Source organism: Rhinoraja longicauda, chromosome 6 (assembly GCF_053455715.1).
Source record: "Rhinoraja longicauda isolate Sanriku21f chromosome 6, sRhiLon1.1, whole genome shotgun sequence".
Taxonomy (NCBI): Eukaryota; Metazoa; Chordata; class Chondrichthyes; order Rajiformes; family Arhynchobatidae; genus Rhinoraja; species Rhinoraja longicauda.
In genome coordinates this window covers 77,309,939-77,454,117 of record NC_135958.1, presented here as the reverse complement: position 1 = coordinate 77,454,117, position 144,179 = coordinate 77,309,939, and the positions used below count along the sequence as shown (strand labels likewise).

Here is a 144,179-nt window from a genome sequence, read left to right as displayed (position 1 = left end):
GCAGGTCAGGCAGCATCTCGGGAGAGAAGGAATGGGTGACGTTTCGGGTCGAGACCCTTCTTCAGACTGAGGGGGGCTGGACAAAGATAGGATGTAGTAGGAGACAGGAAGACTAGTGGGAGAACTGGGAAGGGGGAGGTGGGGAGGGGGGTGGAGAGGGGGAAAGCAGGGACTATCTGAAGGAACTGCAGATGCTGGTTTACACCGAAGATAGACACGAAAAGCTGGCGTAACTCAGCGGGACAGGCAGCATCTCTGGAGAGAAGGAATGGGTGACGTTTCAGGCCGAGACCCTTCTTCAAGTGTATTGGGCCAGGCATCCTGAGAACCTTAACTGGGTGCAGTTGTCTTCTCCTGATGGAGCCCACCTCTGCCCCACTGCTGCAGCCGGATGGGGCACCAGGAGGTGTTTCCAGATCGTTGTCCTGTTAAGGTCTGAACCGTCTACACTTATTTTTAAGTCTACACCTATCCATAGTCTGCAATTCACTCCCAAGCATATATTTATCCTGATCCTTCTTAAGTGCGTTAGTCATTTTGACCTCAGTTTGTTTGGCTGCGAGACTGTGCTGAACAAGGTTAATTTCTGTCAGCCAACGTAGGGCGTAAATCCAACATTCTTACGCAATCTTGACACCGCAATTGTCTGTGCAACACAAAACCCACATCTGAGGCTTTTGGCCAGTAAATCGTTCCACATATTTCTCCAAGGGCTGTTGTAATCAAGGACTCCACAGACGATGGGCTCTGTGTCTATTGTGACCATGCTGGCAAAACTTCCTCCAGCGTCTCACCATCCCCTGGTCTTTTCCCCTGAGCCCGACAAGAACCTACTCAGAGAAGAATTAAGTAGGAGAACTGTACAGCACAGAAACAGGCCCTTCGGCCCGACTCACCCATGCTGAACAAGACCAGCAAGTTCCTCTTGCCTCTACTTGGCTCATATCCCCCCCCCACACCCGAAACCTTTCCTCTCCATCTACCTGTTCAGATGTCTCTTTAATCTCATGATTGTACTCGTCTCAACCACATTCCTCTGGCAGCTCGCTCCACATACCTTTAAAATATTGCTCCCCCTTTAAATCTTTCCCCCTCCCAAATTAAATAGACGAGGCCTTAGAGATACAGCTCTGGAAACAGGCCCTTCGGCCCACCGAGTTCGTGCCCACCAGCGATCACTTCGTGTCCCAGCGCTGTCCCACACACTGGGGGCAATTTACAATTTTAAGAAGCCAATGAATCTAATAATAATAATAATAATACATTTTATTTATATAGCGCTTTTCATATACTCAAAGACGCTTTACAGAGATTTTGAGAACATAGGGAAATTAATAAATAGATAAATAAGTAAATAAATAAATGAACAGAGAAAGGAGACAGTAGGTGAGGTGACCTTCAGTGGTTGAAGGCAGTACTGAACAGGTGAGACTTCAGCGATGTTTTGAATGTGGTGAGTGTGGGGGAGTCTCTAACGGTTTGGGGTAGTGAGTTCCATAGGGTGGGAGCAGCGATGGAGAAAGCCCTGTCCCCCCAGGATCTGAGTTTAGTCCGGATGTGGGGGGATAGGAGATTGGCAGCGGCAGAGCGGAGGGTGCAGGTGGGAGTGTGCCTGTGGAGGAGGTCGGTCAGGTAGGATGGGGCCAGGTTATGGAGGGCTTTGTAGGTTATGAGGAGGATTTTGTACTGGATTCTCTGGGGGATGGGGAGCCAGTGGAGTTTATAAAGGACGGGGGTGATATGGTCACGGATCGAGGTGTGTGTGAGTAGACGGGCAGCGGAGTTTTGAATGTATTGAAGTTTATTGATGATTTTTGAGGGTGCGCCATAGAGGAGGCTGTTGCAGTAGTCCAGACGGGAGGTGATGAAGGCGTGGATGAGGGTTTCTGCAGCTGTGGAGGAGAGGGATGGACGGAGACGGGCAATGTTTTTGAGGTGGAAGAAGGCTGTCTTTGTGATGTGTTTGATGTGTTTGTCGAAGGAGAGGGTTTGATCAAGGATGATTCCAAGATTCCGGATGTGAGGTGAGGTGGATACAAACCTTCACGCCTTTGGAGTGTGGAAGGAAACTAGGGCGCCCGGAGAAAACCCACGCAGGTCAAGGGGAGAATGTGCAAACTCCAGACAGACAGCACTCAGGATAGGACCCGGGTCAGTAGTGCTGTCAGGCAGCAACTCTACCCACTGCGGCACCGTGCTGCCTAGAAACCCGATGGGCCGAATGGCATAATTCTGCTCCTATAACTAATTAACATGAGCCTCCCCTGGCGAATGTATTCCAGACACTTAATATGTTCTGCATTTTAAAAAAAACTTGCCTCAAAAATCTCCTTTAAATTTTCCCCCTGTCACAATATGCCCCAGGGTATTAGAAACATAGGAACATATAAACATAGAAAATGGGTGTAGGAGTAGGCCATTCGGCCCCTACGAGCCAGCACCGCCATTCAATATGATCATACATTTGACATTTTGGTATTTGACATTTCCACCCTGGGACTCTGACTGTCTTTATAAACCTCTAACAGGTCTCCCCTCAGCCTCCGAAGCTCCAATGAAAGCAACCCAAGGTTGTCCAACCTATTCTTCTAGCTAAAACCCTCTAAACCAGGCACAATCCTGGTGACCTCTTCTGCTCCCTCTCCAAAGCCTTCCGGTATCATCCTTCCTTTAAGGGCGGCACGATGGCGCAGCGGTAGAGTTGCTGCCTAACAGCGCTCACAGTGCCGGAGATCCGGGTTCGATCCCGACTACGGGTGCTGTCCGGACCGAGTTTGTACGTTCTCCCCGTGACCTGCGTGGGTTTTCTCCGAGATCTTCGGTTTCCTCCCACACTCCAAAGACGTGCAGGTTTGTAGGTTATGTGGCTTGGTATAAATGTGTTTAAAAAACCCATCCCTAGCTTGTGTGGGATAGTGTTAATGTGCGGGGATCGCTAGTTGGTGCGGGCTCGGTGGGCCAAAGGGCCTGTTTTATAAATTAAATTAAACTAAACTAAAACTAATGCTGAGACCAAAACTGAACACAATACTCTAAGTTCGGCCTAGCTACAGTTTTATACAGCTGCAAAATGACTTCCTAACATTTATACTCAATGCCTCGACCGATGAAGGCAAGCATGTCATACGCCTTATTTACCATCCACTTTCAAGAAGCAATGCCCTTGTACTCCAAGATCCCTCTGTATATCAGACTTGGGAGCTAAAACCGCTGCGTGCTTCACATGAATCGTGCTAGATATATAATTACAACGTAATTAATGCAAGCTATATTTTTCATTTCAGGGCTGTATTTGCACCTGCATGTTTGTCTCATGAAGTTATCACAAAAAGGTAAGTCAGGAAAAGTGGTGGGATTAGGGGAGGAAGAATGACCATTGTCTAACATGCAGGAAGGAACAATAGACAGTAGACAGTAGACAATAGACAGTAGGCAGTAGACAGTAGACAGTAGACAATAGACAGTAGGCAGTAGACAATAGACAGTAGGCAGTAGACAGTAGAGAGTAGGCAGTAGACAGTAGACAGTAGACAGTAGACAATAGACAGTAGGCAGTAGACAGCAGACAATAAACAGTATACAGTAGGCAATGGACAGTAGACAATGGACAGTAGACAATAAACAGTATACAGTGGGCAATGGACAGTAGACAATAGACAATAGACAGTAGACAATAGACAATAAACTGTATACAGTAGGCAATGGACAGTAGATAATAGACAATAGACAGTAGACAATAGACAGTAGACAATAGACAGTGGACCGTAGACAGTAGACAGTAGACAGTAGACAATAGATGCAGGAGTAGGCTATTCGGCCCTTCGAGCCAGCACCGCCATTCAATGTGATCATGGCTGATCATCCACAATCAGTATCCTGTTCCTGCCTTCTCCCCATACCCCCTGACTCCGCTATCATTAAGAGCTCTAACTCTCTCTAGAAAGCATCCGGAGAATTGGCCTCCACTGCCTTCTGAGGCAGAGAATTCCACGGATTCACAACTCTCTGAATGAAAAGGTTTTTCCTCATCTCCGTTCTGAATGGCCTACCCCTTATTCTTAAACTGTGGTCCCCAGGTTCTGGACTCCAGATGCTGGTTTACACTGGAGATAGACACAAAATGCTGGAGTAACTCAGCGGGACAGGCAGCGTCTCTGGAGAGAAGGAACCGGTGACATTTCAGGTCTGACCTGAAGAAAGGCCTCAAACCGAAAAGCCACCCGTTGCGTTCCGTCTCTCCAGTGGCTCTGCCTGTTCTGCTGAGTTACTCCAGCATTTTGTGTCTATCTTCAACCTTTATCTAATGCACTGTTTCCTTGACAGTCGAATTTACCAATTCCTGTTTTATCAATTCCGTGTTCAGATCCTGTTCAAAAGTGGCCCAGCAGCAATTCACCACCTTTCCGTTCAATCCTAGTTGCAATCTCCAGTTATTAAACTGCACTGTTTTGACTCGGAAGTAGGATTACTGAGAGCTGTACATAGAACCGAGAACAGCACAGCACAGGAACAGGCCCTTCGGCCCACAATGTCTGGTCTGTGCCAAACATGACGCCTGTACATGATCCAAATCCCCCTACATGTGGGGCTGCATGGTGGCGCAGCGGTAGAGTTGCGGCCTCAGCGCCAGAGGCCCTGGTTCGATCCCGACCACGGGCGCTGTCTGTACGGAGTTTGTAGAAACATAGAAAATGGGTGCAGGAGTAGGCCATTCAGCCCTTCGAGCCAGCACTGCCATTCAATATGATCATGGCTGATCATCCAGAATCAGTACCCCTCTGTGTGACCACGTGGGTTTTCTCCAGGTCCTCCGGGTTCCTCCCACACTCCAAAGACGTATGGGTTTGTAAGTTAATTAGCTTTGGTAAAAATACCCTGTAAATTGTCCCGAGTGCGGAATAGCTTTCGTGTGTGAGGGGATCGCTGCTTGGCATGGACTCGGTGGGCCGAAGGGCCTGTTTCCGTGCTGTGCCTCTAAAGTCTATTCCCTGCACTTCTATGTGCTTGTCTAAAAGCTTTTTTGAAACACCATGATCATACCTGCCTCCACCACCACCCATGGCAGTGCGTTCCAGGCACCCACCACCCTCTTGCCCGCCCGTCTCCATTAAACTTGCCCCCTCTCACCTTACAGTTTAGTTCAGTTTAGGGATACGGAGTGGAAACAGGCCCTTCGGCCCACCGAGTCCATGCCAACCAGCGATCCCTGCACACTAACTCCATCCTACACACACTAGGGACAACTTACATTCATACCAAGCCAATTAACCTACAAACCTGTACGTCTCTGGAGTGTGGGAGGAAACCGGAGCACCCGGAGGAAACCCACGCGGTCACAGGGAGAACGTACAAACTCCGTACAGACAGCATCCGTGGTCGGGATTGAACCCGGGTCTCCGGCGTTGAGGCAGTAACTCTACCGCTGCGCCACCGTGCAGCTCAACATATAGAACGACGGAGGGTTTGGATCATGTACAGGCAGATCAGATCAGTTTAGCTAGGTATCATAGTTGGCACAGACATTGCGGGCCAAAGGGCCTGTTCCTGTGCTGCACTGTTCTACGTTCCATGTACACTACACACCCGTGGTCAGGATGGAACCCGGGTCTCTGGCGCTGTGAGGCGGAAACTCTACTTCTGCGCCACTGTAGTTGCAGTTCTGCCCTCTGCTTAGGGTTGCCAACTATCTCACTCCCAAATACGGGACAAGGTGACGTCACCGCCCCGCTCCCCACGTGACCTCACCCAGCCGGCGGCCACCTGCTCCCACTCCACCAATGGTGGCCGCCCGGGCCGGGAGGCGGGTTGCTACGCAACCTCCGTTAGGCGGCGCCCGGGCCTCCAGACCTACACTGTCTGGACCTACACTGTCCGGGCCTACACTGTCTGGACCTACACTGTCCTGGCCTACACTGTCTGGACCTACACTGTCCGGGACTACAGTCTCCGGACCTACACTGTCTGGACCTACACTGTCCGAACCTACACTGTCCGGACCTACACTGTCTGGGCCTACACTGTCCGATCCTACAGTGTCCGGACCTACACTGTCTGGACCTACACTGTCCGGGCCTACACTGTCTGGGCCTACACTGTCCGATCCTACAGTGTCCGGACCTACACTGTCCGGGCCTACAGTGTCCGAACCTACACTGTCCGGGACTACAGTCTCCGGACCTACACTGTCTGGACCTACACTGTCCGAACCTACACTGTCTGGACCTACACTGTCCTGGCCTACACTGTCTGGACCTACACTGTCCGGGCCTACAGTGTCCGGACCTACACTGTCTGGACCTACACTGTCCGGGCCTATACTGTCTGGGCCTACACTGTCCGATCCTACAGTGTCCGGACCTACACTGTCCGGGCCTACAGTGTCCGGGCCTACAGTGTCCGGACCCACACTGTCCGGACCCACACTGTCCGGGCCTACAGTGTCCGGACCCACACTGTCCGGACCCACACTGTCCGGGCCCACACTGTCCTGGCCTACACTGTCCGGACCTACACTGTCTGGACCTACACTGTCCGGGCCTACAGTGTCCGGACCCACACTGTCCGGACCCACACTGTCCGGGCCTACAGTGTCCGGACCTACACTGTCCTGGCCTACACTGTCCGGGCCTACACTGTCTGGGCCTACACTGTCCGATCCTACAGTGTCCGGACCTACACTGTCCGGGCCTACAGTGTCCGGGCCTACACTGTCCGGGTCTACAGTGTCCGGACCCACACTGTCCGGACCCACACTGTCTGGGCCCACACTGTCCTGGCCTACACTGTCCGGGCCTACACTGTCCGGGCCTACAGTGTCCGGACGTACACTGTCCGGGCCTAAAGCGCCCCCTGGGCCTAATACGGGACAAGGGCGGTCCCATACGGGACAAACCAATTTACGGGATGGAGGATGTAGGACTGGCTGAGTTGGGCCGAAGGGCCTGTTTGTTTCCCTGCCGTGTAACTCCGTTTTTCCCGCCTTTGTTTTTCAGCTACTGGTTGAACCTCCAGGTGAAAGGCGTCTCTCTGCCGCGGGCACTGCACTGCTGGGACCGGAGCCTGCAAGACGGCGCCAGGAACGGCAGGGGCTCGCCGAAGGGCTGCCCGGTCCACCTCGCCGACAGCTGCCATTGGCCGCACTGTAACCCCACCTGCCCCACCATCAGAGACCAGTACACAGGCCAGGAGATGACTGTAATACAGTTCCTCATGCACATGGGATTCGATATACAAAAGATGGCTCAGCAGCAGGGCCTGGAGGTTAGCAAACTGTTGGGGATGTTGAGCAGCGGGGGCTAAGGCAGCCCCGGCATCTCTGGGACTGACGAGACTCGTAGCCGAGGGAAAGTCCAAGCCCACACTCGAAGGAGAATCCGACGGGCCTCCCTTCACCTTCTGGAACCTCACAAAACCTCTCACGACAAGACAAAATTATTTTTTAATAAAAGCAACACACCCCTGCAAGGCCACGGAGTGACAAAGCGGCGTGGCGGGAAAGCACTGGATTGTTTCACGCAAGGCGAAAGAAAGGAAGGAGCAGAATTGTCCGAAATAAATGTACTGGTTGTCACGGATCGGATCACAGAACACAACGCAGGAAGGAATTGCAGATGCTGGTTTCAACCGAAGATAGACTCAAAATGCTGGAGTATCTCGCTAGGGCAGCTTACAGCCCAGTGGTATGAGTGTTGATTTCTCTAACTTCAAGTAACCCCGGCATACCCTCTCTCTCGCTCTCCGTCCCTCCCCCACCCAAGTCCAGTCGCACCAGCTTCTCGTTCTCACCCAACAAACCGGCTAACAATGGCCAGTTTCCTTTATCATCGTCACTTCTTTTTCCATACGTTTCATTCATTTGTTCTTAATCTCTCCGCATCACCGTCTATCTCTTTTCGTTTCCCTTATCCCTAACCGGTCTGAAGAAAGGTCCCGAGGCAAGAGGCGTTGGGTTTTGGCACCATTTTGAAACTCAGTCCGTGCTCTAAGACTAGACCTAGTCTGGGTTAGGGTCATAAGTAGTCAGGGTAGGACGTTACTCGTGCTGTTGGGCTGTCTACAGTGCAGAGACAGGTCATGTTGGTGTCAATACTGGTGGTGTCAGCACCTTGGCCTCCTGATTAAACTTTGCTTTGCACGCCCGCGTTGCCACCTTCCCCGAGCTAACAATCACCTATTCTACATTTTTCCTCGAGCTGCGTCCACTTTGATCTCTCGTTTTCACGCCTCACCCGTCCCTATCTCTCGTTTCCCTCTCCCCTGACCCTCGGTCTGTGGAAGGGGCCTCGACCCGAGACGGTCGCCCAATTACCCCTCTCCAGAGACGCCGCCTGTCCCGCTGAGTTACTCCAGTGCTTTGTGTGTTTCTGCAGATACACGTATCCCCCCTTCACCCATCAGTTAACAGTGTAAAGCCATGACAGTGCACTACACACAGGGACATTGAGGCCTCTGGTGTCTCAAGCTAGAAAGCTGTGTATTTTTTAACAAACTAAAACCTGTGCTGAGTTGGTAATTTTACATATTTATTTTATTATGTAAATCATATTTATAAGTGTTATGCAGGCAAAGAGCTAAATATGTTTCTTTATAAATTGTAAATACTGTCTCCTAATTGCATGTTTTTTTTTTGTAATGGAATTAAAATCATCTTATGACAACCACACTGAGGTGTTTTATGCTGCTCTGATCCTATTAAGCATTATTCAATGGTGCTTTGTGCTCACATGTGGCAAGTGCAAACACACTGTGAAATTATTTTCTTACAAACAGTCCATTAGAGTATCACCGTACTACCCCCACCAGTTGTCCGGCACGGTGGCGCAGGGGTAGAGTTGCTGCCTCACAGCGCTGGAGACCCGGGTTCGATCCCGACTACGGGTGCTGTCTGTACGGAGTTTGTACGTTCTCCCCGTGACCCGCGTGGGTTTTCTCCGAGATCTTCGGTTTCCTCCCACACTCCAAAGACGTGCAGGTGTGTAGGTTAATTGGATTGGTTAATGTAAAAAAAAAATGTTCCTCTTGCGTGTGTATAGGATAGTGTTAATGTGCAGGGTTCGCTGGTCAGCACGGACCCGGTGGGCCGAAGGGCCTGTTTCCGCGCTGTATCTCTAAACTAAAACTAAAACTAAAGCAGCAGAGTGTAGGTTATGACAAAGTTCATGACTAAGTTTTAGTACGGGTGTCAGGGGTTATGAGGAGAAGGCAGGAGAATGGGGTTAGGAGGGAGAGATAGATCAGCCAGGATTGAATGGCTGAGTAGACTTGATGGGCCGAATGGCTTCATTCCGCTCCCATTACTCATGGCCTTACGACCTTTAGATTAGTTTACTTTACTTTAGTTTAGAGATACAGCGCGGAAACAGGCCCATCGGCCCACCGAGTCAGTGCCGACCAGCGATCACCTCGTACACTAGCACTATCCTACACACGAGGGACAACTTACTATTTTCACCGAAGACAATTAATCTGCAAACCTGAACAAATTTGGAGTGTGGGAGGAAACCAGAGCACCCGGAGAAAACCCACGCGGTCACGGGGAGAACGCACGTGACAAACTCCGTACAGACAAGCACCCGCAGTCAGGATCGAACCCGGGTCTCTGGCGCTGTTCTGCCGTGCCACCCCTTGGTCTATTGAGAAACAGGGGTGACACATTGGTGCAGCGGGTAGAGCCGCTGCCCTCACAGCGCCAGAGACCTGGCTTTTCGATGCAGTTTGCACGTTCTCCCTGTGACCACGTGGTTTTCCTCTGGGTGCTCTGGTTTCCTCCCACATCCCAAAGACAGCCCTGAGTGTGTCGGAGGTGGTTGTTAAAGCGGGGCAACATAGAACGAGTGTGAACGGGTGATCGATGGCTGGCACGGGCTCGGCGGGCCGAACGGCCCGTTTCCATGCTGTATCTCTAAACTAAACTAACCTACATGGAAGTTGGAAGGTGATTTACCAATGGGTGGTAGCCAGTGCCACCTTCTTGGCTTGCCGGGGCAGCAGGGCGAAGGCCGCGGAGGCCAACAGGATCAACAAACTCATCGGGAAGGCCGTCTCCGTCCTGGGGGCGGAGTTGGATTCACGGGAGGTGGTCTTGGAGGGGAGGATGCTCCTCAAACTGTGGAGCGTCCCGGACAATACAGCTCACCCCGTCCGTGACACACCGGTCAACCTGAGGAGCACCTTCAGCAACAGACTGGTCCCACCAAGATGCAGCACAGAACGCCACAGGACATCCTTCTATCCCCATGGCTATCCAACTGTACAACTCCTCCCCCTTCTGTCGTGGGGTAGACTGACCCCCCTCCCCCACACCATCTTTGCACATCCATAATCCTTTCCACTCATCACTTTAATTTCATGTTTCATGTACCTTGTGATTTATGGCTGTTGGCAGATCAATTTCCCCCCTGGGATAAATAAAGTTCTGTTGTATTGTATTGCATGAGTGGAGGCACAAGATACTGGGATCTAATGAGGTGATGTACTTGGATCCAGCCAAGTAGGGTGTGATCGGCAGATGGAAACTTCTTGTAGCATATTAATAATAATAATAATAATCCATTTATTTTATATAGCGCCTTATCACATGCTCAAAGCGCTTTACAAAAACAATTAACATAGAAACAAACAGACAAACTATCCTGACGGAAAAGCGGCGAATACTCAACGCCAGCGTCCTCTCACGTCAGGGTCCGGCAGTAGACATTAAAAAGCACAAGACACACAGATACAATTTTTTACACAAAACAGCCATCACAGTGATTGCTCTAGGCATACCCTCACTGTGATGGAAGGCAAAGTCTTATCTCCTCCTCATTCTTCTCCCATGGTGCCACGAGGTGATCGAGGCTCCCAACTTTTTGAAGCCCCCACCGGGCGATGGAAAGTCCCAGGGTCGAGCCGAGCCGAGCAGGCCGATGAAAGTCCTGAGCCCCCACTGGGCGATGGAAAGTCCCAGGGCCGGGCCGAGCCGAGCAGGCCGATGAAAGTCCTGAGCCCCCACTGGGCGATGGAAAGTCCCAGGGCCGAGCCGAGCAGGCCGATGAAAGTCCTGAGCCCCCACCGGGCGATGTAAAGTGCTGCGGCCGGGCCACGCAGGGTGATGAAGGGCCTGCGAGCGGGTTGATCGTACCTCGCGCTTCGGGGCGGTCGAAGCTGCTACGGCTGGAGCTCCCAAAAGCTGGTCGCCAGCCAGGGACCTGCGAGCTCCCGATGTTGCGGTCTGCAGGGCCCACGGCCGAAGCCTCCGAGATGGTAAGTCCAGGCCCTGCGACCGGAGTCTTTGAGGTCGATCCCAGCTGGAGGCCGCCGACTCCACGATGTTAGGCCGTAGCACGAACGGAGATACGACACGGTAAGGGTCGCATCTCCGTTGAGGAGGAGATTTGAAAAAAAGGTTTCCCCCAACCCCCCCACCACCCCCCTACATACACAGAATTAAAAATAAAACAAAACGTACATTTAACAACGACAATGACAAAAAAAACCGGAGAGACTGCCGGTGAGCCGCAGCTGCAGAACACAGCCACGCCCCCTATATTGCAATTGTGTGTACAACACAAGAGTACAATTAAAATATCACTACTAATTAGGGGTGCCAACTATCTCACTCCCAAATAAGGGACTAGGTGACGCCACCGCCCCACACCTCACGTGACCTCACACAGCCAGCGGCCACGTGCTCCCGCTCCACCATTGGCGGCTGCCCGGGCCAGGAGGCGGGTTGCTATGCAATCTCCGTTAGGCGGCGCCCGGGCCTCCTGGCCTACAGTGTCCGGACCAACACTGTCCGGGCCTACAGTGTCCGGGCTTACACTGTCTGGGCCTACACTCTCCAGGCCTGCAGCGTCTGGGCCTACACTGTCCGGGCCTACACTGTCTGGGCCTACAGCGCCCCCCCCGGGACAAGCCAATTTAGCCCAATATCGGGGATGTCCCGGCTAATACGGGGCAGTTGGCAACCCTTCTACTAATTGATTTCACGCAAAAGCAAAAGATGGGATACTAAAAAAAATCCACTCTTAACAATAATGTAAGTGGTTCCAAGGACAATTATACTGGCATGACCAGCAAAACCCAGTAATTCAGACTGATTGAGGCTTTCTGGGATTATGTGCTGCACAAAAAGTCGCACATTCTATGCAATCCACATCATACAAATAACAATGCAGTGGGATAAAACCCTGAAGGATTCCAGGGTTGGGGATGGGAAGTGGAAGATAAGGAAAGGGAAGGGGGAAGGGGGGGGGGGAAGGGTTGATGAGAGAGCCTGGATGAATGGTTGTACAAGTGCGATGAATCAGGACCGTCCCAGACTATAAATGCATCCTCCAGAGACTTCCTACAACATGGGTATTAAAACCAGCATAGAAACATAGGTGCAGGAGTAGGCCACTCGGCCCTTCGAGCCAGCACTGGCATTCAATATGATCATGGCTGATCGTCTAAAATCAGTTCCTCGCACCTGTTTTTTCCCCATATCCCCTGATTCCTTTAACCCTAAGAGCTAAATCTAACTCTCTCTTGAAAACATCCAGAGAATTGACCTCCACTACCTTCCACAGATTCACAACTCTCTGGGTGAAGAAGTTTTTTCTCATCTCAGTCCTGAATGGCCTACCCCTTATTTTTAAATTGTGACCCCTCGTTCTGGATTCCCCCAACATTGGGAACATTTTTCCTGCATCTAGCCCGTCCAATCCTTTGAGAATTTTATATGTTTCTATAAGATCCACTCTCATCCTTCTAAATTCCAGTGAATACAAGCCCAGTCGACCTGTTCTTTCATCATATGTCAGTCCCGCCATTCCAGGAATTAACCTGGTGAACCTAGGCTGCACTCCCTCAATAGCAATAATGTCCTTCCTCAAATTAGGAGACCAAAATTGCACACAATACTCCAGGTGCGGTCTCACCAGGGCCCAGTTCAACTGCAGTCGGACCTCCTTGCTCCTAAACTCAAATTCTCTCGCAATGGAGGCCAACATGCCATTAGCTTTCTTCACTGCCTGCTGTACCTGCGTGCTTACTTTCTGTGACTGATGTACAAGCACACCCAGGTCTCGTTGCACCTCCCCTTTTCCTAAACTGACACCATTCAGATAATAATCTGCCTTCCTGTTCTTGCCACCAAAGTGGATAACCTCACATTTATCCACATTTTACTGCATCTGCCATGCATCTGCCCACTCACCCAACCTATCCAAGTCACCCTGCAACCTCATAGCATCCTCCTCGCAGCACACCCTGCCACCCAGCTTTGTGTCATCCGCAAACATGGAGATGTCACATTTAATTCCCTCGTCTAAATCGTTAATATATAGTGCAAAGTCTGACGAAGGGTCTCGACCCAAAACGTTACCCGTTCCTTCTCTCCAGAGATGCCGCCTGTCCCGCTGAGTTACTCCAACTTTTTGTGTCTGTCTCCAGCAAAAAAAAGAGTTGCTTTTGTTACTTGTACCAACTAAATAGGCAAGTAAATTAAATTATTAAGCATTTCCCCTCTCATCTTAAACCTATGCCATCTGGCTCTTGGTTCCCCTACCCTGGGTAAAAGACTCACCCAGATGGAGGAGGTGAATGGGGAAGATGGGAAACAGCTATGGCGCAGCACGGTGGCGCAGCGGTAGAGTTGCTGCCTTGCAGCGTCACAGACGAGGGTTCGATCCTGACCACGGGTCCTGTCTTCGCGGTGAAGGGAGTTTGCACGCTCTACCTGTGACCTACCTGCGTGGGTTTTCTCCGGGTGCTCCGGTTTCTTCCCACGCTCCAAAGACGTGCAGGTTTGTAGGTTAATTGGCTTCTGTAAATTGTAAACTATCCCTAGTGTGCTAGGATGGTGCTAAGGTACATGGTGATTGCTGGTCAGTGTGGACTCGGTGGGCCGAAGGGCCTGTTCCCACACTGTATCTCTAAAGTCTAAAGCTTTAGTTCAAGTTTCAGCTCAGGTTTATAGATTGATGCAGCATGGGAAGGAGGCCAGTCTGCGCCGGCCGGCTCCTTTGAAGAACAATTTGTTGCATGTGTAGCATGAAAGTTCTTGTTTGTGTGAAGGTGGACACTGGACCTCAATCTGATGTCCTGTTCTGCCACCCAGTGGCATGCGGTGGGACTGCAGTCACTGAAAGTCCTCTGGAGGACTTCTCGGATAGAGGATGACTCTAGGTGCGTTAAGGTGAATGGGGGGCAAGTGTGGAGCTACAGAGCCCATCAGTGATGGACTGGAGATGCTGTCCTGCTATTAAACACAACATCCTCAAAGATGTGTAAGAAAATAACTGCAGATGCTGGTACAAATCGTAGGTATTTATTCACAAAATGCTGGAGTAACTCATCAGGTCAGGCAGCATCTTAGGAGAGAAGGGAATGGGTGACGTTTCAGGTCGAGACCTTCAGACTGATGTCAGGGGGGCGGGACAAAGGAAGGATATAGGTGGAGACAGGAAGACAGTGGGAGAACTGGGAATGGGGAGGGGAAGAGAGGGACAGAGGAACTATCTAAAGTTGGAGAAGTCAATGTTCATACCGCTGGGCTGCAAGCTGCCCAGGCGAAATATGAGGTGCTGTTCCTCCAATTTCTGGTGGACCTCACTATGGCACTGGAGGAGGCCCATGACAGAAAGGTCAGACTGGGAATGGGAGGGGGAGTTGAAGTGCTCAGCCACCGGGAGATCAGATTGGTTAATGCGGACTGAGTGCAGGTGCAGGGAATTGAGGGATGTAGATCACGTGCAGGCAGATAAGAGTTGGTCTTGGCATCATGTTCAGCACAGACATTGTGGGCCGAAGGGCCTGTTCTTGCGCTGCACTGAACTATGTTTGTACAGGTGCCACCTGTCCTGCTGGGTTCCTCCAGCTGTTTGTATTTTGCTCATTGTGAGATGTTTGGTTATGTTGGGCACTCTTACACAGGTGATCATAGAATTATAGAACTTCAGGGCAAATCAAGAGAACTTCACATTGATAGCGCCTGAGGTCAGGATCGAACCCGGGTCTCTGGCGCTGTGAGGCAGCAGTTCTACCAACTATGCCACACTGTTCAGTCTGAAGAAGGGTCTCGACCCGAAACATCACCCATTCCTTCTCTCCTGAGATGCTGCCTGACCTGCTGAGTTACTCCAGCAGTTTGTGAAATAAATGCCACACTGTTTCATCTACACAGGGCTGCTGTGGTAACTAGGGAAATCGCTTTAACTCCAATACTTTCTCAACCTGTGACCATCGCTGGACTAATCCCATTCTTGGGTTAAAAGGGGAAAAGGAAAATGTGCATCTGAACTTTACAGATGAAATTCTCTGGGCTGGTTGTCCCATTGCTGCCCTCATGTGTTGGTGCAGAGTTACTGCACGTTCGTGGTGTTTCACTGCTGGCACCAACCCAGATCCAGACCAAAAGGACGCAGTTAGTAGAGACCACAAAAAGAAAATGTTATGACAAAGAAGAAGGCTATTTGGCCCATTTGGCCAGCTCCCAGATAGTGTCATCTAAAGACCGTGAACACCAGATTTAGAGTTTAGAGATACAGCATGGAAACAGGCCCTTCAGCCCACTGAGTCCATGCTGACCTTCACACTAGTTCCATGTTACTCCACTTTCCCATCTACTCCCTACACTAGGGGGGAAATTTTAGACTGAAGAAGGGTCCCAACCTGAAATATCACCTATCCATGTTCTCCTGAAATGCTGCCTGACCCGCTGAATTGGTCGAGCACTTTGTATCTTTAAATATTGACAGTTTCCGCCCCAAACAACTAGTAGCCTGCTGTGGGGACCAAAAGCGAGGTTAGATACTGAACTTGTATCAGAGCGGCACGGTGGCACAGCGGTAGAGTTGCTGCCTTACAGCGCTTGTAGCGCCAGAGGCCCGGGTTCGATCCCGACTACGGGTGCTGTCCGTACGTGGGTTTTCTCCGAAATCTTCGGTTTCCTCCCACACTCCAAAGATGTAAAGGTTTGTAGGTTAATTGGCTTGGTGTATGTGTAAATTGTCCCTAGTGTGTGTAGGATAGTGTTAATGTGCGTGGGTCGCTGGTCGGCGCTGACTATCATCCTGTGAAGTCCGTAGCAATGGCATTTATGTGTTTTTTTTAAGGGAGCACATTTGCTAATTTCCTAGTTTAGTTTAGAGATACAGCGTGGAAACAGGCCATTCAGTCCACCGAGTCTGTGCCGACCAGCTCATGAAGAGGGGCGAGAGCATCTGATCAAGGGTCTCGACCCGAAACGTCACCTGTTCCTTTTCTCCAGAGATGCTGCCTGACCCGCTGAGTTACTCCAGCACTTTGTGTCTATCTTCTACACTTAATACTCTTGACTGATGAAGGCCAATGTGCCAAAAGCCTTTTTGACCACCCCATCCACCTGTGGCGCCACTTTCAAGGTAAAGAGGCCTTCCAGAGACGATGTCAGAGGATGTTTACATTCACCTGCAAGGTAGACAAAGCTTGTCTCAACATCCGACATTCCTGGTAAACCACAGAGGCAAGATTTTTGCCCTTTTGCAAAGACTAATTATATTTTAATCGTGTTTAATTTATAGAAGTACTACAAATTGCTATGGGCTGGCTGGTGTCATGTGTTACACTGTGGTTACTTTTATGTCCATAATCCACTGGGATAGAAAAGAGCTTTGCATGTCACAGTGAACCATTCTCATGAGTATTACCACGTTCTTTCAGTACAGTATTTGCAGTTCAGTTTTATTGTCACGTGTACCAAAGCTTTTGTTGTATGCTATCCAGCCAGCGGCAAGACAATGCAATCGATTACAATCGAGCCACTCGCAGTGTACAAGATACATGACAATGGAATAAGAAATGTTGCTGTAGGAATAGAGATGTAAGAGTGTGGAGCGAGTGTAATATGTGACTGTTAATCTGCTTCTGTGGCTGGCACCCAAACAGTCGCCTGGGTTGGGCGCCATCTTGGAAGAAGCAATTTGGTATTGGGCCCGATTTCTACACTGGTGGGAGAGTCTAGGACCAGAGGGCACAGCCTCAGAATTAAAGAACGTTCCTTCAGAAAGGAGATGAGGAGGAATTTCTTTAGTCAGAGGGTGGTGAATCTGTGGAATTTATTGCCACAGAAGGATGTGGTGGCCAAATAAAATGGATATTTTTTGGGGCAGAGAGAGATAGATTCTTGATTAGTGCGGGTGTCAGGGGTTATGGGGAGAAGGCAGGAGAATGGGGTTGAGAGGGAGAGATGGATCAGCCATGATTGAATGGCGGAGTAGACTTGATGGGCCGAATGGCCTAATTCTGCTCCTATCACTTATGAACTTATGAATAGCTGGAAATTAGGTTCATGAGGAACCTAAGACAACAGGAGGAGTTATTTTTGCATTTATGAATCACTTTCCTATGACCAGCTTGTTCTTGAACCGACCTGCACAACCCTAATGTCATAAAAGGGAACTGCAGATGCTGGTTTATACCAAAGATAGACACAAAATGCTGGAGTAAGTCAGTTTCGGGTTGGAACCTGAAGAAGGGTCCTGAAATGAAACGCCACCCATCATTTTACTCCAGAGAAGCTGCCTGCCCCGCTAAGCTACTCCAGCACTTTTGTGTCTATCTTTGGTAAAATCATAGTCCCACTATTAGAAAGGTATGTCTGAACAAATGGCCATAGAAAGATTGGAATGCGAAGTGAAATGCAAAGCAATTGTCAAGGCAAGGATCCTAACCTTCATTCTTTACATATTTGGTTTAGTTTAGTGATACAGTGCGGAAACAGACCCTTCGGCCCACACCACCCAGCGATCCCCGCACCTTCACACTATCCGACAACCACTATGGACAACTTGCCAATTACACCAAGCCAATTAACCTACAAACCCGCACATCTTTGGAGTGTGGGAGGAAACCAGTATTTTAGATCCCAGTATCTTATATCTCCACTCATCGCCTTCCAGCCTCTGTTTAGTTTAGTTTAGTTTGGAGATACAGCATGGAAACAGGCCCTTCGGCCCACCGAGTCCGTGCCGACCATCCATCGCCCGTTCACACTAGTTCTGTTATCCCGATTTCTCATTGATTTCCAACACATTTGGGGGCAATTTCACTGAGGGCCGGTTAACCTACAAATCCGCACACCTTTGGAATGTGGGAGGAAACCGGAGCACCTGGAGGAAACCCACGCGGTCACGGGGAGAACGTGCAAACGCCACACATGTAGCTTGTGGGTTAATTGGCTTCTTGAAATTGTCCCTGGTGTGTAGGATAGAACGAGTACACTGGTCGGCACAGACACAGTGGGCAGAAGGGCCTGTTTCCGCGCTGTATCTCTAAACTAAACTAAACTCCATTTGCCTTTCAACTTAATTTTCTCAGCTGGAGAATAATCTCCCAGCAAATTCTATTTTTGATTGAGAATTTCAGTATTCACGGTCTTTCTTTACTTCATGTAGATTCCATAAATTCTTAGCAGGACGACTGAACAGCTGAGATAGTAATAATGATTCCAGGATTCCAGATTCTCTCTCTCCCCACAGATCCACTAAGCTGTGATTGGAATGTGGCGTTGCCTCCTGTGTATAAAACAACATACTTGGAATGGAATGGAAGGTATTATTGTCACATGTGACAAGGCACAGTGAGATTCTTTGCTTGTATACCCAATGTATACAAATAGCGGCCACCAACGGCGCTGACAAAGTTACAACGTATGCTGGCTCTCTCTCTCCATCCTTTCCCAGTTCTCCGACCAGTCTTACTGTCTCCGACTGCATTTTATCTCTGTTTGCTTTGTTCTTGCCTTCTCCCAGCTAACAACGATCTACTCTACATCATCCTTGATCTCCATTCGCTTTGTCCTATTTTCACACCTTACACTTCCTTATCTATGTATCTCCCTCTCCCCTGACATCAGCCTGAAGAAGGGTCTCGACACGAGACCTCACCCATTCCTTCTCTCCAGAGATGCTGCCTGTCCCGCTGAGTTACTCCAGCATTTTGTGTCTATCTTCGGTTTAAACCAGCATCTGCTGTTCCTTCCTACACACGAGTCCATAGAGCTCAGAGGACCATCGGAACACAGCTACCAGCCTTGGAGGGCATCTACAACACACGATGCCTCAGAAAAGCCACCAGCATCCACAAAGACTCCTCACACCCCTGCAACAGTCTGTTCAAACTTCTACCATCGGGCAGACGATACAAGGCCTTCTACGCCCGCACCTCCAGACTCAGGAACAGCTTCATCCCCAGGGCCATAGCTGCTATGAACCGGTCCTGCTGATCCGGATGGTCACATCGCACAGTGAACCGGCACAGATCTACTTGCACTTTATTCTGTTTTAAAACTGTTACAATTTGTTTCATTGGGTTGCTTAAATTAATACCGACTAGCTAATTAATTTATTGCATCGTATGGGAAGCGCATTCCCAATCTCGTTGTACCCCTGTACAATGACAATAAAGATATATTGTATTTTATTGTATTGTATTGTATTACAATCGAGCCGTCCACAATGGACAGGTACAGGATAAAGGGAATAACGCTTAGTGCAAGATCAAGTCCAGCAAAGTCCGATTAAAGATAGTCGGATAGATTGATCAGTTGCCTGATCTAACAGTTGGGAAGAAACTGCCCCTGAATCTGGAGGTGTGCGTTTTCACACAATTCTTTGAAAGAAATTATTTTCGCACCAGGACTCTCCACAAATTCAACCACTCACCTGTGCACGGGGGGGCAATTTGCAGCGGTCAGTTCACCTCACAACCCGCACGTATTTGTGATGTGGGAGGAAACCGGAGCATCCGGAGGAAACCCGTGCGGTGTCGGAGAGAGCGTGCAAACTCCACACAGACAGCACCCGAGAGGTCAGGGTTGAACCCGGGTCTGTGGCGCTGTGAGGTAGTGGCTCTACAAGTTGCTCATGCAAGGTTATTGAAAGTTGTGACAACTCTTCACTAGAGCATGTCATTTAAATGCAGTTCTATTTTACAGATTTTTAAGCAAAACACTAGGTGCTGGAGGGAACTACCTCAGGTGGGGGTGTGGGGGGGGGGGGGGTGGGTGGGTGGTGGGGGGGGGGGGGGGTGGTGGAGTCAGGCAGCATCTGCGGAGTGAAATTGTCCACTCTCTCCACAGATGCTGCCTGACCCGCTGAGTTCCTCCAGCACTTTGTCTTTTGCTCCAGATATCCAGCTTCTGCAGTTCTTCATGTGGTCAATCCAGGATTTTCATTGACATCGGTACGTGCGTGAGCAGGCTACAGAGAGACAGACAGGGAAGGGGGGGGGGGGGGAGAGAGGGGGAGACAAGAGGACAGGGAGGCAGGTGATTTTAAAATGTAAAGTTAACCCCACTTGGACTTTTTAGCAGCACTTGGTGTTTATTTAGTCTCAGCTCAGTGGGCACTGCTTCTGGAGAAGGAGACTCAAGGTGAATGTATAGAGTGGGGAAGGTGAGACGGAACGGGAGGGTGGGCAAGAGGTGGGGGAGGGAGGGTGAGGGGGAGGGAAAGGTGAAGGGAGGAGGGAGGGAGGGGAAGGGGGAGGTAGGGGATGAAAGGGGAAGGGGGTGGAGAGGGGATGGGAAGGAATGGGAGAGGGGATGGGAAGGGGTGGGGAGGGAGAGGGAGGGAAGGGATGTGAGGGGGGTGGTGGGTTGGAGAGGAAGGGGAAGGGGAGGGAAGAGAGGGGGAAGGGGAAGGGGGAAGGGGGAAGATGGGGGAGGGAAGGAAAGGGGGTGGGGGAGGCGGGGTGAGGGGTGAGGGAGTCACTTTGGGGAGCCCCCTTCTCACTGCCCAAAGCCTCTCCCAGAGCCGGCACCGAGGGCTTTGAGGGGGGTGAGGGGAGTGAGAAGATGAGTCCTTTCTTTAAAGCGGAGCCGCACGGAATTCGCTGATGCGCAAACCTGTCTATTTATAGTCAACCTCTGTGGGCTCCGGACTGTCGGGACGGGACGGGCAGGGGGGGACAGGGGAGGGGAGGGGGACAGGGGAGGGGAGAGGAGGGGACAGGGGAGGGGACAGGGACAGGGACAGGGAGGGGACAGGGACAGGGACAGGACCGGGACAGGGACAGGGACAGGACCGGGACAGGACCGGGCAGCTGCCGCAGTGTGAGTGGGCGCTTCCTTACCCTCGCTCCCCGGGGCCCGAGCAAGGGAGAGGACGGAAGAGAAGGGGAGGAAGGGAGAGGAGGGAAGAGGAGAGAAGTGGGAAGAGGGGAGAAGAGGAAAGGAGGAGGGGGGGGTAGAGGAGAGGAGAGGGAGAGAGAAGGGGAGGGGTGGAGAGGAGGGAAGAAGAGAGGAAAAGAGAGAAGGAGAGGAGAAAAGAGGGGAGAGAAGAGGAGAGGAGGGAAGAGGAGATCAGGGGAGGGGAGAGAGGAGAGGAGGGAAAGGGAGAGGTTAGTAGGGACAAGGGAGGGGTGGGGAGATCAGGGGAGGGGAGAGAGGAGAGGAGGGAAGGGGAGAGGTTAGTAGGGACAAGGGAGGGGTGGGGAGATCAGGGGAGAGGAGATCAGGGGAGGGGAGAGGAGATCAGGGGAGGGGAGAGGTTAGTAGGGACAAGGGAGGGGTGGGGAGATCAGGGGAGAGGAGATCAGGGGAGGGGAGAGGAGAGGAGAGGCTAGTAGGCAGAGTAGGGGAGGTGAAGGGAGTGGCGGGGAGAGGAGAGGAGAGGTTAGTGGGGACAGGGCAGGGGAGGTGAAGGGAGGCAGTGTCGGGGTGAGGATGGAGACCCGGGTTCCCTTGCTGAACCCTGCGGCCGTTCTGTCGCCTCTGGGGCTAGCCCGCCTGTTACAGTGCGTGTGTTGCTGTGTTGCCCTGAGCCTGGTGGCCCATGACGGCGGGTGGGACGGGGCCCCGGGCTACTTCTGCATGTCGGCCTGGTGCTTCTGCCTGGCCCTCAGCTCCCTGGTGGTCTGCTTGGAGTTGACCCGCCTGCACGGCTGCCTGCGCCTGTCCTGGGCCAACTTGACCATCACCTTGGCCCTGCTGGCCGCCCAGATGGCCCTGACCGCCACCGTGGTCTTCCCCCTGTACATGGTGGACCCTCACTGGCGATGCGGACAGAGCTGCCGCTCCAGGGGCTTCAGGGTGTCGGCCACCGTGTGCTCGGCCCTCGCCTCCATCGCCTACGGGGCCGAGGTGCACCTGACCCGGGCCAGGCCTGGGGGGCCTGTGGGGGGCTACATGGCCACCGCCCCGGGCTTGCTGAAGGTTGTCCAAGCCTACACCGCCTGCATCATCTTCGGCGCCCTGCTCCACCACAGCGAGTACAGCCGCTACCCGGCCACACAGTGGTGTGTGGGGGTCTACTCCGTCTGCTTCATCCTCACCGTCACTGTGATCGGCCTCAACGTGGCGGGCAGGCCCCCCCCCGTGGCGGCCATGGACAGGCTGGTCGTCCTCTACACCTTCCTCGCCACCTTGCTCTACCTCAGCGCCTCCGTCGTCTGGCCCATCTTCTGCTTCGACGACAAGTACGGCTCGATGGAGCGGCCGGCCTCCTGCAGCCGGGGCCAGTGCCCGTGGGACAGCCAGCTCGTCGTCGCCATCTTCACCTATGTCAACCTCATCCTCTACGTGGCCGACCTCATCTACTCGCAGAAGGTCCTCTACATCGCCCGGCCCTGAGGTGGTGGTCTGAAGAATGGGGTCTCCTCCACCCGCCCCTCCTCTCTCCAGAGATGCTGCCTGACCTGCTGAGTGACTCCAGCGTTTTGTGTGTGTCTCTCCTAAGATGCCCCTCGTGGATAGTTCCCGTTGGTGATTACATTATAGCTCTGCACTTTAAACAACTGCAAATCTCTCCCCTCCCCTCCCTCCTCCCCCCTCTCCCCCTCTCCCCTCTCTCTCCCCTCTCTCTCCCCTCTCTCTTCCTCCCCTCTCCCTTCCTCTCTCCTCTCCTCTCCCCTCTCCCCTCCTCTCTCCTCTCCTCTCCCCTCTCCCCTCCTCTCTCTTGTCCCCTCTCTCCTCTCCACTCCCCATCCCTCTCCCCTCTCTCTCCCCTCTCTCTTCCTCCCCTCTCTCCCCTCTCTCTTCCTCCCCTCTCCACTCCTCTCTCTTGTCCTCTCTCTCCTCCCCCTCTCTCCTCCCCTCTCCCTTCCTCTCTGCACTCCCTTCCCATCCCTTCTCTCTTCCCCTCCCTCTCCTCCCCTCTCTCTCCTCCCCTCTCCCTTCCTCCCTTCCCTCTCCCTTCCTCCCTCCCCTCTCCCTTCCTCTCTCCCCTCCCCCTCCCCTCCTCTCTCCCCTCCCCTCTCACTTGCCAAAGATGTGCAGGTTTGTGGGTTCATTGGCTTGTGTGGGATTGCCCCCTAGTGTGTGAAGGATGGGACTGGTATGTGCAGGTGATAACTGTTTTCCTCTAATATGGGGCACAGCTGGTAGAGCCGCTACCTCACAGCGACAGTCCCAGCTTCGATCCGGACTCAAGTGGGACGAAGGGCCTGTTTCCCGCACTGTGTCATAAGGAATAGGAGTAGAATTAGGCCATTCGGCCCATCAAGTCTACTCCGCCATTCAATCATGGCTGATCTCTCTCTCCATCCTAACCCCATTCTCCTGCCTTCTCCCCATAACCTCTGACACCCATACTAATCAAGAATCTATCTATCTCTGCCTTAAATATATCCACTGACTTGGCCTCCACAGCCTTCTGTGGCAAAGAATTCCACAGATTCACCACCCTCTGACCAAAGAAATTTCTCCTCATCTCCTTCCTAAAAGAACGTCCCTTCATTCTGAAGCTGTGACCTCGAGTGTTAGACTCTCCCACTAGCGTGTCTCTAAAACGAAGCAGTATTATGGAATAGTAGGTTTGCACAATGATTTAAACCACTCTTGGGATAATCAGCCCTTCATTGCTATCTCCACCCGCGTTAGCCTCATTTATGGCACCATTATGGCTACACTGTTTTGCAGGTTAAAACATTGCGGGCATTAAATAGTTAGGATCTTAACGTGTGATATTACCAAGTATGTCCTGGGTAGAATAGATTGATTGACATTCATGGTCAGTGCCTATGCTGCTGAACCACAAGCCTCCCCCCACCCTCTTTATTTCTCCCCATCAGCATGTCCTTCTCTTCCCCCCCCCCCCATGCCTAGCTCTGTATCTCCTGAAATGACCCGTTCACCTTTGCCTGAACCGCTCCCTGAACTCTGCCTAAAGCACTTTCTCCCGAGAAGGAGACACGGTGGCACAGCTGGTAGAACCCCCGCCTCAATCCCGACCTACGATACTGTCCGTGTGGAGTTTGCACGCTCTCTCTGTCACCTTGTGGATTTCTTAGGTTGCTCTGGTTTCCTCCCACATCCCAAAAGACGTACAGGTTTGTTGGGCTGTTGGCCTCTTTAAAATGATCCCCCGTGTGTAGGGAGTGGATGAGAAAGTGAGCTAACGTAGAACTAGTGTGTGCGGTGATCGAAAGTCGGCGTGGACTCGGTGGGCCGAAGAACCTTTATCCATGCTGTATCTCTGAACTAAACTAACTCAGTGCCTGACTCATTTTTAGGAGTCCTGTTTCTGGTTTCTCCCCAACGTGGAGTTAACTCTCTGTCTGCCTTAATGTATGCATCGAACAATTGTGAAGAGCTCTATCAGTCTATTGTTAAGCAAAAACAACCCTGCCTGTTCATCTTTCCTCACAGATATGAACATAGAGTCTGCTATCAGTTTTTGTTGCCTTCTTCTTCGATTGATCTATAATGTTTTACTAACATAGAGACCAAAACTGTACACAATATTCATGGTGTAGTTTAACATAACTCCTCCAGAAAACCATGGTGGCGCAGCGGTAGAGTTGCTGCCTTACAGCGCTTGCAGCGCCGGAGACCCGAGTTTGATTCCGACTACGGGTGCTGTCTGTGCGGAGTTTGCACCCCGTGATCGTGTGGGTTTTCTCAGAGATCTTCAGTTTCCTCCCACACTCCAAAGACGTACAGGATTGTAGGTTGATTGACTTGGTGTATGTGTAAATTGTCCCCAGTGTGTGTAGGATAGTGTTAATGTGCGGGGATCACTGGTCGGCGTGGACCCAGTGGGCCGAAGGGCCTGTTTACGCGCTGTATCTCTAAACTAAACTAGACTAAAAAGACCTCAGTTCTTTGTAATAGCCCGATTCACCTCTTCCATTACTTATTATCTTGTTAGCACATTGATTGTCAGAAGCAAATCCAGCCGTGATGTTACTACATACAATTGTAATACTTTGCAGCAGTTAAGGAGATTGTTTGGCCCATTTGACTATGCCTCTCCATGTTAGTCCGATTTCCAATTCATGTGAAGTGTGCAGGAATTTAAATTTACCGCCAAATTCCTTAAATGTTATGGAGTGAATGTCTTTGCATGTTTTTGTTAACTTATATTATATTAAATTATTATTGTCTGTTTCGCTGCCCATAACAAATACATATAGTATTCCAGTAAAAAAAATCCAAATGTTGATTTGAAATGTTGGCTTCTTGCATTTTGAATGTAAAATATTGGAAAGGACTTTTGTGGATTAACTGTGTTCTTACAGGGCTAATGCTATGTGCTTAATATCAAATAAGGCATAAGATTTGTACAAGCAGAAATGTATTTTGCCACACAACAGCAACTCTGTAATTACGTGTAAAAGTGGCTTGAAATTTCCCAAAGGTATTGATCTCATGAGATAAATGCTTTGCAATGCCGATTTTAATGTCTGTCTCAGGTTTTAAGTGCAATATCATACTGATGTGTATTTTATTTGGGTAAGGAAGGTTATGTACCAAAGATAGACACAAAATGCTGAAGTAACTCAGCAGGTCAGGCAACAACTCTGCAGCAAAATGATGGGCGATGTTTTGGGTCAGGACCCTTCAGTCTGATACAGTCTGAGTCAGTCAGATTAGTCTGAAGAAGGGTCCCAACCAGCAAAGTCACCTGTATATGTTTTTTATTTAGTTTAGTTTAGAGATACAGCACAGAAACAGCCTCTTCGGCATACTAAGTCCGTGCCGACCAGTGACCACTGGCACTATCCTCCTACCCACTAGGGACAATTTACAATTTTTACCGAAGCCAATTAACCCACGAACCTGCACGTCTTTGGGGTGTGGGAGGAAACCGGAGCACCCGGAGAAAACCCACGCAGGTCACGGGGAGAATGTAAAAACTCCGCAGTCAGGATGGAACCTGGGTCTCTGGTGCAGTAAGGCAGCAACTCTACTGTTGTGCCACTGTTCTCCATTGATGCTGCCTGGCCCACTGAGTTACTCCAGCACTTTGTGTCTATCTTTGGTATAAAGCAGCATCTGCAGCTCTTTGTTTCTACACTGAGGTAAAGTCTGTGCTGCACTTGCTTACTGCTGTGTTCATTTAGCTTGGATTTTAGCCAGAGTCTGTGATAAAAGGATCCCCTTTGTTGTGTTTTAGCAGAGCCAGCACATTTTGAGAGGCTGAAGCCAAAATATATGCTCAACCAGGCCTGTTAACAGAATTTGCCGATTGGATCATGTACTGTGTGACTGTAAATGAAAACACTTTCAAATTCTTGACATCTATTGTTATTCTTTCTTTTTGGGCAAAATAAGGATTCTGCATTTGAATGCATGGATGCAATTTAAATGTATAGCTACTCAGATTTAGTGCCTTGATTTGTGAATGAGGATCAATATTAAATAGCATGGCATTGCACACAATACTACAACAGCGCAGTTAACTATAATATCAATATCGACTGTAGATTATTTAATGCTATTTTAAAAAGAAATCAATGCAATAAAGATTGCAATTAAAATCTTATTCGATCCCGGAATACCAGTATCATTCATAATCAATCTGTTTGCCGAGTAATGAAAATAAAAACTATTTATTTATTTTGTGACTTTAACTTATGTCAGATTATGCAGGCCGCAGTGGGATGTTATTTTAAGAGGCCGAAAATGTTGGAAATACTCAACTGGTCAAGCAACATCAATGGAAAGAGTTTCATTTCAAGATAGTTATAGTCATAGAGTGATACAGTGTGGAAATAGGCCCTCTCGGCCCAACTTGCCCTCACCGGACAACATGTCCCAGCTACATTAGTCCCACCTGCTTGCATTTGGTCCATATCCCTCCAAACCTGTCCTATCCATGCACCTGTCTAACTGTTTCTTAAATGTTGGGATAGTCCCTGCCTCAACTACCTCCTCTGGCAGCTTGTTCCACACATCCCTTTGTGTGAAAAAGTTACCCTTCAGATTCCTATTAAATATTTTCCCCTTCACCTTAAACCTATGTCCTCTTGTCCTCGATTCACCTACTCTGGGCAAGAGATTGTGTGCATCTACCCGATCTATTCCTCTCATGATTTCATACACTTCAATGATCACTCCTCATCCTCCTGCGCTCCAAGGAATAGAGTCGCAGACTATCCAACCTCTACAGATGGCACAGAAATCTTCTCTGTACCCTTTCCAGCTTGACAACATCTTTCCTATAACAAGGTGCCCACAACTAAACACAATATTCTAATTGCAGCCTCACCAACGTCTTATACAACTGCAACATGACCTAACAACTTCTATACTTTAGAGATATAGCAAGAAAACAGGCCCTTCAGCCCACCTAGCCCACACTGACCATCGATCACCAGTTCACACTGGTTCTACTGAATGTTATCCCACTTTCTCATCCGCTTCCTGCATACGCGGCAATTTACGGAGGGCCAATTAACCTACAATTAACCACATGTCTTTGGGATACCATAACCACGAGAAATAGGACCAGAATTAGGTCATTCAGCCCATTGGTGGATTTGTAGGTTAATTGGCCTCTGTAAACTGCCCCTAGTTTGATGGGATTTATTCACAAAATGCTGGAGTAACTCAGCAGGTCAGGCAGCATCTCAGGAGAGAACGAATGGGTGACGTTTCAGGTCGAGTCCCTTCTTCAGACTGATGGGAGTGGATGCGAAAGTGGGATAACATAGAACAAATGTGAATGGGTGATCGATGGTCGTTGTGGACTCAGTGGGCCGAATGCCCTGTTTCTGTGCTGTATCTTTCAATCAATTAATCAACCAAGTAATAATCCTTCATAAAAAGACATCTAATTAATTTGCTTTCGGTAATGAACGTATATATATTTAAATACATTCAGAACTTAAAAGAATCACAATTATCTCAACTTATCTTGTGGTCTACAATTAGAACTGTGCGACACGGTGGCGCAGCAGTAGAGTTGCTGCTTTACAGCGCAGGGAGACCCGGGTTCGATCTTGACTATGGAGACTGTAAGGAGTTTGTATGTTCTCCTCGCATGGGAACCGTGTGGGTTTTGTCCAGGTGCTCCGGTTTCCTCCCACACTCCAAAAACGTACAGGTTCGTAGGCTAATTGGGTTCGGTAAAGATTGTAAATTGTCCCTAGTGTGTGTAGGATAGCATTAGTGTACGGGGACCACTGATTGGAGCGGGGTCGATGGGCCGACGGGCCTGTTTACGCGCTGTATCTCGAAACTAAACTAAACAGTGCAATATCAGTGTGTAAACTCTTCTAAACTGGCGAGCTAAGAGAAAAGCTGCTATCTTCAGCATTCTTCATATCTGCAAGACTATCACCACTATCACCACCACAACCTCGTTAATCCAAACAATTGAACAATCCAAATCCTGCACATTGTTATCTTTGCTATAAAGCAATTTGTGAGCCAAAAAATATGCAGAAGAAAAAAAGAAAATCTTGCAAATTTGTCTGCTTCGTGGAACAGCTGCAAGTTTATTTTCTCACTAACCGTTTGGATTTATTTTTGGTCCTGACGTGACTTGGTCAGGTTGTTGGACACTAAGCCGTCTTGGACTTGAGGAAAACAGAATTAGTTTCTGATATGCGACCCAGTTGACCTTTTACCTAAATTTATCCTCGATCTTCAGTTTTATTTTTTTGCCACGTGTACCGAGGTACAGTGAAAAGCTTTTGTTACCTGATAACAAGTCAGTGGAAAGACAATCCCTGATTACAATCGAGCCGTCCACTGTGTACAAGATACATGACAAAGGGAATAATGTGAATAACTTTTAGTGCAAGATAAAACCAGCAAGGTCCGATCAAAGATAGTCCGAGGGTCACCAATGAGGTCAATAGTACTCTCGAGATGCAATAGAATACTTCAGTTGCCTGATAACAGCTGGGAAGAATCTGTCCCTGAATCTGGAGGTGTGCATTTTCACACTTCTATACCTTTTGCCCGATGGGAGAGGGGAAAAGAGGGACTGGCCCCGGTGCGACTCAATGTGCAAACTCCGCAGACAGCGCCCGAAGTCAGGATTGAACCTGGATCTCTGGCGTTGTGAGGCAGCTGCTCTACCAGCTGTGCCACTGTGCTGACCACAGTCAACAAAACAGCATTCTACAAACAAAGCACAGCACACACCCCCTGCTGTGTTGCATATTTAGCTTCATTTCCTCTCGCCTAGACTACTGCAACTCCCTATGCACTGGGATCAGCCAATCATCCTGAAATTGGTCCAAAACGCTCCAGCGAGACTCCTGACGGGTACCCGTAAAAGGGACCACATCACCTCGATTCTGGCTCCCAGTACAGTACAGAATCAACTTCAAGCTCCTCCTATTCACATATAAAGCCCTAAACTTGCTCCCCCCCCCCAGCAGCACCACCACCATTCAATGTGACCATGGCTGATCATTCTCAATCAGTACCCCGTTCCTGCCTTCTCCCCATACCCCCTGACTCCACTATCCTTAAGAGCTCTATCTAGCTCTCTCTTTAATGCATTCAGAGAATTGGCCTCCACTGCCTTCTGAGGCAGAGAATTCCACAGATTCACAACTCTCTGACTGAAAAAGTGTTTCCTCATCTCCGTTCTAAATGGCCTACCCCTTATTCTTAAACTGTGGCCCCTGACTTGTGTGTGTGTGTGTGTGTGTGTCTGTCTGTCTGTGTGACTTGGACAACATTTATTGGAGCGCGCTTGACACATGTTGCAAAGTCCTGGTCACCTGACTGTTTACATTCCGCCGAAAGACTTCCGCGTTGATGCCTCTTCCAAATGATGGCAACTGACCAGACACTGATAATAAATACAGAAAATGGTGGAAATATTCAGGTAAGACCCGCTCAAAGGGGAAGACAAGATCGCAGAGGAGTATCTAGTCCAAGTGGAGGCTCACTGTCGAGGAAGGGAATTAATATTTGCACGGCCTGTCAAATAATTAATAATTCCACAGGCAGCAGCGCGATGTTTTTTAATTTCCATTTTAGGTTGCTGTGGTGTATTAAGTGGAGATATTCTGGTGTTTTAGACTCGGTGTTTTTTTTTGGGGTGGTGGGGGATTACTCGTCTAGAAATACAATTGCTTCCAACCGCGTTCACAGATCAGATCAGTGGTGAAGTAGGGTCTCGATCCGAAATGTCACCCATTCCTTCTCTCCAGAGATGCTGCCTGTACCCGCCGAGTTACTCCGGCTTTTCGTCTCGATCAGATCAGAGGGGCAGACAGACGACACACAAGGGACCTTGAGCTAAACACGGAGTGGTGGAGTGAGTTACTCAGCGGGGTCAGGTAGCGCCTGTGGAGGGGAGTAGAAGGGAACGTTTCCCCTTCCACAGTTCCTGCCTGACATGTACATCCGCGTTCAGTTCAGATTTCATTTTGCGTGTGGATGGGGTGGGGTTATTTTGCGTTTAGGACGCCGGAGAGAAAAACAATGCAACGTCTGGATTTCAGCCGGTATCAGATGAGAAGTGTAGCTGGATCACTGGACTAGTACAGTGGAATACCCCAGAGTTAGTCTGCAACTCTCCCCCCTCCCTTCCTCCCACCCCTCCTTCAATCGCTTACTCCCCCCTCCCTCCATTCCCCTCTCCTCTCCGATCACTTCATTTCCCCTCTCTCCCCCCTCCCTTTCTCTCCCACCCTCCCACTCACCCTCTCTTCCACCTCTCTCCTCCCCTCACCTCTCACTCTCTCTCCCTCCCAACTCTCTCTCCCCCTCCCAGCTCTCTCCCTCCCTCCCTCCCTCCCTCCCTCCCTCCCTCCCTCCCTTTCTTTTCCTCTCTCCCTCCTCTTTCCTTCCCCTCTACCTATATCCTCTCTTTCCCTTTCCTCCACCTCTCTCCCTTTTTTATTTCCCTTTTATCTCTCTCCCTCCCTCCCTTTCACTCTCTCTCCCTCCCACCTCCCCTCACCTCTCATTCTCCCTCCCTCCCCTCGCTTTCTTTTTCTCTCTCTCTCTCTCTCTCTCTCTCTCTCTCTCCCTCCCTCCTCTTTCCTTCCCTATCTCATCTCTTTCCTTCCCTATCTCATCTCTTTCCCTTTCCTCGCTCCCTTTTTTATTTCCCTTTTATCTCTCTCTCTCCCTCTCCCTCTCCCTCCCCCCGGCTGGCGGGCTGATGCAATGCCCCGTGTCGGTTGCAAGGCTGCTCTGTCTATGTCTCGAGAACATCCTCCTATTGGGGCAGACCGGGCGAGGGGGGGGTGGGACGGGACTGAGCAGCGGCTCACCATTGCATTGGCGGGCGAGGCTGTCGGTCGGGGGAAGGGGAGGTGGTGTCCGGGCCACGTTGATGGGACCGGTTAGAGCGGGGTTGAGTTGTGTTGTGAGCCCACCTTGGTGCCCGGAGCTGTCCCTGTGCTCCAAGCCAGATACTGCCAACCGCCTCTCGCATTATCCCTTCCAGGCCACTACACAGAATGAGTGTCGGATTCATCGGAGCGGGCCAGTTGGCCTTTGCGCTTGCCCGAGGCTTTACCGCAGCTGGTGAGTTGAATTTCCGCAACAAAAACAAAAGACTGGGACCTCTCCGCCAGTCAAGAGAGAGCTGGATAGAGCTCTTAAGGATAGCGGAGTCAGGGGGTATGGGGAGAAGGCAGGAACGGGGTACTGATTGAGAATGATCAGCCAAGATCACATTGAATGGTGGTGCTGGCTCGAAGGGCCAAATGGCCTCCTCCTGCACCTATTGTCTATTGTCTATAGTTCTGGGATGGTGATCGTCCACAAACGGTCCTCACCCCGAAGCTCAACCAGTGAACCCCACTCTAACATGAAGGTGAAGCCAATTTCAACGAACTAGCTCTACACTTCCTTGTTCTGCAACGTTTTCCAATTCAACCCAGGGGGACGTGTCATTGTCTGAAGAAGGCTCCTGACTTGATTTCTCTGCCCTTAAGTCAAGAGTAGCAGAATCAGGCCGTTCGGCCCTGCCTGCATCCATCCACCCCCCCTCCCTCCAATTTCATGGCCACTCTCTCTTCCCACTTCAGCCTCCCCTTTGTTGACCTGCGTCTCTCTATCTCTGATGTGTAGGAAGGAACTGCAGATGCTGGTTTAAGCCGAAGATAAGACATACAAAGCTGGAGTAACTGTCTCTGCGGGTCAGGCAGCATCACTGGGCAAAAGGAATAGGTGATAGGTTTCGGGTTGAGACGGTGTCTGAAGAAGGGTCTCGACCCTGAAACGTTCCCATTTTCTTTTCTCCAGAGATGCTGCTTGACCCGCCGAGTGACTCCAGCTTTTTGTGTCTATCTTCTCTCCATCTTCCACCCCTGCCAGCCTTCTATCTCCACCCTGGTTACTGACCATCTCTATCCACCGCCACTCTGTCCACCCCATCTACTTGCCTGGTCATTAATCAACCCCCACTTCCATCTCACCCCACCCTTGTCCCAGACTGCCATTTTCTGCATCCACCCTCTCCACTCTGTATGCACCCTTTTCCCGTCTTCTGCCCCCCTTCTTAACCTCCCCTTGGTCTTGCTGTCCGTAGCCGCTGCTCCACTTTCCCCCTGATACCCTGGGGCCCAAGTACCACCAACCATCTCAAAGGCCACCCTGGTTTTGGATCTCCACCTCTCCCCCTGCTCCCCTCCCTCTCATTTCTGATCACCATCTGCCCAGGCCAACCATTTCCCATTTCCTACCAACCATGTATTTCCTGTCCCGTCCACTCCACCATCACTTGTACAATAGACGGTGGTGGTAGCAGAATTAGCTCAGGACCACCTCCAGTTTCCAGCCCCCTGACATGCACGCCTCTGCTGTGGGGCCCTCCTAAAACCATCTTGTCCCCACCCTTCTGCCATCTCATTTCCTTCCCACACTTCCTTCTGAAACTGCACTCTCTTCCACTGAAGTCTCCCTGTTCTGTAACAAGTGTCTCTCTTGGCACTTTTCCATTCCCAACTGGCGCTGGCCTTGAAAACCATGTCCACCTGTCTTCCCATCTACCTCCTTCCCTGCCTGTTCCATTCCCTTTCCCCTATTTCTCTGCCCACCACCGTCATTTCCTTTGCTGCATTCACCATCTCCTGGGCGGCACATTGGCGCCAGGGTAGAATTGCTGTCTTACGGTGCCAGAGTCCCGGGTTCCATCCTGACTATGGATGCGTAGGAAAGAACTTCGGATGTTGGTTCAAATTGAAGGCAGACACAAAAAATGCTGGAGTAACTCAGCGGGACAGGCAGCATCTCTGGAGCGAAGGAATGGGTGACGTTTCGGGTTGAGACTCTTCCGTCTGAAGAAAGGTCTCGACCCGAAATGTCACCCATTCCTCTCCAGAGATGTTGCCTGTCCCGCTGAGTTACTCCAGCATTTTGTGTCCACCTATGGATGCTGTCTGTATGGAGTTTGTACCTTTTCCCTGGGACTGTCTGGGTTTTCTCCATGTGCTCTGGTTTCCTCCCACACTCCAAAAGCTCCAGGTTTGTAGGTTACACGGCTTTTGTAAATCGTCCCTAGTGTGTAGGATAGTGATAGTTATAGACTGATAGCTGGTTGGTGCGGACTCAGTGGGCCGAAGGGTCTGTGTCCACACTGTGTGTCTAAAGTCCTCCATCACAATCATTGCAACCTCTATTGTCTCCCCACCATTGCCTTGTGGGAAGATTATCTATGATCTTGTTCAGCCCTGTGTCGACTTTTAAACTTTTGACCCTGTGTTTACATTTCTGCATTCTAACATTATCTCTGTCTGTGCCAAGGACTCCAGGTAGCACATAATGTCCATGGGACTGGATTCTGTGAGTCCACTATCATCTCCATGAGCAACTACTCCAATGTGCTTCTTCTTATTTCGTGTCCATCATCCATGTTTCAAATGTTGCATCACTGTCTTCGTCCGTCCTAAAAAGGACGCAAGCTTCCGGCGACAATCAGTGGGAGCCATCACTTGTACCATAGATGGTGGTGGTAGCAGAATTAGCTCGGGACACTTCCAGTTTCCAGCCCCACGATGTAGACGCTTCTGCTGTGCTCATTGCTTTTAACCAAACGAAACGTCACCTATTCCATTTCTCCTGAGGTGCTGCCTGGCCTGCTGAGTGACTCTAGCACTTTGTGTCTATCTTCGGTGTAAAGCAGCACCTGCAGTTCCTTCCTGCTCATAATCTAAGTTGAATGAAATCACTATGCCTCCCTCGCCCCACCACACACATCCTTGGCCCTCGTCAGTCCACTTTGGTTTTGGATTTCCCTCTGTATCGGATTTAAGATGCTTGACTACAAATACCTCTTTGCCGTCCCCTTTTGATGGAATCTTGCACAGCTGTCTGACCCCTTTAAGGCCGTTCCTGTGATCCTCATGTTCTGCATTTTTCAGGTCTCTGCAGACGTCCCCACAACATGACCACTGACAGCAGAGTGTCCCGTTGCTCAGTTTCCATCGTCCTTGCTAAACTGCCACCCCTTTTTAGTAAATCTATTGAAACCACTTAGAATCACAGTGGCGCAGCGGTAGAGTTGCTGCCTTACAGCGCCAGAGACCCGGGTTCGATCCTGCCTACGGGTGCTGTCTGTACGGAGATTGTACATTCTCCCTACAAACCTGTAGGACCCTCTTTGTTTTATATTTCTCAGGCGATCCCTGGGGAACAAGAATAATGTTCAATGATTCAATGGCTCTTTATTATCCCATACACCAATGTACTGTACAATGTACTGTCTGACCCGCTGAGTTACTTCAGCTATTTGTGTCTTTATATTTAGATTTTTTTGTTGTTTATTACAGGTATTACAGTACCATGTTTACATATCTGTTATGCCGCTGCAAGTAAACTTTTCATTGTTCTCTTTTGGAACATATGACAGTAAAACAATCTTGACTCTTGACAGTCCCATGTGCCTACATTTGACCTTGCTGCCAATGGATTCTAATTAAAAACCCATGTGCTTTATCAAAGGATGGAGGTCTGCCCTTCTCTGCTCTGACCTATGTGTGCTCCACATTGGCTCTGTAAAGACCAGATCAGTACAGCACTTGAACGGACTATAAACGAGAGACTTGCCAGAGACATCTATATTCTACATTCCCTGGATAAATGGAACTAAACAAAACTATAGAAACATAGAAAATAGGTGCAGGAGTAGGTCATTCGGCCCATCGAGCCAGCATCAACATTCAATATGATCATGGCTGATCATCCAAAATCAGTTCCCCGTTCCTGCTTTCTCCCCATATCCCTTGATTCCGTTAGCCCTAAGAGCTAAACCTAACTCTCCATCTCAGGGCACTCTGAAACATGATGAAACAGAATATCATTAAAGCAAGATTGCTTAATTGCAGTTGAGAACTCGACTTACCAAGACTTAATTTTCAGAAACTATATTTTTCTTCCTCAGGTGTTCTGGCTGGACACAAGATTATAGCAAGTTCACCAGATCATGACTTGCCAACCGTTGGAGGTTTGAGGGTAGGACTCTCTTTGTTTTATATTTCTCAGGCGATCCCTGGGGAACAAGAATAACGTTCAATGATTCAATGGCTCTTTATTATCGCATGTACCGATGTTCTGTACAATGTACTGTCTGAAGAAGGGTCTCGACCCGAAACATCACCCATTCCTTTTCTCCAGAGATGCTGCTTGTCCCGCTGAGTTACTTCAGCTTTTTGTGTCTATCTACAGTGAAATTGTATTTACTTCCAGTTCCGTAAGGTTATTGCCGTACATATGTACAATCTCTGATTAAGTACAGAATGCTTTGACACAGCCAGCTGAGTCCATGCGCAAGTTCGGGGACAGACGGAAAGTGCAACAACACAGGCCGTGCCCAGCAGCCGAGCTTGGTTTGCTGTGTGCTTTTTCTTTAAGTTGTGTGCGGGTGTCTGTGTTTCTGCGTCTCCCATCTTCTCCCTTCTTGTTCCGTGGATAAATCAACATGCCGCTTGGGGTGGCACGGTGGCATAGCGGTAGAGTTGCTGCCTTACAGCGACAAAGACCCGGGTTCTATCGTGACTACGGGTGCTGTCCGCACATTCTCCCCGTGATTGCGTGGGTTTTTTTTCTGGGTGCTCCGGCTTCCTCTCACACTCCTAAGAGATACAGGTTTGTCAGTTGATTGGCTTCGGTAAAAATTGTAAATTGTCCCCAGTGTGTAGTGTGTGCTTGTGTAAACGGGGATCGCTGGTCGGTGCGGACTCGATGGACCGAAGGGCCTGCTTCCGCGCTATTGGGGGAGTCCAGAACCAGGGGACACAGTCTAAGAATAAAGGGGAGGCCATTTAAAACTGAGGTGAGATGAATTTAAAAGAGAGTTAGATGGAGCTCTAGAGGCTAGCGGAATCAAGGGATATGGGGAGAAGGCAGGCACAGGTTACTGATTGTAGATGATCAGCCATGATCACAATGAATGGCGGTGCTGGCTCGAAGGGACCAAATGGCCTCCTGCTGCACTTATTTTCTATGTTTCTATCTCTAAACTAAATAAACTATACTAACGTCGAGCGGGGACAGCAAGCCGCATTAATATAATTATGAATTATTATTACGTGACCTCTGTTGGTCTGGCAAAACGGATAATCCAGCAGGGCTCTGGAACCAAGGGTGCCGGAAAATCGGTGGTGTGCCTGTACTACAAAGCTATGTGGTTAAAGCCTATGAAGCCAATCAGCGTTTGTGTGAAAGGAACTGCAGGTGTTGGTTTATACTGAAGATAGACACAAAGTGCTGGAGTGACTCAGCGGGTCAGGCAGCATCTCTGGAGAAAATGGATGGGTGACGTTTCGGGTCGGGACCCAACCCGAAACTCCACCCATCCTTTTTCTCCAGGGATGCTGCCTGACCCGTCAAGTTACTCCAGCACTTTGTGTCCGTCTTCAGTGTTTGTGTGATATTATCATATTGTAGCGATTTAGGGAGGTGATTTTTTTTGTTGCATAATTGTTATTGCAAAGCATGTAGTCCATAGAGCTCAGAGGACTATCGGAACACAGCTACCAGCCTTGGAGGGCATCTACAACACACGATGCCTCAGAAAAGCCACCTGCATCCACAAAGACTCTTCACACCCCTGCAACAGTCTGTTCGAACTTCTACCATCGGGAAGACGCTACAAGGCCTTCTACGCCCGCACCTCCAGACTCGGGAACAGCTTCATCCCCAGGGCCATAGCTGCTATGAACCGGTCCTGCTGAGCCGGATGGTCACATCGCACAGTGAACCGGCACAGATCTACTTGCACTTTATTCTGTTTTAAAACTGTTCTAATTTGTTTCATTTGGTTGTTTAAATTAATACTGACGAGCTAATTGATTTATTGCATCGTATGGGAGGCGCATTCCCAATCTCGTTGTACCCCTGTACAATGACAATAAAGATATATTGTATTGTATTCCATTGTAACAGGAGAGCTAACGACCTGCGTTACTATGTGAAATGGTCCCTCCATGTTAGTATCTGGATTTTAATCCCATTTTGTTTCGTAGAAACTGGGTGTCAATTTTACCTCCAGCAACAAGGAGGCAGTTCAGAAGAGCGATGTACTGTTCCTGGCCGTGAAACCACCTATCATCCCTTTCGTGCTGGATGAGATAGCTCCTGACATTGAAGATCGCCACCTGGTTGTGTCTTGTGCCGCTGGAGTCACCATCAGCTCCATAGAGAAGGTCAGCTTCTTTCATCGTGTTCGCCCGCTTATTAAAATGGCAATGGCGTTGTGGATTATGAGAGTGTGTGTTTTAGCTTTAGTTGTATTTGTTTCTATGGTTGCATGTACCGAGGTACAGTAGAAAACTTTGCATTACTTGCTGCCCAAACAGATCTGATATACCATGTACATTATGTGGGGGGGGGGGCAAAGAAAGAAAGAGGGACCGCAGGGACAATATTGAATACTTTTGTAACTTTGACGGCACCCTATACAAGGCAAGTCTTTGCAGACTCGAGGATTGTATGCAAACCATTAAATGGCACAAAGATTGAAGGAATATTGATGTGGAGAGGATGTTTCCAATAGTGGAAGACTCGGCATAAAAGGTTGTATTTAGAACTGAGACGAGAAAAACCTTTTTCACACAGAGTTGTGAATTTGTGGAATTCTCTGCCTCAGAAGGCAGTGGAGGCCGATTCACAGGATGCATTCGTACGAGAATTAGATAGAGCTCTTAGGGCTAGCGGAATCGAGGGATATGGGGAGAAGGCAGGAATGGGGTGCTGATTGTGGATGACCAGCCATGATCATAATGAATGGCGGTGCTGGCTCAAAGGGCCGAATGGCCTTCTCCTGCACCTATTTTCTATTGTCTATTGTATCTAATCCACTTTTGTTTTTATCAAAAATTGTGCTTTACTTCCTGCCTTTCACAACTTGTCCACAATTCTCTGCAATTCCTTTTGGTCTTGGATGGAGTTGTTCCCAAACCGTGCCGTGACGCATCCCAATAAAATGCTTTCTATGGCACATCTGTAGAAGTTGTTGGTGACATGCCGAACTTCCTAAGCCTTCTAAGTAGACGCTTTGTGCCTTTTTTTAGCCGATTGGTGTGTTGGTTTGTTGCCAGTCCCACGCAGTTGTTGGTAGAATTTGGCCAAGGTGACCCAGAGAGCTGAGGGAGGCACGGTGGCGCAGCGGTAGAGCTACTGTCTTACAGCGCCAGAGGACCCAGTTCGATCCTGACTGCGGGTGCTTGTCTGTACGGAGTTTGTACGTTCTCCCCGTGACCTGCGTGGGTTTTATCTGGGATCTTCGGTTTCCTCCCACTCCAAAGATGTACAGGTTTGTAGGTTAATTGGCTTGGTGTAGATGTAAACTGTCCCTAGTGTGTGTGTAGGATAGTGTTAGTGTGCGGGGATCGCTGGTGGTCTGCGGACTCGGTGGGCTGAAGGGCCTGTCTATGCGCTGTATCTCTAAACTAAACGAAAGCTGTTTGTCTTTGCAGAAACTGTCCGCCGTGCGCCAGTTTCCCAAAGTGATTCGGCTGATGACCAACACGCCAGTGATCGTGCGCGAGGGCGCCACGGTGTACGCCATGGGCACGCACGCGGACGTGGAGCACGGCAACCTGCTGGAGCAGCTGATGTCCAGCGTGGGCTACTGCGTGGAGGTGGAGGAGGACCTCATCGATGCCGTCACCGGCCTCAGCGGCAGCGGCCCTGCCTATGTACGTACAAAGACGACGCACCTTGTCAAAGAACCGCCATTCATGGTTGTCGTGGGTTAATCATTGTGGTTTATTTCCAGGCCTTCACAGCTATTGATGCCTTGGCGGACGGTGGTGTAAAGATGGGCCTTACTCGAAGATTAGCTGTTCGACTCGGAGCTCAAGCATTGATGGTCAGTAAATCACATTCCACCTTAGACCATTAGAAAAAGCAGCAGAATTCGGCCCATAGAGATATACAAAATCGGGAGAGGAATAAATTGGGTAGAAGCACAGAGTCTCTTGCCCAGAGTAAGAGCATCAAGAACCCGAGGAAATAGGTTTAAGGTGAAGGAGGAAAGATTCAATAGGACTCTGAGGAGTAATTTTCACACAGAGTGTGGTGGGCGTATGGAACGAGCTGCTGGAGGAGGTAGTTGTGGCGGGTACTATTGCAACGTTTAAGAAACATTTGGACAGGTACATGGATAGGACAGGTTTAGAAGGATACTAGGCCAAGTGGACCCGTTGGGCCCAAACCTCTCCTGCATTGGTGCGCCACCCTGTCCTCCCCCCCCTCCCCTGTCTCCTCAACCCCCCCTCCCATCTCCCCCATTCCCTCCTCCCCTCCCCCTCCTCTCCTTTTAAACTTTAAAATGTGAATAACTTAAAAAATATAACACCGATTTCAATGAAACTACTTGCATTATCACTAAAATGACAATGGTGAGTAAGGTGGGCCTAAAATTGTCGCGCTATCGTGTACCGTTTTGGCTGAAGTTCAGTCACAAACAAGATAACAAACGAGAGTTTTAGTATATAGATAGGCCAAATGCAGGCAGGTGGGATTAGTGCACATTAGTCAGCGTGAGAAGGTTTGGCCGAGGGGCCTGTTTCCATACTGTATGACTGAGCCATTCAATCATGGGTGATCTATTTTTTCCCTCTCAACCCCATTCCCATGCCTTCTCCCTGTAACCTTTGACGCCCTTACTAATCAAGAATCTGTCAGTCACCGGTTTAAAAATACTTGGCCTCTACGACCGCCTGTGTCGAAGAATTCCACAGATTCACTATCCTCTGGCTAAAGAAATTCCTCCTTGCCTTCATTCCAAAGGTACGTCCTTTTATTCTGAGGCTGCGCTCTCTGGTCTTAGAGTTCCTTCAGTCAACTTCTGAACCTGTGCTTAAAACAATCAACAAATGAAACTCCCCTACTCATTTCTTTTCCTTGCCTCCCCCCCCCCCCCCCGCCCCCATTTCAGTGCATTCCCATTTCTCCCACCATCTCCCAATCTCCCCGGACTCCTTCTTCATACTACCTGAAAGAATTATGTGAAATGATGAGGCATAGATAGGGGAGACAGTCGGTTCCTTTTTCTCAGGATGGAAAAATCAAACACTAACCAGCATTGCTTGAAGGTGAAGGGGGCAAAGTTAAAAGGACATGCGTGGGGCAAGCTATTTACACAGAGGGTGGTGAGTGCCTGTTACACACTGCCAGGCTAGTGATGGAGGCAGATACGTTAGTGGCATTGAAGTGACTTTTGGATAGGCAAATGGATATGTAGAGGAGGCAGATATCATGGGCTGAAGGGCTTGTTATTGTGCTGTACTGTTCTATGTAAGAAACGAACTGCAGATGCTGGTTTAAACCGAGGATAGACACAAAAAGCTGGAGTAACCCAGCGGGACAGGCAGCATCTCTGGATAGAAGGAACAGGTGATGTTTCGGATCAAAACCCTTCTTCAGTGGAGTTTTGAAGGGTCTGTACTGTTCTATCTTCTTTCTCCTAACCCCAAGTCCCCCATTTCCCTTTTTTCTCTTTCCCCGTGCTCTTCCACCCTCGTCTCTCCCTCTGGCTTTACATTTCACTCCTTTTCTCTTCTCTTTATCTGACCCCTTTTCGTCACCTTTTCACCTCTAGCCTTTGTCACCTATTCCACCCATCTGCCAATCACTCCCCCCTCCATCCCCCCAGCCTGTATCCACATATCATTATCACTTGCCAGGCTTTGTCCTGCCCCCACCTCTCTTTCCAGTTTCCTCCCCCTCTACTCCAATCAGTCTGAAGAAGGGTCCCGACCCGAAACGCCGCCTTATTTGCTCTCTGGCCCATTGAGTTCCTCCAGCACTTTGGATTTGTTCCAGATGCTCAAGCATCTGCGGTTTCTTGTGTCTCCTATGGTTTTATTGATCCTAAAGAGCTGTTCCATTTAAATCACATCGTTATATTGCTAGATCGAAAGACCTTCTTTCTCGATAAATAGAATTACTTAGAATGAAATGTTGAAGTGTGTGCATCGTGGATTGTAAGAAATTACTGACTGTTTAACCGAAACCCAGGAACCAATATTTTCTGTATTTTAGGCTTAAGTTTATTATTGTCACGTTCCTGCAAGGTACAATGAAGAGATTTGTTTTCCATGCTATCCAATCAGATCAGATAATACAATATATATAATCCAATCAAGTGAAACTCAAGTATGATGGAAGATGCAGAGTGCAAAATATAGTTCTCAGCATTGTAGCATCAGCATCAGTTCCAGACAAAGTCCAATGTCCGCAATGAGGTAGAGGTGAATCAGACAGTACCCAAGCTCATGGAAGGACCATTCAGAAGGCCGATAACAGAGGGGAAGAAGCTGTCCCCGAGTCTGGTGGTGTGCTTTTTCAAGCTTCTGTATCTTCTGCCCGACGGGAATGGGGAGAAGGAATGACCAGGGTGGGAAAGGTCTTTGATTATGTTGGACACTTTTGCTTTACTCTACCTATTCTACTGGAGTTTGGATTGATTGTATCTCTAAATAGCATTATCTGACTTGATAGAATAGCATTCAAATCAAATAGCATGCAAAACAAAGCTTTTCAAACCCCCCCCCGCCCTGTATCCACCTATCACACGCCAGATGCCCTCTCCTCTCTTCCAGCTTTCTCACCCACCACCAAAATCAGTCTGAAGAAGGGTGCTGGAGCAAAATGTCACCTATCTATGTTCTCCCGAGATGCTGCCTGACCCGTTGAGTTACTTTTGTAGCCCTTTGTGTCTATACCTCAATATACATGACAGTAATGAACCTAAACCGAAAGGCTGCGCAGCTTGAGATTTCTGGTACGGTGTGTGTTTTCTTGCGAAGCATTCACTTTGTTGTCTTCTGTTGACAGGGAGCAGCTAAGATGTTGCTGGATTCTGAGCAGCATCCAGGACAACTGAAAGACAATGTGTGCTCACCTGGGGGGGCCACAATCCACGCCATTCACTTGCTGGAGTGCGGTGGGTTCCGCAGTCTCCTCATCAATGCTGTCGAGGCCTCCTGTATAAGGACAAGGTGCGTGTGTCACTACAGTAAACCCTCGTTATAACAGACCATATGAGGGAGATTGGTGTCCGCTATTGCCCATTATAACCGAGTAAGGGGTTCACTCCAACCACCGTGCAGATGTGAAATGACGAGTTGTTTTCAAATGCAAAGTTCTTTTTAACAGTGAAAAATGTATTTTGGTTACCATTAAAAATACTAAAGGCTGTTTGTTACCTTTTTTTAATATAGTTAAATGTGTATGGAAGCAATTGCTTGTCCATTTCTATGCCTTGTCAATTTCTATGCCTTGTCAATTTCAATGCCTTGTCAATTTCAATGCCCCGTCAATTTCAATGCCCCATCAATTTCAATGCGTTGTCAATTTCAGTAACCTGTTGCACGTACTATCTTATCCAACTTTCTTATCCTCTCCTGACACACTAGGGACAATTTACTGAGGCCAATTAATCTCCAAACCCGCACGTCTTTGGGATTTGCGAGTAAACCCAAGCACCCAGAGGGAACCCACGCAGCCATAGGGAGAATGTGCAAACTCCACACACAGACAGCATCCTAGGTTAGGATCGAACCCTGCTGTGCTATATCCTGAGATGAAAGCATTGATAAAGAAATTGCAAGATTGTAGTGCAGTCTGTACAAGTTGAACCATGTGGTACACAATATGCCCTTGTAGATAAAATCTATGCTCCTTTCTCTTGCTTAGGGAGCTCCAGTTTCTAGCGGACCAGGAGACGGTTCCCCCGGCAGCCATTAAAAAGACCACGCTGAACAAAGTGAAACAGAGCGCCTCCAAAGCTGGCATCAGCCTTTTCAACAATAAGTACCCTGGAAGCAAGAGTCAATAAATACTGGAAGATTGGCATTTGCGGTTACACTGAGAGGGACGACAGCAGGGTTACCAAACTACAGGTTGAAATGAAGAACAATGTCTTTGTCACCACATTGTATTGGTTCTTAATCTGCAATTTGTTAAAATAGGAATGTCGAGGTATGAGTAATACTTAAAAAAGCTCTGTTAAATTAGGGGTTGATGTGGGTGCTGTGTATGAAGTAAAACTGCCTGTATCTAGAGGAGTTTCATTTTCTTTGCCCTTCCTTGGGTAGAGAAATTCGGCTGTAAACTGATTTGAGATGTGTTGAAGCCATTGAAAAGACCCATGAGGGTCACTTTTTTTTCTTTCTTTCTTCCTGAAGTAGTTCCCTTGTTTACAAAACGAGTTGGGTCCTTTTGTAATTTTTTTTCCCTGGAAAAATAACTGTTAGTTTCATTGCTTTTGACTTTTCTGCCCTTTAGTTGGTTTCATAGAACAGAGGACAAAATAGTTTGTGTTTAGATTTGGGACTGAAGTTGAATATCTCCCCCATTCATTCAATAACTCTTTAGGAAACTGTTAATTTGGGGGATTACAGAATGTTCTATCAAATTATTCACAGAAAATTGAGTTGCTTTGGGAAGCGTTATTTAATGTGAAGCAAGAGCCAAGAATCTTTTTTATATAATGGAATAATTGAGACAATCCTAAGTGTTAATGGCTGTAGAGTGTTGTGACTGTTCCTATTTCCACATGCAACTCAGCTGTAAGCAGGTGGCTCAATTAGCCACGATTGCAGTTTTGTTTTAACCATTCCTGAAACTCCTGTAAATATTGTGGATATATTTATTCTCCATTGTTTTGCAGTCTGACCAAAAGTGAATTCTGTGAGCTGCTAGAAGTGACCTATACTTGTGCTTTTCTGAAGAATGGGCTAATGTGATTAAATTCTATACACTTGTGTCTTAGTGGTCAGTGGGAAATATGACCAGATTTTCTCCAGGTTTGCTTCAAAAAAACCTCCTCAGACTTGCAAAACTTATCAGGAAAGTGCCTCTAAGATTGTCGTTACAGTTCATTATTACTTAAGCATTGCATCTTTATAGATGTATAAGACTGATCCAGCAAAGTGAAGCCACTCTATTATAAGTGAAGAGTCACTGGTTAATTTATCAAGCCAATCTTTGTGACATAAGAAATAAGCATCGATCATTGATACTAAATTATGTTGATTTATTACAATAGATTTTTTTGGCTGCAAGAAAAGACAATATTTATAATATACCAACAGATAAATAATCTGGTGATGGTGAACTTCCTTTGAGTCACACAAGGAGTATTGAGGAATCCACGACAGCAGGAAATTTATAATTTAGATACCAAAAGTGTTTTGGAGGGTATCAATTGGATAAATCTGTGTGGGTAAAGGAAGTCTCCAGTTTCTTATGCAATTTGAAAATTGCTACCAAGTTTATCTGCCTCAGAGTTTGGACCAACTAAACTTGGACATTTTTTGCCTCTTGTATTGTCTTTGGGACAATTGCTTGTGCTGGATGGTACCTGTGGGGGCTGCATTTGAGAATGAGAGTAAACTTGTCCACAATGTGTTATGTACACTTGTGTGCATATATATCTTGCACACAAATACACAATACTGTTATGAATCTGTGAAAGAAAAGCCAGCATAAAGCTACAAGTTTTAAGTGCTTTACAGCTTGACGTACAGGTATATAATTCATCTATAGAATTTGTATCCATGTGGCTTCAACATATATTTAATAAACAGAAATATTTTCTAAAATACTTTAGATTCTGTCTGTAACACACACAAGCACATCTGCATATTAAGCATCAGCCTTCATTGGGGCATAGGAAGGTCAAGTCAATGGATATTTTTAAGACGGAGATTGAAAGATTCTTGATCGGTACGGGTGTCGGGGGTTATGGGAGAAGGCAGGAGAATGGGGTTGAGAGGGAAGGACAGATCAGCCATAATTGAATGGTGGAGTAGAGTTGATGGGCCCAATGGCCTAATTCTGCTCCTATAACTTATTAAATTATAAACTTATGAACTCAGCTCGCCTGTATCCACCAATCACTCGCCTGGCTTTGTTCTGCGCCCACCTGTCTTCCAGCTTTCTCTCCTCTACTACAATCAGTCTGAAGAAGGGTCCTGACCCAAAAACCTTTGCCGATCCATGTTCTCCAGAGATGCTGCCTGACCTGTTGAGTTACTCCAGCACTTTGTGTTTTCTGAGCAAAGAGAAAGATAGTTTATCTTCAACAGATCCCTTTGATGGAGGGTTCTGGACCTGTAACATTAACTGTTTCTCTTTCCACAGATGCTGCCTGACCTGCATAGTGTTTGCATTACTTTCTATTTATTTGAAGCTTTCCTGCTTCTGCAATTGTTTTGAGTTTCACGGTCAGAATGATCTGGCTTCTCCTTCAGAGTACAAAGAGAGTCTGTGTAGTAAAACCAATGTAGGCTTCACCCTTCCTGAGGTCATCTGTGCTGGCCCTGATTTGTTCTGGCCTTTCCTCACCTCCAGTTTACTTTCTCTCTCCAACCTCTACTTTCAGTCTGAAGAAGGGTTCCGACCTAAAATGTCACCTATTCTTTTTCTCCAGAGATGCTGCCTATCTATCCCGCTGAGTTACTCCAGCATTTTGTTTCTATCTTCGGTATAAACCAGCATCTGCAGCTATTTGCTTCTACAGACTGTGATAAGCTGTTCAACTTTGGAATGAGTTTGTTCTTATCAACTGCTGGTTTGGAAATCTTGTGACAAACATCAGCTTCTGAGCATGTGAAATACAATCAGAATGTTACAGAAGATAGACACAAAAATGCTGGAGTAACTCAGCGGGACAGGCAGCATCTCCGGAGAGAAGGAATGGGTGACGTTTCGGGTCGAGACCCTTCTTCAGACTAATGTCGGGAGTGGGCGGTACAGAGATAAAATGTAGTTGGAGACAGTAAGACTGGTCGGAGAACTGGGAAGGGGAGGGAATGAGAGAGAGGGAAAGCAAGGGCTACTTAAAGTTAGAGAAGTCAATGTTCATACCGCTGGGGTGTAAGCTGCTCAAGCAAAATATGAGGTGCTGTTCCTCCAGTTTGCGCTGGGCCTCACTCTGACAATGGAGGAGGCCCAGGACAGAAAGGTCAGAGTGGGAGGGGGAGTTAAAGTGTTGGGCAACTGGGAGATCAGGTAGGTTTAGGCGGACTGAGTGGACTGAAGGGTCTCAACCCGAAATGTCACTCATTCTCTCCAGAGATGCTGCCTGTCCCGCCGAATTACTCCAGCATTTTCTGTCTATCTTCGGTTTCAAGGTCAAAGTTTCAAGGTCAGTTTATTGTACATGTACCAATTAAGATACAGTGAAATTTTAAACTAGCATCTGCAGTTTTTTCCTACAGAATTCTACAGAACTGGGGGAAGAAAAGGACTTAGAAATGATAAACAAGCACAGAATGTTTTTTAAATTATTTGCTATGTCCCTGAAATCAAGTACTAATCTCGGAACAACTGCATGATTGGTTGTCACTGACGCAAGAGCGGATCATTCTTATTGTTTGCAAAATGATTGCTGATCACATTCCAAAATCCTTTCTTCCAAAATCCTGATGTGAACTTTGAAATGCTGCCTTAGCAATTTGAATAAACTGGAACAAAGCTTGGCTTTGCATTTTTCCACACATTGCTTCACATTGTTTTGATCTCTGCAAGGTTTCTTCCATCCCCAAGGTCAAGAGGGGGCATTTTCAATAGAGATGATTTTAATCGCAGGGGCTGAAAATGCAGCTGACTTTCCTGCAGTGCATTTTCAAGTGCACATTTTCCCTCAGATTATATTGATTGTTTTGAGAGCAATCTTTAAGTGAACTTTCTTGGCTGTGTAAAAAGACACAAAGTGCTGGAATTAACTCGGTGGAGAAATAATTCAGCATCTCTAGAGAAACATAGATAGAAACATAGAAAATAGGTGCAGGAGGAGGCCATTCGAGCCAGCACCGCCATTCATTGTGATCATGGCTAATCGTCCCCAATCAATAACCCGTGCCTGCCTTCTCCCCATATCCTTTGATTCCACTAGTCCCTAGAGCTCTATCTAACTCTCTCTTAAATCCATCCAGTGATTTGGCTTCCACTGCCCTCTGTGGCAGAGAATTCCACAAATTCACAACTCTCTGGGTGAAAAAGTTTTTTCTCACCTCAGTTTTAAATGGCCTCCCCTTTATTCTAAGACTGTGGCCCCTGGTTCTGGACTGCCCCAACATTGGGAACATTTTTCCTGCATCTAGCTTGTTCAGTCCTTTTATAATTTTATGTTTCTATAAGATCCCCTCTCATCCTTCTAAACTCCAGTGAATACAAGCCTAGTCTTTCAATCTTTCCTCATATGTCAATCCCGCCATCCCAGGGATCAATCTCGTGAACCTACGCTGCACTGCCTCAATTACAAGGATGTCCTTCCTCAAATTAGGAGACCAAAACTGTACACAATACTCCAGATGTGGTCTTACCAGGGCCCTATATAACTGCAGAAGAACCTCTTTACTCCTATACTGAAATCCTCTTGTTATGAAGGCCAATGTTCCATTAGCTTTCTTCACTGCCTGCTGTACCTGCACGCCAACTTTCAGTGACTGATGTACAAGGACACCCAGGTCTCGCTGCACCTCCCCCTTACCTAACCTAACTCCATTGAGATAATAATCTGCCTCCTTGTTTCTGCCGCCAAAGTGGATAATCTATATTATACTGCATCTGCCACGCATCTGCCCACTCACTCAACCTGTCCAGGTCACCCTGAAGAACATGGATAGGTTCTTAGGGCGTCACAGTGGCGCAGCAGTAGAGTTGCTGCCTTACACAGCTAATGATCCGGGTTCGACCCTGACTGCAGGTGCTGTTTGTACGGAGTTTGTATGTTCTCCCTGTGACCGTACGGGTTTTCTCTGGGTGTTCCGGATTCCTCCCACAACTCCAAAGATGTACAGGTTTGTTGGTTAATTGGCTTGTAAATTGTCCCTTGTGTGCAAGATAGAACTAGTGTACAGGTGAGTGCTGGTCAGTGCGGATGGTGGACCAAAAGCCTGTTGCCACACTATATCTCTAAAACTAAAACCAGTTATGAGGAAAAAATGAATCACTTCACATTCCCTTGGTTCTTTTGCCCAAAATGTAAAATCTAATCACTGGCCTTCGAGCCAGAATCAGCTTAGAAGTGGCTAACAGGTAATTTAAACATACAGATAAGGACCAGATATGGGTGAGTTAGTCTCTCGAGCCTACTCTGCTATTTAACAAGATGATAGCTGGTCTGCTGTTACCAGGCAACCTTTTACTCCTTTGCTTACAAAAAAACTATCCACCTTTTCCTTAAAAATATTTAAAGACATTGCTTCCATTGTTCTTTGAGGAAGAGAATTGCAAAGACTCGCTCCCGGCTGAGGAAAAAAAAATTCACCTCAGTACTGTCAAAAATGGCCACCCCTGAATTTTAAAGAGTCAAGATTCTCCCACTATAGAAAATCTCTCCACATCCACCCTGCAAAGACTCCTCTATGTTTTATACACTTAATCAAACCAGCTCTCTCTTGACAAAGTACCCTCTCCATAACACTACTCTGTGAACTGGACAGTCCTAGCCTCACCCTATTGTATTCCCTATGACCTCTCAATCCCTCTCCTATACTCTGCAACATGAAACAAATGTTCTCTCTTTCAAAGTTCTGATGAAGGTTCTTCCACTTGAAATGTTAACTCTTTTTCTATAGATGCTGCCTTACCCACTGAGTTATCCAGGACTCTGTTTAATTCTCCAGCAGACACAAAACCAGCCTGCCCACCTTCCTTCATGAGGTAATCCACCCACTATCAGTCTTTTAGAGAGATACAGTGTGGAAACAGATCCTTCGGCCCACTGAGTTCGTGCTGACCATCGATCACCAGCACTAAACTACACACGAGGGACAATTTACAAATAACAGAAGCCAATTAACCTACAAACCTTCCACATCCCAAAGATGTGCAGGTTTCTAAGTTAGTTGGCCTCTGTAAATTGTCCCCATTGTGTAGAGAGTGGGTGAGAAGGTGGGATAACATCGAAGTAGCGTGAATGGGTGATCGATGGTCGGCACGGACTCGGTGGGCTGAAAGGACGGTTTCCATGCTGTATCACTAAATTAAACTGTCAGTCTGAAAAAGGGTCTCGACCTGAAACGTCACTTATTCCTTTTTTCCAGAGATACTGCCTGAGCTGCTGAGTTACACCAACATTTTATGTAGGAGCAAAGAGGTCCTTCTGCAGTTGTACAGGGCCCTAGTGAGACCGCACCTGGAGTACTGTGTGCAGTTTTGGTCTCCAAATTTGAGGAAGGATATTGGGTTTGTATACTAGGCTTGTATACACTGGAATTTAGAAGGATGAGAGGGGATCTTATCGAAACATATAAGATTATTAAGGGGTTGGACACGTTAGAGGCAGGAAACATGTTCCCAATGTTTGGGGAGTCCAGAACCAGAGGCCACAGTTTAAGAATAAGGGGTAGGCCATTTAGAACGGAGATGAGGAAAAACTTTTTCAGTCAGAGAGTTGTAAATCTGTGGAATTCTCTGCCTCAGAAGGCAGTGGAGGCCAATTCTCTGAATGCATCCAAGAGAGAGCTAGATAGAGCTCTTAAGGATAGCGGGGTATGGGGAGAAGGCAGGAACGGGGTACTGATTGAGAATGATCAGCCATGATCACATTGAATGGTGGTGCTGGCTCGAAGGGCCGAATGGCCTACTCCTGCACCTATTGTCTAAACTGTCAGTCTGAAAAAGGTTCTCGACCTGAAACGTCACTTATTCCTTTTTTCCAGAGATACTGCCTGAGCCGCTGAGTTACACCAACATTTTATGTCCATCTCTAAACTCTACTATGGGGGTAAGGGGGAAGGAGGGGGGGAGGAGGAGGAGGGGGGGAGGGGGGGAGGAGGAGGAGGGTGGGGAGGGGGAGGAGAGGGGGAGGAGGAGAGGGGGGAGGAGGAGGAGGGGGGAGGAGGGGGGAAGGAGGAGGGGGGGAAGGAGGAGGGGGGGAAGGAGGAGGGGGGGAAGGAGGGGGGGAGGGGGAAGGAGGGGGGGAAGGAGGGGGAAGGGGGAAGGAGGGGGGGGAGGGGGAAGGAGGGGGGGAGGGGGAAGGAGGGGGAAGGAGGGGGAAGGAGGGGGAAGGGGGAAGGAGGGGGAAGGAGGGGGGGGGAGGGGGAAGGAGGGGGGGATAATGCAAGGGTTTCTAGGTCAGTTTTATTGTCACATGTACCAATTAAGGTACAGTGAAATACAGTGAAGGGTTACTTGAAGTTAGAGAAATCAAAAGTCATACCACTGGGTTGTGTTGTGATGTGCCCAAGCGAAATATGAGGCGCTGCTCCTCCAATTTGCCTTTGGCCTGACTCTGACAGGCCAACCTAACTTGATACCGGAAACGATGCGGGGTTGGGGCAATGACCGACGGCCGCCTCCTCCAATCAGCGGCGGGGGAGGGGCGGGCCCGTCTAGCGAGGGCCAATCGGCGGCGGGAGAAGCGGCAGAAGGCAGGTTCGGTTGCGCGGTGACTCGGTTGCTAGGCTGCTCGGGCCTGCGGTGACCCAGGAGGCCTCGAAATCCGCTTCAGCGTCTGCAACCGGCGCGGGGAAGAGAATTATTATTATTTTTTGTCGCATTGCATCGTTCCTTTTTTTTTGTTCGCGCACATTATCACGAATGTTGTCTCGACTTCGGCTTTGAAGCCTTTTTTTTGTGAGGCGTTTGGATGCGATCGGGCTGCTTTACTTCTTGGAGCTGAAGATTCACCGCGACAACAACTCTCTCTCTACAAGACTGGGGTAAGTAAGTTGGAGCAGAAACACAACGCTTTGCAAACCAAAATAAAACAAAAAAAACAGGCACCATCTGTTGCATTTTAACGACTGAAAACCCTTGCCTTCAGGCGGCATCTCTGCCGTGCGCTGGAATCCCAAATATATATGTTTTTTGCAGCATGATTAAATCTTATTATGTAGTGAGAGGGATAAAATAGTGGAGCATGCTTGTAAGCTGTTGCCAGCGTTGCCTATGGTAACCCTTGACATATAGTCAAGAAGGGTGCAGCTTTAATTCATTTACGACATTTATAGTTATTTAAATTTATAGTTATTTTCGACATTTATAGTTATTTACAAGGTAGTGGCATGAGATACGATAGTGGCATGAGATACGATAGTGGCATTCAACAGGCACATGGATTTACAGGGAATGGAGGGGTATGCATCATTGCACGCAAACGAGAGTTGGTCTTGACATCATGTTTGGCACATATATTGTGGGCTGAAGGGCCTATTCCTGTGCTATACTGTTCTACGTTCTAAGATGATTTGTCAAGATTTATGTAGATAATCTGCAATGAAACTTTGGATGCAATGTATTAGTTTTTTTTGTAAAATGAATCTGGGGCTTTTCTGTCTGAAGAATGGAACCAACCCAAAATGCCACCCATCCTTGTTCTCCAGAGATGCTGCCTGCCTTACTTGATGAGTTACTTCAATACGATGTGTCTCTCTGGTATAAAACAGCATTTACAGTTCCTTGTTTCTACATTCTGGCTTTTCGATTCATTGTTGGATACATTACAAATTACATAAAACGGTGTTTGCAAGCCGAAACCTTTGACAGACATTAAATGTGAAATCATGTCACATCCCCATTTTATAGATTGCATCCAGTATTAAACACAAAATGCTCGAGTAACTTCAGGGTGCCCCACATCTCAAAAATGTGTCAAAATCTGAGACAGGTGAAATAACGCATGAACTGTTGATGAATGTTAGGGGGTGAACTTTTGTGTGTTTCTCTACCAGTTGAAGGAAGTTTTTAAACATCTATCACATATGTTACTGTATTGGAAAGCAAAACCAAAGTACCTGCAAATGCAGGAGTTTGGGTTAAAAACAGAATGAGGAAAAGAAAATTAGTGGTTCAAGTAGCATTGTGTGTTTCAAGTTTGGGTGGCATGGTGGCGCAGCGGTAGAGTTGCTGCCTTACAGTGCTCGCAGTGCTGGAGACCCGGGTTCGATACCGACCACGGGTGCTGTCTGTACGGAGTTTGTACCTTCTCCCCGTGTCCTGCGTGGGTTTTCTCCGAGATCTTCGGTTTCCTCCCACACTCCAAAGACGTACAGGTTTGTAGGTTAATCGGCTTGGTGTAAATATTAAAATTGTCCCTAGTGTGCATAGGATAGTGTTAGTGCACGGGGATCACTGGCCGATGCGGACTTGGTGGGCCGAAGGGCCTGTTTCCGTGCTGTATCTCTAAACTAAACTAAACTACACTAGCATCTGTGAGAAAAGAAATAGGATGAAATGTCCTGGATCTAATGGATTTTTTAACAGCTCTCCACAGATGCTGCTTGACATGTTGATTATTTCCAGCATTTTCTGATTTATTTGACAGCAATTCTCTTGGAGATCATCGTCCTTAAACAACTTCTAGAGTAAGCTGAATTTGAGTTGCATGAAAGATAATACCACCTGAATTTTGCTTTAAATGATGGAAACTCAGTGCAGGAGATAGTCGTCTGTTCGAAAGCAGCAGCCAATTGGCATGCATTACATTGGTGACTACAATTTTAAAAAACCTGCCTTGTCAAACACTTTAATTCCCCTTCCCATTCCCACACTAATCTTTCTGTCGTAGGACTCCTCCATTGTCAGAGTGAGGCTAATCGTAAATTGGAGGAACAGCATCTTATATTCCGCTTGGGCAGCTTACAGCCCAGTGGTATGTATCTTGATTTCTCTAACTTCAAGTAACCCCTACTCTCCCTCTCTCTCCATCCTTCCCCCACCCAAGTCGCACCAGGTTCCTGTTCTCACTTAGCAAACAATTAACAACGGCCTGTTTCCTTAATCGTCGTTACTTTTTTGCATATCTTCCATTCAGTTGTTCTCTGTCGCTACATCACTGTCTGTATCTCTCGTTTCCCTTTCCTCTGACTAGTCTGAAGAAGGGTCTCGTTCCGAAACGCCACCCATTCCTTCTCTCCATAGATGCTGCCTGTCCCGCTGAGTTACTCCAGCATTTTGTGTCTATCTTTTGCTCAGCAGAACATTGGTATGTGCTGAATGGGGTAAAAGACTTTATAAATATCAGTTATTTCATTCTTTATGTTTTTTTTAATTAAAAAAATGACTTCTGCTTACCATGACAATATTATTTCTGGCAAAATTATCCCAGCTTTGGAAAGATATAAAGTTATAGATATGGCACTAAATTGTTTCAAAAGAATGCATAGGCAGGAGTCTATTGGGATGAATAATTGACGTATTGCTGTTTATGGGATATTAATTAAATAATAACTATGCAATATAGTCTCCATTGTAATAGAAAATTGTGTTCAATTATCTCAAGCAGACTATGCAAAGATCCTTCACATTATAGGTGATAATAGCAAAGTTTTAGAAAGATACAGCGTGGAAACAGGCCCTTTGGCCCACCGTCCATGCAGACCATCGATCATCCGTTCACACTAGTTCTATGTTATCCTGCTTTTGTGCCCACTCCAGACACAGAAGGGGCAATTTACCGAAGCAAATTCACCTGCAAACCTAAAATGTTTAAAGTTGCAATCCTGTGACTCGGCATCTTTTTATCTTCGAGGCTCTTGATTGACATCTATAAACCGGCAAGCTGTGCACGACACACAGAGGCCCAGAAGTAGCCACATTTTAGAAATTGATAACTTTAGACAAAAGTATTTTGGAATTATAGTATTGAAATGGAGTCTGGCGTTTTCTTGATAGTAAATTGCTTTAAAAAAATATAACAAGATTGCTTTTTTAGATTTTGCGTATTGCTGACGAAAGAGCCTTAATTGAGTCCTTCCTATCAATAATGATGTCCTTTGACAATGTTCTTACAAGGTACCTTGGGGTGTTTTACTATGTAAAGCCAACCTTGTCAGTACATGCTCTTATCAAAATTAAGAGAAAAGGTTGCAGCCAATTTGTATACAACACCATCCCACATAGAGCAGTTAGATAAATGATTTTGTTATCTGCTTTAGTTGTACAGACTGTCCCCAGACAAGGAAAGGGTTCAATTTTTACAGACATCTGAAAGTCATTGTTCTTGCGTTGGATAACACACAAAAATCATTCGCTATGGCAACCATATCTCCCGTATTGAGATGAATGGCATCAAACGCATGTAATATTGATAGAATGAACAATAACTGGAAGTGAAATGAGAGGGAAATCAAGTCCTGCTGTTCATTACAGGTTTGAATTTTGGTCGTACGGAGGCGTGTCCTTCAGTTGGGCATTTGTAACTCGGAGATGGCTTCTATTGATAAATATTAAAAGAGAATTTGATCCTCGATAACGTACGATTTTGATAGAGTGATGCAGTTGCAGCAGGGTCGGTGACCCAAGGGCATGAACAATGATTTGCAGAAGGCTCAGGCTTGCCCCGTGGCAAGGTCTTTTTTAATACAACTGTTTGTCATGGTCTGAAATGCATTTTCTGAAAGGATAATGGAAGAGGTTTCCATAAATAGGTGGAAGCAAAGACCTGCAGATGCTGGTTAATGCACAGAAGGACACAAAGTGCTGGAGTAACTCAGCAGATCAGGTAGCATCTCTGGGGAACATGGATAGGTTATGTTTTGGGTCGAGACCCTTCTTCAGGCTGATTGTAGGGAGGACTTTGTCCTGCCTCCTTTCGTTACCTTTCCATGTTCCATGGAAACGTCACCTTTCCATGTTCTCCAGAGATGCTGCCTGGGGGGAGGGGGGGGAAGAAATCTCCCTGGAATCCAGTTAATACCGTCTCAATGTTTGACGTCAGATACGAGGTAGCAACTTGATTCTCAATGACAATGTAGAGTGAATCTTTAATGCATGTTGTGTTTTCTAAATTAAAGGTTTAAAAAAAAATATGGATGCTTTTAATTTCCCAGTTTATCATTTTAGAATAGTTAAACCTTTCGTATAAGTAGGCATTTAATAGAGAAATCATTAACTTACGCTGGGCACATGGCAGTTTTCTATGTGTTTACTGATGTAACCCGTTGTTGGGGATGATTTTGTGAGTTTGTCTGTTGGCTCCAGTGACAGTAAAGAAGACAAATTAATTTTATTCATTGCCGAGGTTGAATTGGTTAGGATGGAATCATAAGTACTAATACAAATGATTGTTAATTTAGTAAAATTGGTGACTTTTTAGTGGAACATTAATTCAACACCTGCTTTTTCTTCCCACTTTGTTTGTGTTTCGTAGAACTCTGTTAATCCAGCACCTGCAGGACTTTGGTGCTTATTAAGTGTTATTTGTATCAATACCTCAATTCACTTTTGTTTTGGATAATACACAGTAGAATAATAGCTTTCCCAGGAACCTAATAAATTTTAAGGGAGCGCAGGGAACAAGATGCCAGTAAATTTCTAGGAAGCAACAGAAACAGTGTCAGATAAGTTTTGAGGGAATTTGGGAACTGGGTTCCTCGTGATCCAAATGCCAAACTATTGGAATTTCCAATTAGTTGGACAGTGGATTGTTGGGCTTTTGGATGTGAGAGCTATTATTTTTTGATTTCTCGCTGTAGTCACTTGATGGAGGTCATCAAATATTGCCTAACAATAATTTTTCTTGCTTTCGAATTTGTGTGTGTGTGTGTGTGTGTGTGTGTGTGTGCGCGCGTGTGCGCGTGTGCGCGTGCGCGCGCGCGCGCGCTCTCTGTGTTATGTGCATTTGCAGAACACCCCAAAATAGAAGAAAGTTCACTCAGTGAAGAGCTGGAAATGTAATCTTTAATGTAGAATGTTTTGTTCCACAGATTCTTTAAATATCAGTACAGGAATTTCAAGATGACTTCAAAGTTCTTGTTATGATTTATTAGAGTTCTATGCTGTTGCAAAAATCATTGATTAGAGAGTGTTATACAAAAGAAAATTAGTAAAACTTTTTTTTGGGAGTAGAAAACACAACGAATGACATCTGCTTTGACTTTTGCCATAAATTTACACATTCAGGCAAAACTATTTAAACAATTGATGCTCTTCCTATTTAATGCTATCCGCTAGACTTGGTTTACCTTGAGACTGAAATTGGTGATTCTTGTATTAATAAACTTGGCAAATCTTCATTTGCTTCCAGAGTAAAACACAAAGTGCCGGAGTAACTCAGCGGGTCAGGCAACATCTGTGGTTTGAGTGCTTTGAGGTACTTGCAATTGGTCGTCCATGTCTTAAAAATCCTTAGAAAGCTTAAAGAGAACTGGGATCATAGCTGCCCACTAGATTTAGATTTATGTTGCTTCTCAGATCTCAGTCTTGGAAAAACTCTTCTCGTCTTATAGATAAGCCCTCTAGTGTTGGACATTTCCACCCTGGGAAAAGAGTTCTGACTGTCTACCCTATCTGTGCCTCATAAATTTATATACTTCCATGAAGTCTTTCCTAAACCTCTGACATTCCAGGGAAAACAATCCAAGTCTATCCAAGTAAGCCTCTCCCTGTACCTGAAACCCTCTCATCCAGGCAGTATTCCTGTAAACCTCCTCTGTGTCCTCTCCAAAACTTCCTGTAATGGGATTATCAGAACTGCACGCAATACTCCAAAGTCTCCAGAGGTGTAACCTGATCTGCTGAGTTACTCCTACAGTTTTTTTCAGTATGTACTTCCTCAGCCTGGTCATGACCATCGTCGGCAAGGTCTTTGCTCGGGTCATCTTGATCCGCCTGCAGAAGCTGGCAGAACGTGTCTACCCAGAGTCACAGTGCGGTTTCCGAGCTGGAAGGTCAACAGTAGACATGGTCTTCTCCCTTCGCCAGCTCCAGGAGAAGTGCAGAGAACAGCGGATGCCCCTGTATATTGCTTTCATTGACCTCACCAAGGCGTTTGACTTCGTCAGCAGAGATGGCCTATTCAAGGCTCTCCCAAAGATCGGCTGCCCACCAAAACTGCAGAGCATGATAGAATCCTTCCACATCAACACGAAGGGGACAGTGCAGTTCAATGGCAGTTTCTCGGAGCCCTTCGACATCTGCAGTGGCGTCAAACAAGGCTGCGTCCTCGCTCCCACACTCTTTGGGATTTTCATCGCTCTGCTCCTGAAACATGCCTTCGGCACCGCAACAGAGGGGATCTACCTGCGTACTAGATCAGACGGCAAGCTCTTCAACCTCACCCGCCTCCGAGCCAAGACAAAAGTACGTGAAGCTCTCATCAGAGATATGTTGTTCGCCGATGACGCAGCAGTTGTGTCCCACACCCAGCAGGAACTACAGTCACTGATGGACCGCTTCTATCGGGCTTGCAAGGACTTTGGGCTGACCATCAGCCTGAAGAAGACGAACGTCCTGGGACAGGATACAGAGGCACCGCCTGTCATCACCATCGACGACTACGAACTTGATGCCGTCCATCAGTTCACGTACCTCGGCTCTACCATCACCAGCAACCTCTCCTTGGACACAGAGATTGACAAGAGGATCGGGAAGGCAGCTACAACTCTCGCGCGCCTCACAACTGAAGTGTGGACCAACCCAAAGCTGACAGTGAAGACAAAGATAGCAGTCTACAACACCTGTGTCAACAGCACGCTGCTGTACGGCAGTGAGACATGGACTACATATGCCAGACTGGAGAGAAGACTCAACACCTTCCACCTTGGAAGCATCCGCCGTATCCTGGGTATATCCTGGCAAGACAGAGTGTCCAACGCCGAGATTCTGTCTCGCGCTGGCCTTCCGAATATGTACACTCTACTCAGGCTGCGGTGGCTGGGCCATGTCCATCGCATGGAGGATGGCCGTATTCCAAAAGACATCCTCTATGGAGAGCTGACATCTGGGAGGAGAACCATCGGCCGCCCCCAGCTACATTACAAGGATGTCTGCAAGAGAGATTTGAAGGTGCTCGACATCGATGTGCAGTCCTGGCAGAGCCTTGCAGCTGACCGCACGAGGTGGAGAGGTACCCTGAACCAACATCTCAAAACGGGGGAAGAGACACTGATGAACGCAGCGGCAGAAAAACGGGCACGCAGAAAGGAGGACAAGCAGCAACTTCAACAAACCAGAGTCCACACACAAATGTGACCTTTGTGACAGAGACTGTCATTCCAGCATTGGTCTCTTCAGCCACAAGCGACGCTGCACTAGCCGAGGTGTGGAGCAAGCAGCCAACTAGGATGCATCACCCATGGTCAGCCTTGACCGAGGGGGCCTAAGAAGAAGAACTTCCTCAGCCTGGTTATGATCAGTTCTTATGGATGCAATGTCTACTCTAAGGCTAGTACCAATGAACCAAGCTAATTTGTTCATCAAGAGGATCTGAGATTAATGCATTGTCTATGTTGTAAACTGATCTTATCACTGACTGGTAATGTTAAAATGTTAATCCTCCTGTGCACTGCTTTTTGTTATACATGTAACCAAGACCTCACACCAGACATTAACAGATGCATTGATAGTTTTATCTGATCATAAGACTAACTACATTGCTTTTTGAAAGAGGTGATGCAGTTTTGATAGGATAAATGCCAGCTTTTGTGCTGTGCTGTTTTATCATTAACGCGCTGTCAGAGAGCTTGATAGTACAAGTGTTAACTTGTTCATTGTGGAAGCTACATAGAGATTTCATTAGTTTAGAATGTTTGGCTACTGGATTCAGAAAGCAAGTGTTTATATATTGTTTTTTAATCTCGTTCCAGGTTTCTTTCCCACGTGCATTCATTATGAATACTTCACGAAGCGGCTCTGCATTCCTTGGTGATGGATTTGATCTCAGCTTGACTGGCTCTCAATTATCTATGTCCAAACGCCCCAGCAGTGCTTCACCAGCCAAACAGTTGGCGCGCTCCACCTCTGTCACCTCTGAAAACAAGATCAAAACAAACACTTTGGTAAATGCGTAGGGAACTTGTAATGTGCCGAACCATTTTTCAGAACCAAATAAGGTTTGAAAGCTGAGGCATGACCCTGATGATTCGTGCTGTGGTGACTGTGGAAGGGAATTGCGTGTTTAACCTGTTTCCCGAACCTGGCTTTCAGGTGCAGCTGGGTTGCCCTCTTAGTTACAGCTCAGATGGGGCAAGTACAAAGAACATCTCACAGAACATAATTGGGTTTCTCAAACAAGTCAGTTTATTCAAGGTCTTAACAGTTTGTTACTGTGAGGTATTCAAGGTTTGTAGGTCAATTGGCTTCGGTAAAGATTGTAAATTACCCCTAGTGTGTAGGATAGTGCTAGTGTACAGAGTGATTGGTGGTCAGGACGGACTTGGTGGCCTGAGGGGCCTGTTTCCGCACTGTATCTTTAAACTAAACTAATAAACTAAAATACGCACTGGGAAGCACTCCAAGGGGACGCCGTGTTTTAAATATTCACAGCACCCACCGACTCTTATGTACGGCTTCAATGGTTACATGCGGACTTTACATTTTTTTAAATGATTCATCGTTACCAACGTTTCATTGTAGTTAATCATCCTTGTTTACACTCTCAAAATAATCTTCAATTATCTTTTGACTTTAGAGACACAGGCCCTTTGGCCCACCGAGTCCGCGCCGGCCAGCGATCACCCCATATGCTAACACTGCCCTACCCACTAGGGACAATTTGCAATTTACAGAAGCCAATTAGCCTAATAAACCCGTATGCCTTTGGAGGAAACTGGAGCACCTGGAGGAAACCCACACGGTTCCCATGTGAGGAGAACGTACAAACTACGTACAAACAGCACCCGTAGTCAGGATCTGTGGGCTGTAATTGGCAAATTTGGCTGAGAAATTAGTGTAATAAAGAACGCTTCTTATCTTATTGCTCTTCATCTGGTTTACAACATTCTATATCTCTCCTCTCGACTGGCTATGCCTTGTAGTCTATACACCTCCTAAATCTATTTATTGCTTTTCCTAAAATGGTAATCTAAGTTACCTTCACTATGTTGGCCACTTCCCATCATCCATCCCCAGTATGTATGGTCTTATAATACTTACAACCTACAATGTTTCTTATGATTTCTAGCATTTCCTACATCGGTAACCCATTCAGCAGATCTCTGGAACCTCACCTATGTATTCAAGTCCCCTAATCCCCTCACCAGTCCATCTTGTGCACTTTCCAGTGTGGATTCCACATGCCAGTTCGAACGCTGAACCATGGAGGATTATTCCCAGCCTTTGGCTTTCACTCTTATTCAAGGAGTGTCGATTCTTTTTTTGGCCTGTCTAAACCAGGGACATTTTATCTTAATGTGTTAGTTGGCCTGCGTACCAGCCAACCCGCAGGGATAGCTGCAATTTAATAGGAGAGGGAGATAAAATACGTGAGTTTATCATTTGTGTCTAGTTTCAACTTGGTAAACAATGTTTGATTGGTTCGTTAAACCATTTGGCAAACTGTGGATATAATCATTTGTTCTATATATAAAATAAGTCATTTGTGATAAAAAAAAAAACGAATGACTGTATCCACAGTTTGCCAAATGGTTTAATGAACCGATCAAACAATGTTTACCAAGCTAAAACAAGGCACAAATGGTCAACTCATGTATTTTATCTCTATCTCCTATTAAATTATTTCGGCATCATGACTGCCTGCCTCATTCCTGGAAGATTTCTTCCTTGGGTCCCGACAATAAGCCATCAGTATAACTAAAAATGGGGAGCTGCAGACTTCCAAAGTGCTGTTGCATTTTTGAAGTGTTCGCTTGAATGGGTGAAAGTATCCTTGGGTGTGACAAGAAAAGGCCAGCATGGTGGCGGCGCGATAGAGTTGCTGCCTTGCAGAGCCAGAGACCCGAGTTCGATCCTGAACACGGGTGCCTGTCTGTACGGAGTTTGCACGTTCTCCCCGTGAGTGATGTGGGATTACTCTGGGATCTTTGGTTTCCTCCCACGCTCCATAGACATACAGGTCTGTAGGTTAATTGGCTTGGTATAATTGTAAGTCGTTCCTAGAGTGTGTGTGTGTGTGTAGGATAGTGTAAGTGTGGGGGGATCGCTGGTCGGCGCGGACTCGGTTGGCCGAAGGGCCTGTTTCCGCGGTGTATCTCTAACCTAAACGAAGCTAAAATAAAATTGAATGCGTGAATGTGAGAGTATCTGAAATATTGTGTGCAGAAGTTGTATTAAAGCTGCTTGCCTCCTTCCAGGGTGATGCTGGGCTTGGAAACCTCTCCAGTGGTAATTCCCGTGCCATTAACAACTTGCGAAGATCAAATAGTACCACACAAGTCAGTCAGAAGGACAGTGCCGCATCAAGGTAATGTGGTTCATTTATGTGAAAGAAAATGAAACCAGATTAGTGTATAAATGCAATTTAATCTATAAAATGGAGAGCTTGCAAATGGGTCCATTAATAACTCTGTCATTATACATGCATCAGATGTCCCAAATTGCCGTGTCTTTCTGCAGTTTGATATATGAGGGAGGAATGCAACCCATTTAATTATTCCCCCTTGCCAATGATAGTGGAAGGATTGAAAGGGAAGGCAGCAGGTGCAATGATATTCCTAGCCTCTCTTATCATCGCTTGCTCATGCCAGCTCTACAGCGCTTTTAATTGTGCGTACTGGAATTCCTCCTGCACGGCAAGATGTTTTCGGAATGATAATGTCCATTACACCAGTTGCTAAGCATGCTTTTTCAAAAAGAAGTCGACCAAGAAATCCTAATGGGTTGAAAAATCGAGTATATATTATTCCTACATTGACACCAAAAAGTGGGATTTGTGACTGGCTACAATATATGCATGTAAAGGGACGATTCAGTAATGAAAAGTTAAAACTTAGTAAGTACAAACCCAGTGACTTGTAAGTGTTCTGGGTTGCAGTACCGAGGCAATGCTACTAGACAAGACGATACAATAGAACTTTATTAATCCCAGGAGGGAAATTGGTCTGCCAACAGTCATAAAAACACCAAGATACATGAAACGTGAAATTAAAGTGACGAGTGGAACGAAGGTCATACTGAGATTTTGTTGAGATTTCGTACAAGGACATGCATGACTGGAGGGAACCTGTAGGTGGGAGTCTTCCCATACTTCTGCTGTTCTTCTGGGTGGCAAAGATCTGATTTGGGGATTGCAGTCAGAATGGTTGGAGTTATTGCATATGCAGGTGGTATGCTCTATGATCATGGGGCAGGGGGTGAATATTTATAGTAGAGAATGTGGTCTCTGCGCTTAGTCCTCAATGGTGTCAAGTTTCTTCAGCGATGATGAAGCTACACCTGTCCAGACTGAGAATTATATTCTGCACTCTGTATCTACTCCTCTGCTGAGTTTAGTTTAGTGACACAGCGTGGAAACAGGCCCTTCGGCCCACCGAATTTGCATCGACCAGCGATCCCTGTACATTAACTCTATCCTAGGTATTTATTTCACAAAATGCTGGAATAACTCAGCAGGTCAGGCAGCATCTCAGGAGAGAAGGAATGGGTGACGTTTCGGGTCGAGACCCTTCTTCAGACTGAAGGTCACCACTGCGTATTAGCACAAAGTAAGTACAATTCAGCAGAGGTCTTAAACTGAGCTCTCCTCGGGTGCAAGTTAAAGATCCCACTTGAAACTCTCCCTGGAGTCCTGGCAAATGGGGTTAAGAGGGAGAGATATATCAGCCATGATTGAATGGTGGAGAACACGATGGGCGCAATGGTCTAATTCTGCTCCTGTTACTTATGACCTTATGAAGGGCCGAATGGCCTACTCCTGCATCTATTGTCTATTGACATAATATTTATTGATCAATCAACAATACTGAATCAGATCGCTTGTTTATATTAGAGTAATATTTGAAAGAGCTTGCAGTGCGTAAATTGGCTGCTGCATTTTATTCATTGCAGCAAGAGTGTAAATCTCTTGCGGGATTCTGAAAAGATTGCAAAAGTTGTCATTTGCCAAACATTGTTAAATGGACACTGTTTATAATTTGTTTTCTCAACATGCTGCAATGTTAGACGGAAATAAATCCATTCATTCTGCCCCATTCACTGTCTCTCCCCAGTGAAGAAAGAGCAGATGATTTCCTGGCTTTGTTTGATAGCTCTGCAGATGGAAGGAAAAAGCTGTCCAGTTTGAGCAAGACTTCCCCAGAGAAGAGATCCTCGTGGAACGTTCTGGTAATTATAAGCTAACTAAACCCTTCAGACTTAAACTGTTGGGATTATGTTCAATAACCCCTGGAAATAAGAGCGCTGAATGCAATTCACGTATTAATCTCCATTCATTGCACCAGACGTTGGCGGCTTACAGTGGTCATGCTGTTTGTCTTTTGTTCTGCATGAGATGACCAAATATTAACATAAATAGAGAATTGCTTTGTATTCCAGAGGAAAGACAGAAGTTCTGGTTGTTATATTAAGCAGACATTGTGATGGTTAAGAGACAAAAGAAAACCAAAGGTATGCAGATGTTGGCAGATAAAATGGCTTGTGGAATAGATACAGGGAATAACAAAAGGTTTAGTTGAGAGAAACAGCCAGGAGGCAAGCCCTTCGGCCCATCGAGTCCACATCAACAAACCTTCACCAGTTTACACTGGTTCTATGTTATCCTAGTTTCTCATCCACCCTCCTATACACTGGTAGCAAATTACAGAACAATTTAACCTACAAACCTGGGATGTGGGAGGAAACCGGAACCCCCGTAGGAAACCCACGTGGTCGCAGGCAAAACGTGCAAACTCCACTTGGACAGTACCCGAGATCAGGATTGATCCTAGGTCTCTAGTGTCACAGGTGATGCGTTGAAGGAAGAATTTCAAAAGAGTGTTTCGGAAAGGAACTTTGAAAAAGATACAAGTTAAACACAAACCTTTCGGAAATGTGTTGAGAAAAATTATCACGGGCACTTCAGACCTCTTGAAAATTGACAATTGATATTGTAATTGAAAATAAGTATATGGTAGAGATGTTGAATTATTGCTTCAGTATTCACAACAGATAAAGGGAATGTTATGCTCGGTATCACAAAAAAAAATTTAAAAATTGAAACCAGCATGAGGAATTGTCAAAATGTATCATGTACAGAATCGCAGTAGTGATAGAATAACAGAATTAAAGCTTGACATGATTCCAGGATCAGATGGAATTCATCGCAGAATTATAAAGGGAGTATTGAGGACATTAGACTGTAATTGTCCAAAGCTCTCAAGATTCAAGAACAGTTGTTTCACCTTTCTTAGGTAGTGGAAACAACATCACATATGCCATGCTGATGCTAAAAAAAGGTGAATGAAGAAAACCAATGAATATGAGTCCAATTTAGGAACAGTATTTAAAGCGTTTGAAATTTGTCGGCGAGCTTGCAAGGTTATGCCTGTGAATCCCAGGGTGGGAATGTCAAAGTGGGCATGGCTTTAAGGTGCGAGCGGCAAAGTATAAAGGAGATGTACGGGGCATATCTTTTACAGAGAGGGTAGTGAGTCCCTGGGACGTGCTGCTGGTGGAGGCAGATATGATAGTGGCATTTAAGAAGCTTTTAGATAGGCAGGTGGATATACAGGGAATGGAGGGATGTGGATCATGTGCAAACTGATAATGCAAATTGGCATTATATCAGGCACAGCCATTGTGGGCCAAAGAGCCTGTTCCGGTGCTGTGCAGAATGTTACCTGTTATTTTCTCTGATTTTAAAAGGTGAAGTGACTTAGTGGTCAAATTGCAATATCTGTTATTTACAGCCAGGTGGCATAGTAGCGCTGTGTCACTGAGGTTCGTGTTGCCTCTTCACATTTTCGAGACCTGCGTTCGGTCCTAACCAAGGGTCTTTGTCGAGTTTATGCATTTTCCATGAGATTGTGTGGTCTCTCCAGGTACACCAATTCCTCCCACACACCGAGGAATTGGTGGAAATGCGAGAGGAAAAATGGGACAAATAGCATGTTTCCAGGCCAGGCACAAAAATGTTGGAGTAACCCACCATTTCTGAAGAAGGGTCTCGACCCGAAACGTCACCCATTCCTTCTATCCAGAGATGCTGCCTGACCCGCTGAGGTACTCCAGCATTTTGTGTCTATCTTCGGTTTGAACCAGCATTTGCAGTTCCTTCCTAAATATTTCCAAGCTATATCACTGAGTCCATGGCACAAGTGCGGCATGTGGGTGTTAAGAGAAGGTGTGAACGAGAACAGTGGAGGCCTAAACTTATAGGGTTATACTTCCGTGATCTGCCTGTACTGAATAGGGTTTGCGTGATGTGGCTGTTTTGTCCTAATTTGACCATACTGAACCGGACTCGATTGCCCACGTCAGACCCATAACCCTCGAACATTTCTTATCCATGTACCTGTCCCAAAGAATTAAAAAATGTTTTTTTTACCTGCCTCAACCATTTCCTCTGCAGTTTATACGTACCACCCTCAATATGAAAGAGATTCCATTCAGGTTCCCATTAAATCGTTCCTCTCCCCCCCCTTAAAATGTACTCGACTCCCTAAGCCTGAGTAAAAGATTGTGTGCATTCACCCTATCCATGCACCTCATGATTTTGTGTACTTCTGCAAGATCACCCCCTCGGGCTCCTACTCTCTAAGGTATAATCTCCTGGCCTGCCCGACTTCTCCCTGTAACTCAGTCCCTCTAGTTTTGGCAACATTCTCTGCACACTTCCCAGCTCAATGACATCTTTCCTTCAGAAGGGTGGCCAAAACCGAGCACCGATATCCCAATGTAGCCTCACTAACGTCTGGTACAATTGCTACATTATATCTAAACTTCTATACTCAACAACCTGACCGATGAAGGCCAGTGTGCAAAAAGCCTTCTTCACCACCGTGTCTCCTTGTGATGCCACTTTGGGGCAACTGTGTATTTGAATTCTTAGGTCCTTCCGTTTTACAACACTTCCCAATATAATTCGTCCAGTGCCATCTTGGTGTGGCCTGGGGTTGTATGTAGACTGCCGTGGACAAGCCAGTGGAGGTGAATTTCTGCAGTAGATAAAAATGGTGCCATTTTATGAACAGAATGTCTAAAAATACACTTTAATAAAATCTGACAATGTGCACTTTAACCACATGTGATTTTTTTTCTATTACAAATCTCAAATCTTGGCAAATAAATAAATGATGGGTCTTTGCCCCAAACATTATGGAGGGCACTGTATGTTCTCAGTTTGCTTGCACGTTATTTTTTTTAAAAAGGTAGTTGAAGGCTAGAGAGAATCTTACTTCTGTACTTCTGTTCTGTCTTAACCTTTTGATGATGTTTACCCTGTATAATTCAGTTGGGCAATGTTTACCCATTTTAAATGCGTGCAATTCATTTCAAAACCATTGTTGAAATATTAATACAAGTGAATTGTAGAATATTATGTGTGTGCCTTCGAATTATTTGTGTTTATTTTTTAATGGCAGGATGAAGTACCCAGAGTATTTCCAGTTCCCATCAGTGGTCGCAGTGCCAGTACCGTAGATGTGCCAGTCTTGACTAAAAGGCGAGAGTCAGCTGTTTCAATAGCGGCCAACTTTACAGCCAACAATCGGTTAGTGTATGGAAAAATATAAACGTGCTATTCAAAAACAATACTGCTTGATTCCTACATAGACTGAGCATTTATTTAAATCTCAGCTTTTGTGGATGTTTTTTATTTGATCAGTGAGGAACAGTGAATGTGAAAGAGGAGGTGAACAATGCATCTTATGGTGACAAAAGTTCCCCTTTTGAGTAAGAGAAGATATCGCCAACTTGGACTTGATGTGATTCAGACCTCTGGAATTAATCATTTAAAAATTGTGCTGAATAATGCAATTAGGAGGAGATTTAATGTACTCTCCTTCATAATAATGGGACAATTTAAATCTATTTTCCTTGTTTATGGGGCTCTTACATTTTTCAGTATTTAATACACTGAGTGGGAAGTGGAGCTGGTACACCATCGACCATACACCATAGCAATTGACGACACCTATGTGAATCCTACTATAGGTTTTCGCCTGGGCAGCTTGCAGCCCAGCGGTATGAACATTGACTTCTCTAACTTGAGATAGTTCCTCTGTCCCTCTCTTCCCCTCCCCCTTCCCAGATCTCCCACTGTCTTCCTGTCTCCACCTATATCCTTCCTTTGTCCCGCCCCCCTGACATCAGTCTGAAGAAGGATCTCGACCCGAAACTTCACCCATTCCTTCTCTCCTGAGATGCTGCCTGACCTGCTGAGTTACTCCAGCATTTTGTGAATAAATACCTTCAATTTGTACCAGCATCTGCAGTTATTTTCTTACGCTACTATAGGTTTAGTTTTGTTTCTTTCAGTTTAGAGATACAGCACGGAAACAGGCCATTCGGCCCACTGAGTCCGCACCGACCCGCGATCCCCGCACACTAACACTATCCCACACACACTAGGAACAATTTTACATTTACACCAAGCCAATTAACCTACAGACCTGTACGACTTAGGAGCGTGGGAGGAATCCGGAGCACCCGGAGAAAACCCACGCAGGTCACCGGGCGAACGTACAAATTCCATACAGACAGCACCCAGAGTCAGGATGGAACCCGGGTCCCTGCTAAGTCCCCGTGCGGCCCTGCGCAGGTCTCGGCTTTGGCATAGCCGGTGGCAATTGCACGAGTTAAAAGGTTATGAGAGCTTAACAAAAGTCGAGGCTGATAATCCAGTGTTTACTGAAAAATAACTATCAGCTTACTATTCCACTGTCAGTAGAATGATCCCTTTTAGGACCAGTTTGAGTCTACACCCACATTGAGGAGCTCAAAACACAGCTTGCCAACACCCTAACCTGGCTGGGTGAAACATATTCTCCGGGCTTCATTCTTTTCCATCCAATAATAGCCAGAGAATCATCTGCAGTGCTCTCCCTGTTTCCCATTTACTCACGCGTCATCCACAAAAAACCCGCCTTTTTTTTCTTGACACTTGTAAACTGTTAATAGAAGTTAGCAAAGGTACCTATCCTCATAGGTCTTGAGAAGGTGATGGTCGGCTATCATGAGCAAGAAACAGCATGGAAATGGGTCCCTTGGCCCACCAAGTCCACGCTCGCCCGCTCACTCGAGCTCTATGTTATCCCACTTTTGCATCCACTCTCTACACAATAGGGGCAATTTACAGAGGCCAAATTAACCTACAAAGCCACACATCTTTGAGAAGTAGGGGGAAACTGGAGCACCTGGAGAAAACCAACAGGGATAACATGTAAACTCCGCACAGACAGTGGGATTCAATAGTCAATAGTCAATAGTCGTTTATTTGTTACATACACATAAATGTGTAGTAAAATGAAACATTACCCGCAGTTGAACAATAAGACCAATAAGATTAATCAATAAAAATGCAATAACACATACAATCACAACTAACACCAAACAAAAAGAAACATCCATCACAGTGAGTCTCCTCCAGTCCCTCCTCACTGTGATGGAAGGCCAAAATGTCTTTTTCTCTTCCCTGCCGTCTTGTCCCGCGGTCAGGCTGTTGGATTTGCCACGTCGGGGCGGTCGGGGCTCCCGATATTGAAGCCGCCGCTGGGCGGTGAAAGGTCCACGGCCTATTTCAGGCCGCGCCGGACGGTGAAAGGTCCGTGGCGGGCCGACCCAAGCCCCGCGATTCGGGGCGGGCGAACACGCTGCCTCTGCCGCTGCCGGAGCTCCCGATGTCGGCCCCCATCCAGGGGCCTGCGGGCTTCCGACGTCCACGCGGCCCGCGCCGGAGCCTCCGGAGACGAGTCGCAGCCGCGCCCGCAGCATCCGCAGGCAGCCAGCGCCGCAGGTGGTGAGTCCGCGCCGCGGGCTCTGCGAACCAGAGCCCCAGGTGAATGGCCGGTGGTAGGCCGCAACGGGAACGGAGACACGACACAGAACAAAGGTCACGTCTCCGTTCTGGAGAGAGAATGTTACAGTTCCCGTTCCCTCCCACCCCCCCCCCCAAAACATAACATACAAACACTACATCATATTAAACTACAATTCAGACAAAAACAACAAAAAACACAAAAGACAGACGGACTGCAGGCAAGCCGCAGCTGCGACGGCAGCGCTGGCTCCTCTGCGACGGCATCCAGCGAAGTCAGGATGAAACCCAAATCTCTGGCGCTGTGAGGCATCTTGAACTGTTGCAGTCCACCTGTTGAAGATATTCCAACAGTGCCATTGGATATGGAATTTTGATCGTTAGACCAGCAGTGTACATTTCTATGTCAGGATTGAGTGTGATTTGGAGGGGAATTTGCATTTCCACACACACTATCTCAGTGTCTTACGAGGTGGCAGAGCTTGTGGTTGTGGGAAGTTCTAGTTTAGTTTTGCTTCGAGATACAACATGGAAATAGGCCCTTCAGCCCACCGCTTCCGCGCCGCCCAGCGATCCCTGCACACTAACTCTATCCAACACAGACTAGGGACAATTTACAATTATACCAAGCCAATCAACCTACAGACATGTACGTCTTTGGAGTATGGGAGGAAACTGGAGAAAACCCACGCAGGTCACGGGACGAACGTACAAACTCCGTATAGGCAAGCGCCCGTAGTCAGGATTGAACCCGGCTCTCTGCCGCTGTAAGGCATCAACTCTACTGCTGCGCCACTGTGCCACCCTAGTGTTGTCAAAGAAGAGCAATCGTAATATCCAGGGGGACTAGTTTAAATTGGTATGGTGATCGGCGCAAAAGGCCCGTTCCTGTGTTGAACTGTTCTACGTATTAAAACGTGTATGAACCAAATTTTCTTAAATTTGCATAACTCAGTAGTTTAGAGCCTGCCTGTTGATCAGTTTTTATTCTAATTTAGCTGTGTTGGGTTTTTTTGTGGAATGAATCATCTTTGTCCTGTTTTTAGGAGCATCAAGGGAACTGTTGGGAATTCTGTCACTACGATGTTACACAACAACTACTCTACTGTTGACAAACCTTTGACTCCAAAAAGTTCCAACCAGAAGGCAACATCTCTCAAGTAAGTTCATTATTCAAAAATTCATGTCCATAAGTCGTAGCAAAATTAAGCCACTCGGCCCATCAAGTCGCCATTCAATCATGGCTGATCTATCTTTCCCTCTTAACCCCATTCTCCTGCCTTCTCCCCATAACCCCTACATATAATAGTACATATAATAGTAGAAATTAAAGAGTAGTTTTAGGTCCTTGTCTGTTCAGCCATTTTTAATATGGTACTGTTTCTAAAGATAGACACAAAGTGTTGGAGTAACTCATCGGGTCAGGCAGCATCTCTGGAGAAAAGGAATAGATGATGTTTCGGGTCGAGACCCTTCTTCAGACTGAGAGTTGGGAGAAGGGGAAACTAGAGATATGAAAAGGTGAAAAGAATAAATGAGTACAAAAAGCTGTGAAAAGAACAAATCAAAACCAGCCAGATGATCAAGGAAAGGTGGAGCCCATGATGGTCCACTGTTGGCTGTGGAGAAGGAGATAATGAGTGGATACAAACAGTGAGACTAAGCAGGACAACAGTGAAACTAGTAGGATTACTAGGGTGGGGAGGGGCAGAGCAAGAAGGAACGCAAGAGTAACTTGAAGCTAGAGAAATCAATACCGCTGCGTTGTAAGTTGCCCAAGCGAAACCATGTTATTCTTGTTTAGCCTAACTTTATGAATATGTTTTGGAAGGGAGCATCAGAAATCGGCAATCATTCACTCTAGTTTGCAGCTGGAAACTAGTTTTGGAATAGTTGATCCAATGGATATTGCCAATGAGAAGAATGGACCAGGGTTTCAACTTTATTGGGTAACAGAAGAATTTCCCTTCTCCACCCCCCCCCCCAAAAATAGTGTTTGAATAAATGACTACTTTGGATAATTACTACTTTGGAAAGTTCAAATCTATTCTTGTCAACTAAAGACCGTAGCTTCATGGTGAGAAAGGCAAAGTTTTAAGGAGGCAGGTTTTTTTACTCAGAGAGTAATGGGTGACTGGAATGCAATGGAGGCAGATATGACAAAAGCATTCATGCGTCTTTCAGGTAGGCACATAGATATGCAGGGAATGGGGGAATTATGGATCACCGCCAGGCAGATAAAACTAGTTTAACCTGGCATCATATTTGGCATGAACATCGTGGGCTGAAGGGCCTGTTCCTGTGCTGCTCTGTTTTATGCTTCAATTTATACGTGCCAAGCGTAGGTTAAAAGACAGGCTCAATTTTGTTATTTTTACCGCTGCTGTTGTCTGCCTTTCATTGTCTAAACTTCAGCTATTGGACTGACCTTACTGGCACAAGTCTGCTGCCCCAATTGTTAATCGGGGTCAAGTCACAATCTTCTTGACTCTTTGGATATGAAGGACCGACCTAGGCTTCTGAGGGATTCTGCACTCCAGCATTGAGAACCGTAGAGTGACAATACTTTGAAGAATGTCCACCCAAAAATTGTTCCCGAAGGTTTCTGAATGTGTCTGGAATGCCTACAAATATGAGACTTGTTGGTATTTACCAGCAGAATCCTGCTCGGTGTCCTTTAGATTTCTACCCTTTGATTGCCAATCAATGAAAAGTAGAGAACTTGGGAATGCCAGCTGCAATGTCCCATGTATATTGGACAGGGTTTCTATTGATCCTGTTTAAGAAGGAACTGCAGATGCTAGTTTAAACTAAAGATTGACACAAAAAGCTGGAGTAACTCAGCGGGACAGGCAGCATCTCTGGAGAGAAGGAATAGATGACGTTTCAGGTCGAGACCCTTTTTCAGACTGTTGACCCTGCTGGATAAAATGCAAGATGACTGGGTTGCTTTAAAGATGTCCTCCAGCACATATTCCACATGGAAAGTGAACCCTTTGGCATGGTATTAATAAGCATCTGGAAGGTCAGTGCCATATTCCAGGATTAGTTAACACACTTCAGTAGGTGAAGTTCCAGAAGTGGGTGCAAAATTTGGCAATACTGTGTGTTTAGTATCAAATGTGTGCTAGGATATTGATGAACTTGGCACATGTTTTAATGGTGTCAGTGTGGATTGAGAGTCTGAATACCTGTGGCTTTCAGTGAATTGATAAATCCAGAGAAAGGTGGCAAAAAGTCATAGTCATACAGCGTGGAACAGGCCCCATGCCCAAATTGCCCACACTCACCAGCATGTCCCATCTAAACTGGTCTCACCTGCCTGCCTTTAGCCCATATCCCTCGAAACCTGTCCCATCCATGAACCTGTCTAAATGTTTCTTAAATGTTGCGATGGTACCTGTCTCCGCTGCCTCTTCCAGCAGCTCCTTCCATGTACCCACCACCCTTTGTGTGTAAAAACAAATGTTACCCCTCAGCTTCCTATTAAATCTTTACCCCCCTCACTTGAAACCTATGTCCTCTGGTTCTCAATTTCCCTCCTCTGGGAAAGGGACTCTGTGCGTTTGACATCAGAGGTGCTGTAGCATGTCTAATTAATTGAAAGAGAGATTTGTACAGCAGCTTAATTACCATTCGTGTTAAGAATTAATACCATCTTGCATTACTCTACTGACATGTTTGACATTACACAATATGACGATCCCCTGTGTATTTGACATCACATGAATGCAGAAATGTTGTTTGCAATTTCATGAAACACTTTTGATATTCACTATAGTTGTTCCACCTGTCAGTTCCTCTGCTGGCCTTATAGAGTTCTAACTCTTCTAACTTTTGTCAGAGTCGAATCAGAAAAATTACAGGACACAGCAGCTCAGTGAAATCAAACCCTTTGACTTATGCTATTGCTATTGAGGGCGTGCAGCGTAAGTTTACTAGGTTAATTCCCGGAATGGCGGGACTGTCATATGTTGAAAGACTGGAGCAACTAGGCTTGTATACACTGGAATTTAGAAGGATGAGAGGAGATCTTATCGAAACTTATAAGATTATTAAGGGGTTGGACACATTACAGGCAGGAAACATGTTCCCAATGTTGGGGGAGTCCAGAACAAGGGGCCACAGTTTAAGAATAAGGGGTAGGCCATTTAGAACTGAGATGAGAAAAAACTTTTTCAGTCAGAGAGTTGTGAATCTGTGGAATTCTCTGCCTCAGAAGGTAGTGGAGGCCAACTCTCTGAATGCATTCAAGAGAGAGCTAGATAGAGCACTTAAGGATAGCGGAGTCAGGCGGTATGGGGAGAAGGCAGGAACGGGGTACTGATTGAGAATGATCAGCCATGATCACATTGAATGGCGGTGCTGGCTCGAAGGGCCGAATGGCCTCCTCCTGCACTATTGTCTATTGTCTATGCTCATTAACATGTTGCACAAAATGAAGCTTGGCTCTTGAAACTCAAGGTTTGGTCACCCCATTGATCAGATGTGTGCATTTGACTTCCCTATGTACACGTTTAGGTATATCATTGTCACATATACTGCGATACATTAAAAAGCTTATTTTGCATGCTATCTAAGCAGATCGGATATACTGTACATAAATACAATCAAGTCAAAATCAAGTATACTAGATAGGGTTAAGAATAAAATACAGTGTGCATAAAATAGTAAGTAGACACAAAATGCTGGAGTAACTCAGCAGGTCAGGTAGCATCTCGGGAGAGAAGGAATGGGTGACGTTTCGGGTCGAGACCCTTCTTCAGACTGATGTCGGGGGAGGGGGCGGGACAAAGATAGGATGTAGTCGGAGACAGGAAGACTAGTGGGCGAACTGGGAAGGGGGAGTCGATAGAGAGGGAAAGCAGGGATTATCTGAATTTAGAATAAAATTGTTTTCAGTATTGTAGAGCATCGGTTCCATAGACAAGTTCCAATGTCCACAAAGGGGCAGAGGTGAATCAGGCACTACCCTAGCTTATGGATGGACCGTGCAAGCACCTAATAACAGAGGGGGGGAAAGTTGTTCCCGACAGAAGATAAGCCTGTGGTTCCCTTGCAAGTCACAAGGCCATTCCCTAAACAATAAAGCTTGAAGGTCGAGTCGCAGGTAGATAAGCAGGTCAAAAAGGCTTTTGGCATATTGGCCTTCATCAGTCAGAGTATTGAGTATAGAAGTTGGGAGGTCATGTTGTAGTTGAATAAGATATTGGTGAGACTGCATTTACTATTGTGTTCAGTTCTGGGCACCATGTTATAGGAAAGATAGTGTCAAGCTTGAAAGGGTTCAGAGAAGATTTACGAGGATGTTGCCAGGACAAGAGGGTGTGAGCTACAGGGAGAGGTTGAGTAGGCTGGGTCTCTATTCCTTGTAGGAGTGTAGGAGGGGTGATCTTATAGGGGTGTATAAAATCATGAGAGCAATAAATCACAGAATCTATTGCCCAGAGTAGGGGAATTGAGGACTAGAGGACACAGGTTCAAGGTGAAGGGGAAAAGATTTAATAGGAATCTGAGGGGGTAACTTTTTCACACAAAGGGTGGTGTATGGAACAAGCTGCCAGAGGAGGTGGTTGAGGCATGGACTATCCCAACATTTAAGAAACAGTTAGACAGGCACATGGATAGGACAGGTTTGGAGGGATATGTACCAAACGCAGGCACGTGGGACATGTTGGCCGGTGTAGGCAAGTTGGGCCTATTTCCACACTGTATCACTCTATGACTCTTAACACCTTTAAAACAGTCTAATTTCCTCATCTCTCAATCAACTATGCGTCACAACATATCACGCTTTGTTTTATCATGTCTGGAAATAGTTGTAGCTGTGATTTGCCCAGTTTGGAACACTTTGCAAATCATCTGATGGTGTTCACAACTGACAATCTGCCAAATGGTACTTTGATCTGTTCATTTTGATGGTTAATTACCTACTTTAGGTACCTGGCGTCCCAGACAAACTCATTCTCATTACTTTACCAGTAACATTGCTCTATCCTGTTGGACACAGCCAGTTTTGACTCCTTTCTTGTCAACAGAAATTCAGCGAAACAGCAGGTCTACCAGGAATTAAGAGTTCAGTTTAAAATTCGGTTGCTAGACACAAAGCTGGAGTAACTCAGCGGGTCAGGCAGCATCTCTGGAGAAAAGGAATACGTGACGTTTTGGGTCGAGACCCTTCTTCAGACTGAGAGGCAGGGGAGATGGAATCGAGAGATATGAGAAGGTACTTGGGAAAAAAGTACAAATCAAAGCCAGCAATGATGATCAAGGAAAGGTGGAGCCCATGATGGTCCACTGTTGGCTGTGGAGAAGGTGATAAGGAGTGAAAATCAGCAGGACGACAGACTGGGGTTGGGGAGGGATGGAGAGAGAGGGGATGCAATATAATACAATACAATATATCTTTATTGTCATTGTACTGAGATTGGGAATGCACCTCCCATACGATGCAATGAATTAATTAGCTAATCAGTATAAATTTATACAACCCAGTGAAACAAAATTAGAAACAGATTTAAAACAGTATAAAGTTCAAGTAGGTACTTGAACTTAGAGAAATCAATAGTCACACTGCTGGGTTGTAAGCTGCCCAAGCGACATATGAGGTTCTGTTCAGTTGTCTTTACAAAGAATTCTGGTCAACTTCCAGAGCATCAAGTGTGTGAATCAGGTTCAGGATCTCAACAGCTTAGTGCACAAAACTATAATTGATTTCCCATTGTCTTTCCATTTCTATTCATTTTCCATCCATTCACATGCAAAATGCTCATTGTGGCAGGTTTGGCTATGTTATAATGCTGTGACTTGCAAATATCAGAACAGTCACATTAAAAAAATATATGTTTTAATACAGACAAAGTAATATTACTTATCGATTGTTAGCCTGATATGGAGTTGTTGTGCATTTGCCCTGGGCTTTGCTCCAGGGCAAACTGAAATATTATTTTGGGAAGGTCATTTCATTGTACCAATTATAATAGTAGGTGTAATGGTCAAATATGGGCCAACCTGGTTAGTGGATTCCTTCCCAGAAGGATCTGGTTTATTTAAGAACATAGAACATGGAAAAGTACACACAGCAGAGGGATAGGCCTTTCACCCCACAATGTCTGTGCCAAAACGTGATGCCAAGGTAAACAAATCTCTTCTGCCTGCATAGAAACATAGAAAATAGATGCAGGAGGAGGCCAGTTGGCCCTTCGAGCCAGTACCACCATCCATTGTGATCATAGCTGATCATCTACAATCAGTAACCTGTGCCTGCCTTCTCCCCATATCCCTTGATTCCACTAGCCCCGAGAGCTCTATCTAACTCTCTTTTAAATATGTGATCCACTTCCCTGCATATCCATGTGCCTATCCATAAGCCACTTAAACAGCACTATGGTATCTGCCTCTAACGCCACCCCTGGCAATGCACTCCAGATACCCACCACCCTCAGTGTACATCAATAAAAAAAACCTGCCCTGTACATTTCATTTCAACTTTGCCCCTCTCACCTTAAAACTCTGTCCTTTATTGGTTCAATGCATTCTTGTGTAATTTACGGTGGTTTTGCTTCAAGCAAGAATAAAGGTTACTGGATGTGGAGGAAGGAACTGCAGATGCTGGTTTAAACTGAAGATAGACACAAAGTGCTGGAGTAACTCAGTGGGACAGGCAGCATCTCTGGAGAAAGGGAATGGGTGATGCTTAGGGTTGAGACCCTTCTTCAGAAGAAGGGTCTCGACCCGAATCATCACCCATTCCTTCTCTCCGGAGATGCTGCCTGTCCCGCTGAGTTACGCCAGCATTTTGTGTCTATAAAAGTTACTGGATTTTGTTTCTTTAGATGATCTTTGGGTTTGTCACTTATACCCTTAAGCACTATAATACTTTTCAATCATCGACTTGACTCAAAACCCTATTGTTGACAAATCCTGGCAACTGCATTCAGGTTCATACCTGGCTGTTTATTTTGCTGTGTGGATTCTAAGTCGATTTGTCAGCACCTTTGTGTTTTTTTTGGCAGCAACATGTTTAAAGTGCCAACTCGAGATGAGAACTGCATGGACCAAAACTCCTTAAAGAAATCACAAAAAAACCTCTCCAGTAATAATGTGGCAACAAGAAACAACACAAGTATGTTGAACAGAAAGAAGGAGGTGACGGAGGAGGAAGCAGAAAGGTCAGTTTTAATCTTTAGCAACAGATATGTTGTTAATGAACCTTGCAATTCCAAATTGCGTCAATAAAGTGAGGATGTTCTCGCATCTCCTATCCCCGAGTCCCCCATTTTCCTTTTTACCCACACTCTTTCCCTTAGCTCAAAGAGGAGGCTTTGAGACAAAGCTTTTCCCTCTGCTCCAGTCAATCTGAGAAAGGGTCCCAACCCAAAACGTCGTCTGTCAATTCCTTCCCCAGATGCTGCCTGACCCGTTGAGTTTAGTTTAGTTTAAAGATACAGCGTGGAAACAGGCCACCGAGCCCACGCTGACCGATATTCTCTAAACTAAATCTTGTATCTCTTAACTAAACTATAGGGAGTGATTGGATAGACTGGAGTTGTTTTCCCTGTGGCAAAGAAGGTTGAAAGGTGACCTAATTGCAGGTATATAAAATTATAAGAGGCATAGAAAGGGTAAATAGTCCAAATCTGTCCCACATGGTAGACGTATCATAAACAAGAGGTTTAAGGTGAAAGGGATGAGTTTTAAAGGGGATCTAAGGAGAAAGGGTTTGTGTTTTACACACACAATGGTTGTCAGATATAATCACTTTGTTCAACAGGCACTTGATTAGATAAGGCTTGGAAGGATACCGTCCAAATGCAGGCAAATGGATTGGTGTAGATGGGCAGAAAAAGGTCAGTGTGGACGTGGTGGGCTTAATGGTTTGTTTCTAGGCTGAGTGATTCTCAGATTATGATTTGTGAGGATGGAGAGTCGTAATTCTGAAATGAGACATTTGGTGTCAAATACCTAACCTTGGACCTGCTCTGTAGGTAGGTTCAGTAGTCATGTGGCTTTTCACTGATTTACAGTCAGTGATGAACCTTAAGTTGTGGATTCTGTTTTGGATGAAGACTGGACTGAAGACTAGAGCTAATGGTTCTGGCAGAGTTTAGTTTAGTTGAGAGATACAGTCCTCTCGTACGAACACCCGTGCACTAGTTCTATCGTACAAGGTAGTGGTAATTTACAGAAGCCAATTAACCTACACGTCTTTGGAATGTAAAAGGAAACCGGAGCACCCAGAGAAAACCCACGCGGTCACATGGAGAATGTAGATACACGGTACACAGCACCCGTTGTCAGACTCAAACCCGCGTCTCTGGTGCAGTAAGGCAGCAACTCTGCAGCTGAGCCACTGTGCCGTCTGTTAAATCTGTTTTAAATCCGTTATTAAATCTGATTGTAATCTGTTCCGAATCTCTCTTATCGGATGCTCATGTCACAATGAAACAAGTACCTATTTGGAAGACTGGATTCAACCAAAGCATTATCAACAACAAGAAAGCCCAAGTTTTGACTCGTAATATCATTATCATCTTCATGGGTCATAGCTTCTACACATGGGTCATAGCTTCTACACCAATCCATTTGCTTTCCACACCCCATTAATCTTCAATGGGGAAAGGAATCTGGTTTAACGTGTGTGACACTAGAAATCAGTTTGGATGACACAGTCGTAACAATCTAGCAAGCCACTCAGTTGCATTACATTACTTTAGACAACAGGTGCAGGAGTATGCCATTCGGCCCTTTGAGCCAGCACCGCCATCCAATGTGATCATGGCTGATCATCCGCAATCAGTACCCCGTTCCTGCCTATATCCGTTGACTCCGCTATATTTAAGGGCTCTATCTAACTCTCCCGATAGCATCCAGAGAATCCACCCTCCCCCCCCCCCCGCCTTCCGAGGCAGAGAATTCCACAGATTCACAACTCTCTGGGTGAATAAGTTTTTCCTCATCTCCATTCTAAATGGCCTACCCCTTATTCTTAAACTGTGGCCCCTGGTTCTGGACTCCCCCAACATCAAGAACTTTGACAAAGCCCTATAAGAATTCTTCACCTTAATTGTTGGCAATGTTAGAGTTAGAACACGCCAACCTCATCTGAGCCCAAGGAGACCCGAATAAATGTGTTGGGCTCGGTACATAAAGCTTTTAATTGTGTTTGATCAGTGCTCAGCGATGAAAATTTGGTTAGTTTAACTACACATGTTCCCCATGCTTGATCAGTGTTTTAGTTTTTCATCCTCGAACAGAACAATAACATACCTCGGCCTCCTCCATTGTCATAGTGAGGCCCAAATTGGAGGCCCAAATTGGAGGACCAGCATCTCATATTTCGCTTGGGCAGTTTACACCTGAGTGGTATGAACATTGGCTTCTCCAACTTCAGATAGTTCCTCTGTCCCTCTCTTTCCCCTCCCCTTCCCAGTTCTCCCACTGTCTTCCTGTCTCCTACTACATCCTATCTTTGTCCCGCCCCCTCCCCTGACATCAGACTGAAGAAGGGTCTCGACCGGAAACGTCACCCATTCCTTCCCTCCTGAGACGCTGCCTGACGTGCTGAGTTGCTCCAGCATTCTATGTCTACCTTCAATTTGAACCAGCATCTGCAGTTATTTTCCAATAACATACCTGTGATTGTTCTAACTATGGCAATAGATGGGTTTGGTGTGAAAATATTTCAGGTATGTGGCTTGTGGATGATTGGGTTGAATTTTGATTTTATCTCAAACAGCCTCTAGTGCAATGAGGATTAGAGCAGCTTTTGTTGCTTGAGGGAAAACAAGACTTTAAACAGTTGAGCAGAGTTTGTTTCCTCACCGACGTAAAGAACGTATTCATTTATTTATCCTATATTCCTACATTTTCCATGTTGCATTGATTATTTTTCTGTATGTAATCATACTGCTTTTTGTATTTTTCACAAAGTTCTGAATGACGAGGTGTGACAGTGTGTCGAGTGGCCGTGCCAACAGCACCCTAAGTCCTAACTAAATAGTCAAAGGACTTTGTCAAATATTGTCTCTAAAAATATGTTTTTCTACCACCCTTAGAATCCAATACTTAAACATTAACGATAAAAAGGATTTTACCCAAGTGCATCAGAACGATAATCCAGATTTCAATCATCCTGACTTTGGGTATGCGCAGATTTTCATGAAAGGAGTGTTTTGCTTTTTTATGGTGTTGTGCTGATAGCTAGATTTTGTGGTGCGTGTTCTACCCGATCCGTGTGTTTTGCAGAATATGCGTAGCATTGCGTTAGTGTTTCCTTGTGTTTCTTCTTCTGTGTGTGTTTTATTTCTTATCTTTGTTCTCAAGGTTTTTGTGGTTAAAGGCTTAAATTCTAAATTTGAATTTGGTTACAGCACGGTAGCTGTCATGTCCCTGCAATTGAGTTTAGTTTAGAGATACAGTGCAGAAACAGGCCACCAAGTCCGCGCCGACCAGCGACCCCCTTGCACTAGCACCATCCTAAACGCTGGGGATAATTTACAATTTTTTACCGAAGCCAATTAACCTACAAATCTGTCTGTCTTTGGAGTGTGGGAGGAAACTGGAGCACCCAGAGAAAACCCACGCAGTCACAGGGAGAATGTATAAACTCCGAACAAACAGCACCCGTAGTCAGGATTGTACCCGGGTCTCTTGTGCTGTAAGGCAGCAACTCTACTGCCACCTTCGATGTTGGTGAAAATGATGCAGTGAAAACTATTCTTGTGCTTTTCGTTTCCACTTGCATGCTGGTTCAGCTGTAAGAGTAAACATTAATTATTTTGGTGAATTGGAAAAGATCAGGCCTAGACGCGAGCCATTCCAGTCTGTATTGATTCGGTAGCTTAAAGCACCATTAATTCCGTAGTGAACAGGACTTGAGAGGCACTGGGAGGTAAGTATTTGTAGAAATTACTTTTAGTAATGATCTGATACAAGGTTTTGTTTATTTCTTTCCAACAACTGATCCATATTATTTACTTGTGAATATGTTACAAACCGGCCATTACAGGAGTCCTCGGGAGAGGTCTAAATTTGAGTGATTTTTAAAAAGAAATCAGGCATTAGGCTGGATGAGCTTTATACACCATTTCAAAACTTCTGTCCAATATCAAAGTGCCTTTTTAACACCATTATAGGAGTCGTAGGGAGTATTTAAATTTGAGTGATGATAAAAAGAGTTGGCATTAGGCCCTTTTTACATAATTTTAAATCTTCTAAAGGTGCCTCTTTAACATCATCAAAGTTAAAATTGCTCCATGGAATATCACTAAATCTGCATCATCGGAATAGCATGAAGAGACATGAAACTAAACCTATGCTGTACGCAACCTTTTGAGTTCCAGAACCTGAGTGTTAATTTGCTGGCGTTTATAACTTTCAATGACCAACACAAATCTTTGTGTTCTGCCTCAGAATTATTGTGCTTTATACAGAAAGGAGGAGGATATTAGAAGTGAAATCAGCCCAGCCCAAATGAAACTGTGGACGCAGCCCAGTCCATCATGCCAACCAACGTCCCTTCCATTGACTCCATCTACACTTCATGCTGCCTCGGCAAGGCCACCAGCATAATCAAGGACCAGTCTCAACCCGGTCACTCCTTCTTCTCCCCTCTCCCATCAAGCAAGAGGTACTGACGTTTGCAGACGCCTACCTCCAGATTCAGGGACAGTTTTCCCCCCAGTTATTATCAGTCAACTGAACCGTTCTCACCAACTAGAAGGCAGTCCTAACCTCCCATCTACCTCATTGGAGACCTTCAAACTATCTTTAATCGGACTTTACCGGACTTTATCTTGCAATAAACGTTATACTCTCTTTATCCTGTGTCTGTACACTGTGGACTTTTTGATTGTAATTATGTATAGTCTTTTCACTGACTGGATAGCATGCAACAAAAAAAGTTTTTCATTGCACCTCGGTACATGCGACAATAATAAACTAATCTAAAAACTAAAATAAATTTCAGAAACATGAGAATATTACTTGGCAAAGAGATGAGAATTTAGGCAAAATCAGTGGCGGATAAAATTTATCATTATCAACGACAATTGTATCACAACAAGTGAAATTGAGATGGATTTGTTTATCTTGGTGAATGCCTACTTTATTGTAGCTTGCTTTGGAAAATAAGGTACAAATGCTTCATTCTGCACTGTTTGGTGTGTTTACGACAAAGGCACTCTGGGCCAATTTATTAATGGTGTCTCAAAACATGCTGGCATTGAAGAGGTGTCAAGTTGAGGTTTACGAGGGATGATTGGGTCCACATATGAGGAGCGTTTGATGGCTCTCGGCATGTACCTGCTGGAGTTCAGATGGATGAGGGGAGATCTCATAGAAACCTAGTGAATAATGAAAGACCCAGATGGAGATGCGGACAGGGCGTTTCCAGTAGTGGGAGAGTCCAGGACCAAAGGGCGCAGCCTCAGAATAAAAAAACGTACCTTCAGAATGGAGATGAGGAGGAATTTCTTTAGCCAGAGGATGGTGAATCTGTGGAATTCCTTGCCTAAGATGGTGGTGAAGGCCAAGTCTTTGGGTATTTTTAAAGTGGAGATTGATTCTTGAGTGGTAAGGGCGTCAAAGGTTACGGGATGAAGGCGGGAGATTGGGGTTGAGAAGGAAAAAATAGATCAGCCCGAATGAATGGAGGAGCAGGGACAATGGGCCGAATGGCTTAATTCTGCTCCTGTGTCTTATGGTCTTATGAAAATTTGGCTGACGATTGAGTGAATACAAAATACTTCCTTAGATTAATACCCAGTAGGAAGGCATTCTCTTTGTAAAATAGGAAATGATCAATTTCAGATTGCTTTAGTGATATGTTTTTGTTAATACTCCCTCACTTGCTTTCTCGTCTGCCCACAACAGATTCATTCAACATGTGAATCATGCAGCCATTGCCATTCAGCGCTGGTATCGACGGCATATCCAGAGGCGCAGAGCAAGTCAAGCGGCATTAAAGCGACTACTTGCAGCAAAGAAACAGGTGCAAAATACTTTTATAAGGCATTTTGCCTGATACATTGCAGCCCACTAGAGAACTAGATGTTGACATTTAGTTTGAGCTTCCTCAAGGCAACATGGGGAATGTTATGTGAAAAAGGATCCAGACTGATCTAATGAATAACAAGGAACTGGAGATGCTGGTTTATACCAAAGATAGACGCACAATGCTGAAGTAATTCAGCGCGTCAGGCAGCAACCCTGGAGGACATAGACAATAGACAATAGGTGCAGGAGGAGGCCATTCGGCCCTTCGAGCCAGCACCGCCATTCAATGTGATCATGGCTGATCATTCTCAATCAGTACCCCGTTCCTGCCTTTCTCCCCATACCCCCTGACTCCACTATCCTTAAGAGCTCTATCTAGCTCTCTCTTGAATGCATTCAGAGAATTGGCCTCCACTGCCTTCTGAGGCAGAGAATTCCACAGATTCACAACTCTCTGACTGAAAAAGTTTTTCCTCATCTCAGTTCTAAATGGCCTACCCCTTATTCTTAAGGGTGGCCCCTTGTTCTAGACTCCCCCAACATTGGGAACATGTTTCCTGCCTCTAACATGTCCAACCCCTTAATAATCTTATACGTTTCGATAAGATCTCCTCTCATCCTTCTAAATTCCAGTGTATACAAGCCTAGTCGCTCCAGTCTTTCAACATATGACAGTCCCGCCATTCCGGGAATTAACCTAGTAAACCTACGCTGCACGCCCTCAATAGCAAGAAACATGGATCGATGATGATTCGTGACTGAAGAAGGGTTCTGACCTGAAACGTTGCCTACCCATGTTCTCACAGGAAGCTGCCTGACCCGCTGAGTTACTCCAGCACTTTGTGTCTATCCATATTGATCTAGTTCATCTGTCATCCTGTCAGTTGCATCCACTTTATCAAACTTTAGCGATACAGCGCGCAAACAGGCCCTTCGGCCCATCGAGTCCGCACAACCAGAGATGACCCCGTACACTAACCTGCACACACCAATTTTACACCTTACCGAAGCCAAATAACCTACAAACCTGTACGTCTTTGGAGTTTGGGAGGAAACCGGAGCACCCGAAGAGAACCCACACGGTCACAAGTAGAACGTTCAAACTCGATACAGATAATACCAGCAGGCAGGACCGAACCCGGGTCTCTGGTGCTGCAAGGCAGCAACTCTATCATTGTGCAACTGTTCCTGCCCAGTTGACAGAAATTTTTCAGTTATTAGGATATCTTTCATGAATTATAATTTCACCAAGCTGTATGTTTCTAGCTTACTGTGTGAGAACTATTTATTTGATGTCATAAGTTCATAAGTGATAGGAGCATAATTAGGCCATTTGGCCCATCATGTCTACTCTGCCATTCATTCCTGGCTGATCTATCTCTCCCTCCTAACCCCATTCTCCTGGCTTCCCCCCATAACCCCTGACACTGTATTATAATAACTTGCATAGTGGGCAGAATTTTGGTTCACACTTCTGCGGTGTGTAAATGCAGCTCGGTTGTCCAGTAAAATACATTGAACCACAATTAATCTGCTGGTACTGTCAGGAGAAAGAGCAAGAGATGCTGGCTGAAAATGTCGGAGAATACCAAAGGAGAAAAGGCGAGGAGAGGAGAAAGATCCGCGAAGAGAAAGCTCGACAGGCCAGGAAGGCAGCCATACAGGTGCTGTATGTTTCTGCAATCAGGTTTAGCATGATTTAGTTTCACACTAACCTTACTCTTAATATCCTTAGTTCGCGTGACTCAAGTGACCTTTTAATACGACGGTGGTACAACCAGTTTGACAATGTCAATTTAAAGTTTCTTCATCAAGGAACTCCTCGTAGTCAGAATGTGTAGGAAAGAACTAATCGCAACTAATATCAAAGATAGTCGCAAAGGATGAGAGGGGATCTTATCAAAACATATATGATTATTAAGGGGTTGGACACTTTAGAAGCAGGAAACGTGTTCCCAATGTTGGGGGAGTCCAGAACCAGGGGCCACAGTTTAAGAATAAGGGGTAGGCCATTTAGAACGGAGATGAGGAAAAACTTTTTCAGTCAGAGAGTTGTGAATCTGTGGAATTCACTGCCTCAGAAGGCAGTGGAGGCCGTCTCTGAATGCATTCACGAGAGAACTAGATAGAGCTCTTAAGGATAGCGGATTCAGGGGGTAGGGGGAGAAGGCAGGAATGGGGTACTGATTGAGAATGATCAGCCATGATCACATTGAATGGTGGTGCTGGCTCGAAGGGCCGAATGGCCTACTCCTGCACCTATTGTCTATTGTCTAAAATACTGGAGTAACTCAGCGGGACAGGCAGCATCTCTGGAGAGAAGGAATGGGTGACGTTTCGGGTCAAGACCCTTCTTCTGTCTGAGGAAGGATCTCGACCCAAAACGTCACCCATTCCTTCTCTCCAGAGTTGCTGCCTGTCCCTGCTGAGTTGCTCCAGCATTTTGTGTCTATCCTCGTAGTCAGAGTTGTACAGCAGAGAAACAGGCTTTTCGTCTTGCCACATCCATGCCAATCCTTTTGCCCACCTACACTAATCTCGTTTGCTGGAATTTGGTCCAAGTGTCGCCATGTTGTGCCACCGCCAAAGTTGCAAATGTTCACTGAACAATTGGACGATTGTATGTGATTTCATCACATTCTCAGGCAGCACCAACAACCTCTCTCTGTATGAAGCACTTTCCCCTTAGATGGCCTTTAAAACTCCTTCCTCTGGCCTAAACCTTATGCCCTCTTATTTTTGATGCCCCCACCATGGGGGGGAATAAAAATTCTGACTGTCTTACCCATTTTGGATATCTTATCCATGCCCCTTATAATTTTACATTCCTCTGAGTTCACCCTCTCGGCTTCCGTCACTCAAGAAAAAACAAGCCCAATTCATCCAATCTCTCCCTGTAACTAAATTCCTCCAATGCAGGCAACATCTGATGAATCAACCTCTAAGCTTTCTCAAGTGCAGCTACATTAAAAAAAAAAGTATGCAGCACCATATAGCATTCTTTGTGTGGAAAAACATAATTTCTACTTGCCCATCCCTTTCATTACTTGAAATTCTACATGGATAGGACGGGTCTGGAGGGATTTGGACCAAGCGCAGGCAAGTGGGACTAGTGTACCTGGGACAGTATTGGCCGGTGTGGGCAAGTTGGGCCGACGGGCCTGCTTCCACACTGTATCACTCTATGACTCTGTTTTCCAATTCCACGGTGTGGCCCTTAGAGTCAAAACTAATTGAGTGAATGGTGATTGGTGTAGGGTTCTGGTTACTGAACCAACAAATTCACTGGAATTGGAATTAGCTTTGCAAAGAAAGCTTTAAGTTTGCCCAGCATGGGCAAGATTAATTGAATGTATCCCTTCAGTGCTGTGAATTTCTTTGATTCAAAGCCTGGATGGTCCATTAGGTTTTATGAATTCTGCGATATCCATATTCCATGCTAACTTTTTTATAGCAATAATATCTTGTCTTGATTGACTTTTTTTTTTAAAGAATGGTTTGTTCTGATCAATAATGGGGGTAAATAAAACCACATTGATACACTTTTTTGTTTGTTTTCTTCCAAGTTTGTTCCAACACTAACTTGAGACTTCACCTAATATTTGTCAGTGTGCTTGGACTAAATGAATGTTGGCTGATTGAATACGTGACTCCACCGAGACAACAAATCTTTCTTAATTTACTGATCAAGAAGGTCATTAGGTAAAAAGATCATACGGTCATAAAAGTGATAGCAGAATTAGGCCATTCGGCCCATCAAGTCTACTCCGCCATTCAAGCATGGCTGATTTATCTCTCCCTCCTAACCCCATTCTCCTGCCTTCGCTTCATGACCCCTGACACCTGGGTGTGGAAGGTGGTCACCGCCTAGTTCAACCATGAACTAAATTCATTTTATAAAATTTCAATGTAATGTTAACTCATCAAGTTAGTTGAATAGTGTTTTCGTTAAAGATGAGCAAATAGTTCTGAAAAAATGAATGTGGAAGAAAGCCGATCGGTAATCTGTAAATGTGGATTAAATGTTAATGAATTCAATGTGTGCTGGCTGCAGGAACTTCAACAGAAACGGGCTGAAAAGGCAGCAGAAAGCAAAAGGATTAGTGAGGAAGCAGTTGCTGCACTCAAAGAAAGGGGAAAGGTGCCGAAGAGAAAAGCAACGAAGACCATGCCTGTAAATAATACAAGTCCAGCCCACAGTCAAGTCAAGTCTAGAAATTCAGGTATGGGACAGCACTATTACCAATGTGATAAGGGGTGAACAAAATATGATACGGAGGAGAAACATTTTGGGTTCAATAAATAATTTTTGATTTTCTTTTTAAAGTTACTTTCCATTTTTGCCACATTTTAGCCTAATGTCGTGGTGGTTTTAGTACCCTGTAGCATAAATTTTCAGTATCATAACAATTTGACACAGGGTGCAGTGGCAGATTTGCTGCCTTACAGCACCAGAAACCGCGTTCGATCCTGACTGCAGGTGCTGTCTGTACGGAGTTTGTACATTCTAATCCCTGCGACCATGTGGGTTTTTCCCAGGTGCTCGTGTTTCTTCCCACACTCGTGCAGGTCTGTAGGTTAATTGGCTTTGGTAGAATTGTAAATTGGCGCTAGTGTGTAGGATTGTGCTAGTGTACAAGGTGATCACTGATGAGTGTAAGTAGGTGGTTGTTGGGGACTCAGTGGATGAAAGGAGCTGTTGCAATATTGCATGACACTGGCTCCGTGACATTTTAGTTTAGAGATGCAGCACGGAAACAGACTCCCCGCACATTAACACTATCCTACACACACTAGGGACAATTTTTACATTTACCAAGCCAATTAACCTACAAACCCAGATGTCTTTGGAGTGTGGGAGGAAACCGAAGATCTCGGAGGAACCTCACGCAGGTCACGTGGAGAACGTACAATCTCTGTACAGACAGCACCCGTAGTCGGGATCGAACCCGGGTCTCCGGCGCTGCATTCGCTGTAAGGCTGTAACTCTACCGCTGCGCCACCGTGCCGCCCTTGTATTGTATTGGCGACGACAATACATTGTATTGGCGGCGACTCCTCACCCATCTATAAGTTTATTCATGCTTGCGACTGCATCTTCTTCTCAATATGTCTGCATTTTATCTTTGCTTCATTTCTTTTTAAACATCCCTAATGCAGCTACAGATCCAGAAGTGTATTCCAACCCAAGAACTGAAACTCCTGTTGGACCTTGTGTCAAAACAGAAGAATCACAGGTATGAGTTGAATTATTCTAAGATGTAATCTATATACTCAAACTCTCGTTTGTTTGTTTGTTTGTTCCTGAACTACAGCCAAAACGGTGCACGACAGCACAACAATTTTAGGCCCACCTTACTCACCACAGTCCCTTTGGAGCTAATGGAAGAAGTTTCATTGAAATCGGGGTTATATTTTTAAAGTTATTCACATTTTAAAGTTTAAATCTATCTCCTGGGGAGGGAGGGAGGGAATGGGGGGGAGGAGGGAGGATGAGGGAGGGGGGGGGGGAGGGGAAGAGGGGGAGGGGGGTGGAGGGAATGGAGGGGGGAGGAGAGGGTGCTGCACCAATGCAGGAGAGGTTTGGGCCCAACGGGTCCACTTGATCTAGTCTTATGAAACCAGTGATTCAACTTGGCAAGAGTAGGGTTAATTGAAAATTGATTGTGGTTAAAGATTTTCAAGCTGAAGCATTAAGTCTGTTTTTACTTTCAAAGTCTGATCAGCCTCTTGATCTCTGGATTTTGGATTTTGCATTGCTCCCTGTTCAATGATTTTATTTTGCTGTGGATTTCCATTAAAATTATTTTCTTCCACGTTCTGAATGCCTGCCAATGTTCACTATTGAGGTCTATATAATGTAAAAAAACACAGTTAATTGAGATACAGGTAGGCAATGGCTTGCCACAATTTTGCAAGAGTCAATACGTGAGGGGATGGAGAAAACAATTCAAAAATATTGGTGATTTTTTTAATTGTAAAATCATTTTTTTTATAGAATAAAAGCCCCATCTTTTCAGTACTGCGCTGAGAAGAATGCTGTAGTGTCTGAAGTGTTTTCTTTCTATTGAGTCATGGATCCTAACTGCTTGTGTGTACAAAAGATTGCATGGCACGGTCAAGCAAAGATCATATCAATTCTCCCAGGGCTCTCTCTGACAGTCTTTAATTATAAAACTAGATGACCGAGTTATTTTCTTTGAATATTTTTTGCGCGTTTTGATGCCAGCATTTCAGCTACTGCATTTGGCCACAGAATATTTGGTTCTTGGTTAGTACGGGAGTCGAAGGTCGTGGGGAGAAGGCAGGAGAATGGGGCTGAGATGGAAAGATAGATCAGCCGTGATTGAATGGCGGGGTAGACTCAATGGGCCGAATGGCCAAATTCTGCTCCTATGACTTATGAACAATGGTGCCTAATGTTTAAACTGCACCCATTAGTTTTCATTTTGTATTGGAAGAGTTTGTTGGTGCAAAGCATCCTAAATGAAGCTGGGTTTTATCAACTAATCTCAATACTTTGCAGAACCAGTCGCAGGATGTGAGACTGAGAGAGACGCCAGCTGAGGAACAGGAGACAATGGCATCGAGTGTTGCCCAGTCTAAAACAACGCTGAACGATGTGCTTGACACACTCAAACTGTTGGAGAAAGAACCCGAACTACTGCCAGAACCAAAGGTGTACAAAGGGGACAAATATGCGTGGATAGACGAGGTAAGCGCTGGCTTTTCGTGAAGGAAAGATGTCAGGTGATCTGCTTAATCGGGGCTCACCTTGCATTTCACGCAGGGTGCAGACCAAAGGTAATAGAGCAGAGCAAGATAGACCACTCGGCCCTAAAAACAGGAGTACGTCATGATGCCATTTTAGTAGGCAGAAACTTGCAGAAACATTTAAAAAGAAAAATAACAAAAATCTGTGAATTGATAGATGAGATATATTCTGCATTTTTATGGTATCATCACACATACTGTTCCCCCAAAACACTGATTACACTGCAAGAGGCATAACGGACGGCGGGTTTTGCTTACTAAAATGGCTCCTTTGCGTGCTACACTTCAGTACAGGTGATTTCGACGGAGTGGTCTATCTTGCTCCGCTCTATTATCTTCAGTGCAGACATAATTCGGTAATACCCTTATACTGACAAACCCACAAGTTCTCATATAAAGTTCAATGGAGATGAAAGCCTTCAAAAACAATCGGGAAGCTCACCTTTGTATTTGTCCTGAGGATCATGAGAATGATATCCCAATTCCTATACTCAGCAACCCTTCCTATGAAGGCAGATGAGGTAAACACCATCTTTGCCAAAGATACGAGAGGAGCAAGATGAACCACTCCGTCTAAATCGCCTATACTGAAGTGTCGCAGTACAAAGGAGCGAAACGTCCGCCATTTTAGTAGGCAAAACCCGCCGTCCGTTATGCCTCTCGCAGTATAATCAGTGCTTAGGGGGGACAGTATGTGTGATGATACCATTAAGATGCAGAAAATATCTCATCTATCAATTCACAACTTTTCGTTATTTTTCTTTTTAAATGTCTCAGCAAGTTTCTGCCTACTAAAATGGCGCCATGACGTACTACGGTTTTTAGGGTCAAGTGGTCTATCTTGCTCTGCTCTATTATCTTTGATCTTTACTACCCTATCCATCTGTGGCGCCATTTTCAGCAAGCGATAAATCTGAGTCCAAGAACCCCTCTGCCTCTGTAAGCTACCCTTTTAAAGTCCTTGCCGTCTTCAGTATATGCCCTGCCAGCGTGAGACAACCCAAAATGCATTGCCTTACACTTCTTTAGATTACATTCCATCTCCCACTGCTTCACCCAACGTTTCAACTGATCTATGTCCCTCTGTATCCTTCGGCAACCATCCTCACCATCTACGACATGAACGAACCTTGTGTCGTCAGCAAATTTACTTATCAGACCACAGATATTCACATCCAAGACATATACCGCATATAAAATGTACTTTTCAGGTCATAAGGTCTTAAGTGATAGGAGCAGAATTAGGCCATTCGTGTCCATTCCAGCATTTTGTGTCTGTTGTGGCGGTACCCGGGGATTAGGCCACTCCCTGGATCATTCCCCTCGGCACGGGTTGGACAGGGCTGGGGAAGGGACTAGTGCTACGGGGTTTGCCTGAAGGGGCTCGAGAGATAACTCGTGCTTGAGACTGAAGAGAGCGTGGATGTTCTGTTGCTGCATTAAAATGACTGTTAATACCTACCTGGCGTCTTGCCTGATTCCTACTGCGCCCAGACCCACTACACTGTCTTCTATTACCCTCTTTTTAACGAAATAGGATTGTAACTCGACATCCCTGACGGCAGATAACCTGGAGAGGTTTGGACAAATCGACGAGGTTTCAGGTCGACCTGAGGATGGCACTCTGTTGTCAGAAGCAAAGTTGAAAAGCATTATGAGTTTCCTGGATGAGATGGAGAACGCTGAGCAAGAACGCCCAACATCCTGTTCCTCAATGGCACCCAGAGAGGTAAGTCACATAGAGTCAAACAGTGTGGAAACAAGCCCTTCGGCCCAACTTGCCCAAGCCGACCATCATGCCCCATCTACACGAGTCCCACCTGCCTGCGTTTGGGCCATATCCCTCCAAACCTACCCTATCCTTGTACCTGTCTAAATGTCTCAAACGCTGCGATAATCCCTGCCTCAACTACTTCCTCCGGCAGTTTGTTCCACACACCCACCACCCTTTGTGTAAAAAAAAAAAGTTACCCCCTCAGATTCCCATTAAACCTTTCCCCCCTTCACCAAAACCCATGTTCTCTGGTTCTCTATTCCCCTACTCTGGGCAAGAGACTGTGCATTTCCCTGATCTATTCTTCTCATGGTTTTGAGCACCTCGATTACATCACTCCTCATCCTCCTGTGCCCCAAAGCATAAAGCCCTGGCCTGCTCAACCTCTCCCTGTAGCTCAGTCCCCCGAGTCCTGGCAACGTTCTGGTAAATCTTCTCTGATCCCTTTCAAGCCTAACAACATCTTTCCAAAACTGCACACAATGCTCAATACAATTAATGTGGCCTCACCAATGCCTTAGAAAATTGTACCATGACCTCCCAACTTCTATACTCAATACTTTGACTGATAAAGGCCAATGTGGAGAAACATGATCAATTTAACTGCAGCTCTAGAATCAAACCCGAGGAGTTTTACAGAAAAATGCAATGAATTTACCGAAAAATGTGAACTATTTCTGACACTGAGGCCATCTGGAAAGAAGCTTAATAAAGTTTGGGTCAATTACGCCTTGTGATGAAGGATTATTGACCCGAAACATTGTGTTTCCACCTGTGTTGACTGAGCTAATGAACGAATCATGCTTTGATCCTCCTTGTACTTGCTGATCGAATTTACGTTTTCCAACGTTTGTGTGGCAAGGTGGCGCAGCGGTAGAGTTGCTGCCTTACAGCGCCAGAGACCCGGGTTCGATCCTGACTACGGGTGCTGTCTGTTCGGCGTTTGCACGTTCTCCCCGTGACTTGTGTGGGTTTTCTCCGGGATCTCCAGGTTTCTTCCCACACTCCAAAGACGCGCAGGTCCGTAGGCTATTTGGCTTTGGTAAAATTGTAAGTTTAGAAGGATGAGAGGGGATCTTATCGAAACGTATAAGATTATTAAGGGGTTGGACACGTTAGAGGCAGGAAACATGTTCCCAATGTTGGGGGAGACCAGAACAAGGGGCCACAGTTTAAGAATAAGGGGTAGGCCATTTAGAACGGAGATGAGGAAAAACTTTTTCAGTCAGAGTTGTGAATCTGTGGAATTCTCTGCCTCAGAAGGCAGTGGAGGCCAATTGACTGAATGCATTCAAGAGAGAGCTAGATAGAGCTCTTAAGGATAGCGGAGTCAGGGGGTATGGGGAGAAGGCAGGAACGGGGTACTGATTGAGAATGGTCAGCCATGATCACATTGAATGGCTCGAAGGGCCGAATGGCCTACTCTTGTACCTGTTGTCTATTGTCCCTAGGGTGTGTAGGATAGTGTTAGTGTGCGGGGATTGCTGGTGGTCGGCGTGGACGCGGTGGGCCGAAGTGCCTGTTACTGTGCTGTATCTCCAAACTAAACTAGGGCAAGAGGGTTGTTATCGCTGCATGCAGGAGAGTTCCCCTTTGTTGAAGGATGGGAGGGTGAAACCTGAGGTTAAATACTGTGTTGCTTTATAAATTTAATGAAAGTTTATTGTAAACTCGTGGCAGTGAACGGCGAATTGTTTTGTGTTCTATCTCCAGGGGTTATTATCTGAGGAGGAGCAGGCCCACCTGGAGCATGCTGCCGTCATGGCAACCGAGGTGACCAGCTCTATGATCAGGTTAAAACTGGAATGTGAAGAGAAAAAGCGCACTGTTGCCATGTTACAGGCTGCTTTGGTAAATAGCAAATGTGTTTGCACAATATTTAAAGTTGGTAGAAACTGATCATTAACTTTAGAGTGTGATGGCATTGGAGCACTGCCAAAATGATGTGTTAAAACTCCACAAATGGCCACAGGGTTTTCGATAGAAACCAATGCAGAATGTCCCTATTTTATATTGTATACAATATTGAGTCTGAAGAAGGGTCCCGACCCAAAACGTCACCTCACCATGTTCTCCAGAGATGCTGCCTGATCTGCTGTTACTCCAGCATTTTGTGTCTTTCTTTGGTGTAAACCAGCATCTGCAGTTCCATTAGATCAGTCTGATCCTTTTTCACATAACATTCCAACACAATATTATATCTTGAAATAAATTCTCAATGCCACTTCCCAACTGAAAGGTGAACCGAGAGGAAATCAATCTGGAGGTTATGGTTGCTTATCACTCCCATTAAATGTTCACAAAACCCTAATCTTGTGTATTCTTGAACATCATTGATAATGCGTTTATCATGCCAAATTGTAATCGTTTTAAATGTTTGTTCGGTGCAGAGGTTGACGCCTTTGGTGATAGAACAGTTTAAAATACCAAACTTAGTTTTGTTTAGGAAGGAAATGCAGATGCTGGGTTTACACCGAAGATTGAGACAAAATGCAGTAATCCTCTCAGTCTGAAGAAGGGTCTCGACCTGAAAGGTCACCTATTCCTTTTCTCCGGAGATGCTGCCTGACCTGCTGAATTGCTCCAGCATTTTGTGTCTATTTCAGTACAGTTCAGTTTATTATCAGGTGTACTGAGATGCAGTGAAAAGCTTTTGTTGCATGCTCTCTAGTGTTTATAGGATGGTTCAGTTGCCTGATAACTGCTGGGAAGAAACTGTCCCAGTATCTGGAGGCGTGTGTTTCACACATCTATACCTCTTGCCTGATGGGAGAGGGAGTGGCCCGGACCGGACTAGTTTGGGGTAAAACTGCCAGCCATTGCATGGATAAAGAAACAGAACATTCATTTTCTTCCGTGCCAACAAAAGCAACAGAAAAACATTTGGTTCCTCCAATGGCTGCTTTGTCATGTATTATGAAATGACTGTAAATGCATCACCCTAGCCCTAACCCTAACGCATCACAGCTTGATTTGGGAACAGCTCCATCCAAGGCCACAAGAAATGACAGCAAATTGTGGTCACAGCGCAGACCAAATGCAAACCAACCTCCCTTCTAGTGACATAATTTATGCCTCGCGCTGCCTCGGCAAGGCCAGCAGCATAACCAAGGACGAGTCACACCCCGGCCACTCCCTCTTCTCCCCTCTCCCATCAGGCGAAAGGTACAAAAGTGGGAAAAAGCACACCACCAGATTCAGGGACAGTTTCTTCCCAGCTGTTATTGGGCAACTGAACCACCCTACCACAACCAGAGAGCGGTGCTGAACTACTATCTACCTCTTTGGGGACCCTCGGACAATCCTTGATCGGACTTTGCTGGCTTTACCTTGCATTAAACATTATTCCCTTATCATGTATTTATACACTGTAAATGGATCGATTGTAATCATCTTTCAGCTGACTGGTTAACACACAACAAAAGCTTTTCACCGTACGTCTGTGCACGTGACAATAAACTAAACTTTTAAAAAAATCAAAAAAGCCAAGCTCATTTGAACAATCACCAAAATAAGATATGTGTAGGAACTGCAGATACTGGTTTACAGCGAAGATAGACTCAAAACGCTGAAGTAACTCAGCGGGACACTCAGCATCTCTGGAGAGAAGGAATGGGTGACGCTTCGGCTTGAGAAAGTGTAAGGGGAGAGGGAGTCTAGAGATATGGAAGGGTAAGATGTGAAAATGACAGATCACAGCAGAAGGTGATAAGGAAATGTAGAATGGTTCATTGTTAGTTGAGGGGAGGGTGACAACGAGGCATGCAATCAGTAAAATCAATCAGGATGGTCAGTGAAACTAGTCGGAGTATGAGGGTAGGAGAGGAATGGAGAGAGGGGAAGCATGGATAAAGAATGATAAGGAAATGTGGAACATTTCTTGCTCAAGTGACCTGCATATCCTGCTTTTTAATTGTTTTAATGCCTGCCAGCACATATAAAAGTTAATTACCCAAACAAAACCAGGGAGTTTCAGAGGTCAACCACATTGGTCGAGGTCTGGATTTGCTTATACTGTAAGCCAGATGCCAGTGAGCCAGGTGTGTTTTTGTAGCCATCTGATAGTTTTATGGCCATTGTTATTTATTCTTTCTTAAAGTCCAGATTGTTAACTGAATTTATATTCCACAGCCGCCGTGATGATGTTTGAACTTGGGCCTCTAGATTGGTAGTCCTGTATCCTGATAGGGAAGGCATCAGTTTCTGCAATGTACAAATACATCAATTAATTGTAGTTAAGTCGGGAAAGAGGATGGCAGAACTAGTTGTAAGTTGGCGAGGGCGAGGGAAGGTTGCAGTGGGCTGGGGCAACGATTGCTGTGTGTGAGCATGAAGGGGAATTGGGCAGCTAATTGAGGAATGGAGGGCGTAAACTAGGGGCGGTGACCAAACAGTCCAGAGGAGAGCACATATGTCTGAAGGAACAAGGAACTGCAGATGGTGGTTTAAAAAAAAAGGACACAAAGTGCTGCAGTGAATCAGCGGGTCGGACAACATCCCTGGTGAACGGTGGCACGGTGGCGCAGCATTAGAGTTGCTGCCTCACAGCGCCAAAGACCCGGGTTCAATCCTGACTGCGGGTGCTTGTCTGTACGGAGTTTGTACGTTCTCCCCGTGACCTGCGTGGGTTTTCTCCCAGGTCTCCGGTTTCCTCCCACACTCCAGGTTTGTACATTCATTGTCTTGGTAGAAATGTGTAAATGTAAAAATCGCCCCTAGTTTGTGTCGGATCGTGCAAGTGTGTGTGGGTCGGTGCAGAGTCCACGCTAGGGACAATTTACAGAAGCCAATTAACGTACAAATCTACATGGAATGTGAGAGGTCACAGGGAGAACGTGCAAACTCCGTACAGACAGCACCCGTTGTCAGGATCGAACCCCGGTCTCTGGCGCTGTGTGGCAGCAACTCTCCTACTTCGCCACTGTGCCGCCTGTCAATTGACCGCTTATTGGAAATTTGACCTGTGCCAATCTTTCTAAAATGAATATTATGAATGTACTGATCTGAATGACCAGAACATGGTTGATCCAATTTTTGAAAAGCGAATTGGATAAACATTTGAAGAAAAGATGTTGTTAACACTGGGGAAAGAGAAAAACAGAAACAACTGCAGAAAATGTCAAAGGCACGATCGCTAAAGTACACTTTAAAGTAGACAGGGCCCCATATCTGAGGATGGATATGCTGGCTCTGGAGAGGGTCCAGAGGAGGTTTACAAGAATGATCCCAGGAATGAGTGGGTTAACAGCGTTTGATGGCACTAGGCCTGTACTCGCTGGAGTTTAGAAGAATGAGGGGGGACCTCATTGAAACGTACAGAATAGTGAAAGGCTTGGTTAGAGTGGATGTGGAGAGGATGTTTCCACTAGTGGGAGAGTCCAGGTCATAGCCTCAGAATTAAAGGACGTTCTTTTTGGAAGGAGATGTGAAATTTCTTTAGTCAGAGGGTGATGAATCTGTGGAATACTTTGCCACAGAAGGCAAAGTGGAGGCAAAGTCAGTAGAGATAGATAGATTCTTAATTAGTATGGGTGTCAGAGGTTATGGGGAGAAGGCAGGAGAATGGGGTTAGGAGAGAGATAGATCAGCCATGATTGAATCATGTCCGGAGTCCAGACCGACCAGCGATCCCCAGATGTTAACACTATCCTACACACACTAGGGACAATTCGTGCGGCACGGTGGTGCAGCGGTTGAGTTGCTGCCTTACAGCGAATGCAGCGCTGGAGACTCGGGTTCGATCCCGACTACAGGTGCTGTCTTTACAGAGTTTGTACGTTCTCCCTGTGACCTGCGTGAGTTTTCTCCGAGATCGTCGGTTTCATCCCACACTCCAAAGACGTAAAGGTATTTAGGTTAATTGGCTTGGTAAATGTAAAATTTGTCCCTCGTGGGTGTAGGATAGTGTTAATGTGCGGGGATCGCTGGTCGGCGCGGACCTGGTGGGCCGAAAGGGCCTGTTTCCGCGCTGTATCTCTAAACTAAACTAAAATTTACACTTATACCAAGCCAATTAACCTACAAACCTGTACATCTTTGGAGTGTGAGGAAATTTCGGAGAAAACCCACACATTCACAGGGAGAATGCACAAACTCCGTACAGATCGCACCCGTAGTCAGGATCAAACCCGGGTGACCGGGGCTGCAAGCGCTGAAAGGCAGCAACTCTACCGCTGCACCACCGCGCCGCCCGTGTGATCGATGGGCTCAGTGGTCCGAAGGGCATGTTTCCATGCTGTATCTCTAAACTAAACCGGATGTTATTCCTATTAATTAACCTGACACACCTTTAATTCACTTTGTTGTAAGATGTTACACATTCGCAAAATGAATGTTTTGATGAACTAGATGAGTGGAAAAGGTGCACAGAAAACAAAACAAAGGTGCTCAGAAAACAAAGTCAGTGGATATTTTTAAGGCAGAGATAGATGGATTCTTGATTGGTACCGGTGTCAGAGGTTATGGGGAGAAGGCAGGAGAATGGGGTTAGGAGGGAGAGATAAATCAACCATGATTGAATGGCGGAGTGGACTTGATGGACTGAATGGCCTAATTCTACTCCTTTCACTTATGATCTGATGTGTTTAAAAGAAATCCAGCTAGTTTAAAGTGAGCGTGAGAAACGGGGTCCCAGTGAGATTAAACAGAGTTCTGGAAAGCAACCCAGTGAGTCAAATGCCAAACTCCTGGGATTTCCAACAATCGGAATTCATATTTTTACTCTATACTCAGAGCTTGGTTTTATGTTTGATAACCACTTCCCAGTCCATATCAAAGTTTTATCGTACTTCTGTGGGCACTAATCTTGTTGACCAACCTTATCCACAGACGTATGAAAATATACACAGCACCTTATCGATAGATAAGATGCGCCGTGCAGATGGCTGTACTGACGAGAGCTCCGAGTCAACTCAGCAAACTTGTGTGGATTTACTTTTTACTACTAGCTCTTTTTGCACATACTGTACAATCACATTTTGCACATACTGTACTATCACATGTTCAGTATGATCGATAGACACGTTTGGGGATAGGAACGTAAGCCAACGCGGACTTTAAGCCAGCTATTGATAACACAGACGACGGCCTCCCCTGGTGTTTTGTCCACCTGCACGGCGGAGGGGGAAAGCAAAGAGAGGGAAGCGTGCTGGCGCTCTGTGCAGAAGCCGGCGAAGAAGTAACAAACCCCCTCTGCCCAGCATTGTGTTAGCTAATGTGCAATCCCTGGACAATAAATTAGACGAGTTGCGCGCACAGATCGAACACCATCGGGACATTAAGAACTGCTGTGTTCTGGTGTTCACGTAGACGTGGCTTGAGACCAGCGTACCCGACTGTGCCGTCACTCCAGAGAGGTTTTCTGTCTACCGACAAGACAGAACGAAGGACTCAGGCAAGCCGAGAGGAGGGGGAGTGTGCTTTACGGTTAACTCTTCGTGGGCCAAGGATGTCTGCGTTTTAACTATACACTGCTCCCCTATTCTGGAGCTGTTGACCATTAAAGCTAGACCTTTTTACCTCCCCAGAGAGTTCAGTTCAGTCCTCCTTACTGCTGCTTCCATCCCCCCACAGGCTGATAAATCTCCAGCCCTGGACGAACTGTATGGGATTGTAAATGAGCTGGAGAACTCCCATCCCCAGGCTGCGTTCATTGTTCTGGGAGACTTCAACAGAGCCAATATGAAGAAGGTTCTTCCAAAATACTTCCAACACATCACGTTTCCCACTAGGGGAGAGCAGACCCTGGACCATTGTTACACCCCATTCAGAGACTGTTATAAGCCCGTCCCTCGCCCTGCTTTTGGTGAGGCAGATCACTGTCCCACTCTACTGCTGCCTGCATACAGGCAGAACCTAAAACAGGAAAAACCGTTTTCCAGGGTCATATATAAATGGAACAATGGGGTTGATGAGGCTTTACAGGACTGCTTTGGCACAACTGACTGGCAGATGTTTGAAGGCACAGCAGAAGGCAATATCAACAAATGCACAGACTCTGTCTTAGGCTACATAATTAAGTGCATCGATGATGTGGTTCCAAAAGCCACCATCTGCACTTACCCAAATCAGAAACCCTGGGTCGGACGGGAAGTCCGTGTTAAACTTAAAGCACGGACTACTGCCTTCAACTCAGGCGACCTCAACGCTTATAAGGTAGCCAGATATGACCTCCAGATGTCCATCAGGAAAGCCAAGAGAGCCTACAGAAACAAAGTGGAATCTAACTACTACAGCTCGGACTCGAGACGCATGTGGAGTGGATTACGCTGCGTCACAGACTATAAAAGGAAAAACAGGAGCACTGTTCAGCCTACCGCATCGCTCTCGGACGAGCTTAACACCTTTTATACTCGGTTCCATGCAGACAACACAGCGCCCACCATGAGTCCACAGGTGTGCAGGGGGACGACCACACTGTCCTTACAAATGGCAGACATGAGGTGGTCCTTCAAAAAGGTCAACGACCGCAAAGCTCCAGGGCCGGATGGTATTCCAGGGCGGGCCCTCAGAGTGTGCGCTGATCAACTGGCAGTGGTGTTCACCAACATCTTCAACCTCTCTCTGAGTCAGTCTGACTCCTTCAAAGCGTCCATCATCGTTCCTGTTCCATAGAAACCAGCAACCTCCTGTTTAAATGACTACCGTCCTGTCGCACTGACATCAGTCATCATGAAGTGCTTCGAGCGACTAGTCAAAACTCACATCTGCTCCTCTCTCCCTGACACCTTGGACCCTCTTCAGTTTGCATATAGACCAAACAGGGCCACGGACGATGCCATCGCCATGGCAATACATACTGCGCTCACCCACCTGGACAAAGGAAATGCATATGTGAGAATGCTCTTTATTGACTACAGCTCGGCATTCAACACTATTATTCCCTCAAAACTCGTCCCCAAGCTCCTTGATCTTGGACAGGAGACCTCCATCTGCGGATGGATATTCGATTTCCTGACGGGCAGGCCCCAGGTGGTGAGAATTGGCAGCCGCACCTCTCCCTCACTGATCCTCAACACAGGCACACCACAGGGCTGTGTGCTTAGTCCTCTCCTGTACTCCCTGTTCACGCACGACTGTACTGCTAAGCACAGCTCAAACAGCATCCTAAAGTTTGCTGACGACACGGCCATCTTGGGCCTCATCGCAGACAACAATGAGACGGCCTACAGAGAGGAGGTAAAGGCACTAAACAGCCGGTGCCAGGAAAATAACCTCTCTCTCAATGTCAGCAAAACTAAAGAGATGATGGTGGACTACAGGAGACAGCGGGGGAGTGGACATCTCCCCATCCACATCGGTGATGCTGAGGTTGAAAGGGTCAGCAGCTTTAAGTTCCTCGGTGTGCACATCACTGAGGACCTTTCTTGGACACTGCACACGGACACAATAACAAAGAAGGCCTGCCAGCGGCTCTTTTTCCTGAGAAGACTGAGGAAGTTTGGCATGAACGCCAGCATCCTCACAAACTTCTACAGATGCACCATCGAGAGCCTGCTGACGGGCTGCATTACAGTCTGGTACGGGAACTGTTCTGCCCACAGCCACAAATCACTACAGAGAGTGGTGTAGACGGCACAGCACATCACTGGCAACTGTCTCCCGGCCATTCAGGACATTTTCTACCGGCGGTGCCTGCGGAAGGCACGCAGCATCATCAAGGACCACAGCCACCCAGCACACAGGCTGTTCTCCTTGTTACCGTCAGGCAGACGATACAGGAGTATGGCTGTGCGTACCGCCAGACTTAAGAACAGTTTCTACCATCAGGCCATCAGGCTTCTGAACTCATAAACTCATAAACACTTTTCACATCATATATGTTGATTATTTTAATATTGTCTTTTTACCTTACTAATGTCATTTTAATCTTATTTATCCTTGGAATATTACTGCTGAGGTGACCCGTTGTCTTGTCAAATACATTTCATTGTACCGTTGACCCTGTGCCAACCTACATATGACAAATAAAATTATTATTATTATTATTATAGACAATAGACAATAGGTGCAGGAGGAGGCCATTCGGCCCTTCGAGCCAGCACCGCCATTCAATGTGATCATGGCTGATCATTCTCAATCAGTACCCCATTCCTGCCTTCTCCCCATACCCCCTGACTCCGCTATCCTTAAGAGCTCTATCTAGCTCTCTTGAATGCATTCAGAGAATTGGCCTCTACTGCCTTCTCAGGCAGAGAATTCCCCAGATTCACAACTCTCTGACTGAAAAAGTTTTTCCTCATCTCAGTTCTAAATGGCCTACCCCCTTATTCTTAAACTGTGGCCCCTTGTTCTGGACTCCCCCAACATTGGGAACATGTTTCCTGCCTCTAACGTGTCCAACCCCTTAATAATCTTATACGTTTCGATAAGATCCCCTCTCATCCTTCTAAATTCCAGTGTATATACAAGCCTAGTCGCTCGTCTTTCAACATATGATCTATATTATCTATCCTACTATATTATCTATCCGATTATATTATCTATCCTACTAATTGCGCTCTCAAATATAATATTCCTTTCATAAATCTATATAGATATATATTGATATGTATGTGTGTGTGTGTATATATATATATATACACAAATAAATAAATTTGAATCATTTTTCAATTTTAATCCTCCAGATTATTTGATGGCTTTATTTAATCTGATCCGGTTTACACCCACATCCCCCCCCCCCCCCCCCCCCCACACACACACACACACACCCTGCCCCATGACTATTATTCTTTTTAAGGTGCACTATCTTTATTTTCCCTACCTTTGACATTAATCTATCAGGTTAGTTCTTTTCATCTTCCTCGCTTCCTGCTGTTTTGAATTGTGAGATCACACTTCCTACATTTAGTAACTCTGGGATTTAGTAGGTATTAGCCTTGCCAAGTTCACCAGTATCATTTTGTCCACTGGTACTTATTTCTTTCTGTTCCCCACTCTCACTTGTACATCTGTTGCAGTTGTAACAATGCCCAAGCATCACTGAATCTTGTGTTTAATCCATGTTAGCAAGGAGAAACTTTGCAGTAGAACAAGTGTGAATAGTTTCTGTTTAAACTTCGAGTGACCAAAACATTTTCTTACCAGATGCAACAGAGAGAATTAACTGTGCGTCATATGAAGGAGACTGAAAAGGAAATGAGCCAAAGATTACGAGTGCAGAAGGACCAGTACGAGTCAACGATCCAAAGGCATCTAGCGTTCATTGATCAGGTAAAATCACATTTAACAATCAGCTGCATTTTACATTCAATTTTATCTACCCTAAAATATACATCAAATCATGAGAGGAATAAATCGGGTAGATGCCACACAGGAGACTAGTCAAGAAGGTAAGAGCCCATGGGATCCAGGGCACCTTGGCAAAATGGATAAAAAAACTGGCTTAGTGACAGAAGGCAGAGGGTGATGGTAGAAGGGTGCTTCTGTGACTGGAGGCTGGTGTCCAGTGGGGTGCCGCAGGGATCGGTGTTGGGTCCCTTACTGTTTGTAATCTACATAAATGATCTGGATATCAATGTACAGGGCATGATCAGCAAGTTTGCAGATGACACAAAGGTAGGGGGCGTGGTGAATAGCGAGGAAGGGATCTGCAAGCTGCAGGAAGATATAGATGAGATGGTCAGATGGGCGGAGCAGTGGCAGATGGAATTTAATCCTGAAAAGTGCGAGGTGATGCACTTTGGCAGAAATAACTTGGAGAGGGAGTACACCATGAATGGAAGGACCCTAGGGAAGACAGGGGTACAGAGGGACCTTGGAGTACAGGTACACAAGTCCTTGAAGGCAGCAGGACAGGTGGACAGGGTGGTCAAAAAGGCATATGGGTTACTGGCCTTCATTAGCCGGGGCATCGAATATAAAAGTAGGGGGGTAATGATGGAATTGTACAGAACACTGGTGAGGTCACAGCTGGAGTATTGTGTACAGTTCTGGTCACCACATTATAGAAAGGATGTGATAGCTTTGGAGAGGGTGCAGAGGAGATTCACCAGGATGCTGCCAGGGATGAAGGGCCTTGGCTATGAGGAGAGACTGAGCAGACTGGGGTTGTTTTCCCTGGAGCAGAGAAGGCTGAGAGGGGACATGATCGAGGTGTACAAGATCATGAGGGGCATAGATAAGGTAGATGGCGGGGAACTTCTTCCACTGGTGGAAGGTTCAACAACGAGGGGACATAGATACAGGGTAAGGGGAGGGAGGTTTCGGGGGGATGTGAGAAAGAACTTTTTCACCCAGAGGGTGGTTGGAGTCTGGAACTCACTGCCTGGGGTGGTGGTGGAGGCGGGAACACTCACAACGTTTAAGAGGCATTTGGATGGGCACTTGAAATGCTACAACATTCAGGGCTACGGTCCAAATGCGGGAAAATGGGATTAAAATTAGACTGTGTTTGGTAACGGGAGGCGCGGACACGATGGGCCGAAGGGCCTCTTTCTGTGCTGTAGGACTCTATGACTCTATGCACAGAGTCTCTTGCCCAGAGTAGGTGAATCGAGGACCAGAGGACATAGGTTTAAGGTGAAGGGAAAAAGATTTAATAGGAATCTGAGGGGTAACTTTTTCACACAAAGGGTGGTGGGTGTATGGAACAAGCTGCCAGAGGTGGTAGTTGAGGCATGGACTCTCCCAACATTTAAGAAACTGTTAGACAGGCACATGGATAGGACAGGTTCGGAGGGATATGGACCAAGCGTGGGGAGGTGGGACTAGTGTAGCTGGGACATGTTGGCCGGTGTGGGCAAGTTGGGCCGAAGGGCCTGTTTCCACACTATGACAAAAAGCTGGAGTAACTCAGCGGGTCAGACAGCATGTATGGAGAAAAGGAATAGTGACGTTTCGGGTTGAGATCCTTCTCCACACTGAGTTGGACAAGTCGAGTTGGCGAAACAGAACATTGATGATCTGGCAACCAATGTTATTTTCCATTGATAGATAACCTGGTGCCAGTGATAAATAATATGTTAATAGGTTAAAGATTGTGCTGTAGTTTCATATACAATTTAGTTTATATTGGAGATACAACGTGGAAACAGGCCCTTCGGCCCACTGAGTCCAGTGTCACTGATTTACAGCGCCAGAGACCCCGGTTCATTCCTGACTACAGGTGCTGTCTGTACAGTGTTTGTACATTCTCTCTAATACCTCGTGGGTTTTCTCCGGGTGCTCTGGTTACCTCCCACACTCCAAAGACGTGCGGGTTTGTTGGTTAATTGGCTATTGTAAATTGTCCCGAGCCTGTAGGATAGTGGTGATTGGTGGTTGTCGGGAATTTGGTGGGCCCTGTATCCACACTGTATCTCTAAAGTATAACAACATAAAATGGAGGCCGGATTAATAAGAGGAAAAAAATTAACAGCTATAGAATTACTACCCTCTAAAATAATAAAAATGATCTTGCAAGCCAGTATTTAAATCCGAATTGCTGTATGAAGCAATAAGTCCAAATCCCTTGGCAGAGTAAAATCAAATTTCCCATTGATCTTGAAAGAATATTGCAGCATTCTTTCCCTGTTTCAAAATGTGGCACTATTGGATGTGAAACATCATGGACATAGAAACATAGAAAATAGGTGCAGGAGGAGCCCATTCGGCCCTTCGAGCCAGCACCGCCATTCATTGTGATCATGGCTGATCGTCCCCAATCAGATTGTCCCCAATCAATAACTCGTGCCTGCCTTCTCCCCATATCCCTTGATTCCACTAGCCCCTAGAGCTCTATCTAACTCTCTCTTAAATCCATCTAGTGATTTGGCTTCCACTGCCCTCTGTGGCAGCGAATTCCACAAATTCACAACTCTCTGGGTGAAAAAGTTTTTTCTCACCTCAGTTTTAAATGGCCTCCCCTTTGTTCTAAGACTGTGGCCCCCGGTTCTGGACTCGCCCAACATTGGGGACATTTTTCCTGCATCTAGCTTGTCCAGTCCTTTTACAATTTTATATGTTTCTATAAGATCCCCTCTCGTCCTTCTGAACTCCAGTGAATAAGATCCCCTCTCATCCTTCTAAACTCCAATGAACTCCCATTAATTCAGGAGGTGATGTTGCGTTATAGTTTACCCTGCTGTATACCATGTGCTCCATCTTGCAAGGTTGCACGATGATCAGCTAAGCACAAATTGCAAGAGGAACGCAGTGGGTCAGGCAGCATCCGTGAAGGGGATTAACAGGCGACGTTTCAAGTCAGGACTCTTCTTCAATGTCTGAGGAAGGGTCCCAACCCGAAAGGTCGTTTGTCCTTTTCCTCCGCAGATGCTACCTGACCCAAATTCCTCTAGCACTTTTGTGTTTTTGCTCAAGATTCCAGCATCTGCAGTTCCTTGCCCCTCCTTGAAGTTCAGCTGGTAGGCTTTGAAGTATTTAACGCAAACCAAGTAAAAATGAAAGCTAACGGTCTCTTTCAATTGTACGTGAGAGCTAAATCTAGAAAGTTATTTGTTGCTTAATGCCCTTTTTGCTTTGATGGCAATTTCTCTGACTGGTTGTGCATTTATTCCCAACAGCTGATAGATGACAAGAAAGTGTTAAGTGAAAAATGTGAGTCTGTGGTGAATGACCTAAAGCAGGTGGATCAGAAATACATGAAGAAAATCCAACAGGTGCAAGAGCAGCATGATGTGGTGAGCATTTCAAGCTGTGACGGCATGAAACCATGTTGACTTTACAGTACGGGTTATATGGCCCAGGGAGCAACAGTTGCACTGAGACTCTGTGCAAACCTCTTGCCGCCTTATCTCACCACACCATGTCAGCATATCTTTCTATGTCTCCCTTCCCCCTTATACTTGTTTCTCTTCTCTGCTTCATCTCAATTGCTTCCTGTGGTTCCACATTAAACCACAATAAAGAAGAGCAGGGTGGTGCGGCGGTAGAGTTGCTGCCTTACAGCGCCGGATACCCAGGTTCCATCCTAACGACGGGTACGTTCTCCCCCTAACCTACGTGAGTTTCCTCGGATCGTCGATTTCCTCCCACACTCCAAAGACGTGCAGGTTTTGTTGGTTAATAGGCTCGGTATCAATGTAAATTGTCCCCAGTGTTTGTGGGATAGTGTTAATGTGCGGGGATTGCTGGTCGGCACGGACTTGGTGGGCCGAAGGGCCTGTTGCCGCACTGTATCTCTAAATTGAACTCCCTTTAGGATTTATTTGTGACCATGATCTTTAGTTTGCAGTTTCCTGCATGTGGTAACATCTACTCTATCCAAATGAACCCTTCAAGATCTTAATTATAGTATAATCCTTTTAAATGTTTATTTGCACTTTTTCCAGTGCTTCTACATTCATTAAATTATATGAAGACTAGAATTTGCGTTTTTTACTTTACAGTCAAGACAATGATCTGTACTTGTAGCATAAGTATTCAGCTTTTGAATTTTATTTTTCTAAAAATGAAGTCCAGTACTTTGTTAGCACATTTTATAAATTTGTTAAATTGCTTTAATGATTTGGCAAACCCAGATCTCTGCATTGCGTTTTAGCCACCACCCAATTTAGTGCTGCGTTCCATGAGCAGATGGTTTGAGTAAAATGGAGATGAAAGAGACTGCACATGCTCTAGTCCCTCTACCCCCATCATTACGTTTCATTCCCCTCCCCACCTGATACCATCTGCCTCTCACCCACATCTACACCTTCTGGTTGCCTTATCCTCTCCTCCACCTCGTTCCGTCTGCTCATCACCCCTCCCTCACCTGGTTCCACATCACTTTCCTTACGCAACACATTCTGCATCTGCAGCACCTTGTTTCATTCATCACCTTCCAGCCTCCGTCTCTATCTCCCCTTCCCTCCCCCAACTGCCTCTATCTGCCGCCCTTTTATCTCTTTTTTTTCTGTCTCACCCTATCACCCTCCACTGTCTGAGTCTGCCCCTTTAGTTCAGTTTAGAGGTACAGTGTGGAAACAGGCCCTTCAGCCCATCCAGTCCACACCGACCATCGATCAACCATTCACATAGGTTCTCTATATTCCCACTATCAACATCCTACACAGGGGACAATTTATAGAAGCCAATTAACCTACAAACCTGCACGTCTTTGTAACATGGGAGGAGACCACATCCTACACACTAAGGACAATTCACAAGCCAATTAACCTACAAATCTGTATGTCTCTGAAGTGTGGGAGGAAACCAGAGTACCCGGGAAAAACCCACGCGGTCACGGGGAGAATGTACAAACTCCGTACAGACAGCGCCCGAGGTCAGGATGCGCAACCGTGCCGCCTATTTCTGAAGTAAAATGTCCATTTTCTCCTATTATATTAATTGAAAGGAATAGTTCTGTGAAATACTTTGAAAGATAACTAGAGCGTTCCGGAGAAAACCCACACGGCCACCGGGAGAACGACCAAACTCCGCACAGACAGCATCCATTGTCAGGATCAAACCTAGGTCTCTGGCGCTGTGAGGCAGCAACTCTACTGCAGCACCACCATGCTGCCCTCTCCCACCTGGTCCCATCTGCCCTTCATCACCCTCCTCTGCTGGCTCCACCCATCACCTGCCAGCCCCTACCTCACCCCTACCTCCTTACCTCTTTCTACCGCTACCTTCCCCCGTACCATCTCGGACCTGTTGCAGGGTCTCGACCCAAGATGGCGGCTATCTCTTTGGATCCACAGGTGCTGGCCTGTTAGCCAGCCAATCGTTTATCCAGACAATGTATTCAAAACTAAACCCACACGGTCACAGGAAGAACGTGTAAACTCCACACACAACAGCACCCAAGGTTTCAGTTCAGTTTATTGTCATATGTACAAGGTACAGTGAATAGCTTTTGTTGCCTGCTAACTAGTCAGCAGAAAGACAATACATGATTACAATCGATCCATTTACAGTGTATAGATACATAAGGGAATAACGTTTAGTGCAAGGTAAAGCCAGCAAAGTCCAATCAAGGATAGTCCGAGGGTCATCAAAGAGGTAGATAGTAGTTCAGCACCGCTGTCTGGTTGTGGTAGGATGATTCGGTTGCCTGATAACAGCTGGGAAGAAACTGTACCTGAATCTGGAGGTGTGCATTTTCACACTTCTATACCTTTTGCCTGATGGGAGAGGGGAGAAGAGGGAGTGGCCAGGGTGCGACTCGTCCTTGATTATGCTGCTGGCCTTGCCGAGGCAGCGTGAGGTATAAATGGTTGGTTTGTGTGATGGTCTGGGCTACGTCCACAATTCGCTGCAATTTCTCCCGGTCTCAGGTGGAGCTGTTACCAAACCAAGCTATGATGCATCCTCATTGAACCAAGTCTCTGGCTCTGGGAGGCTTAGTTCATGCACAGCACATGTTACCTTTTCAAAAAACATCAATGAATTCTCAAACAATTTCACTTTGCTGACTGTGCATGAAGACCCTGAACTTTTTCTAAGTACCCTGTTCTAATGTCTTTAATAGCAGCATCTTGAAGACGCCAGCATTTCCCAGTGACAGATGCTCAGTAAATAATAAGATTTTAGCATTCTGCTGTAGTGTGAAGAAAATGGGGTGGCTGATTAAAACTGGTGCACTCTAACTGCTGCACAACCACCACTGCTCCCAGCAGACGAGTCAACAGTAACAGTTAAGGAATACACAGTAAACTGATGCCAACTTATCCTTGTCCTTACTTTTATTTATAATAATGAATGATCTCTTGCTATCCACTTTGCTGCTGTAACACTGTAAATTTCCCCGGTATGGGACGAATAAAGGAATATATATATATTGTTAATATTTTGTTTAACGTTGACCTGCAAAACCAAGCAAATCTCCATAATCGTATAACAAAATAGTTGTCAAATTAATAGTCCCTTATAGAGAAGGCTTAATTCCGCTTGAAGCTAATCTGCCCTGTAACAATCTTATCATTGGCTATGTGATTACCTTGGCCCCAATAATTTGTTTTAGTAAGTAATTTAAATTTTTTTGTGTGGTCTACCTGAAGTACTCTTATCTTTCAGTGATTTTACAATTTGGTGTCGCACCCAATATTTGACTGCCAATTGTTTCCTCTACATTTTTACATTTTTATTGTTGAATAAATAGTTCTCCCTCTCAGAGATTGCACTTCAGTTCCAAATTTAAATATCGTACAGCATTGTTCTTATTTTCCCTTTTTTTACGGCTTCATTTAACACACGAAAAATTACAAAAATATAAGTATTTTTTATTTTCTGTTTGGCAGCACATAGTTTAAGAAAACCATTCAGACTAATTCCTTATTATGTAGAGATTGAGAGGAAATAGATCAGTCATGATCAAATGGAGGAGCAGACATGATGGGCCGAATGGCCTAATTCTGCTCCGATGTCGTATGGTCTTGCGGACCCATGGAATTACAGAGACTGGTTAACAAAAAAAAGACAAAGTACTGGAGTAACTGCAATGATAATTCTGTACTAATGCTGCCTTTTGTGCAGTGTTAAATGTTATAGTTTGCCTCTGTTCCTTATATTTCATCTAATGGGCCAGTGATAGTTTAGAGATACAGCGCGGAAACAGGCCGTTCGGCCCACTGAGTGCTATCCCCGCACATTAACAGAAGCCTACACACACTAGCGACAATTTACACTTAAACCAAGTATACAGTAAGTACCCAAGCCAATTAACCTACAAACCTCTACGTCTTTGGAGTGTGGGAAGAAACCAAAGATCTCGGGGAAATCCCACGGGGAGAACGTACAATTTCCATATAGACAGCACCCGTAGTTGGGATCGAACTCGGGTCTCTGGCGCTGCAAGTGCTGTGAGGCAGCAACTAACCGCTTCTCCATGGTGCCGCCCTACAGTGAATAAGAAAGTGTGTTCTTCTCCTTTTTGGTGTCATTCAAGTTGATTAAAAAAAATTAATCACTGACACAGAATTTTCTTCGGGCTAAGGGAATCAAGGGATATGGGGGAAAAGCCAGAACGGGGTGCTGATTTTGGATGATCAGCCATGATTATATTGAATGGTGGTGCTGGCCTGAAGGGCCGAATGGCCTACTCGCACACCTATTTTCTATGTTTCTAATGAATCTATTTCAAAGATGTAAAGATATGTAAAGACGCATATTGTTTTGTTTCCTCTAATTCAATATTCCTGTAATCTGAGTTAGACGTTCTTTTCATAAGATTGCCCGACTACACAGCAGTTTTCTTGTAACATCCACAACTCTTTGTTTGTAGGAAATCAAGAAGTTAAAAGAACTAATGAGTGCGACAGAAAAAATCCGCAGAGAGAAATGGATAGATGAGAAAACAAAGAAAATTAAAGAAATCACTGTCAAAGGTACCAGTATATAAAATTGTGATCCTCATCAGGGATTTTGTAAATACCTGTGAGATCAACTTCCATTGATCTTCATAATCGTATAAGCATTTGGCAACAGAACGGCCATGAAGGAAATGAAATGTGCTTTTCAATTCATAATTGAGTTACTTTTCTTCATGTTTATTTACCAACTTAAGGTACTTTTTAGTGAAATGGTTTTAAATGTTTTTATTACATTTCCATATGCACAAGTCCAAACATGAAGAGTTAAGGGTATTTTATTGCCTTATGTCCCAAACAGAACAATGAAATTCTTACTTGCAGCAGCACAACAGAATATGTAAAAAATATAATAAACAAAACACAAAGATCTTCGGTTTCTTTCCACACTCCAAAGACGTACAAATTTGTAGGTTAATTGGCCAGGTTATGTATACTTGGCTTAAGTGTAAATTGTCGCTAGTGAGTGTAGGCTTGTGTTAATGTGCGGGGATCGCTGGTCGGTGCGGACCCGGTGGGCTGAAGGGCCTGTTTCCGCGCTGTATCTCTAAACTAAACTAAAAAATATATGTGTGTGTATATATATATATATATATAATATGTCTGAAGAAGAGTCTCGACCCGAAACGTCACCCATTCCTTCTCTCCAGAGATGCTGCCTGTCCCGTTGAGTTACTCCAGCCTTTTGTGTCTACCTTAAATATATATGTGTGTGCGTGCGTACGTAAGTATGTACATACACACACATGCCGTCTGGGACAACGCATCCAGTTTCATTGGAACCTCAGTTTCATTGGAACCTCAGCAGCCTTCCCTTCTCCAACTTTGTACAATGGTAACAGTATGTATGTAATGGATGCAATGTGTATAAAATGCACCAAACCCACACATGCAGCAAACCTGCAACCTGTACCTCCAAGAAGGGTGTGGGCAGCGGACAGATGAGATACAATACAATACAATATATCTTTATTGTCATTGTACAGGGGTACAACGAGATTGGGAATGCGCCTCCCATACGATGCAATAATTTAATTAGCTAGTCAGTATTAATTTAAACAACCCAATGAAACAAATTGTAACAGTTTTAAAACAGAATAAAGTGCAAGTAGATCTGTGCCGGATCACTCTGCGATGTGACCATCCGGCTCAGCAGGACCGGTTCATAGCAGCTATGGCCCTGGGGATGAAGCTGTTCCTGAGTCTGGAGGTGCGGGCGTAGAAGGCCTTGTATCGTCTGCCCGATGGAAGGAGTTCGAACAGACTGTTGCAGGGGTGTGAAGAGTCTTTGTGGATGCTGGTGGCTTTTCTGAGGCATCGTGTGTTGTAGATGCCCTCCAAGGCTGGTAGCTGTGTTCCGATGGTCCTCTGAGCTCTATGGACTACCCGCTGAAGAGCTTTCCTCTCTGCCTCCGTGCAGCTGAGGTACCATCACCATTAGGTCCCCCTCAAGTTGCACATCATCATGACTTGGAAATATTTCCGGTCCTTCTAGTCACTGGAATTTCTGGAATTTCCTTTGAAGCGCTCTCACAAGAAGGACTGTTCATCATTCCCACCTCGGGGGCAATGGAGATGGGCAATAAATACTGGGTCAAATGTTTTCATGAAAGTCCAATCTGTGTAGCTGAGAAAAAAAGTTCCTATGTTTATCAAAGGGTGCGAAACAGTGGTATAACATTTCTGTGAACACGAAAGTTTTATATTCTAAATAGAGCAAAGTAACCAGCGATGCCCTGACACCAGAAATAAATAAAAAGAGGTAAAAAACTTTTGCTGTCTTAGTCTGTATTTGTAAGAAAGAAAGTAAGTGAACTGCTCACTTTCACAGAGTTGTTACACACCCTGTTTCTTACCCTGTGATGAACACAAGACCTTTTTGTTCAGCTGCACATATAAAATACTTTGCCTAGCATAAATAATAAAAGCCAGTAGGCCTTTCTCTGCCATTTCGTATCTCTTTGAATGACAGATTATTTCCATTTTGAAGCTTGATATTGATATGGTTTAGTTTCCAACCGTGGAGTAGGAGAAGCAGCTGCTAGGTTAAACAATTAACCTGGACCTTAGGTTCAGTCTGAAGAAGGGTCTCGACCTGAAAAGTTACCCATTCCTTCTCTCCAAGATGCTGCCTGACCTGCTGAGTTACTCCAGCATTTTGTGATACCTTCGATTTGTACCAGCATCTGCAGTTATTTTCCTACACTACCTGAACCTTAGTGTCCTTTTAAAGCTCAAGCAGAGCTTTTTGACTCAAGATAGACACAAAAAGCTGGAGTAACTCAGCGGAGAAAAAGAATGGGTCGAGACCCGTCTTCAGTATAAAACCTTCACACTCACAGAAACGTTAAACTACTGTTTTCCACCCCGTGAAAAACAAAGGAACTTTTTTTTTCCCAGTCTGAAGAAGGGTCTCAACCAGAAACATCACTCGTTCCTTTTCTCCAGAGATGCTGCCTGTCCCACTGAGTTACTCCAGCTTTTTGTGTCTATCTTCGGTTTGAACCAGCATCTGCAGTTCCTACACTTTGTGACTCGATATCCACGGCCTTTCCTCGCCTATTTGACACACCTTTACTTTGCCTGTCTCTGCAATAGCCCAATCTGCTCCTAACCACAAGCATCCATGCCTTTGTCACCACCTGATTGCTCCTCTGTGTATCCTTTGCACACTTCCACTTGCTCAATATCCTGCCCTGCATAGTCATCCCCCCTTTTGTTGTTTATATGTGTATTTACCTGCCGCTCCTTAGTCAGCAATCCCCAGCTGTACAACCAACACCAAATTGCAAATATGTTCTTCCTCGACCTGTGACTCATACCCCACACAACCGCACTTTGTCTAAATCGGTTTTGTTTTTCTTTAAACATATGCAAGATCTATGCAATAAAAAGGAACTGCAGGTGCCACTTTATACCAAAGATAGACACAAAATGCTGGAGTAACTCAGCGGGTCAGGCATCTTCTCTGGAGAAAAGGAATAGGTGATGTTTTGGGTTGGAACCCTTCTTCAGACTGGGAGTCGGGGAGGGGGAAACTAGAGGTGGGAAAAGGTGCAGAACAAATCAGAATGCTGAGAGTCAGGGGAGAGGGAAGCCATGCGATAGGGGAAACTAGGAGAAAAGGTCTGAAGAAGGGTCTCGACCCCAAACGTCACCTATTCCTTCTCTCCAGAAATGCTGCCTGCCCCGCTGAGTTACTCCAGCTTTTTTGTGTCTATCTTCGGTGTAAACCAGGCCCCTTCCTACTCTAATAACGTAACTGTTTGACTTCCAGGCTTGGAGCCAGAGATTCAGAAGCTAATAGCTAAACACAAGCAGGAAATCAAAAAACTCAAGGCGTTGCACGAGGCTGAACTGGCGCAGTCTGACGAACGTGCGGCTCGGCGGTACATCCGGCAGACGGAAGAACTGAGGGAGCAGCTGGACAAAGAGAAAGAAGACCTTTGCCAGAGGGAGAGAGACCATGCCAGACAGAGGTTTGGGGGAAATACGATTTCTATCGCAGCTTGCCGCGCGAGTCCGATAATCGTGGCTACACCGCGGAATAACTTTGCATCGGCATTATTCCCTGACAGTGATTTTTTATTCAAAAATTCAAGTCTAATTTCTTGTCATATGCACATGAACAATGTGGTTCAGGTACAATAAACACCTTAAGCGCATAAACTCGGATAAATATATAAATGATACCTAATTTACTTATTAAATTGTGCCAGACAGTGAAAAGTAAACTGCGCAAAAAAAATTCAAGAAAAAATTAATGAAAAACACAATTGGAAAACAGACAATCCATGATTGTATAATTTTCTAGGAAAGAACTGCAGATGCCGGTTTAAATCGAAGGTAGACACAAAATGCTGGAGTAACTCAGCGGGACAGGCAGCATCTCTGGAGAGAAGGAATGGGTGACGTTTCGGGTCAAGACCCTTCTTCAGACTGATGTCGGGAGTGGACGGGACTGAGATAGAATGCAATCGGAGACAGTAAGACTGGTGGGAGAACTGGGAAGAGGCGGGGATGGAGAGAGAGGGAAATCAAGGGCTATTTGAAGTTAGAGAAGTTAGATTATAGGTTGTATAACTGTTGTTTAATTTAAAGTTGTATAATTGTCTCTCCTTTCACTGTAGAATAACTTTGCATCTGCATTATTTCCTGACAGTAATCTTTTATTTTAAGATTCATGTAGGGTTTCCAATTGTCCCGTATTAGCCGGGCATCCTGTATATTTGTCCCGGGGGGCACTGTAGGCCCGGAACTGTAGGCCCGGGGCCGCTGTAGGCTCGGATAGTGTAGGCCCGGGTGCTGCCCAATGGAGGTTGCGTAGCAACCCGCCTCCTGGCCGGGCTGCCTCCATTGGTGGAGCAGAAGCACGTGGCCGCTGGCTGGGTGAGGTCACGCGGGGCGGTGACGTCACCTTTTGTCCCTTATTTGGGAGTGAGAAAGTTAGCCCTAGATTCAAGTCGTTTATTGTCATATACACAAGTACAATGTGGCACAGGTACAATAAAAACATGACTTGCAGCACACCACAGGCACATAGACTCAGATTAATACATGTTACACATTAAATTCTGCCAGACAGTAAAAAGACGACTGCAAAAAAAAAAGACATAAGTGAAAAAAACCCACAATGGGAAAACAAACAATCTATGGTGGTGGAAGAGGTAGCTCATAGTGTTCCATGGTCACAGTAGGATTATGTCTGTAAGAACTACCTCAAAGTGCACTTCAAGTTTTACCGAGGTTTATCAAATTTTACCTCGAATTTACATTTGGGCCTAAATATTATTTGCACCTGATTTTAGAGGTTATTTGACCAGCCTGTTGTGTGTGGGAAAGATAGACACAATGTGCTGGAGTAATTCGACGGGTCAGGCAGCATCTCTAGAAAAAGGCTAGGTGACGTTTTGGGTCAGAACCCTTCTTCAGACTGAATGTAGAGGAGGGGGGTGGGGAAGGGGGGGGGGGGGGGGGGGGGTGAATAAACTGGAGATGAGAGAAGGATTTCAAAAATCGGGACCAGTAACAGATGACTTCAGGAGAGGTGGAGCCCATCATGGCCCATTGTTGGCTGGGAAAGGTGTGAGAACAAGAGGGACAGGAAGCCAGCCCTGATTTTACTGGCCTTTTCTCGCCTCCAGTTTATTTCCCCCCAACCCACACGTCTTCTTTCAGTATGAAGAAGGGTACCCACCCTAAACGCCAACAGTTATTTTTCTCCAGAGATGGTGCCCGAGTCACTCCAGCATTTTGGGTCAATCTTCAGTATAACCAGCATCTGCAGTTCCTTCCTACACATTTGTGTATTGGGTCCCTCCTGACATTCTGAGGGAGAACTGAAAGTACTACAGGTGCTCCTCAACTTACAATGGGGTTATGTTCCGATAAACTGAAAATATCGCACTTCGAAACACATTTAGTACACGTGATCACGTGGCCGGAAGCGAGCTGTGGGTCCCTGCCGTTGCCCAGCGTTTGCACCATTGTAAAGTCGAAATATCGCACGTCGAAGCATCGTTAGTTGGGGACCATCTGCACTTAAAACCAAAAGGTTTCCTTAAAATAAACTGCCAAATTATGCTGATGCATTTAGTTTTAATTAATGTCGGGCGGCACGGTGGAAATTGATTGACTAGTACAATAAAGTTTTATGGAAGAACCTCTGTGTCCTATTCCAGTTGTACTGACATGACTATTTACAAATTGATTCTGTGAATGTGGAGGAAGGATATAATTAACAATACAGCAGGCACAAAGGGCTGGAGTAACTCAGCGGGTCAGGCAGCATCTCTGGAGAACATGGATGGGCGATGTTTCGGGTCGGGACCCTTCTTCAGACTGGAAGGTGGTGACTGACCCGCGAGTCACTCCAGCACTTTGCGTTCTACGCAAGGTTCCAGCATCTGCAGTTCCCCGTGCCTAACTCTTGAGTATCCCTGCTGTTTTCTTTTCTGAAATAGGTGCTTTCAATGCGGAAAATGTGCCTTTTACAGTCCAACTCATTGGCTTATTTTTGCCTGTGTAATCGGCAGGCATTTGCAATATTGTGGAGAAATATCTTTTGCTATATTTGCATTACGTCTTGAAATTGACCATCGCTTTGTGACCATTACAGATATGAGAAGCAGCTTGAACAGGAGGAGCAAGCTATCCAACAACAACGGAGGAGGCTGTATGCTGAGGTGTCTGAAGAGAAGGAGCGCCTGAACCAGCAGGCAGCTCGGTGAGAGCATCACTGCAGTTCCCCCATTATCCATCTTCCATTCAACCTTCATTCTCTCCTGAGAGATATTTTTCCAGGGTGGGCTGCTTGCACACCAATGTCGGGCGGCACGGTGGCGCAGCACTGCCTTACACCGCTGGAGACCCGGGCTCGATCCTGACTATGGGGTGCTGTCTGTACGGACTTTGTACCTTCTCCCCGTGACCCCGTGGGGTTTTCCCCCGGTGCTCAGGTATCCTCACACACTCCAAAGACGTAGAGGTTTGTAGGTTAATTGGCTTGGCATAAGTGTAAATTGGCCCTAGTGTAAGATAGTGTTAGTGTGCAGGGATCGCTGGTCAGTGCAGACTCGGTGGGCTGAAGGGCCTGTGTCTCCAAACTAAACTAAATGTGACCTTCTCGCACCCAAACAACTCAAGTGGGACTGTTTCATGAGTGAACCCTATCTGTGAGTTTGTATCCTTAATGAGAGAATCACATTCTCATTATCTCGGTCGGTGTCAGCGGTTATGGGGAGAAGGCCGGAGAACGGGGTTTGAGGGGGAAAGATAGATCAACCATTTTACAATTGATTCTTTTTTACGAAGGCAACGAGCTGAGTTGGACGAGCTACGAAATCAGCTGGAACAGAACTGTTCCCTTATAACCAAAGCCCTCAAAGAGGAATTTGAAAAGACAAAAGAAGAGCAAGAAAGACGACACCAGGTAAAGAAATTTCTTGAGATAACATTTTTAGTTGAAAGATGCCTGGGAACTGGCCCATTGGTCCACCAAGTCCACGCTGACCATTGATCTCCCTCCCATTCACACTAGTTCCATGTTCCCCCACTTCCTCACCCACTCACTAGACACTGGGGGCAATTTACAGAGGTTAGATAACCTATCAACAGTTCTTCCCAAGACTGCAAGAAATTTTAGAGAAATGTGGATGCAGCCCAGTCCATCATGCAAGCCAGCCTTGCTGCTTGAAAGGAGGCAACACTCTTTAGTTTAGAAAAGGCCCTTCACCCCAACGAGTCCCCACTGACCAGCATTCCCCGTACACAAACACTATCCTACACACTAGGGACAACTTGCAATTTCTTTCCAAAGCCAATTAACCTACAAACCTGTACGTCTTTGGAGTGTTGGAGGAAACCAGAGCACCCGGAGAAAACCCATGCGATCACAGCTAGAACATACAAACTCCGTACACACAGCACCCGTAGTCGGGATCGAAGCTGGGTCTCTGGCACTGTGAGGCAGCAACTCTACCGCTGCGCCACCATGCTGCCCCATTTGTTGCAAGAAAATCTCATCCCAGTTTGCACTTGGCCATTTATAACTGATTACTGCCTTTATTGGCTAAACTGTCACAAATATCTTCATTTGGTCTGTTAATATACTGCAGCAATATTGAGATCCTTTTCACTTAATTGAATTGGTTTGCAGTCAAATGCACATAAGCTGAAGTTAAATCTGCTTATTAATATTTCTCTGTGTTAATTTGATCAGGTGGAAATCCAGTCGTTGAAAGAAAGACTAGAAATTGAGAAACAGGCCTGGGAAGAGAATTATATGAAGAAACAGGTAATTTAATGTGTACAAAATGTAGATGACTACAATTGAGGTTGTGCTTTATGTTTAACCAAAAAGTATGTTGCGAAAAACATAGTGGGTCGATTTTAAAATCTTGTAAACAGGGATTCCAGAACAAACTATAATCGAATAAGATGTAAAAACAAGGAACTGCAGATGCTGGTTTGCAAAAAAAGACACAAAGTGTTGGAGTAAATCAGCGGGTCAGCTCGCAACTCTGGAGAATATGGATAAGTGACATTTCAGGTCGGGACCCTTCTTCAGACTGAAGAAGGATCTTGACCTGAATCAAGTCAAGTCAAATTTATTTGTCACATACACATACACGATGTGCAGTGAAATGAAAGTGGCAATGCCTGCGGATTGTACACAAAAAAGAATTACAGTTACAGCATATAATAAGTTAATAAGTTACTAAAAATAAATAGTGTAGACAAAAATTTAGTCTCTGGAGTTATACATGTTGACACTCCTGATGGCCTGTGGGAAGAAACTCCGTCTCATCCAGCGTGACAGCGGAGGCGTTTGCCTGATCGTAGCATCTGGAACAGTCCGTTACTGGGGTGGCAGGGGTCCCTCATGATCTTGCTTGCTCTGGATCTGCACCTCCTGATGTATAGGTCCTGCAGGGGGACGAGTGTAGTTCCCATGGTGCGTTCTGCCGAACGCACTACTCTCTGCAGGGCCATCCTGTCCTGGGCAGTGCTGTTCCCAAACCAGACTGTAATGTTGCCGGACAGGATGCTCTTTACAGCCCCAGAGTAGAAGCAATGAAGGATCCTCAGAGACACTCTGAATTTCCTCAGTTGTCTGAGGTGGTAAAGGCGCTGCTTTGCCTTACCCACCAGTGCGGCAATGTGCGTTGCCCACGTCAGATCCTCTGTGATGCGGACTCCCAAGTATTTAAAACTGCTCACCCTATCCACAATAGACCCATTTATCTCCAGTGGCGTGTACGTGAACAGCATCCTCACATAGCCCCCCTGGCTGTCCAGATGAGAGAGAGCGATGTGTAGAACCTGGGAGACCGCATCATCCGTGGACCTGTTCGGACGGTATGTGAACTGTCCATCATCACCTGTCCATGTTCTCCAGAGATGTTACCTAACACGCTGAGTTACACCAACACATGTGTCATATTCAGACGTGCTTTTGTAAGAAGGTTAAACTGGGCAAAGCAGCACAGGCAGAGACAATTACAAAGGAATTTAGATTGAATCAACACATGAAAGCAATGTTAACATTGGAAAATTGAAGTGTGCCAGGTATTGAAGAAAGAACGTATGGTGCATGTCAAAAGGCTGAAGTCAGGAAAAAATTCTGAGGGATAGGTTCAGAATATCTGTGAAAAATAGGTTTAGTGAAGCAGGAGTCTAGAGTGTTTTATTGTCATATGTCCCAGACAGAACAATTAAAATCTTACTTGCAGCAGCACAGTAGAATATGTAAATATGCAGTTCAGAGCTTATTTGGAGGTTGCAGTGTTTAACAGCCTGGTGGCTGTAGGGAAGAAGCTGTTCCTGAACCTGGACGTTGCAGTTTTCAGGCTCCTGTACCTTCTTCCCGATGGTAGGGGTGAAATGATTGTGGGCCAGGGTGGTGTGTTGTCTCTGATGATGCTGGCTGCCTTTTAGAGGCAGCGACTTCTGTGAATTACTTCAATGGTTGGGGAGGTCAGAACCTGTGATGGACCGGGCAGTGTTCACCACTTTTTGCAGTCTTCTTCGCTCCTGGACATTCAAATAGGCCGTGATGCAACCAGCTGATATGCCCTCTACACCTGTGGAAGTTCAAGAGAGTCCTCTTTGACATACAAGCAGATAGTGGTGCTGGTTAGCCATGTGAAAGCCATGTGGCGAGGCGGTCACTTTAACCATTTCATTGCTGCTGGAGCGCCAGTGGAGGCCTGAGCCCTCAATCCTGGAATAGAAGCAGGGAGAGTAGAGGCAGGGAGGACAGAGTCCAGGGTTTCATGTTATGTTCCCAGCCCAACAGTGCTGTCTGCAATGCACTTTGTTTTACATTTTAAAGATACAGCATGGAAACAGGCCCTTCGGTCCACCAAGTCCATGCCAACCGTCGACCACCCGTTCACATTAACTTCATGTTATCCTACCTTTGCATCCACTCCTTCCTTATTCACTAGGGATGATTTACAGAGGCCAATTAACCTGCAAGTCTTTGGGATGTGGGAGGAAACCCAAGCGGTCACAGGTGGAACTTGTAAACTCCCCACAGACAGCGCCCAAGGTCAGGATCGAACCTGGGTCTCTGGTGCTGTGTGGCAGCAGCTCTACCCGCTGCGCCACTGTGCCGCCCATATCATGCTGCAATGCCCCCCCCGTTAGCATTGATTCTTGTAGATTTCTGGTGACAGAACATGAGTAGTAAGTGAGGTACCAGAATATAACCCTTTTATTCATAAAATGCTGGAGTAACTCAGCAGGTCAGGCAGCATCTCAGGAGAGAAGGAATGGGTGACGTTTCGGGTCGAGACCCTCCTTCAGACTGAAGAAGGGTCTCGACCCGAAACGTCATCCATTCCTTCTCTCCTGAGATGCTGCCTGGCCTGCTGAGTTACTCCAGCATTTTGTGAATAAATACCTTCGATTTGTACCAGCATCTGCAGTTATTTTCTTACACTAGAATATAACCTTTTATCTGTTACAATTTATCAGGAAGAACATAATCATCCAGAGTTAATTGTAATACAGGCAACCCCACATTACGGCTATTTGGGTTCTGGAAATTCAGCATTACATAATTCACAAATCACTGCATAGAAATTTGTGGAATTTATGTTGAAAACAAATAAATAAATCAACATTAAATTATTATTTTTTTCAACTTGTTTTTCATGATGCAAATGCAGACTAGGGGGCTTTGCGTTGTATTATGGAAAATTGCAACAAGGCATCTTTTTAAGGAATGCAAACATCACTCTTCATAATGCAGAGTTACTTGTGAGGTAGAAATCTGTCCACAGCCAGTCAGGCTAAATGCACAATCCATTCACGGAGTCAGCTTGATCATCAATTATATAGATACCGAGATTTAGCTTCTGAAACTTGCATCGCATTAAATTCGGTAAACCTGTGTAGAATGTGGGTGGAACTTCATTTCATGTCTAGCTTCTGTGATCAAGATGAATGAATCTTTTAGTTTAGTTTAGAGGTACATTGCTGAAACAGGCCCTTCGGCCCACCAAGTCTGCGCCGACCAGTGATCCCCGCACGCTAACACTTTCTGTCCTATACATACTGAGGAAAATTGACAATTTTACCAAGCCAATTACCCTACAAACCTGTACGTCTTTGTAGTGTGGGAGGAAACTGAAGCATCTGGGGGAAACCCACGCGGTCACAGGGAGAACGTACACACTCCATACAGACACTCAGCACCTGTGGTCAGGATCGAACCTAGGACTCTGGCACTGTAAGTCACAGCTCTACCGCTGAGCAACCGTGCCGCCCATTTCTGATGTAAAATATCCATTTTCTAAAATATTAATTGAAAGGAATAGTTCTGTGAGATACTTTGAAAGATGCAGGCAGGAGACCCCTGATTAATACCGCATTGGGATAATTGTTACTTGAGACTGCCCGCACTCAAACGGTCGGGCATTTGTGTCAAAAATATCATTTGGTTTGTTGCTGCCAAATCAAGCTTTGTAAGGAACACTAGGGAGGCAGAGTGAGAGATTCAACCATTCTTCCCCTGTAGGAGGCTTGGCTACTTGCCCGTGAACGGGAGCTGAAGGAAGAAGTACGCAAAGGACGGGACAAGGAGATTGAACTGGTCATTCAGCGCCTGGAGGAAGAAGTTAGAATCTCCAAGCAAGAATGTGAGAGGGTCACTGAAAATACGTAAGAACATTTCAGACTTTCTTTTGTGAATACTGGATATTTGTGTATTTTAAATAGTGGCTTAAAGTATGATCAGTCTATGTCACCTTTGCATATTGTAGGAAGGATCTGCAGATGCTGGTTTACACAGAGGATAATAGACATGCTGGAGTAACTCTCTGCCATGGAATTCTCTGCCACAGAAGCCAGTGGAGCCAAATTAACTGGATGGTTTCAAGAGAGAGTTAGATTTAGCTCTTTGGGCAAACTGAATCAAAGGATATCGGGGAAAAAGCAGGAACAGGGTACTGATTTTGGATGATCAGCCATGATCATATTGAATGGCGGGTATTTATTCACAAAATGCTGGAGTAACTCAGCAGGTCAGACAGCATCTCAGGAGAGAAGGAATGGCCGATGTTGCGGGTCGAGACCCTTCTTCAGACTGAAGAAGGGCCTCGACCCGAAACGTCGCCCATTCCTTCTCTCCTGAGATGCTGCCTGACCTGCTGAGTTACTCCAGCATTTTGTGAATAAATACCTTCGATTTGTACCAGCATCTGCAGTTATTTTCTTATATTGAATGGCGGTGCTGGCTCGAGGGACCGAATGGCCCACTCCCGCACCTATTTTCTATGTTCTGTGTTTCTATGTTAACTCAGCAGGACAGAAGGAACGGGTGACGTTTTGGGTCGAGACCCAAGATCTGAAGAAGGGTCTTGACCGGAGACGTCACCCATTCCTTCAATCCAGAGATGCTGCCTGAGTTACTCCAGCATTCATCTTCATAGGTTCGCAACGTTGAGAAGCAAAAGTGAGAGAATATGACAAACAAGTTTAATATCAATACACCGTGGAGAGGGATTTATAGAAAAAGTTATAGAAATGTTTTATCGTAAAAGTCTCCAGCCCCGTTGCACGAGGCTTTTATTGTACAGGTGCTCATCAGCTTAACGATGGGGTTCCGTTCCGAGAAACCCATCGCAAACGGAAAATATCGTAAGTCGAAATGCATTTAATACACGCGCTCACGTGGCCAGAAGCGGGCGGCGGCTCGCTACGGGTCCTGCCGTTTGCACCATCGCAAAGTCGAAATATCGCAGGTCGTAGCATCGTAAACCGGGGAGCGCCTGTACATTTAACTTGGACTCGATCCGTCTCTTTTACATGTCATTATGGAATAGATGTGGGTTTATGTAATTGGAAGCGTGGGAGTTAGATGGGCACCTGGAAAAGGAAGGAGTAGTACTGAGATCAGAGGACAACAAAATTGTACAAATAGCAGTAAAAACGTTCATGTTCCACATATTGCAGTGATGAGATTGAGGCAGAATAGAAGTGATGAAGACATATTAAATAAAATCAGGAAATGCCGGGAAATGTTTGGCAGGTCTGTGGTGAACGAAACAGTTAACATTTCACCACAAAGAGATATTAAATTGGATTTATGCCAATGTCCATAATGTTGCTCATTGGCTGATAAACCCACGGCCCAAATTACCACATGGGATTGTGATGTGGTAGATGAACAAAGAAACATAGAAAAATAAGTGCAGGAGTAGGCCATTCGGCCTGTCGAGCCAGTACCACCATTCAATATGATCATGGCCGATCACCTAAAGTCAGTATCCAGTTCCTGCTTTTTCCCCATATCCCTTGATTCCTTTAGCCTGAAGAGCTAAATCTAACTCTCTTGGAAACAAGAGAACAGTCAGTGTACATAGTATTCTGAATTCAGAAAACATAGCAAGCACGAAGAGGAGGCAGGTGGCAGAATTGAATAAAATGTCTGTAAGAAAATAACTGCAGATGCAGATGCTGGTACAAATCAGTCTGAAGAAGGGTCTCGACCCGAAATGTCGCCCATTCCTTCTCTCCTGAGATGCTGCCTGACCTGCTGGGTTATTCCAGCATTGTGTGAATAAAATGTCTGTATTGATTAAGGATTTTACAGTTCCCATTGGAAGTGATATATGTATATCAGAGAGCACTAGTAGGCTTGAGGTAAGAAACAATGGGAAAGATGCAGATTATTGGTGAGGATCTTAAACAAAACTCTAAACAGTGAAAGGGAGATAAACAAATTTGTTGTTAAGATTCACAGCCATGTAACAACAATAAAGTAGTGGTGTTGGGAGATTTGTTTTGCCTCCAATATGAATGATTAAAATAAACAGCTAAAGATACATGCCTAGGAAAGAACTGCAGATGCTGGTTTAAATCGAAGGTAGACACAAAATGCTGGAGTAACTCAGTGGGTCAGGCAGCATCTCGGGAGAGAAGGGATGGGTGACGTTTCGGGTCGAGACCCTTCTTCAGACGTGCCTGGTGGGTTGACTGGTGCAGTGGGAATGGCTACAGTATCTGGAGTATTTCGCAATTGTGCTTTCAAAGGAAATGCATGATCTGAAGCTTGTAGTGAAAGAAAGGAAGTAAGTTATGGACAGAATAACCAAAACAACTTGCTGAAAGGATTAGCATAACTGAAAGCGGGCAAGTTCAGTTTAGTTTACAGATACAGCCCTGAAACAGGCCCTTCGGCCCACCAGGTCCGCACCGACCAGCGATCCACGCATATTAACACACTAGGGATAAATTTCTACACACACTGGGGATAAATTTCACATTTACCAAGCCATTTTACCTACTTACCTGTACGTCTTTGGAGTGTGGGAGGAAACTGAAGATCTTGGAGAAAACCCACGCAGGTCACGGGGGGAACGTGCAAACTCCGTACAGACAGCACCCGTGGTCAGGATCGAACCCGGGTCTCTGGTGCTGTAAGGCAGCAACTCTACCGCAGCGCCACCCTGCTGCCCAAGTAGAGCTGGAGGACTGAAGGGCTGTTATTGTTGTAGTACTATTCAAGAAGCAATTGTTCAATAGTACTTTGTTGTCACATGTACCTAAATGGAGTGAAATTCTTTTTGTTCATAAGTGATCGGAGCAGAATTAGGCCATTCGGCCCATCAAGCCTACGTTGCCATTCAATCATGGCTGATCAATCTTTCCCTCTTAACCCCATTCTCCTGCCTTCTCCCCATAACCCCTGATGCCCTTACTAATCAAGAACCTGTCAATATCTGCCTTAAATATATAATTGACCTGGCCTCCACAGATGTCTATGGCAGTGAATTCTACAGATTCACCACCCTCTGACTAAAGAAGACTCTCCCACTTGTTTGGCATTCAATCCATTAAAATTGTACTGTACATTAGTACAATCATTAAAAAGTACTGTAGTGCAATGATTGCAGTGTAGAAAGAGTAGATTTCTTCTGCGGCAGTAAACACAGAGTGCCCTCATTACTTGTGCCATCTTGTACCCGGAATTAAAGGACGTTCTTTTAGGAAGGAGATGAGGAGAAAATTCTTTAATCAGAGGATGGTGAATCTGTGGAATTCATTGCCACAGAAGGCTTTGGAGGACAAGTCAGTGGATATTTTTAAGGCAGAGATAGATAAATTCCTGATCAGTACGGGTGTCAGAGGCTAAGGGGGAAGGCAGGAGAATGGGGTTAAGAGGGAAAGATTGATCAGCCATGATTGAATGGCAACGTCGGCTTGATGGGCCGAATGGCCTAATTCTGCTCCGATTACTTATGAACAAAAAAGAATTTCACTCCATTTAGGTACATGTGACAACAAAGTACTATTGAACAATTGATTCTTGAATAGTGCTACAACATTAACAGCCCTTCAGTCCTCCAGCTCTACTTGGGCAGCACGGTGGCGCAGTGGTAGAGTTGCTGCCTTACAGCACCAGAGACCCGGGTTCGATCCTGACCATGGGTGCAGGGGTTAGGAGGGAGAGATAGATCAGCCATGATCGAATGGCAGAGTAGTTCTTGAAAATATCGAGCCTTATCTCGGCCTGAAAGACCTTGTTCTCCTGGCGGCAGCACTTGGTCGTTTGATGTAGGGCTCGGCCTGGCCTGACGATGCTGTCGGTGTCAGAAGGGAAGATGGACACAAAGCGCTGGAGTAACTCAGCGATTCAGCCTGCGTCTCTAGAGAAAAGGAATAGGTGACGTTTCAGGTCGGAACCTTTCCACAAACCTTCAGGTATCAAAAGGGAAATGGATCAACGGAAACTACAGATCTGTCAGCCGAGGGCGAAATCAGGAACAAAATAAATATTGAATTTGTAAGCTGGTAACTTCTCAAGGCAGCCCATGTGGGTGTATTAAAGGCTGACCTTGATTGAATTCTTTGCGATTAACTGTAATCTTTACGATAAATATTTACGCTTCGAAGTTATTAATCAAGATACTGCAAAGGATATTTGTTAAGAAGATAGAAACCTATGAAACTGGAGAGAATGTGTTGATAAACACGCAGGAACATCTCGGTAACCATAAGCAGAGGATAGTTTTGATCAACGATTTTCAGATTGGCTTTGAGGTTGAGCTTAGTTTATTGTCGCATGTATTAAGGTGTGCAGTGAAAAACATTTGTTGCATGCTAGCCAGTCAAAGGAAAGACATGATTACAATCAAGCCATGCACAGTATAATAAATACATGATAAAGGGAAGTAAACTGGCAGCACTGCCCTAGCAGCTGTGGGTTACCTGCGGTCAGTTTGTCTTTGTGTTTTGTTGTTTTTTTGTCTTAATTGTAGATGTGATGTCGTGTTTTGTGTTTGTGTACTATGTGTGTGTGTGGGGGGGGGAAACTGTAAAATTGTAAATGTGTCCCTTCCGAGCGGAGACCCGACCTTTGTTTTCTGGGTCGGGTCTTCGTTCCTGCTGCGGCCTACCATCGGCCCAACTCCTGGAGCTGGCGGCCTCCAGGGTTCCGGTTCGCAGAGCCCGCGGACCGGACTCGCCATCAGCGGAGCCGGCCGTCCTCGGAGGCTGCGGGAGCGGCTGCGACTCGCCTTAGGCTCGGGCCGTGTGGATGCCGACATCGGGAGCTCCGGCAGCGGCAGCGTGTTCGCCCGCCCCGGATCGCCGGGCTTGGGTCGGCCCGTCGCGGACATTTCACCGTCTGGCGCGGCCTGAAATAGGCCGCGGGATTTTTCTCTTCTCGGCGGGGGCTTCAGTGTCGGGAGCACGACCGCCCTGACGTGCAGTGGCAGCGACAGCGTGTTCACCCGCCCCGAATCGTGGGGCTTGTGTCGGCCCGCTGCGGACACCTTCACCGTCCGGCGCGGCCTGGAACGTGGCAACGACAACAGCCTGACCGCGGGAGAAGACGGCAAGGGAAGGGAAAAGACATTCTGGCCTTCCATCACAGTGAGGAGGTGACTGGAGGAGACTCACTGTGATGGATGTTTCTTTTTTTTGTGTGTTGGTAGGGGTTGTGTAATTTGCTTATTTTATTGCTTTTATTATTGGACTGTGGGTGACTAAATTTCGTCCAAAAAACTTGTTTTTTGGATGACAAATGAAGATATCTTGAATCTCTTAAATCTTGAATCTTGAATAATGTGAATAACGTTTAGTGCAATCCTAAAAGCACCACATCTAAAAGCGTTTGGATATATATATGTATAAAAATATGGTACTGGAGAGATTTTTTAATGTTATTTTCATTTGTCTGCAAAAGTATATTCTGTTTACTTGATGGGAAAGTTTTGCTTGTATGTGGTACTTCATATAGCCATGTAATACATAATATAAACTTATGGTTCCAGACTTTCTTCAACTGTTGTAAAATTAAAATTTGTTTTTGATTTTGACCCATAATTGGACACAAAAATGTGACATTTTTTACACATCATAACTCATTTGTTTCTATGATGCTCAAGCAAAGTAAAAAATATATATGTCCAAAAATTCTTAACTCAACATACTTTAAAGCAAACGAGACATAATGTGCTTACTTTGTTCTCCGTGTCCAAATCGTTACGTACATAAGCAGGCATCATTAACCCGCTGTTTTCATGTCTGGTGGATTTGTCAACTTATAAAAACATTTTTATAAAAACATTTTATAAGTAAGTGTCAGTGTAGTTTGTCAGTTTTCTGCTGACGGTGCTGCAGCCTGATGACCCTTCGTGTCTTCGGAGCGTCTGCTGTTTAAATACAGGAGACGTTCAATTGTCCAGCGCTATCTTCCTAATGAAAGCTGCCCATCGGACACCATCTTGTCTGCGTTTTGAAAAGTAAGATTTTGTTTGTATTTTAAATGTATTTTGGGGGAAATACTAGCCGAGTCAGGTCGAGATTACACCCTTCTGAAACATCGCGAAATTCCCACGCTGTCAGTGCTTCTCCGGCGTCCTAATTTTCGCTGAAATCACTGACAAGTCGGTAAGTACTTGAGAGTTTTGAACTATAACACCTTGTGTAGGTTACTTAAAATCCAAGCTTCACTGTAACAAGGAATAAACCGGATTTACTTCCAGTTTACTAAGAGCTGTATTAAAATAAAATAAAATGTAAGTGGTTACGTGGATTTTTGTGAAAAGTGTGTGGGCATTCTTTGAAAATGTAAGGGAGATGCATATCTGGTTTCTGGGTTGAATATCTGGGTTTGGAGCCCACTTTACATGTAATGGCAGAGGCCAAAAACATCGCGAAAATTCCCACGCTGTCAAACTGTTGCCTCCAATCTACCTGTCAAATGGCCTGACGGTAAATAAATTGGTTTACTGTCCAATTTCATTGTGGACCGCCACGGATAGGATGTATAACTACACTTTAATGAATTAGAAAAAAGAAGTTCTACCATTGCAATAAAATGCCATTGAGACACCATGTTACGTACGTTAACACTTTTATGGTAAATTTTAAATTACCTGAAAAAACTACTTGCGGTTGTGGAACTATCTTTCTTTCTTTTTGATAGAGTCAGACGGTTGTCAAACTTGTAAATAAATGTGTTTGCATTGGTTTTTACAACAATTAATTTTTGGGTGTCTATGTCACACTTCTATGTCGCAGTATCATATTTATACACATATATAATATACGTGTGTGTGTGTGTGTGTATATGTATTCATATTCACACACACATATACATATACACACATACACATATATATACCCAGACGCTTTTATATATATTCAGATGCTTATATTTATATCTATATATATATAAGATACACACAAAAAGCTGGAGTAACTCAGCGGGACAGGCAGCATCTCTGGAGAGAAGGAATGGGTGACTTTTCAGGTCGAGACCCTTCTTCAGACTATGGTTATATATATATTATATATGATGTCCCAAAGTGTAGGGTCCAGTTGTGTAAAACCAACTGTATTGCAGGATTAAGCACGTCCGTCAGAAGTATGAAACGGAACTGAGGGAACTGGAGCATTCAGAATGCAGCCTGCAGGAAAGGTGCAAAGAACTTAAGACCCATTTGATGGAAGCAGAGGGAGAAACCATCCGGTTCAAGGGACTGTACAAATATAAAGAACAGGAGATAGAAGATATAAGAAAGGTAACGTTGAGTGTTTTTGTTTGTCATTTCTTTCCTAGGGTACAGTCTGTAAGCCATTTACTCCATGACTAATGTTCAGTAACAAATCTGGCCGATTGAGTTCCTTGTTTGTGACAGGCAGGTTTATTTTGCCTCTGGTTCCAGTATAGACTCTATGCATCTGATTATAACCAGGTCTTCCTGCAACCACTCTCTGTGTCTAAAAAATCAAACCCATCTTACCCCCCTTTAAATCTCCTTCCTCTGCCCTGATAACTCTACCATGGGAAAAATATTCTGATTTTCATCGCCTCATCATTTTAAATACCTCTATCAGGACCCCCCTCGGCCTCATTTGACCCAGGGAAAAGTCCAGTCCCCTCCCCATAATTAAAAACCTCCTATCCAGGCAACATCCTGGCGAATCTTCTCTGCATTCTCTCCAGTGGTACTGCATTCTTCTCTAAGTGTAGTGACCAGAGCTGGGCACGCTATCAAACTGTGCCGAACATGTGTTTTTTCTGAAGTTGCAACATGACCTTCCAACTGTTATATTCAATGCCCTAGCAAGCATGTCATATGTCTTCTTTATTACTCTATTGACCTACATTATCACTTTCAGGAAACAATGGACTTGTAGCCCTAGATCTGGTGGCAGGTGCTATTGCAATGTTTAAGAATGATTTAGACAAACACATGGATAAGATAGGTTTAGAGGGATATGGGCCATACGCAGGCAGGAGGGATTAGTGTAGGTGGGACATGTTGGTTGTCGTGGGCAAGTTGGGCCGATGGGCCTGTTTCCACGCTGTATGACTCCATCTCTCAGTTCACAAAAGTTCCTTAGTTCCCGACCGTTTTCTGCACAAGTCTAAGCTGCTGCACCTCACACTTGTCAGGATTAAATTCCATCATCCACGCTCTGTCAAGTGGGTTATGGGAACGCACGGTGGCGCAGAGTTAGAGTTGCTGCCTCACAGCACCAGAGACCCGGGTTCGATCCTGATCACGGGTGCTGCCTGTACGGAGTTTGTACAATCTCCCTGTGACCACGTGGGGTTTCTCCAGTATTTCCGGTTAACTCCCACACTCCAAAGACGTGCAGGTTTGTGGGTTAATTGGCTTGGTATTAATGTAAAATTGTCCCCAGTGTGTATTGAATCGTGTTAGTGTGTAGGGATCGCTGGTCGGTGCGGACTCAGTGGGCCGAAGAGCCTGTTTCTGCACTGTATCTCTGAACTAAACTAAATCATCGTGATTAAAAGTGTGACTTTGGATTGTTGTGGCTGTGAAAATGATGGTAGGTTTCTTTTGCTTTGAAACCAGATCAAAGACAGGCTCACGGAAGAGCGGAAGAGCCTAGCGGAGGTCGTACGCCAGGAGTTTGCTGACCGGCTGGTGAGCACCGAAGAGGAAAATAAGCGGCTAAAGACCGAGATGTCGGAGATGCGGGCACGACATCGCCTGGAAGTGGAGCGAATCACCCGGGAGAAGGAGGAGGAGCTGGAGGAGGTCCATAAACGGTGAGATGGGGCACGGTTGGATAAAGGGGGCCTTGTTGAGATTGAGTTGAATTTATTGTCACGTGTACTGAGGTACAGCGAAAAGCTTTTGTGGCATGCTATCCAGTCAGTGGAAAGACAAGGCTGGATAAAGAAGCCCTTCTTGAGATTGAGTTGAGTTTATGAAGGAACTGCAAGATGCTGGTTTAAACCGAAGATGGACACAAAATGCTGGAGTAACTCAGCGGGACAGGCAGCATCTCTGGAGAGACGGAGACAGTGAATGGTCTTCGCAAACGGCATGAGGTGAGTTTTATGGAGTCAGCTCAACAAACCCACATGACTCTGCCTTCTTAAATGTGTCTGAAGAGTCTCAACCCGAGACGTCACCCCTTCCTTCCTTCTCTCCAGAGATGCTGCCTGTCACGCTGAGTTACTCCAGCAGTTTGTGTGTATCTTTGAGTTGAGTTTATTTTATTGTCACGTGTACCGAGGTACAGCGAAAAGTTTTTGTTGCGTGCTAACCAGTCAGCGAAAAGACTATACATGATTACATTTGAACCGTCCACAGTTTACTGAATACTCCAGGATCAGATTAATGTTTGGAGACACAAGGAACTGTGGATGCTGGAATCTTGAGCAAAACATAGTGCTCATAAGTGATTGTAGCAGAAGTAGGCCATTCGGCCCATCAAGTCAGCTCCGCCATTCAATCATGGCAAATTTATCCCTCTCAACCCCATTCTCCTGCCTTCACCCCATAACCCCTGACACCCGCACTAATCAAAGTACTAACCAAAGTTGGAGTAACGCAGCGGGTCAGCCAGCAGAGAATGGACAGGCCATGTTTTGGTCGACAACCTTCTTCAGGTTAATTTTTAATTTGGAGCTGTGCTGAAGCACTATTCTTGAAGAAGGCCTCGCCAATACGTTGGAGGTGAGTGTGTCCTATCTTCAAGTCAGTTACATCTGTAGAGGGACAGAATTGAAAAGCAGAGAAATACTTTTCTCGGTAAAGAGAGGTTGAGAGGTGACATGTTGGGGACATTTACAACAAAATAGCGCAAAGAAACTTTGCAGGAGATCAGATTCTATTTGATCTTTTCGTCAAGTTAGACTTAGAGATACAGCACGGAAACGGGCCCTTCGGCCCACCGAGTCCGCACCGACCAGCAATCCCCGCACACTAACACTATCCTACACTAGAAACATGTTTTACATTTATACCAAACCAATTAACCTACAAACCTGCACGTCTTTGGAGTGTGGGAGGAAACTGAAGTTCTCGGAGAAAACGCACACGGTCTCGGGGAGAACATACAAACTCCGTACAGATAAGGACCCATAGCCAAGATTGAACCCGGGTCTCCGGCGTTGTAAGGCAGCAACTCTACCATAGTCATGGATTGTATTACCAAATTACATTACCAACAGTAGTTAAGGCAAACGCACAGGTGTGTTGATAAGCAAACGACAGGAGAACATATAGAATTAAGGTGGGAAGAGACCAACATAGAACTTAAATACTGATATCTACTAAGCCAAACAATGTATATAATTAAGTACATAGACACACAAAGCTGGAGTAACTCGGCGGGACAGGCAGCATTCCTGGAGAGAAAGAATGGGTGACGTTTCGGGTCGAAAAATTCCGGTCACCCATTCCTTCTCTCCAGAGATGCTGCCTGTCCCGCTGAGTTACTCCAGCTTTTTGTGTCTAGCTTTGATTTAAACCAGCATCTGCAGTTCCTTCCTACATATATAATCATATAGATCGGACAACATGTGAAATTGGAAGATGAATGTGAGAGATGGAATTATTCATTAGAACATTTAGTTCTTAACATGGTGTTGAATGCTAGTGTGGAGCATTAGCTCCAGAACTGATCTGATATAAGTAATAACCGGTTTCAACTTACATGATAACAACCACTTGACATTGTTTTCTATTTAGTGTAAAAGCGGCCATTGTGAAGAAAGAGGAAACGGTGAATAATCTTCGCAAGCAATATGAGGTGAGTTTTATAAAGTCAGCTAACAATCTCACGTGACTCTGTCTTCTTAGATGTGAATGCACAGCATTTGTACAGTGTTGTGAATATCATGAAATCAATCTGTTGTAGGTTTAGCCTCATAATTGCGAGAATTAAAAAAAATAAAAGTCATCTTGAATGAATAGGTGGCATTGTTGCGCAGCGGTAGAGTTGCTGCCTCACAGCGCCAGAGACCCAGGTTCGATCCTGACTACGGGTGTTGTCTGTACAGAGTTTGTACGTTCTCCCCGTGACCTGTGTGGGTTTTCTCCAGGAGCTCCGGTTTCCTCCCCCACTCCAGGGACGTACAGGTTTGTAGGTTAATTGGCTTCGGTAAGATTGTAAATTGTCCCTCGTGTCTAGGATAGCGCTAGTGTAGGGGGGTCGCCGGTCGGCGCGGACCCGGTGTGCCGGGGGGGAGGCCTGTTTCCGCCCTGCATCTCTAAAGTCTAAAGATGCAACAAAAAAAAAAAAGGCAGCTGTGGAAGGTGACTGCATCAGTTTGATGTTGGCATTATTCAAACATTTGTTGACATTGCTGTTAATTGTGCGTCGTTCTTCCGTGTTAGGCAGCGCTTAAGAGAGCGGACCACCTTGAAGCTCTGCTGGAACAACAGAGGAAGCAGCTGCTGGGAAAATGAATTTGCAGGCTTTTGTGTAATGGAGGACTTTGTAATCGAAGACAGCAAAACCATCGCCCATCGAGCATTCAGTCCGTGGGATTGCACACGTGACCCGCACAAGTGTGAGGTCACCAACAGAATGACAACAAGAGATTTGTTTGCTTCCAATCCATAATCATACTGTAGTTCAGTTGTCCAAATCAGACATTATGCGTTTACCTAAACAGCCTTTTTTAAAGAAAATAATGTTTTTTTTTATTTTTCTACATTATCTACTGTAATATTTTCTCAATTGGCAGCCTTTGTTTTGTACGTTAGCTGTTAAGTGGAGCATGATGGAATTTATATATAAAAAAAACATTCAACAGGCTTTCAGTATTGTACAGACCTTCTTGTGATTAAATGGTACACTATCAGTTGTTTTGATTGGAGATTGCATCAAAGAATTTAGCACCAAGCCAATGTAAGTGTCGCTAAAGGAATGCAGTATTTTGCAGTTACTATCAGTCTTTTTCATAAGTTCATGTGATAGGAGCGGAATTAGGCCATTCAGCCCATCAAGCCTTCTCCGTCATTCAATCATGGCTGATCTATCTCTCCCTCCTAACCCCATTCTCCTGCCTTCTCCCCGTAACCTCTGACATCTGTACTAATCAAGAATCTATCTATCTCTGCCTTAAAAATGTCCATTGACTCCACAGCCTTCTGTGGCAATGAATTCCACTGATTCACCAACCACTGACAAAATAAATTCCTCCTCATCTCCTTCCTAAAGGAACGTCCTTTTATTTTGAGGCTGTGACCTCTGGTCCTGGACTCTCCCACTAGTGGAAACATCCTCTCCACATCCACTCTATCCAGGCCTTGCAGTATTCGGTAAGTTTCAATGAGGTCCCCCCCCTCATCCTTTAAACTCCAGCGAGTACAGACCCAGTGCCAAACGCTCATCATATGTTAACCCACTCATTCCTGGGATCATTCTCGTAAAGCTCTCCAGCACCAGCACGTCCTCATCTCTGTCACGCCTCCCCAGCCCCCCCCCCCCCCCCCCCGTCACCTCCGTCACACCTAGCCCACAGCAATACCGTGCCTTGTTCCTGGAATGTGCAGCAGTAGGGTTGGCTAACAGCAATGGAGTCAGAGCGCAGTGTCAGAGCCACAGTGTCAAGGGCAGCGGCTGACTTGATTATACTGAAAGAAGATAGGGTTTACTTTAACTAATGCCTTTGTAAAGAACCAAAGGTTGGAGAAACTCAGCGGGTCAGGCAGCGTCTGTTTAGTGAATGGACAGACGATCTTTCAGGTCGAGAGCCTCCTTCAGATTGATGGAGTGGGGATGGGGGGGTAGAAAGCTGAAGAGGGGCGGCACGGTGGCGCAGCGGTCGAGTTGCCGTGTGGGTTTTCTCCGGGTGCTCCGGTTTCCCCCCACACTCCAAAGACGTACAAGTTTGTAGTTTAATTGGCTTTGGTAAAATTGTAAATGGTCCCAAGTGTGTGGGATAGAGTTAGTGGACGGGGTGATCGCTGGTTGGCACGGACTCGGTGGGCCGAAGGGCCTGTTTCCGTGCTGTGTCTATAAAGTCTAAAGAGAGGAGCGGTTGGGCAAAGCCTGGCAAGTGGTAGGTGGATACTGGTGAAATTGGCAGATAGCTGGATATGGTAACAAAGGCTAGAGGCGAAAAGGGGACAAAACAGTGTCAGACAAGGAAGCAGAAATGAGCGAGCTTAGTTTATTGTTACGTGTACCGAGGTACAGTGACAAACTTTTGTTGCCTGCTAAACAGAAAGACAATACGTGATTACAATCGACCAATCCACAGTGTACAGATACATGATAAAGAGATTACCGTGAATAACGTTTAGTGCAAGATAAAGACCAATAAAGTCCAATCAAATGAAAAGCCAGTGGGAGGAATATTGGTGGGGGGGGGGGGGGGGGGGGGTAGGGGAAAGAGGGGGATTAAGAAGGAAATGCACAACTCTGGGATGGGAGGTTTTGCGCAGTTTAGTTGATTGGCATGTGTACCAAGGCACAGTGAAAAGCTTTTGATACATTCCTTCTCTCCCGAGATGCTGCCTGACCTGCTGAGTTACTCCAGCATTTTGTGAATAAATCGATTTGTACCAGCATCTGCAGTTATTTTCTTATAGCTTTTGATACATGCTATCCAGTCAGTGGAAAGACAATGCATGATTACAATTGAGCCATTTACAGTGTACAGATACATGTTAAGGGAATAACGTTTGGTGTAAGGTAAAGCCAGCATAGACAATAGACAATAGGTGCAGGAGGAGGCCATTCGGCCCTTCGAGCCAGTGCCGCCATTCAATGTGATCATGGCTGATCATTCTCAAGCAGTACCCCGTTCCTGCCTTCTCCCCATACCCCCTGACTCCGCTATCCTTAAGAGCTCTATCTAGCTCTCTCTTGAGTGCATTCAGAGAATTGGCCTCCACTGCCTTCTGAGGCAGAGAATTCCCCTCCGATCAAGGGTAATCTGATGGTCACCCAATGAGGTAGATCGTAGTTCAGCTCTCCTCGCTGGTTGTGGTAGGAAGATTCAGTTGCCTGATAACAGCTGGGAAGAAACTGTCCGTGAATCTGGAGGTGCGCGCTTTTACACTTCTGTACCTCCTGCCCGATGGGAGAGGGGAGAAGAGGGAGTGGCCGGGAGATGAGCGTACAGAGGAGGGGATAATAGCAGAGTGACTTGGGTGGTGGGAGATGATGGGAGAAAATGTGTGTACCAGGGTCAAAGAGAGAATTGAATGTTCATACTGTTGGGTTGTAATCTGAATGACCCAAGGTGCTTCATGGAAAATGAAATACTTTTGGAGTGTTATACAGTGCCCTCCATAATGTTTGGGACAAAGAACCATCATTTATTTATTTGCCTCTGTACTCTACAATTTGAGATTTGTAATAGAAAAAAAAATCACATGTGGTTAAAGTGCACATTGTCAGATTTTATTAAAGGCCATTTTTGTACACTTTGGTTTCACCATGTAGAAATTACATCTGTGTTTATTTATACATAGTGCCTCCCCCCCCCCCCCCCCCCTCTCTCCACACACACACACACACACACAATCACAAGCGTTTGCAATTGCTCAGGTGTGTTTAATTGCCTCCTTAATGCAGGTATAAGAGCACCTAGTCTTTCCTCCAGTCTTTCTATCACCTTTGGAAACTTTTATTGCTGTTTATCAACATGAGGACCAAAGTCGTGCCAATGAAAGTTAAAGAAGCCATTATGAGACTGAGAAACAAGAATAAAACTGTTAGAGACATCAGCCAAACCTTAGGCTTACCAAAATCAACTGTTTAGTACACCATTAAGAAGAAAGAGAGCACTGGTGAGCTTACAAATCGCAAAGGGACTGGCAGGCCAAGGAAGACCTCCACAGCTGATGACAGAATAATTCTCTCTACAATAAAGAAAAATCCACAAACACCTGTCTGACAGATCAGAAACAATCTTCAGGAGTCAGGTGTGGGGATTTGTTAATGACCACTGTCCGCAGAAAACATACAGAGGTTACAGTGAACAGAAATACAGAGGCTACACTGTAAGATGCAAACCACTGGTTAGCTGCAAAAATAGGATGGCCTGGTTACAGTTTGCCAAGAAGTGCTTAAAAGAGCAACCACAGTTCTGGAAAAAAAGGTCTTGTGGACAGATGAGACTAAGATGAACTTATATCAGAGTGATGGCAAGAGCAAAGAATGGTTGAGAGAAGGAACTGCCCAAAATCCAAAGCATACCACCTCATCTGTGAAACACAGTGGTGGGGGTGTTATGGCCTGGGCATGTATGGCTGCTGAAGGTACTGGCTCACTTATCTGCATTGATGATACAACTGCTGATGGTAGTAGCATAATTAATTCTGAAGTGTATAGACTCAAGTTCAAACAAATGCCTCAAAACTCATTGGCCGACGGTTCATTCTACTGCAAGACCATGATCCCAAACATACTGCTAAAGCAACAAAGGTGTTTTTCAAAGCTAAAAAACGGTCAATTCTTGAGTGGCCAAGTCAATCACCCGATCTGAACCCAATTGAGCATGTCTTTTATATGCTGAAGAGAAAACTGAAGGGGACTAGCCCCCAAAACAAGCATAAGCTGCAGATGGCTGCAATACAGGCCTGGCAGAGCATCACCAGAGAAGACACCCAGCAACTGGTAATGTCCATGAATCGCAGACTTCAAGCAGTCATTGCATGCAAAGGATAGGCAACAAAATACTAAACAAGACTACTTTCATTTACATGACATTGCTGTGTCCCAAACATTATAGTGCCCTGAAATGGGGGGGACTATGTATAAACACTGCTGTAATTTCTACATGGTGAAACCAAAATGCATTAAAATGTCCTTTATTAAAATCTGACAATGTGCACTTTAACCACATATGATTATTTTTCTATTACAAATTTCAAATTGTGGAGAACAGAGGCAAATAAATAAGAAAACCTGCTGAGCTAATGGAGTTAGCAAGGCAGTGAGTCAGAGTCATCGTCACATGGCGACAGGGTGGCGCAGCGGTAGAGTTGCCACCTCACAGCGGCAGAGCCCCAGGTCTCGGGTTCGATCCTCACTATGGGTGCTGTCTGTATGGAGTTTGTACGTTCTCCCCGTGACCTGCATTGGCTTTCTCAGGGTGCTCCAGTTTCCTCCCACACTCCAAAGACGTGGTATAAGTGTAAATTGTCCCAAGTGTGTGTAGGGTAGTGTTAGTGTGTGGGGATCGCTGGTCAGTGCAGACTCGGTGGGCCGAAGGGCCTGTTTCCACGCTGTATCTCTAAACTAAACATGGAGTGATACATCGTGGAAACAGGCCCTTCAGCCCAACTTGCTCACCACACCAGCCAACATATCCCAGCTACACTAGTCCCACGTGTCTGCCTTTGGCCCATACCCCTCCAAACCTGTCGTACTACTGTTTCTTAAATGTTGGGATAGTCCCTGCCTCAACTACCTCCTCTGGCAGTTTGTTCCATACACCCACCACCCTTTGTGTGAAAAAATTACCTCTCAGATTCCTATTAAATCTTTTCCCCTTCACTTTAAACCTTTGTCCTCGATTCACCTACTCTGGCCAAGAGACTCTGTCCATCTACCCGATCTATTCCTCTCATGATCTTATACACCTGTATAAAAACACCCCTCATCCTCCTGCGCTCCAAGGAATAGAGTCCCAGCCTGCTCAACCTCTGCCTACAGCTCACACCCTCTAGTCCTGGCAACAAAAGAGTAATTCCAGGTAACCAGGCAAAGCCAACATTGTGAAATACCGAGTTTCTTCCCAGCTGTTCTTGAACTCAAGATCTGCTAAAGATAGACTCAAAAAGCTGGAGATTTACTCAGCGGGTCAGGCAACATCTCTGGAGAAAAGGAATAGGTGACGTTTTGGGCCGAGACCCTTCTTCAGACTGGGAGTTAGGGGAAAAGGGTTTGAGAGATATAGACAGTACTTGATACTTGATCTACACCTCTCATGGTCTTGTACACCCCTGTCAGATCACCCCTCATCCTCCTACGCTACAAAGAAAGGCACAAAATGCTGGAGTAACTCAGCGGGTCAGGCATCATCTCTGGCACAAAGGAACAGATAGTGTTTCGGATCAAGACCCTTCTGACTGAGAGTCAGGGGAGAGGAAACGAGACATAGAAGCTACATAGAACAAATGAATGAAAGACGTGCAAAAAGCAACGATAATCAAGGAACGATGGAGCCCACAATGGTCCATTGTTGGCTATGGGATAGGTGATAACGAGTTAATTATCACTGTCAAGCAGCATCTCTGGAGAACAATGGATTCAACAATGGCTGAATGGGAGATACCAGAGGGTAACGGTTGACAATTGTATGTCAGGTTGGAGGCCAGTGTCTAGTGGAGTGCCCCAAGGATCTGTGTTGGGTCCACTGTTGTTTGTCATTTACATTAATGATCTGGATGATGGTGTGGCAAATTGGATTAGTAAATATGCAGATGATACTAAGATAGGTGGAGTAGTTGATAGTGAGGTAGATTTTCAAAGTCCACAGAGAGACTTGGGCCTTTTGGAAGGGTGGGCTGAAAGATGGCAGATGGAGTTTAATGCTGATAAGTGTGAGGTGCTGCATTTTGGTAGGACAAATCAAAATAGGACGTACAGGGTAAATGGTAGGGAATTGAAGAATGCAGTGGAACAGAGGGATCTGGGAATAACTGTGCATTGTTCCCTGAAGGTGGAATCTCATGTGGATAGGGTGGTGAAGAAGGCGTTTGGTATGCTTGCCTTTATAAATCAGAGCATCGAGTATAGAAGTTGGGATGTAATGTTGAAATTGTACAGGGCATTGGTGAGGCCGAATCTGGAGTATGGTGTGCAGTTCTGGTCGCCAAATTATAGGAAGGATGTCGACAAAATGGAGAGGGTACAGAGGAGATTTACTAGAATGTTGCCTGGGTTTCAGCACTTAGGCTACAGAGAGAGGTTGAACAGGTTGGGTCTTTATTCTTTGGAGCGTAGAAGGTTGAGGGGGGACTTGATAGAGGTTTTTAAAATTTTGAGAGGGACGGACAGAGTTGACGTGGGTAGGCTTTTCCCTTTGAGAGTGGGGAAGATTCCAACAAGGGGACATAGCTTCAGAATTGAGGGACAAAGGTTTAGGGGTAACATGAGGGGGAACTTCTTTACTCAGAGGGTTGTGGCTGTATGGAATGGGCTTCCGGTGGAAGTGGTGGAGGCTGGCTCGATTTTATTATTTAAGAGTAAATTGGATAGGTATATGGATAAGAGGGGATTAGAGGGTTATGGTCTGAGTGCAGGTAGATGAGACTAGGTCAGGGAAAATGGTCGGCGTGGACTGGTAGGGCCGGACAGGCCTGTTTCCATGCTGTAGTTGTTATATATGTTATATATATGTTATTATTATATAACATGGAGAGGTGGCATTTCGGGTCAGGACCCTTCTTCAGACTTTAAGGAACTGCAGATGCTGGTTTACAAAAAAAGGTACAGAGTGTTGGGGTAGTTCAGTTGGTCAGGCAGCATCTCAGAGATGCTGCCTGACCCGCCGAGTTACTCCAGCATTTTTGTGTCTATCTTCGGTGTAAACCAGCATCTGCAGTTCCTTCCAACAACATGGTGTCAAGTTAGGAAGAGGGGATGTTCAAAGAGATCTGGGTGTCCTAGTGCATCAGTCACTGAAAGGAAGCATGCAGGTACAGCAGGCAGTGAAGAAAGCCAATGGAATGTTGGCCTTCATAACAAGAGGAGTTGAGTATAGGAGCAAAGAGGTCCTTCTACAGTTGTACCGGGCCCTGGTGAGACCGCACCTGGAGTACTGTGTGCAGTTTTGGTCTCCAAATTTGAGGAAGGATATTCTTGCTATTGAGGGCGTGCAGCGTAGGTTCACTAGGTTAATTCCCGGAATGGCGGGACTGTCGTATGTTGAAAGGCTGGAGCAATTAGGCTTGTATACACTGGAATTTAGAAGGATGAGGGGGGATCTTATTGAAACATATAAGATCATTAGGGGATTGGACACTTTAGAGGCAAGAAACATGTTCCCAATGTTGGGGGAGTCCAGAACAAGGGGCCACAGTTTAAGAATAAGGGGTAGGCCATTTAGAACGGAGATGAGGAAGAACTTTTTCAGTCAGAGAGTGGTGAAGGTGCGGAATTCTCTGCCTCAGAAGGCAGTAGAGGCCAGTTCGTTGGATGCTTTCAAGAGAGAGCTGGATAGAGCTCTTAAGGATAGCGGAGTGAGGGGGTATGGGGAGAAGGCAGGAACGGGGTACTGATTGAGAGTGATCAGCCATGATCGCATTGAATGGCCGTGCTGGCTCGAAGGGCTGAATGGCCTACTCCTGCACCTATTGTCTATTGTCTATTGTCTAACATTGAATGACGAGCTAGATGGCCTTTTTTATTGCCCCAAGGTTGCATTTGAATAGGGTGTTGACGAGATCATATCTTGATCATATCTCCTAGTGGCTTTCCAGTCTGAATACCTGTTGTTTTTTTTGTATTTACTCACTGTACTTGGTTGTGTCTGAGAGGCTGAAAATGTAGCTTGGTCAAGAGTGTTTAATTGTCATATGTACCGAAAATGAAACAATTAAATTCCTACTGGCAGCAGCAGAACAGGTCTGTAAGCACCACTGTTCACTTTTATGTTTAGTTTAGAGATACAGCACGGAAACAGGCCGTTCGGCCAACTTTGGCCCCATACCTGAGGAAGGATGTGCTGGCTCTGGAGAGGGTCCTGAGGAGGTTTACAAGAATGATCCCAGGAATGATTGGGTTAACATATGATAATCGTCTCTCAGCACTGGGGTTTAGAAGGATGAGGTGGGGGGGGGGGGGGACATCATTGAAACTTACCAAATAATGAAAGGCCTGGATAGAGTGGATGTGGAGAAGATGTTTCCACTAGTGGGAGAGTCTCGGACTGGAGGGCACAGCCTCAGAATTAAAGGATGTTCCTTTAAGAAGGAGGTGAGGAGGAATTTATTTAGTCTGTTATTTAGTTATTTGGTGAATCTGCGGAATGCTTTGCCACAGAAGGTTGTGGAGTCCAAGTCAGTGGATAGTTTAAGGCAGATATAGATAGATTCTTGATTAGTGCGGGTGTCAGGGGTTATGGGGAGAAGGCAGGAGAATGGGGATAGGAGGGAGAGATCGATCAGCCACGATTGAATGGCGGAGTGGACTTGATGGGCTGATTGGCCTTATTGTGCTCCGATCACTAATGACCTTGGGAGTTGAGACACCCTGTGTGGGTGCTGCAGTTAATTTATTGACGTTGTTCCCCACATTGCGGTTAGATAGGGAGTTCCAGGACTTAGACAAATTGTCTGGCACCGTGCCACACAATGGGAAATGTGGTGGAATTTGTGTGGGCGTTCACCAATTGCCCTTGCGTCCAGGTGATATAAATCTCGGTCTGGGAGTTGCTCTGAGTGTTAACTTCGGCTAGTTTAGTTCACACAAGTGGAAGAGGGACTCTGCCTTTAATTGGGAAGAAGACTGGCCTTTTTCGCCCCGACTGCGGAGAGTTCGACTGCCCCGACCGCGGGAGAATAAAGAGGAAGAAGTTTGGGCCTTTTTGCCTTCCGTCACAGTGAGGAACGTGGGCGATCCGCTGTGGTGGATGTTACATAGAAACATAGAACATAGGTGCAGGAGGAGGCCATTTGGCCCTTCCAGCCAGCACCGCCATTCATTGTGACCATGGCTGATCGTCCACAATCAGTAACCCGTGCCTGCCTTCTCCCCATATCCCTTGATTCCGCTAGCCCCTAGAGCTCGATCTATCTCTCTTCTAAATTCATCCAGTGAATTGGCCTCCACTGCCTTCTGTTTATGTTAACTTTTATGCAGTTGTGTGTCTTGTTGCTTTTTTTGCGTACGGCTGTTTGGTAGTTTGCGTTTCACTGTACCTTGCGTGGGTACATGTGACAATAACAGACCTTTGATCTTTGAACATCCTCATTTCCTTTTGCGATATTACAAAGCCAGGAAAGGCAAAGCAGTATCTGACATACAACTGAGGCAGCAGTTGGTTGGTGAAGTGAGAGTCGTGAGTTTAAGATACAGGGTTGGTCTCGTTGACCAGGGGGGGGGGGGGCTGGTATAATCTGTGATACAGGCAGCTGTGCCACTTTATTGCAACGCCTTTTATCAGAAAAGCAATCTAGATCGCAGCCGACAGAATGAAGGACACATGCTGTGAAATATGACGTCCTGCACGGGCCTGATAGCAACTCTTTGCACAGCAGACTCTGTAAGTAACAGGCATTTTTCATTTTGCTAAACATGAACGTACGAGTGTTTGAGCAAGGGAAAGTCAACTTAAAGGCAACTTCTCAAGAGGAACATTTATTTTCAGCCCGCTGTGATAAAACATCACACGATTGCAAGTAACCAACGAGTATATCCCCCACATCCTCAGGATGTTCAGTATGTAGGCTTTCCAATCGATCTTTGGCCTTTCACACAGTTTTGTCAAACTACGAACTGCCTGGATTACACTGGGCT

General features: G+C 45.8%; 4 protein-coding genes and 1 long non-coding RNA gene across 7 annotated transcripts in view; 4 read left to right on the top strand and 1 right to left on the bottom strand.

The window, feature by feature from the left end:
- Window positions 1-8,652, top strand: part of notum1a (notum, palmitoleoyl-protein carboxylesterase a) — a 58,568-nt gene extending 49,916 nt beyond the window's left edge. Inside the window, 2 exon segments of the mRNA XM_078401390.1 lie at window positions 3,285-3,332; window positions 6,993-8,652. Of these exon segments, the coding sequence (XP_078257516.1) occupies window positions 3,285-3,332; window positions 6,993-7,299 (355 nt within the window). The 3' untranslated portion in view covers window positions 7,300-8,652.
- A 13,021-nt stretch (window positions 8,653-21,673) lies between these two features.
- On the top strand, window positions 21,674-22,693 carry myadml2 (myeloid associated differentiation marker like 2). Its single transcript, XM_078401388.1, has one exon. It carries the CDS (start codon window positions 21,674-21,676, stop codon window positions 22,577-22,579), a length of 906 nt encoding a protein of 301 aa, XP_078257514.1. The 3' UTR covers window positions 22,580-22,693.
- A 7,233-nt stretch (window positions 22,694-29,926) lies between these two features.
- Window positions 29,927-47,081, top strand: LOC144594620 (pyrroline-5-carboxylate reductase 1, mitochondrial-like). Its single transcript, XM_078401387.1, has 8 exons — window positions 29,927-30,020; window positions 31,596-31,675; window positions 35,535-35,605; window positions 37,618-37,797; window positions 39,070-39,291; window positions 39,372-39,464; window positions 42,437-42,600; window positions 43,298-47,081. Exons 1-8 carry the CDS (start codon window positions 30,004-30,006, stop codon window positions 43,437-43,439), a joined length of 969 nt encoding a protein of 322 aa, XP_078257513.1. The 5' UTR covers window positions 29,927-30,003; the 3' UTR covers window positions 43,440-47,081.
- On the bottom strand, window positions 35,679-50,855 carry LOC144594623 (uncharacterized). Its single transcript, XR_013547413.1, has 3 exons — window positions 50,778-50,855; window positions 42,504-42,585; window positions 35,679-36,225 (listed from the first exon to the last, which is right to left on the bottom strand). It is a non-coding gene; the product is annotated as an uncharacterized LOC144594623 (long non-coding RNA).
- A 206-nt stretch (window positions 50,856-51,061) lies between these two features.
- Window positions 51,062-135,075, top strand: cep131 (centrosomal protein 131). 3 transcript variants are annotated; one of them, XM_078401384.1, is made up of 27 exons: window positions 51,062-51,279; window positions 59,146-59,337; window positions 61,591-61,700; window positions 63,445-63,559; window positions 66,796-66,923; window positions 70,235-70,348; window positions 77,204-77,359; window positions 80,246-80,332; window positions 83,064-83,181; window positions 84,734-84,850; window positions 87,241-87,409; window positions 88,347-88,423; window positions 89,713-89,901; window positions 91,498-91,689; window positions 93,448-93,585; window positions 102,820-102,945; window positions 106,236-106,352; window positions 110,879-110,981; window positions 114,241-114,442; window positions 117,082-117,189; window positions 117,777-117,894; window positions 118,684-118,758; window positions 122,491-122,633; window positions 129,829-130,006; window positions 131,312-131,508; window positions 133,442-133,502; window positions 134,090-135,075. In XM_078401384.1, exons 2-27 carry the CDS (start codon window positions 59,170-59,172, stop codon window positions 134,159-134,161), a joined length of 3,378 nt encoding a protein of 1,125 aa, XP_078257510.1. In that variant the 5' UTR covers window positions 51,062-51,279; window positions 59,146-59,169; the 3' UTR covers window positions 134,162-135,075. The 3 variants fall into 3 exon arrangements, with proteins under 3 accessions (XP_078257510.1, XP_078257511.1, XP_078257512.1); XM_078401385.1 differs by lacking the exon at window positions 80,246-80,332 and having other exon boundaries at window positions 51,063-51,279; XM_078401386.1 differs by lacking the exon at window positions 51,062-51,279 and having other exon boundaries at window positions 59,207-59,337; window positions 63,450-63,559.
- Window positions 135,076-144,179: the final 9,104 nt, after the last annotated feature.

Bases quoted from the DNA above. Each gene is read 5' to 3' on its own strand.
- myadml2 (XM_078401388.1), top strand. From the start codon at position 21,674: ATGGAGACCCGGGTTCCCTTGCTGAACCCTGCGGCCGTTCTGTCGCCT.
- LOC144594620 (XM_078401387.1), top strand. The intron at 37,798-39,069 runs GTCAGCTTCTTT...TTGTCTTTGCAG, and splicing joins CCATCAGCTCCATAGAGAAG to AAACTGTCCGCCGTGCGCCA. The intron at 39,292-39,371 runs GTACGTACAAAG...GTTTATTTCCAG, and splicing joins GCGGCAGCGGCCCTGCCTAT to GCCTTCACAGCTATTGATGC.
- cep131 (XM_078401384.1), top strand. From the start codon at position 59,170: ATGAATACTTCACGAAGCGGCTCTGCATTCCTTGGTGATGGATTTGAT. The intron at 70,349-77,203 runs GTAAGTTCATTA...TTTTTTTGGCAG, and splicing joins CAGAAGGCAACATCTCTCAA to CAACATGTTTAAAGTGCCAA. The intron at 77,360-80,245 runs GTCAGTTTTAAT...TACCACCCTTAG, and splicing joins ACGGAGGAGGAAGCAGAAAG to AATCCAATACTTAAACATTA.